Below are 144,179 nucleotides of genomic sequence, written 5' to 3'. Positions count from 1 at the left end.
TTGTTTGCCAGCAGACTTGACTGAAGTTGACCATTTGCTGGAACTATGTAATGCCAGCAATTAATGAAGGCTGGAAGCTGGCAAATCAGGTTAAAGGGAGACAATGAGCAATGAGAGAACTGTGTGATCTAATTAGTTACGACAATCAGTGTTCCAACTGTGATTTATTATTTCCTGTTCTCTTGCTGCTCTTTACGCTGTGGTACTGTATGCACATCATTTCCAAATGGTCCCCTTATCTGGTAGCTATCAAAAGGACAGCCTGAACAATATTTATTTAAGTCTGCATTAATGCTTCCTTCAGCAATTAGGAAATTGCCCATAGGGGGCTAGTCTGGTAATCAGAACATCATTACTCGTTAACAGCATTTCTTAATTTGCAGTCTTGTGTTCCAGTAATTGACTATCAGAGGATTAGGATTTTGTAACCCAAAAAAGTTGCAATCTGTTCCATTAAACAGGGCATTGCAATTAAATTCATTTGAGAAACATTCTACTGCAAGGCCTCACAATTGTGCTGTACAAATATTAACATCTGAGCTCTCCCACATGTTCATTCAAAAATTTGTTTGTCTAATATTTTAAGAGTGTGCTTAATATATTTAAATAGCAGTCAAAGTAACTTCGTATGCCTGTCCAATGCTTTGCCAATTAAAGGTCGACAACAACATTTCAATAGTCACTGCTCATATATTTTATTTTATCAATCGGTGATAGACAAATGACCTCCAACACTAACCTTCTCTTACTATTTACTCTTTATTTTCTGAGAATGTCTAAATCAGTACCAGAAATCACTGTGAATCAGGCTACAAACAAGGAAAACAACTAGATTCAGTGGTCTTGAGAAATCCTGCGTACAAAGGATTTTTGAGGCAGTCCTGGGGCAAATTTGAGTGCTGGATACAGAAACTTGAGACTAATTAGAGAACGCAGACAGGGCCCACAAAGTTAGGCCAAATGGTCACTTTCAATGCCACATATGCTTCTATTCCCTCTCCCTTTCTAGATAATCCAGATGTAGAACCAAAAACAAAAATTTCCATTCAGGCAGTTAAGCCAGATATTCAATTACTTTAGGAGACACATAATATATCATAAGGCTCATTTTTTTTGAATTTGTGAATCATGCAATAAAGTGCTCTATATTTTGTGGCCAATATATCGCGACCACAGGTTCAACTGTGTCATCTTCCATTTTTGAATGAAACATTCTTATCAGTCATGGCTTTAAAGTCAGAAAATTAAAATTTGCTGACGGAGGACCGCTCGCCTTTGTTGGTCAGTGCATTGAGTATGGGAGTTGGGAGGTCATGTTGCAGCTGGAAAGGACATTGGTTAAGCCACTTTTGGAATACTGTATTCAGTTCAGGTCTTCCTGCTATAGGAAAGATGTTGTGAAATTTGAAAGGGTTCAGAAAATATTTACAAACATATTGCCAGGTTTAGAGGGTTTGAACTAAAGGGAGAGGCTGAATAGGCTCAGGTTATTTTCCCTGGAGCATTGGAGGCTGAGAGGTGACCTTATAGAGATTTATAAAATGGGCATGGACAGGGCAAATAGCCAAGGTATTTTCCCCAGGGTAGGGGAGTCCAAAACTAGACGCCATAGGTTTAAGATGAGTGGGGAAAAATGTAAAAGAGACTTAAGAGACATTGGTTTAACACAGAGGATGCTGTATGTATGGAATGAACTGCCAGAGAAGGTGGTAGAGGCCGGTACACTTAGAACATTTAAAAGGCATCTGAATGTGGATATAGGAAGGATTTAGAGAGATATGGGTCAAATGCTAGCAAATGAGACAAGATTAATTTAAGATATCTGGTCAGCATGGGCAAGTTGGATCAAAACGTCTGTTTTCCAAGCTGTATAATACTATGGCTGTATGACTCCTGTACTGAAACCTTCTGACTTCATCTAAACTCTAATGCACATTGCAACCTTCAACTGGGTCAGTGTCCAATTGATAAACGTTAAGAGTGTGAGATCAGCAGGGCTTGTGCGAGCTCATTGGGTGTTGTGGGATGATCTTGTGGCCCTCAAAGAATTTGTTTTCCTTGAACTTCCCTCAATTTCAGTGGGGAGTGATGTACATTTTCCTCCAACAAGGTCTTTTAGCTCATGCAGCAATTCTAGTGTTATCTCCCAAAGCACGAGAAACTGAACGTGGATATTGTGGTATTAACGGATTCAACAGATAGTTAATATAACTAAATATAATTAAAAATTTGTCCACTCATGGGATATGGGCCTCATCGGCTGGACCAGCATTGATCGTTCCTCCCATGATGCCCTTGAAAAGGTCGTGGGAACTGATTTTTGAGCCTCTACCGTCCATGTGCTGTAGGTAGACCCACAATCCTGTTAGAAAGGGAATTCTAGGATCATGACACAACGACCCTGAAGGAATTGCATTATATTTCCAAGTCAGGGTGGTGAGGACCTTGGTGGGGAACTTGTAGTTGGTGGTGTTCTCATATAACGACTGACCTTGTCCTTCTAGATTGTGGTGGACATGGCTTTGAAAGGCACTATCTAAGGAGCTTTGGTGAATTTCTGCAGTGTACCTGGTAGATGGGACACATTGCTGTTAATGAACATTGGTGCTGCAGGAAATAGATGTTTGTGGTTGCATGCCAATCATGATGGCTGCTACTCCTGGCTAGTATCAAGCTTTGGGAGTCAGGACATGAGTTATTTGCTGCAGAATTCTGAGCCTCTGGCCTGCTGCTGTAGCCAACATATTTGCATGGCTAGTTGAGTTGAATTTTTGGTCAATAGTAAGTCCAGGATGCTAATGGTCAGGGCTTCAGTGATACTAATGCAATTAAATGGCAAAGGACAATGGTTAGATTGTCTCTTGTTGGAGATGGTAAAATATTAATAGGGCTGGACAGACTCGATACAGAGAAGATGTGTTCCCTAACTCGGAACTCTACAACCAGGAAACAGCCTTAGAGTATGGGGTCTGCCTTTAGGACTGAGCTGAGGAAAAATGTCTAGCATTCAAAGGATAACATCCAATTGTCTACCACAAAAGGCTGTGGAGGTTATTTCTGTGGTGGCTAAATCACTGAACATTTTTATGGTAGAGATAGATAACTTTCTAGATATTAAAGGATTCAAGGGGTATGAGGAGGAAATAGGAATGTGGCATTAGGACAAAGGAACAGTCACAATCCAATTGAATGGTAGAATGGGCCTGAAAGGCTGAATAGCCTACTCCTGTTCCTAATTTCAATGCTTCTGCATTTACCGCCCTATTGACTGTATATCTGTGTCCCCAGCTCCACTGGGCCTCTTCTGACTGTGGGATGGGCCATACCCAATGATCAGAATAGTGAAGTCTGGTACAACGTCTGTAAGGTATGATTCCTTGAGTATGCCTGTGTCAGACTGTTGGTTTAATTAAATGAATAATATGAATAGGAAACAAAAGATGGGTCTAGAGGAAGTAGGAGTAGCAGCAGCAGAAAAGTCACCTGCATCTTCGTAGAATCCCTACAGTGTGGAAGCAGAACATTCAGCTTATCATGTCTGCACCAATGTTCTGAAGAGCATCCAAACCAGACCCACCCTATTCCCATAATCCTGCATTTCCCATGACTAATATGCCTAACCTACACATCCCTGGAAATTATGGGTAATTTAACATGGCCATTCCACCTAACCTGCACATCTATGAATTGTGAGAGCACCTGGCGGAAACCCACGCAGACACAGGGAGAATGTGCAAACCCCACATCAACAGTTGCTTGAGGCTGGAATCAAACATGAGTCCCTAGCACTCTGAGACAGCAATGCTAACCATTGAACCAATGAGCTACTGAGCCATCCAGTCTGGAGGAAGCAACAGCAGTAATGATAATTTTGAATTGTTGAATCCAATGTAGAGTTCAAAATTTTATAAATGGTCTAATCAAAAATTGTTTCATTGAAATAGTACAAGAAGCCATGAGAGAATTTAAATAACGAACAAATCCAAGTTTTGGGTTGTGCTTATGGACTGAATGGAGCTGTCCAGTAAATCAATCACTGAATGTGCATTTTGTCCCCACATGTAAGCGATGAGTTTAGTAGACGAACTTGATAGAAGGACAAAAAAATTAGTTGTTTAACCTGGAAGGAGTTTTTGGGGCCCTGAAGAGTGGAAAGCAAGGAGGCCAAAGGGCACATGTTGCAACTGTACTTGCATAGAAAGATACTGTGGGAATGGGTGTGGGAATTAGGGACAATTAAAGAGCGGGTGTCACAGGAAGAACAGTCCCTTCAGAATGATGAAGGGGAAAGGAGAAAACCTTGTCAGCAACTGAAGATTTTAATTCTGTTTCTTTCTCCCCAAACGCTATCAGTTCTGCTGTGGATCTCTGGCAATTTCTGTTTTGATTTTAGATTTGCAGCCTCAGCAGTATCTTGCTGCTGGGCACATCTCTTTCTTGGACACATTACAAGAAAATATCATTATATGTGGCAATTCTGATCAACATCTGAGTAGAAGTGGCTCGCTATCCTTGGTCTGAAAGTTTACAATAGAATCCCTACAGTGTGGAAACAGGCCCTTCTGCCCAACAAGCCCACACCGAACCTCAAAGCATCCCACCCAGACTCATCCCCCTATAACCCACCTAACCTATACATCCCTGACAACTATGGGCAATTTAACATGGCCAATCCACCTAGCCTGCACATCTTTGGACTGTGGGAGGAAACTGGAGAACCTGAAGGAAACCCACACAGACATGGGGAAAATGGGCAAACTTCACACAGACGGTTGCCCAAGGGTGGAATCAAACACAGGTCCCTGGCACTGTGAGGCAGCAGTGCTAACCACTGTGCCACCATGCCAACCAACATGCAGTTTTATAATTTAAGAGGTCATTCATGTAGCATTTCCATATGTTTAACAACAGTTACATCTTGCTGCAAGGGAGCAGCTATATTTTATGGTATAGGTTTTTTTTATTCTTGAGAGTGCAGTGTTTATCTCAGAGCAGAGAATGTTAAGTGGGCATTTAATTGAAGCATTCAAAGTTTAAAAAGAATTTGATCAGAGTAAACCTGAAGCAAATGTTCGCAATGACAAGAGGATCTGGAACTATAGAAGCCAACTTTAAGCTAAATTCTCATTATTAATTCCAATGTCTACCATCATGCTACAATGCAAACTTGTTGCATTGTCGTTACACCCCCCAACCAGTGGTAGCAGCAATATCTCTGTCAGGCACATTTCAGCTTCTCCATCTGTACTGCAGAGAAATTCCTGAGATGTTATTGCTCTTGAGCTAACTCCACAAAGACTGGCATCCCATCAACAAGTCACCCTTTATTTACACGTGCATAGCACTTGACACTGGTCCAGCTTTCTCAGAGCCAGCTCTCAGAATGAGCAGAACCTCTGACAGTCCTTTTATATCTGTCATCCAGCCTCCCTGACTGAACCAGGTTAACAACTCCAATTAGGGAATTTATTTTCCATGAGGCCTGCCTGGCTGATCTTGTTAAAACTCTGCTCCCCAATAATCATTGTAAATAATAAGATCAAATCAAAGGATAAAGAATGGCATTTGAAATGGGGACTAAATTACATTGATCCAATTATTCCCACACATTCTCTTCAGCCTCACACATGGAAAGATTTAATGGAATTTGACAAAGTCAGCATGGGTTTTTGAAAGGTTTATCATACTTAACAAATCTACTGGAGACATAAAATTATTGAAATCTAAAAATTGGTAAAAAGCCTTTTGTATCACACCCATACCAGTCAAAATAATCCTATTTTCCAACACTTGACCCACAGCCTTGTGTGCTTTGTTATTGCAAGTACACATTTAAATACTTTGTAAATGTTATGAAAATTTCTGCAGCTACCTCTGAAGTGTTATTTTTAAGGATGCAGCTTATCGGCTAGATAAGGGAGAACCAGAGGATGTGGTGCTTTTGGGTTTCAAAAAGGCATTTTTATATGGTCCCACCTAAGAAGCGAGGGTGAAATGGGATAGGGGAGTAATATACCAACATGGATTGTGAATTGGTTGACAGATTGTGTTGTGAGGTTGAGTAGAGTACCTGAGAATTGGGAAACTCCTGAAAGAGTTTGTTGTATGTAAAATGCTAAGGGAAAAATCTTTTCATGGTCCCTTTAAAAGATGATGTGATTTTTCAATGCTTAGAGGTTTAAAATGGATGGCTGTGAGCAACTTAACCGTTTGCAAGAACGTAGAGAGCACCCACATTGAAACATTTGTATCAAAAGCCTGTACAGTTTGCAGGCCAAGCAGCAGTTTCACCAAGACAACAAGTTCTGACTGTAACCAGTCAATTTGAATCAGGCAGTTATATATCAGAAATCAATTAAATTTAAAACTGATCATTTTGGCAACTTTGGGCCAATCTTAGTATAAAACATTGATAGGTCATCAAGGATATAAAAGAAGAGGGCAGTTGGACAAAGACAGGAGAGCTAACTGCCATCTGATAGAGTTAACTTCTCTCAGCTCCCTAGGGAAAATTGCTGGCTCTCACAGTTTTCTCTAAGTCTTGGAGAAAACACCATCTAAAGAGTAAAGGTATCTGTAGCACAACTAGTTCATATTCCTGACATAAAAATCAATGGAGAAGGCATGCCTGGGTGAATATTCTGGAAGACATGCAACTTGGTTGTAATTTGAAAAGAGTTTACTTTATATAAGTGGTGCCTGTATTTACTAAAACAGCATACCATTAGAATCCTGTTTTATTAGAGGATAGTTAGCAGTTAGAAGGCATTTGTTCGGTGTGTTAATGGTTTAGTTTATTTATTCACTGTTGGAGTTAAATAAATAAATTGTTACTTGTTGATTGTAAACTAAGTGTCAGGGATTTGTTTTATTTAACCACTAGAAGTTGCTGAGAGGCAGGTTACACCACTTTTCAACCTTGTTTTGCATATTATAGGGTGATTTGTTCTTCTTTGGGTATTTTGGTTTTAATTATCAGGGGAAGGGGTTAACTCTTGCTCTTAACAATCAGAAAAAAGGTGGGAATAATGAGGTCTTTATCCAGACATGGGTGGTGACTAGTGGTGTACCACAGAGATCAGTGTTTGGGTCCCAACTATTCACAAAACATAGAAATGGCTTAGATGAGGGAACCAAATATATCATTTACAAGTTTGTTGACAACACAGAACTAGATGGGATTATGAGTTGTGAGGAGGATGCAAGGAGGCCTCAGATTTAGACAAGTTGAATGCATAGGTGAAAATAAGGCAGATTCAATAAGAGAGATAATATGAACTGCAGTTGCTAGAGAATCCGAGATCACAAGGTGTGGAGCTGGATGAACACAGCAGGCCAAGCAGCATCTTAGGAGAAGGAAAGCTGACGTTTCGGGCCTAGACCCTTAGGCCCAAAACATCAGCTTTCCTGCTCCTAAGATGCTGCTTGGCCTGCTGTGTTCACCCAGCTCCACACCTTGTTATCTCAGATTCAGTATGCCATGGATTGCAGTGATGTTATATATTTCAGTGTGAAAAAGAGTAAGGCAGGGAATTATATAAATGGTAATGCATTGGGAATATGGATGTCCCAAGTGATCTGTGTGTCCTTGAACAGCAGAAATGAACATAGAGAGGTAGGTACATCATGTAATTAAGAAATTAAATGATATGTTGGCCTTCATTGCAGGAGAATTTGGGTTCAGATGTAGGGATAACTTTCTGCCACTACGCAGGACGTTAATGAATGTGTATCTGGCATATTACATGCAGGATTGACCATCCTATGTAAGAAAGGAAATACTTGTCATAAAGGGATTGTAGCAGAGGTTCATTAGACATATACTGGGATGAATGAATTGTCCGATGAGGAAAGATTGCTTTTGACCGGACCTGTATTCTTGAGGGTTTATAAGAATAATGGGGGTTCTAATTGAAACGTATAAAATTCTAACACAGCTAGATAGTCAAGATGCAGGTGGCTGTTTCCCTGGATGGGGAACTAGAACCATAGAGCACAGCATAGAAACAGACCCTTCAGTCCAACTTGTCCATGCCAACCAGATGCCTTTCAATAATCTAGTCCCATTTGCCAACATTTGGCCCATATTCCTCTAAACCCTTCCTATTCAGGTACCCACCAGATACCTTTTAAGTGTTGTAATTGTACACATCTCCACTACTTTCTCTGGCAGTTCATTCCATACACACACCACTTTCAGTGTGAAAACATTGTCTCTCGGGCACCTGTTAAATCATTCTCCCCTCACCTTAAACCTGTGCTGTCGAGTTTTGGACTCCCCTATCCCAGGAATATGACTTCGGCAGTTCACTCTATCCAGCTGCCTCATGATTTTATAAATCTCTGTAAGGTTTCCCCCTCAGTCTCCATAGCTTCAGGGAAAATAGCCCCACTGATTCTGCCTCTCCTTACAGCTCAAACCCTCTAACCCCAACCATGTCCTTGTAAATCTCTTCTGAACCCTTTCGAGTTGAGACGAGTGTCTGACCCCGAGAGTGCCCAACAGCAAGCATAAAATTCAGCCCAATTGTCCATCTCTGCCACACTGTATGTGAATTCCAGAACCCTACCACACTCAAGGTGAGAGATGTGTCATGGCCAGTGTGGATTCACTCGTGGAAGTCATGGTGTGCAGCAAGACCTGTCAAAATGCTTAACATATTCAGGTGCAAAACATTTGTTTGTTATAATAGCAAGGGTATCAACCACTCAATTTGAAAATGACCAACATTAATATAATAACCAAAGAAATGTTTAACAGAAGGGTTCATATTGCTCAGAGCATTGTGTCAGGCTCAGGGATCTTTCTTAGCGCTAGAATATTACTCAGTCATGTCTCAACCTCTTGATGTCTCATCTGGTCATAAAAAGTATTGTTTAGCTGTAAGCCCTGGAGACAAGGAGGTGGCAGGTTCGATTTTGATCTGTGCTGATTTACCCATTTTCAGGCAGTTCAGTTTGAGTGCAATGCTATCAGTCCTCATGCTAATGATGGTCATTATCGAGCTTTTGCAAAATTTGAGTTAGTGAGAACAGAAAATAAAATCAAAGAGCCTCTTCACATCTATTTTGTCAAGTCCCCTAAGAATCTTTTATGTTTAAATAAGGTCACCACTCATCCTTCTAAAAGCCAATGAGAACAGTCTGAACCTACTCAACCTCTCCTTGTAATCATGTGCAAGGTAATGGGGGTAAAGCAGGAGATTGGCATGAAGCCATGATGTTCATTTAACAAGCTGGCACAGGCAAAATGGGCTGAATGGCCTCGTTCTGCACCGTAAAACCCCTGCAATTCTACGATTACACAGTCCGTCCACACCTGATATCAACCTAATGAACATTCTCTGGACTGCCTCCAATGTCACCATATCTTTCTTCAGATAAGGAGACCGAACTGTTCACAGTATTCTAGGTGTGGTCTGGCTAGTGCCTTGTAAAGTTTAAGGAAGGCATGCCTACTTTATATTCCATTTCATTTGAAAGAAAGGTGAACATGTTCATCTGTCTGCCCTATTACCTGTTGAACTTGGATGTTACCTCTTTTGGTTTATGTATGTGGATCTACAAACCCCTCTTCTCTGAGCTCACTATGGTCTTTCGCAAATTAAGTAATATTCAATTACTATATTCTTCATGTCAAGTACACAACCTATATTTCCCATGTTATATTCTGTCTGCCACATTTTTGCCTACTCCCGTCACCTGTCTATATTTCTCTGCAGACTCTTTGTGTCACCCTTTCCACTTTTTTTGTGTCAGCTACAAACTTGGCGATCACTTTCCTCATTTAAGTCATTCACATATTTTGTAAATAATTGTGGCCACACCACTAATTACATATTATTGTACTAAAAGTGCCCCTTTTTCCAACTCTCAGTCTTCTATTAGTTAGCTTATTCTCTATCCATGCGAAAATACTACCTCCAACGCCATAGGCACTAATTTTATTAAGTAGCCTAATATATGGTACCTTACAAATATCTTGTGGAAATTCAAATATATTATATCTATTGGTTCCTCTTTATCAACCCTTCCTGTTACCTCCTCTTAGTTCTTGCAGCCCATGAAATGAACTTTGAAAAAAAGCGTTGAATGAGTACAAGAATTAGATTCTTGCTGGTGTCGGAGCTTTGATTTTCTCTTAAAAAGCTGAAACAACTCTAAAGAAGAATAAGTAGAGAAGTTTCCACACACTTCAGAATAGTAGCATTTGCTTTTAAAGTGTCTTGGATCTCTTTGACACAATCTCAGGATCATAGACGGATCCATGGAAATATTCAGACCTTTCAACTTGAATCCAACCAATGCAACAAAGTGTAATATTTGTTGCAACTCAGCTGGGGTATTGAATGAATGAACGAATTAGCTTCATTGTCATATGTAATCAAATAAGCACAGTGAAAAGTTTATAAGTTACCCCTTTTACAACACCATCTTAGGTACAAGGATACCTGGGTACAGCTTCTTCAGTTACAGATTAGGTACAGTGTAACAATGTTACGGGCACACAGCATCATCTTAGGTTCAAAGTACCTAGTATAACCCGTGGTTACAGATTAAAGAAATGAAGAAAAACAGTTACATTATCGCTATACAGTGTATCACAGTAGGGAGAGGTGATGGTCTAGTGGTATTATCATTGGACTGTTAATCCAGGCACCAGACAACATTTGGGGGACACTGGTTCGAATCCCCTCACAACAGATGGTGGAATTTGAATTCAGTAAAATACATGGAATTAAAAATCTAATAATGACTGTGAATCCATTGTCAATTGTCAAGAAAAACCTATCTCGTTCATTAATGTATTTTCGGAAGGGAAACTGCCATCCTTTCCTGGTCTGGCTTACATGTGACTCCAGACCCACAGCAACTTGGCTGACTCTTAATTGCCCTCTGGGATTAAGGATGGGCAATAAATGCTGCCTGATCAGTGACGCCCTCATCCCGTCAATGAATAAAGAAAAAAAAACCATAGGACAGAAAAACAAGAAGCAATGCTGAAACATCAGTGTCTCTGCAAAACAGACCAACACTAGAGCTGTCCATATGTCTGACCACTGCCTCCCGCCATGCTTCCTCTGGGGCCGCTGCCCCCACTTTGCACTGGGCCCCTGGTCACTGGTATCCTGCTCTGCACTACCGATCACTGGTGTCCCTGTTCACATTGTCAATGCTGCTTCATATTATCGACTATGATCCCGTTTCGGAATCCAGGAGTCAGAGGAGAAGAAAACCATAGAGGGACGAAATGGGGGTGAAAAATTGTGCACAATTCTGTGACTCACACTATTGGAAGGATGTCAGTCGACGCTAGATCAATTGTTAATTTTAAATCTCAGGTAAATAGTTTTTGTTAAGCAAAGATAATAAAGGATATGGGCCCAAGCAATGCATATGGAGATAGGCAACAGATTTGCCATGATTTAATTGAAAGGCAGAACAGATTCAAGTGGCTGAATGGCCTGCTCCTGTTCCTGTGTTTCCATATGGTCCAAGAAGGAAACAGAGCCAATACTTCAGATCAAGATGACCATTTGTCTGGTCTGATTAACCTGAAACTTTAACTGCTTTTCTCTCCACAGATTCTGCTTGACCTGCTAAGTATTATTTTGCTTTAGATTTTCTTTCATCTCACTGCTCTTTCTTTCTCTTGACATCACTAAGCACTCGGATCTAAAAGACAGCTGGTTTGTAACGTTATCTGATCCAAATCTTCACTGTCATGCAAACTTTCTCTGGTTGAGGATGGGCTGTTTTGAATGTATCGCCACTCTCTATCCAGCCACCAGAAGAGGACTTCATACTGATTTATTTTTTTTCTTGGTGCCTCAGGTACTCAAGAAAGCTGTAAACATCAACACAGGAGGGATTTTTTCCCTTTAATTAGTAGATTTTGCATGTTTCAACAGCTTTGCCAGTTATTAACCAGAGGACTAACTTTCCCTGTGTTAATAGGCGTTCTATACTCAGGCAAGGGAAGAAAATAAAAAACACTTAAAAAGTAAAATGCAAACAAATTATATTTTCATACCACACTCAGTGTATCATGAATCAGTGACAACAGCATGACTAATCATTCCTCCACTGCCGCCAGTTGCTTGGCTCAGTGAGTTAAAAATCTCCCTTCAGGATTGGTTTTTACAGCATACAGGAAATGGTAAAAATTAATTAGTTCAAGGACCTAGATATTGAAGGAGTGCTCTGCACATTAAATGCCAAGCGGTTTGGTGGCTGGAATCCCACTTTAAAATTAGAAAGAATAGTGTAAACTGCTCGTCTAGCTTTGTCTAGGCATTGCCAGTTGCTAGTGTCAAGGGGAACACAAACAGTGGTGTGCAATGTCTACTGGGCCAGCCTGGTATATACTCAAATATTATGTGGTACTGTGCTACTAGCTGTTAAGGGAAAGAGAAATGATTTGGGCAAATGCAGAGATTTTCTCTTCTGCTTCCAACAAGAGAGCAGTTTTCAAATAGAGAACATTAATATACCCATGCTCCACAAATGAAGAATTTTTTTTTTGTTTCTGTTTTCTTTTAAAAGATGTGAATTTCACTGGCAAGGCAATATTTGTTACTCATCCCCTAAGTGCCCCTAAACTGAATAGTTTGTTAGGTTATATCAGAGGCTAGTTAAGAGTTGACAACATTGTCATGTGTCTGGAGTAACTTGCAGACCAGACTGGACAAGAATGATAGATTTCATTCCCTAAAGGGCTTTAGTGAACATTTTTCACAACCTCCAAACCTCCCAAAACATTTTCAAATTGTAGTTATTGTTGTAGTGAAGGATATTCTGGTCTCTGGTGTGTCCCTGATTTTAATAGCTCCACCATCGGTACCAGATCTTCAGTTGACCAAGCCCTCGGGTCTAGAATACCCTGTCTACCTCTTGCTGTAGTTCACTTATTGTTTTAAGTCACTCCATGAAACATAACTTTTTGATCGAGTTTTCTGTTATCTGACCTATTATTTCCTTATTTTGCTCAATGTCAGATTTTATTTTACAGTGTTCCCTGGCAGCCAGGCCTGCTGAGCTTTTCCAACAATATTTGTGATTTTTCCTGATTTCCAGCGCCAGCAATTCTTTCAATTTTTATTGGGACATATCTGTTTAATCATGAGTAAGGAGGCATTTTCTTAAAAAGTGGGGTTGACAAATTTGGGCTCGTACTCACTGGAGTTCATGAGAATGAGAGGTGACCTTAGTGAAACTTATGAGATCCCTAGAGAACTTGACAAGTTCAACATGGAGGGGAGTCTATAGGTATGAGCCTGGATAAGCGCTACAGGTGAAACAGCACCCAAGTAAGTCAAAGTTTCAAGCCAAAGTCCTTTTTCATGACTGGGCGGGCGGGGGCGGGGGGGTGGGGGGGGGGGGTGCGGTGGAGCCCAGAAATAGAAAAAAGGTCAAGAGTGGGGCTGGAGGAAGGATAAGAGAGATGGTGATAGTGAATGCAGGTAGGGAGTAATTATGATTGGCTGGTAGGAAGAGTGGAGCAGATAAGTGAGTGGGAAGCTGAACAGGTCAGGTCAGGTCAGGATGTGGAGGGCTGGACATGGGAAAAGGCTGGTGTTGGAGGGGTTTTGAAGCTGGTGAAGTCAATGTTACACCATTGGGCTGTAACCTCCCACGGCAAAATATCAAGCGTTGTTCCTCCAATTTAGTTTGGCATCACTCTGACAGTGGCAGAGGCCAAGGATGGACATGTCATCAAGAGAAGGAGAATTCAAGTGGATGGCATCTGCAAGTTCAGGTTAGTTGTTGCATGCAGAGCTCCACGAACTGATCCCCGCGTCTGCGTTTGATCTCACTGATATAAAGGAAACCACATCGGGAGCAATGAATACAAAAGGTCAGGTTGGATGAAGTGCAGGTCTGGAAGGATTGTTTGAGGCCTTGGACAGAGGTGAGAGGGGGAGATGTAGGGGCAGATTTAGGCCCTCTTGCAGCTGCAGGGAAAGATACTGGGTGTGATTGAGGGATTGGTGGGATGTTTAGGGCTGAGCGAGTCACAGAATGGATGGTCCCTGTGGTTAGGGAGGGAAATATCTCTTTGGTGGTGGCGTCTGATTGTAAATGGTGGAAATGTTGGAGGATGATCTGTTGGATTGGAGGTTCGTGGATTGGTACGTGAGAACTAAGGGGATTCTATCCTTATTGCTGTTGGGGAAGAGGATTTGAGGGCTGAAAGCAGGAAATGGAGGAGATGCAGTTGAAGGACATCCTTAATTACAGATGAGGGGAAATTACAGCCTGTAAAGTAGGAGGATATCCGGGATGTCCTGGAGTGGAACGGCTCATCCTGGGAACAGATGTGGTGGAGGTGAAGGAATTGGCAGTATGGGATAGCATTTTTGCAGGAGACTAGGTGAGGGGAGGTGTAGTCGAAGTATTTGTGGGAGTCAGTGGGTTTGAAATTGATGTTGGTGGTGAGCCGCTTTCTGGAGAAGGAGACGGAGAGGTCTTGGAAGGAAAGGGAGGTGCCAGAAATTGTCCAGGTGAATTTGAGGGTGCAGCAGAAGGTGTTGGCAAAGTTGATGAACTACTCGAACTCCTTGCAGAAGCACAAGGCAGCACTGATACTCTCATCAATATAGTGGAGGAAGAGGTGAGGGATGGTGCTGGTGTAGTTGTGGAAGGAGGACTGTTTATTGATTCCTGCAAAGAGGCAGGGCCAAATAGCTCAGGTCCATACGGGTACCCATGGTTTGTAGGAAGTGGGAGGAATCGAAGAAGACATTGTTGAGTGTGTGGATCAGATCAGCAAAGCGAATGAGAGGGTCAGTGGAGGGGCACTGGCTGGGCCTGCAGGAGAGGAAGAAGCAGAGGGCTTTTAGGCCATCCATGCAGGGAATGCAGGTATACAGGTGTCCATGATGAAGATGAGGTGTTGGGAGCAGTGGAATTGAAAGTTTTGGAAAAAACTGGAAGGTGTGGGTTGTGTTACAGATATAGTTAGGGAGTTCCTGGGCCAAAGGAGAAAGAATGGTAGGAGGAAATGCACTCGGTGGGGCAGGATCAACTGGGGAAGATGCAATTATTCCAATTCATTCTCTAAATTGTGAGCCATCTTTTTATGATGGATGTTCCCTGCAGCTGTCCAAGTGGATTTGTTTTTAGGTTCATCATTAATATGTTGTTTGCCAGGCTCAGCAATTAGTTTTAATGGTATGGAGTTTCTATAACATTCAAGACAAGTTACTGTCAAAACAAAAACATCTAGAAAAAGAAATAAGCTGAAATAAATCAGAACCTGGAAAATAAAGCAAAAAAGTGCTCACAAACACTTAGGGAAGCCAAACAACAAAAACATTGATTGTTGGAGAAACTCAGCAAGTCTGAAGGAAGAAAATAGAATTAATGTTTCGAGTCTGGTTACTCTTCATCAGAATTCATTCTGCACAGGCACTGCTGAACCTGACTGTAACTAATTCCTTTTCAGGGTGGTATGACCTTGTTGTAACCACATTTATGAAGTAATTGTCATGTAAGTGACGAGCCGAATGATTTGTTGTGATGAGTTATTCAATATCATATGCCTCTGGAATTAAACACTTCATGCTTATAAGATGCTCGCGTACCACAGATTTTCCACTGAAGCATGTCCTGGGGCTGTGAAAACAATGGCTTCTGAGAAGGATGAAGTTACAAAGCTTCAGATCCTGCAACCAAGACACTTAACTTAAGTATGATAAAATTGCCAGGGAAACTCACTTGGATGAGGTGAACGCGAAAGGAAGACAAATAATCATTGACAATACATTAGTCTCAACCTAATACAGTTATTTCATTTAATAGACAGTGGTGGGATAGACTCCGAATGGTAAAACGAGAAGGAAGTGGAAATAGTTGGTGAGAATACCTTATTTATTTATAAGTGTTGGTACTAAGTAGTTGGCAATAATCTCGAATGGATTTGTTCATCTCCTACCTACTTGTATCTAAATGTACTTGGTGGGCTGTCTCTGTCAAATCACAAGTTTGAAAAACTTTTGATGAGGGGATATCAGGAGTGAGAGGCAAACAGAGACTAAACAGTTGAAGTGCTAGTACAGGTTCAAAGAACTGAATGGCCTTCTTCATTGCTGTAAATCTTAACTTCTCTGGATCAATGACCCAAACACATTTGCCATTGCTTAATTATTGAAATGTTTGGCATGTTGGAAATTATTTTTAGTTAAGCTACTTAGATATGTTATGACACACCTTCAGAGCAAGTAGGATTTGAACCAGACCTCCTGGCCCAAAGATAGCGATGCTACTACTGTGCGGCAAAACTTTTGGCATATTGTAATTGATTATTATTGACGTTAAGCCTCTATTTCCTGCCGACTTGGCATTTCAAAGTGTCTTAATCAAAAAAAATCATAAAATATCAAAATAAAAAGGATCAATTTTAATTACAAAGTGTTGAATGCACAGATCATTTGGACAGAGAGAGAGAAAGATGGGATCCTTGGTCCTTTTTAACAGCCAGGTCTGATCAACAGGCTCTGGATCTCCATTGGTAAACATCAGCATCTTGGTTGGTTGTAGCCGGTACAATATTAGCCTGTGTTTTGATCACCCAGCAAGCAACCGAGGGTCCCAGGCCAGCAGTAACCCAATCGACATTTTTGGCTCACATTCCTCTGGACCTCACAACAGATTTGAACTCAGTTTTGATGTCTCCATGTGTTGACCAGGATCTCTAAATACAGGATTTGTACAAAACCTGGAATGATTTTGAAGGCCTGGTTAAGAGATTTGTATCAATTCCCAGGCTTCTACTTGAGTCAAGTAATTAAATATCTTTAAGGCAGAGGTAGACAGATTCTTGATGACCAAGGGGATGGAAGTTTATCGGAATTATGTAGGAATGTAGATTTGAAGTTGAAATCGGATCAGCCACGATCTTATTGAATGGCAGAATGGGATTGAAGGGCCAAGTGGCCTACTCTTGTTCCTTGTTCCTGTGTTTGCAAATGGATCCTTTCACCTCTCAGCTAATGATAGAGGGTGCAGGTGTTTAATGTGGGTTATGGGAATCCACTTGATCAGCAGCTCATCCACCATTTTAAACATCTGCTTTGTCCACCATCAGCACTTAGTGGCTGCAGTGCTTGCACTGAATTCACTGTAGCAACTATCAAGATTTCCCCTACCAAACCCACAAACTCTTCTACCTCAAAGGACAAGGGCAGTAGATACATGGAAACACCATCAACCCAAGTTCCTCTTCAAGCAACTCACCGTCCAGATTTGAAAATATCATCGCCATTGCTTCACTGTCACTGAGTCAATATCCTTGTATTCTATCCTACTCCCTCCAACTGTACTGCTAACTTCAATGATCTGTGCAAATATACACCCAAGTGCGACACCACCTTTAAAATTGTAGTCCTTACTTCACACAGACTTTCCACAATCTTCTGATCAAATCACACCACCACACTGCTGTTTCTTTTTTTGATGCTTGCACAGTTCTGAAGCTGGTTTTCTCATTTTCTTGGAACAGTAATTACTGTCTTAGTAACTTTTGCATTGTTTTGGAACATTGTTTTTTTTAAATGTCAAAAACACTGGATTTTTTTTAAATGTCAAAAACACTGGATGGGGACATGAATAAGAAGGGTTTAAAGGGATATGGGTCAAATGTTGGCAAATGGGACTAGATCAGTTTAGGATATCTGGTCGGCACAGGTGAGTTGGGTTGAAGAGTCTGTTTCTGAGCTATATGACCTCACACTTCTCTACATTGAACCTCAACTGTCAAGTATCGGCCCATTCTATCCCTAAGGGCATTGTGTGTGTCTACTACAACATATGGACTGCAACAACTCAAGAAGGCAGCTTACCATCACTTTCTCAATCAGAAATAGGAGCAGGTGATAAATACAAGCCAACCCGAAAAGAAATCATTAATACGTCAAAAGCAATTGACATGCAATTCCTCCAGGAAGATCCTGTTCACCCACAAAAAGCTGACACTGTGCAGAACATAGCTCCAGTGCTGCATAACACCATGTTTAAAATGTACTTGAGCATTTTGGGGCTATTGGAGCAATGAGTGTGGGGTGTATGCACACACACACAAGTGAGGGCGTGTCTCCTGGCAGCTGCTGTATAATTCATGGAATGCAGCAGATAAGTGTTCTGGCCAGGATCTGCACTCTGCAGCTGGCAGTCACTGATGGGTTAGTGCAGTACACCTTATGTCAAAAATGGGCACACTAAACATGCGTCCCAACTAAAGTTCAGAACATCATAGAATGATACAGCACAAAAAGTGACCATTCTGTGCATCACCCCTCTGCCAGCTCTTGGAAAGTTCTATTCAATGATTAGGGGAGACAATGGCACGGTGGAGATAATGTCACGGGATTAGTAAACTGCAATCCAGGCTAATGTTCTACTGGCATGGGCTTGAAACCCACCATGAATCATGGTGAAATTTGCATTTAATAAAAATCTGGAATAGAAAGCTAACCTAAGACACTGTACAATTACTGTTGATAAATTTAGTTCACTGACATCCTACACGGAAGACAATCTGCTGCCTTTACCAGATCTGCTCGATATGTGACTCCAGAGTCACAACAATGTGGTTGGCACCTCTCTGGACGATTATGAATGGAGAATAGATGCTGATCCAAACATCAATGCCATGGCTGAATTAAAAAAGAAATTAGCTTGCCACTAAACCTAACCCACTCACCCTGTCAGTCTTTCCTTTTCAACCATGTATCCAATTCTCTTTTCAAAGCCAATTTTGAACTTGCTTCCCCCTCAGACAACACACCCCATTTCATAATAACGTGGAGACAGTCAAATGTTGGAAGATAGAGTCAATAGATGTGAAGTTGGAAAAACGCAACAGGTCAGCCAGCATTCAAGGAACATGAAGATTAATATCCTGACGAAGGGTAGCAGCCCGAAACCTCGACCTTCCTGCTCCTCGGATGCTGTCTGATCTGCTTTTCCAGCTTCACATTATGAACTGGAGTCAATAGATGATATTCTCCACATCATAAGTCAGGTTCTTTTGTCAATCACTGAAGACTGTGGCCTGTGGTGACTGCCTCTGCAGTTTCAATACGTTGCTGAGGGAATGCTGGCCTCTCAGAAAGGGTAGAAGTGATAGCGTACTGGACTCGCAATCCAGAGGCCCAGGCTAATGCTCTGAGGATATGGGCTCAGTTTCCACTATTGATGATTCGTGGAGTTTTGAATCAAATAATTAACAGCATGGAATCCAAACATAGATCAATGATGGTCCAAAAAGAAATTCCATTGATTGTTACATGCACCTTTGACTATTGTAAAAGTGCATCTGATTCATTAATTTCCCTTAGGGAAGAAGATTTGCAACGTTTATCTGATCTGGCCTACACGTGACTCCAGGCCCGCTGCAACGTGACTTTTAACTGCCCTCTAAAATGCTTAAGGGCTAAAATAGATGGTTCACAAATGTTAGTTTTACCAGCAATGCTCTTATCCTGTGAAAGAATAAATGGGATAAAGTAATGTCAATTGAATGAAGAGAATTCTCCTAAATAAACTGGTAAATATAAAAATGTGTGTGTGTGTTAAAAATTGGCATGTGTAGCCTGAGAAGGAAAATGAGACAGAACCTAACTGTAGCGAGGCACGCTTTTCTGCTTAACGCCTGTTCTAACTTTCTCTGTGTTGTGTTGATTGTCTGTGACAGGAAAAAAACCCACCCCAGTGAACCACACAGGAGCAAGAGCAGGCATGTACATAAATAATGACAATCAAAAATAATGAGTAGAAACTCCAACACTAGCCAATAAAAGAGGGAAGGATTTAAATCTGGCAACAGCTCCCTCTGAAGCACCGATCCTCTTTAAGTACCGTGAAGGCTGGACTCACTGTAAAAGGGTGTAACAATTCACAATCTACTGAACACTCCTGGCAAGTAGCAACACTTGCATGTGCTATGTCTCCAGGATTGTATTAGTGAAGAGAAGCAGAGAATGAGTCTTAACCATAGACACATCAAAATGTGTAACACAGATTGTGATGTGGCCCTTTATGTTAATCCAGTGTTAACCCCAATTCTTGAGCAGGAGCTGATCCTCCTCGAGATAAGACATAACATTCACAGGGATCATTAAAATGTACATCACCTTGGTCACAATTTTGATAGCTTGAAAATATTTTCACTGCTCATAAGCATTTGTCCATTTCTCCTGTTTATAGCATTTTCATCTTTCGTGTGCAAAACCGAATGCAGAAATATTTTAAAAACCTACAAAAAAATGAAAGGCTAAACAGGAAAGGATGAAGAAGTGCTTGAAAGGTTTGCTGCTGTTAAAGTTGATCCACAACCACAACAGAGTGAGGTGCGCCCGAGGAAGCTGAGGGAAGTAAGAGAGAAAATTGCAGAGGACCAGTCATAACCTTACAATCAAGTTTTGAGTTTCATTTATTTATTGTCCCATGCACCTTGTTACAAAATACAGTGAAAAATGTTGCATAGAGTTGTCACTCTTTGGCACCATCTTAAAACACAGTAAGGTAGATCAAAATATAGAATATGAGGGCAGAAAAATGAAGACCTAAATAGTATCCAATTTACAGTCATTCTTGTTAAATGCTCCATCATAGGCCATGAGCCTGATGGCCAATCACCCTTCAGGATAGGATTGGTGTCCAAAGGCTGGAAGATTACAAATGTCACATCCTTTTATCATAAGCCTAGCAACTGGAAGTCAGTTAGTTGAAAATTTGTGGAAAAGGCGTTTTAAGTAGACAAAATTAATAATCATGTGGACAAAGGGCAACAGAGAAATGGATTGGTTGAAACCAGTCTTGTTTAACTCACTTGATTGAGTTCTATGATGAGGGTATTGGTGTTGATGCCACATATGGCTCAAATCCTGCTGGCCTGCAATTTCTTGGAGGAGGAGGTCAGGGAGAGTGTGAGAGGCCCAATAAGTTAGTCTACTTGGGCATGGGTGGAAAAATAGGATGGCACCTCCATCATTGGCCTTCTGTCACAATCAGGATCCCACTTCAAAGACTTTTCTGTAGGTGTGGCTCTGCCTCTCAACTAGTTCTTCAGCAACAACATCCCCTCGTTCTGGTAAATTTCCCTCCAACACACCTTATCTGCTGGCCCAACTCTGAGAGACCTTCAGAATTGCCTATATACGAGGCTCCCAGCAATTGGTTCATTGGGACTCAGTGTGTTTGTGAGCAAATAAGATAGCTAGCAGATCTCTGGGCCAATGTGTCTTCTCTTCGTAGATGGAGTGGGCTCAGCTCCAGCCAATTAATGTAACAAACAGGTTAATTCACTCAGGGCAGCTATGAGAACTGAAGTGTCTTCCCCATCAATTTTATCAGCATCAGATGAGAAACCCTGCCATCCAAAAACTTCTGCCCTTCTTTTGATGAAGCGTCTAGGCCTGAAACGTCAGCTTTTGTGCTCCTGAGATGCTGCTTGGCCTGCTGTGTTCATCCAGATTCACACTTTATTATCCTGCCCTTCTTTTGATGTTATGGCAATGACTTAAACTTGGAGTACTTGACACAAATTTTAAAATTTGCAGATGATTAAAATGTTGTGAAATTTATGAGTTTGCTCTGGGCCTGTGTAAAGGGTAATGATGGGCTTCAACAGGATAGTCAGTAGCTGGAGAAATGGGTTGACACACAGTGGATGAAGTCGAATGCAGAGAAGTGTGAAGTGAAATGTATTGATAGGAAACACTAAGAGATGCTCATTGGGTACCATTCTGAAGGGTGTGCAGGAACAGAGAGCTGGGAGAAAATGCACAATGATTGCCGGCGGTAGGGCAGGCTGAGAAAGTTTTTTTATTCAGACAGGGGATGTAGACACCACAATATATTGTTCCCATTTCTAGTTGATCTTGAGAAAGTGGTTGTGAGTTGACTTCTTGAGCTGCTGCATTCCAATTTGTGTAGGTGCATGCCAATGCTGTTAGGAAGATAATTCCAGAAATTTGACCCAATGATTAGGAAGTCATACAGGTGGCAGAGTCATTAAAGAAATATAGAGTACAAAAACAAGAAAGTTATAATGAGTTTTATGAAGTCCTGGTTCAATATCAACTGGAGTACTGTGTTCGAATCTAGTATTGGTACTTTAAGAAGGATATAAATACTTAAAGAGGTGCAGAAAAGGCCTTCAAGAATGTTTCTAAGATTGACAGAGCCGCCTTAATTGGATAGATTAGAGAAAACAGAGGTTGCTCTCCTTGGAGAAAACGTTTAGAAGAGATTTGATCGAAGTATTCAAGATCATGATGGGTCTGGAAGAGTAGTAACGAAAGTTTGAACATTGAGAAGTAAAGGACATAGTTTTGAAATTGTTGGCAAAAGAACTATACCTCAAGGGAATTTCCCTTTGATGTAACAAGTGGGTTCAATCTGGAATGCATTGCTGAGAGTGTTATAAGAGCAGATTGTGAGCTGCAGTGCTATAGGGGAGAGCAACTTGCTAAATTATTCTTGTTGAGAGTTGGCACAGACTCAGTGGTCCAAATGGCTTCCTTCTATGCAGTAACCATTCTACGAGTTTACATCGTAATAAGTCTACCAGTGCTGGGGATGAGCTTAGGTCAGTTGGTTGAAAAGTTGGCTTGTGATGTAGGGTGGTAGGAGCAGCATGGGTGCACAGGCTGAGGTCATCATGAAGGACTCTCCCCTGTCCTGTGGTGTGGTGACCCTCAGGTTATTCCACCACCAGTAATTACTCACTGATGAGATCGGAGTATGGTGACTTTGTCTTTTATGGCTGGAACATCACCACAGCGAAATCAATCACTTTTGTTGCCTATTTCCGGAAGCCAATGAGGTAGGACGATCTGCATGCAGCACTTTTCAAAAGCAACTCACAAGAGTGGCTTGGGCAAGATCCCATGAACAGCAGCGTGATAATGTTTTGATAACCCATCGCTGAGCCTAGATAATTGTACACTATCTAAATGCAAGACTTCCTTTCCTTAATTAATACCTTCCAGAAACTTAGACTATAGCATCCTTGGTCATTGGTGAGATTTGTGTCATCTTGAGGGGGAACAACGCTGTTGAGTAGCAGTAAATTACAACTAAGTTTAAACCTCCCTTGAATTTTGAGGTTTGGATCTCTCCCTGGGTTTCCAGGTGTTGCGCTGATTTTCATCTTGAACTGAATTATTGGATATCAGTTTGGCCAGTATCTAGTTTCAAAACTTCCAGAAGAAGCAAAGCAAGATGGGGACGGATGTGACCTCTGGCCAAGGCAGCAGACAGCTTTCCCCCACAGAGAGCCAAAGCTGTTAATTGTCCCCATCAGCTGCAATGCAGCACCTCTGGATGTACTGAGATTGGGGGAAGGGGTGCAGGGGTGCTGCTCTCTGAAAGCTAGCCACTTACAAAGATTTTGCAACAGACAGCCAAGCCTGCAATGTCAACAAGCTTCTGAAGTATTCGCAAAGTGGAGTTCCAGGTAAGATTTTCAGTCTACATATGTAACCCTAATCCTGATAAAATTATGTTAAAGTATGCTTTGTTTGTGAAGTTATTAAGTTTTCAGCCAGTTATCTCTTCTTACTGTACTTTAACCCCGAATGAAAGATTAATTGGTGATTTTAGCTTTCAAAATAGTTTTCTTAAGGGATTTCAACCCATTTAGCTGCTCAATTACAACAGTGACAACACTTCAAAAAGTATTGCATTGACAGAAAATTGCCTTGGGTCCCACAAGATGGGAAAAGATACAATATAAGTTTGTTTTGATTTTCTATTTTTCTTGGATAAATGGGAACAGAGGACTCATTGGTCTAGTTCTCTGAGCACCACCCAAGTAATGCAAATTTAAGTACATAAGCTTTTGGTGGTACAAATGCCTAAGACTGTAAGAAATAGGAACAAGAGTAAGTTATTTGGCCCCTCGAGCCTACTCCATTATTCACTAAGATTATGGCTGGTCCAACACTCCTGACATCCACTTTCCTGCCCTTACTCCATAACCCTTGATTCCCTGACTGATCAAGAATCCATCTATCCCAGCCTTAAATATACACCAGGACTCTGCCGCCACGGCTCTCTGTGACAAGGAATTCCAAAGACTTAAAACATTTTGACTGAAAAAAACACTATCCTGATCTCAGTCTTAAAATGGCACCGCTTTATTCTGAGAATATGTCCTCAGGTCCTAGACTCTACAATGAAGGGAAACATCCTGTAAGCATTTACCCTGTCAAGCCCCTTATCAAATTGAATTGAATATCCTTTTATCACCATATGTATTCCATTGTAGGAGGACAATGAAAAGATTTTACTATGTCTGCCTTCTTATGGCAATATCTTAGGAACAAGTATCTCAGTACAATTCTTGGATACCGCAGTGGAGTAAATGTAATTGTATTACTTTCCAGAGTTGAAAAATATGTTAAAAATAGGACACCATTAAAGGCTTGACATTGCAGTCAAGAAGGAAATTTCAAATAGACATTACATTGTAGCATCTCAGTGCAGGGCCTCCACGCACGATCTGACTGCCCATGCCAGACCCCAGTCCAACAGTCCTCCTTCCACTCCAAAGCCCCAGTCTGCTCCATATCGACACTCAGCTGTTCCAAGGTAAATTGCAGGACTGTGTCCTCCATGCCGGTCTCCACTGAGGACTCACTGACTGCATGCTGCTCTTGGGCTGCTTCCCTATGTCCTTCTCCAGAGCTGCTTCCCAACGCTGTTGCAAGGCTCAGAGCCCAATTACTGCCCCAGGGTTCACCCCACCACGCACTGCTCCAAGGTTCACCCCCCACTGACTGCTCCAGGGATCACCCCCCGACTCACTGCTTCAAGGATCACCCTCCACGCAGTGCTCCAGGGCTCACGGCCCATGCACTGCTCCAGGAGTCACAGCCCATGTGCTTCTCCAGGGTTCACTGTCCATATGCTGCTCAAAGACTCGTCTCTGGTGCTAAGGAGAGAGAAGAAGAAGAAGAGAGATGGAGAAAACAGGAAAAGAAAGATAAAGAACAGGAGCAGAAGAGCTCTGGCTGGAGCATCCTATTCTGCTGTCATCTTGCAGATCATTTCAGAATCAATGACTCTCATTCTTCTAAACTCCAGTGAGCAGAGTCCCAAACTTTATAATCTTTAGTTTTACGCACATTGCAAATGACTCACTCTTGCGTCAGGTTCATCTGACACAATTGCATTGCAAGTGTTTGTACTGAATCATTCTCATATATACACACACATCACAAATATGGGCACACCCATCTTCGACAGGCAAGTTTGGAAAGCACAGGTGTTATATTCTGTGCAGAATAACTAATGCAGAAGCGCCTCTTACACTTGGCAGCCAGCTTCAATATAATCAGGCTGCTTTGATTTAACAACAAGTATTGTGTTTCTGGAATGTATAATTGATTGACACTATTGTGAACCCTCAGTTGGTGAAATCGCACGGCCTATAGTATGAAGACTAAATGTACCTATTGTTTTAATAGACACTTTCATAGGAAACTTCTAGTTACCCTGTCCTAAGTTATAATGACACGACGTCTTCAGTATCTGTAAATAGTCTTGGAGTGTAGAGAGAAAAGAATGTCTATAACAACATAATAGGAGTGATTCTCATAACATGAGAAACGTTATTTCTCTAATGTTTCAAGTTACAGGTTCATCCCCAAATATTGTTAATTCACAAAGTCAAAGAATCTTAAGGCAAGCATTCATCTCTTTACATCTGATCTCTCTGTAATCTTGTTCACGTCAATTGCTGCTGGAAAAGTTCAGCAGGTCAAGCAGCATCTGTGAAGGAGAAAACAGAGTTAATATTTCGGGTCTGGTGGCCCTTCCGCAGACCCTTCCAAACTGTATCTGCAGTTCTTTTGGGTTTTTTTCTCGTCAACTGTGCTAGTTTTAATTTGAAATTTAGCTGCTCCATCTGTCTACTTCTAGAATGTCTGCTGTCTGGAAAATTGTCCCAATATTTAGTGACAGCCCCAGGAGCTAGGGTTGCGGATTTGTGGGGGCTGGACGTTAATGAAGGAGGGGGTTTGTGGGAAGTGGTGGGGGAGATGAGGAGGAGGTACTGCATAATGGGTTAAAAAGGGTGAATAACCCTGCCATCTCCCTTCAGGGCAAGCCAGGATGTCAAGCTGGCCCAGAGCAACAGATTAAAAGCTGCTTCAATCTTCAACAGTTGCCACGGATTCCACATGAAATCTGCTTATCCAATCTGATCATAGTTTCCAATGGATACAAGTCAACAACACAAAACTACCTGTACCCAGAATATGGCACTAATTAGGCTATTTTACAGAAATAGGCCATAAATAAAGCCGGCCAGATGTGGGGAAAAGAAGTGTCACAAAACATCACAGGAATTGGGCTTTTCTGGATAAATCCTGTAAGCTTTGTGTTTTCGCTTGACAGATTGCAAGTAGAGTTTAAAAGGACTTGAAGCTGTTGGATTCAGTTTATAGAACTATTGGATCATGCAGCGTAGAAGGAGGCCATTCAACCCATTGCACCTGTGCCAGCTACTTCAATTATTCAATTTGTCCCACTACTTTGTAATTTATATTGAAAATGTTTGAAACTGTGTTAAAACATTCTTATGTGAAACTCCTTTGCCCGTCATTGATTTTAACTTTGTTTGTGTCTTGGTGAAATTGTCAAACTGAAGAATTGCTCAAGAACACATCATGCAGTTTCTATTAATATTGCATATTACAAAATCAATCTCACACGTCCTTCATCTGAAGTAAGATCTCAATGGTACAAATGTACCATCTATCTGGTGATAGAGATTGCAAGCTGTAAGCAGTAGCACCATTGAGAATAATGCTCACCAATACCAGATATAAACATAACCTGTTGTGTCTCACTCCATTGGGCCAGAATATACATTCCAGAATCCTAGAAGTCTACAGCACAGAAAAAGGCTCTTCAGCCCATTGAGACTATGCTAGCTAAGAGTAGACCACTGAACTAATTTTTGTCATTTTCCAGAACTTGGCACATAGCCTTGAATGCCTTGACATCACAAGTGCACATCCAGATACTTCTGAACTGTTACGAAGGTTTCTGCCCGTACTGTAGAAAATCATATGGGAGGAAATGCCAGTCAGTGAGTGCAGAAAGCATGGGCGAGCAAAAATCAGCACAAGTTAAAATACAGGCTGCAAAGTTTTGGATGAACTCGAGCGCAAGTTGCGAGGTTGCTCAGAGGAGCAATGGAACAGTCTATGGTAGATGGTAACAACAGCATGGGAGTGGGTTCCAGCCGCAGATGCGCTGAGACTGGGGGAGATACTGGTGAAATAAAATGAAGACTCATGCATGCTGCAAATCTGAAACAACAGTGGAAATTGCTGGAGAAAATCAGCAGTTTTGGTAGGTTTCGAGGCCACAATCAGTTCTGAAGACTCCCTACAGTGTGGAAGCAGGCCATTTGGCCCATTGAGTCCACACTGACCCTCCAAAGAGCATCTCACCCAGACCTACCCCATCCCATAACCCCAAATTTCCTGTGGCTGACCCTCCTAGCCTGTAAATCCCTGGACACTGTGGAGCAATTTAGCATGGTTAACCCACCGAACCTGCACATGTTTGGACTGTGGGAGGAAACCGGAGCTCCCAGAGAAAACCCAGGCAGACACAGAGAGAATGTACAAACTCCACACAGACAAGTCACTCAAGGGTGGGATTGAACCCAGGTCTCTGGTGCTGTGAGATGGCAGTGGTAACCACGGTGCCACCCTGCTGCCCCAGAGGCACTGGATCTGAAACCTAAACTTAGAGATATTTGTGTGGCCTCATATTCTGTTAAATATTGCATGAAGCATCCATCCAAAGTTATGGCTTTTCCAACATCACACCATGCCAATCACAACCACCTTGACAACACCTTTCCAAGTCTCAGCTGTCTTTCCTGTTTTGTTGTTGGCATCAAACACAATTCCTCAGACTGATAGAATATAGATGTCTAAAATGAAGAATAGCTGGGGCTGTGATGATGACAGTATTATTTTGACCAGACATTATTCTTCCTTTCAGAGGAAATGAAATTCCCCTGCCTTGCAGTTCCTCGTGAGTAATTCTAGATGAAGGTGTGAAAATCAACAAGATACTATTGTGACTCAGCTACCAACTCATACAAAATATCAAATTGTTTGAATGTGTTGCACCAACAATGCTGAAAACGTGTTTGTAAATACACCAATAACAACTCCAGGCTAAATTTGAAGGATGCGTGTGTGAAAATAATTCTCACATTTGGCTATCTACCATGCCCTATAGCTGTCCTATTCTTAATGATGTGTTTTAAATATTAACTTACTCATATTGCTCCATCAACAAAGCAAAAACAGAGCACTGTGGAGCATTAATTCATCTAATGTTTTACAATATACCTTGAGATAAATCTTCGTTAAAAAGGGAATCTGAGAAAGGGAACTGATCTCTCAAGTTTCTAAGAAAACTGATTTTGAAACTGAAATTGGAAACCAAGATTTCTGGGGAGTTCTGTAACTTGGTTGTAACCATATGAAAGGACAGAGGGCTATCAGACCCCAGATTGTAATTATCCCAATGGTATAATACAGGCACATTGGAGACACTGAAGGTGAGATCCAGAAGCTGATAAGGTGCAAATATACAGTTGCTATCGCTGTTTCAGCTGCTTGGAGATAGCACTGGTGAATCACCACTATCCAGACCATTGCAAAGAGAATTAACAAAGTTCTGCAGATGTCTGCTATTTTTTTTAAGATCATGCACATAAGACCATTAAGCCAGAATATATAGGAATACAATTAGGCTATTTGGTTCATTAAGTCTTTTCTACCATCTGATCATTGCTGACACATTTCTCAACCCTTCTCCCGGTAATCTTTCCCTTTACGAATCAAGAACATATCTATCTCTGTCTTAAACACACTCAATGACTTGACCTCCACAGCCTCCTGTGGCAATAAGTTCCACAGATTGACCACCCACTGCCTGAAGAAATTTCTCGTCATCTCAGTTTTAAAGGTTGTCCCTTCACTCTGAGACTTTGCCTTCGTGCCCCAGTCTCTCTTACTAATGGAAATATCTTCTACACGTCCACTATATCTGAGGCTTCTCAGTATTCTTTGAGTTTCAATCTGATCTCCCCTCATCCTTCTTAGCTCCATCAAGTACAGACACAGAGTCCTCAGCCACTCCTCATATGACAAGCCCTTCATCCCTTGGATCATTCGTGTAAACCTCCTCTGGGCCGCATCCAACACCATCATATCCATGCTTAGATATGGGGCCGAAAACTGCTTGCAATATTCCAGACCATTATACAAATTCAGCAGTGCATCTCTGCCCTGTTATTCCAGTCCTCTTAAAGTGAATGTAATCACCACATTTGTCTCCCTAATTGCCAATTGAACCTGTATGTTAATCTTGAGAAAATCCTGAAATAGGACTCCGGAGTCCCTTTGTGCTTAAGATCCCTAAAGCCTTTCCCATTGGGAAAATATTCTATGCCTCTATTCTTCCTCCCAAAGTGCATAACCTCACAATTTCTCACATTGCATTCCAACAGCCACTTCTTTGCCCACTGTCCTAGCCTGTCCAAATCCTTCTGCAGTCTCTGAATCTCCTCAACACTACCTGTCCCTTCACTGATCTTTATGTCATCTGCAAACTTAGCAACAGTGATTGGAACATAGAACATAGAACAGTACAGCACAGTACAGGCCGTTCAGCCCACAATGTTGTGCCAAACGTTTACCCTAAACTTAAGGTCTATCTAACCTCCACCCCTTCCTTATACTATCATCCATATGCCTATCTAATAGCCGCTTAAATGCCCCCAATGAGGCTGACTCCACTATCCTCTCCAACAAAGCATTCCATGTCCCTACCACTCTCTGAGTAAAGAACCTCCCTCTGACATCTCCCCTATATTTACCTCCACTCACTTTAAAACTATGCCCCCTCATAATAGCTACCTGCATCCTGGGAAAAAGTCTCTGGCTGTCCACTCTATCAATGCCCTCAGTTCCTTCAGCCAGATTCGTTGGATGGTCAGTTGAGTCCTGCTACTGGCTGGATCCTATAAGAAGAAGGGGGTTCATTAGCTCAGTTGGCTGAATGACTTGATTTGTGATGTCGAGTGATGTCAAATGTTTGGGTTCATATTCATGCCCTGGATGAGGTTGCCATTAAGATCCCACTTTCTCAACCTCTCCCTTCGTCTGAGGTGTGGTGACCCTCATGTTAAACCACCACAGTTATCTCTCTCTAATGAGGCAGGACTATGGTGTGATAGGAATATGGAAACTTTGCCTTCTACTACAAGAAGATGAATTGAAATTCTTTATGAAGAAGAGATAGGGCTGAATCTTACGTTTTTTTTCTGTCTGGATAAATGTCGATTCTATCAAGTTTTATGGAAGGTGTTTCTTTCCATAAAATGTAGACAGCCCTTACAATAATGCCATGAGTGTACAATCAAAAGCACATTGAACCTGGGAGAAGCCAAATTTATTTCCCAATCCTGCAGCAGTGAGCTTGCTCAGATACCATTCGGTGCTGCCCTGATGCAGTTGTGCGTGGAAAACTAAGAGATCCCACACGGGTCAGCTGTCACTCCCTGAAAGGAGCCACTTCCATAGAAGTTCTAAGCAGTTGTTGCCTTTACAGCCATTGGGGGAGAATGGCCTCCTAGTCCTGCAGCTCTTTAGATCCCACTCTGGCACCCGGCAGAATTCCTCCTCTAGCTCTAACCCATTGTGTGGGCCCCTGAGGCTGTGACCTCTGCCTGATTTGGGAGAATCTCAGCCTCCGTAGTAGCTTGCTGCAGACCTGGGCCCCAACATCTGCCTCTGCCTTCTGAGCAAGACAGCCACAGTGGCCAACACCCTACCAGTGGTTGGATGTACACCACTCTTACTAGCAATGACTTGCCTTGGGAACTTAAGGAGCAAAACAAAGAATAGCCTGTGGTAATGTACTCTGCAGATGAGAGCAGCATGCACTTCTCCATTCAGTGAGACATGCTGTGTCCAATAACAAGGGCCATATCTCCATCTTTCATTCAGCTTCAGCCTCTGTCTGTGCACCAACACTGTGATGGGGTCTTGCTGGCTGAGCGACCAGCATATTATATCGAAAAAGTGAGTTCTTTATGCTCCAACCCCCTTCCCATCCCAGACCCGCATCAACCATGAAACATATCACTGCATTCAGCAGACTCCATTGTAACAGTCTCGAGACAGACGATGAAGTGATTGCCTCAGCAAGCTTACAGGTATCACAAGTTATGGGACACCTTTGACCAGCATTTGTCTCTTTTTTAATTCAATGCTCCTAATATTTGTATCTTTGAGTTGCTGTTGCCCAATTTCCAAGAACCTATGCCACTGTACAAATCACCTTTGACCAGCATTTGTACCCTAAAGATGCTCAGCCTGTATGCATTGCAAATGGGTGAGGAAATGACTGCCACATATACGTTATTGTTATTTGTGAGCACTTGCTTCATATTTTTGCCCTTTTCAATGTTTAGCATTCAGTAGGTAATGAATCCTATGAGTTCACCCATCAAACTGTCGCTGGCTGTGCCCACAAAGGGCATTGCTCAATGGCAGTTAGAACTTAGTGAACGGCACAAGATGGTGGGGATCCATCAGCACTGGGTTCTGCCTGGGCACTTGTTAACCCCCAAACCAAAGCCTCCATGTTCCCTTTTATCCAGCAACACATCTCCCTCATGTGGAGACCCCCACATTAGGCTTTGTCTCTAACTGCCCTCCTTGTCCCCTTAGGCCCAACATTACTACTTAAAGATGCCTGTCTTGCTTCTCTACACACCGCCTGTGGAAACCATGGTTTTGATTACTGCCAATGGCCTCCGAACTCACGCCTCTTTAAACATTGGCATTCTCCCATTCTTTTTCTCAATCCCCAATCCTTCCTGGGACTTTGTTCACTGGAGCATAGGAGGTTGAAGGGTCACCTTATGGATGTTTATAAGATCATGAGGGGCATGACTAGCCACTTATCCCCTCGAGTTGACAGGGGTGTGGATTTCATAGGGATCATATGTTCAAGGTGAGAGGAGAAAAGTTTAAAAGTGACCTGAGGAGCAACTTTTTTCACAGAGAGTGGTTCATGTGTGGAATGAAGTTTCATAGAAGTCATGGGTGTGCATACAGTTGCAATGTTTAAAAGAAATTTAGTTAAGTACATGAATAAGAAATGTTTGGAGGGATATGGGCTAAGCACAGGCAGATGGAACTGGATTAGTTTGGGATGTCTGGTCGGTGTGGATTGGTTGGGCCCAAGGTTCTGTTTGTGTGCTGCATGTCTCTATGACTCCATTACACACTTCCCTCTTGTCCCAACATCAACAAATGACTCGGCCTTCCTCCTGCCACCCCTAGGTCTTGACCAACCTAGTCCCAATAGGCAATGAGTCACTTTGCCCCAATAATTTCCCGTACCCACCAGTTCCCTCAACTCCAGGACAGTCTTCTCTCCATACATTCAGTTCACACCAAGAGCAACTTTACTCCCAGCAAGATAGGGGCTGTAAAACACTAATCACTAACATCCTTGCGCCAAGTACATTGTAAAGCGGGTATCAGATTGAAAGGAATTTGAAAAAAAATGAGTAGAAGGGCTATTTTCACAAAGAAGTTTCTTAATATTTGAAACACACTGCTAGGAAGGAGATTGGAATCAAATTCAATAGGAACTTTCAAAGGCAATAGGCCATGTAGTTGAAGAGGACCAATCTGCAAGGTTGCTACTGGAGTACGAGAGTATGGGATAGCTCTTTCAAGGAATTGTCAAAGGCACAACAGATCAAAAATTAGTGCTTGAAGATTCTATGTTTATCTTATTGTTCCTGCTGTCTCGTCAATTTATTGTATTGGAATCTATAATAATAACTAAATTTTTCTTACTCAATATGTGAAAATATCCAGTGCAACTCACTGTGAACTTTTTAGCTGTCCAAGAATTAACCAAAGCACTCACATTCCAGCCTCTGACTGAGGTCATTAGCTCCACAGTATGGGTGTGATAAACTTGGTCATGATACACTATCAGAGAATGGGCTGGATACAATACAACATAAACAAAACTGGATATGCTTTTTCCAAATCCCATCATTCTATTTTTGCGGTAGCCAGCCTGTATGTTTGGCATTTGCAAATATTAAGATGCATCTGCCGAATACAAATGTGGTTTCGTAGCTGTAAAGCAAGCTCAGAAATTTTACACATCAGGCACCAGAAGCTGTTTGTTAATTGCTGGGCTCCGCAATGCAAAATCTAAAAGAAAGCCATACTCAAGTGGGCAAGCCCCAGAGGAGTATGGGCTCGGCTGAAACGATATTACTCACACCTCTGGGTCCTAAGGTGCTGGGATTCTTGAGCTCACACTCGGCGACTTGATTGTATAATCTAAAGCAACATTCCAGTACAGTGGGGAGGGAGTGGCGTACTGATAGGGGAGGGTGTCAATTAGATGAGCTGTTAAAATAGAGGTGTTGGACGCTCAGGCTATAATACAAAGACAGATGGGATTGGGAGTTGGATATTTGGGTTAATGAATGAAATAAAAAAAGAAAGGAAAGAAAAAAATTTACAAAGTGTCTTTTCACAATTTAAGGGCAGCACGATGGCTCAGTGGTTAGCACTGCTGCTTCACAGCACCAGGGGCCCTGGTTCGATTCTACTCTTGGATGATTGTCTGTGTGGAGTTTGTACATTCTCCCTGTGTCTGTATGGCTTTGCTCAGGCTTCCTCCCATTGTCCAGGGATGTGCAGGCTAGATGGATGGGCTGTGTTAAATTGCCCGCAGTGCTCAGAGATGTGCAGGCGTGGGTTATGGGTGATGGGGATGGGTGGGATGCTCTGAGTGTCGGTGTGGACTTGCTGGGCTGAAGGGCTTGTTTCCACACTGTAGGGATTCTATGAAATTTCAGGGCATGCAGAAATGCATAGCAGCCAAGTATATATTTTGAAGCATGATTGTGTCGTAATGTAGGAATAGGAACAGCCAATTTTTTCACAGCAAGTTCCTGCTGTAACAGTGAGAGAATACCCAGATAATTAGTTTTAAAGGTATTTGTTCAACATTAAGCATTGGCCAAAATAATAGGTACCAATAAACTGAAACGTGAGTGCGAAAGCAGTTCGACATCTCTTTCAAAGGATAGTACCAGCTACATTTGAATCTCACAATGGCAGATGATGAAATTTGAATTCACATAAAATCTATAATTAAAAGTTGATTGAATACAATGTAACCATTGACAAATTCCTCTTTACCAATATTTGGGGATTAATGCCAAAATTGAGAGAGATAACTCATAAACTAGTCAAGCAACAACCTGACATCCTGACATAGCCTCGTTGACAGAATTGTGTCTTACAATGTCTCAAACGTCACTATCGCCATCCCTGAGCGTGTTCTACCCCACAAGCAGGGCAGACCCAGTAGGGGTCATGACACTGTAGTATACACTGTCAGTGTATTACTGGTAGGGTTTGCCCTGGGAGTCCTCAACATACACTTCTGACCCCATAAAGTGACATGGCATCAGATCAACTGTGAGCAAAAAAACTGCCTGCCGATCACTATCCCATGCCCTTGGCTGTTGAATCCCTGCTTGTCCTTGTTGAACACTGAGTCTGACAAAGGATCAGAAGATATTCTGGGTGGGGGGCTTCATTGCCTATCACCAAGTGTGGCTCAACAGCACCACTACTGATCAAACTCATCATCACCTAAAGGATACAATGGCTAGTCTGGATCTACAGCATGAGATGAAAGAAACAACAAGACAGACAAATGTACTTGACCTCCGTCTCATCAAACTACCTCTCACAGATGTATTGTTCATACGCTGTTAGTGAGAGTGACTACTGCACAATCCTTGTGGAGGAGAAAACCCATCCTCACAGTGAGAATACCCTCCAAGGTGTTGTTGAGCACTATCACTGAACTAAATGTGATAGATGTTGAACAGATCTGACAATGCAAGACTGGGCATCCATGAGGCACCATTAGCAATTGGCATCAGCAGAACTGTACTCAAACAAAATAAGTAAACCCATGATCCAAAATATCCCCCACTCTTTGATTACCATCAAGCCAAGGAATTAATGCTGGTTAAATGAAGATTGCAGAAGCTCGCAGGCTTGTGTCTTAGGCCTGACCACCTTCATCAATGACCTTCTCTCCATCATAAAGTTAGAAGTGGGGATGTTTACCAATGATTGCACAATGTTCAGTACCATGCATATGTCTATTACACTGAAGCAATCCATCTCCAATTACAACGAGACCTGGACAATATCCAGTTTAAGAGAGTGGTCCAGGAAATGGCTGATGAAATTCAATGTGAGTAAATGTGAGGTTTTGCACTTTGGAAAAAAGAATACAGGCATGGACTGTTTTCTAAATGGTGACAAAATTCATAAAGCAGAAGTACAAAGGGATCTGGGAGTGTTGGTCCAGGATTCTCTAAAGGTTAACTTGCAGGTAGAGTCCATGATTAAGAAAGCGAATGTAATGTTGTCGTTTATCTCAAGAGGGTCGGGAGGGTCGGAATATAAAAGCAGCGATGTGCTTCCGAGGCTTTATAAAGCTCTAGTCAGGCCCCATTTAGAATACTGTGTCCAATTTTGGGCCCCACACCTCAGGAAGGACATACTAGCCCTGGAGCGTGTCCAGCGGAGATTCACATGGATGATCCTGGAATGGTAGGTTTAATGTATGATGAACGGCTAAGGATCCAGGGATTGTACTCATTAGAGTTTAGAAGGTTGAGGGGAGATCTAATAGAAACTTACAAGATAATGTATAGTTTAGAAGGGGTGGACGCTAGGAGGTTGTTTCCGCTGGCGGGGAGACTAGGACCTGTGGGCACAGCCTTAAAATTAGAGAGGGTAAATTTAAAACTGAAATGAGACGACATTTCTTCAACCAGAGAGTGGTGGGCTTGTGGAATTCATTGCCACAGAGTGCAGTGGAGGCCGGGACGTTGGATGCCTTCAACGCAGAGATCGGCAATATTCTTGATCTCAGAAGGAATCAAGGGCTACGGGGAGAGTGCAGGAAAGTGGAGTTGAAATGCCCATCAGCCATGATTTAAATGGTGGAGTGGACTTGATGGGCGAAATGGCCTTACTTCCACTCCTATGCCTTATGATCTTATGGTCTAACAAGTGGTTCATAATAACTGCATTGCATAGGTGTCAGGTAACGATTATATCCAACAGGAGAGCATTTAATGATTGCTCATTTAGATAGCCATCACAGAATCCATCACCATCAAGTTCCTGGGAGGGGGTTGGGGTTATCATTGATCAAAGACTGAATTGGGCTAGCCACAGAAATACAGTGGTTACAATAGTACATCAGAGGCTAAGAATCCAATAGTAAGTAATTCACCTCTTGTCTCCCAAAGCCTGCACACCATGTACAAATCACACATCTGTAGTCTGATGGAATATATCAAGGATCCTTAGGCACCACCTTCTAAATATATGACCTCTGCCATCCAGAAGGACAAGGCAGCAGATGCATAAGAACACCCCAAGCTCCTGAAAGTTCCTTTCCAAGCCACCATCCTGATTTGGAATTGTATCGCAATTCCTTCACAGTCACTGGGATGAAATCTGCGTCTACCTACAGCAAAAAGACTGCAACTGTTCAAGATGGCAGCTCACCACCACCTTCTGAAGGGAAACTTGGGATGAGCATTAGATTTGGCTCAGCCAGTGACATCCGCATTCCCTGAATGAATATTCATAAATGACACATTTCTCAGTACTACACTGAAGTGGGAACTGCTATTTCTTGCTCAGGTCTTCCAAACTGGAGGTGAAAGTGTGAGCCACCAACCAATTCTATTTGGCAAGGCAGGATTGAGGGGCTGAATGGCCTGCTCTTAATCCATTGTTTGCATTATCCTGTCCTTAAGCAAGATGAAAAAGCTACTGAAACAACAAGGCATAGAGCTGGATGAACACAGCAGGCTCCTTTCCTGCTCCTCTGATGCTGCTTAGCCTGCTGTGTTCATCCAGTTCTACACCTTGTGTCTCAGATTCTCCAGCATCGGCAGTTCCTACCATCTCATGAAAAAGATACTGTTGAGTTTGAAGTCGCGGGTGCTGATGACAAGCAGGCTTTCGGCAGTCTTTCAAATTCCCTGACTGACTAAAAACGGATCTGAGGATCATCTTGTAAATATCACTGTCCCATTGACTTCAATTGCTTGGCTGAGAGAGTCAAAACACCAGTGTCATGATCCAACAAACACTTGCCTTTTGTTTTGCATAACCAGCTGGAGTACATGACTTGAGAACAAAACCTTCCACTTTGCAACTGCCCTTTGTCAGTGTATTTAGCCCCACACTAAGTCTGTGGAAACAGAAAGCAGTGATATATAATGCCTCACTGCCTTTTATGTAGCACTTGAGGTGAGAATTAATTCAAATCCTCCATTTCATGGGCAGACTGTGAAACAGCGATGCATCCACACTGCGTGCCAGTTTAATTTGTTCCAAAAGTTTACAAAGTACCTGTGACTGCCAAAGTTGGCTGTTGCAGGGTTTAGCTTGCTTGATCCAATACTCTGTTCCCTTATCAAACACAAAACCCTTAAGATTCTTTATACTGAGAGTCGTGAATGAACCTTTTCAGCCAAGTTCCTGTATTCACCCCTATCATTTCTAGGCATTATACGGGGGAAAATCACTCCCAATCATTTTTGTAACTAACAGATTACAGTAAAGAGAGACAGAAAGAGAGAGAGAGAACTTGCATTAATCCTCTCAAACTCGTCTTAAAGTGTTCTTCGTAAGCCAAACTACATTTGTTGTGAAGCCAAGCAGTACACTGGTTTTAAGGCGAACTAGCTAATGACTATAATTAAATAGCAAGAGTAGGACTTTCACACTAATACTTGAACCATAACTGAGTGCATTTTCACCCCATAAATTCCAGCAGCACCCCGGGCTAGTTCTGTCCCGTGCCTTCCCACAGTTGCAACGAAAAGTGGGAAAGATTACAGTCGCCTGGAAGTTAGCGACAGATTGCTACTGGAGTAGCTCCTGTATTTGCCATGTTTCGACTGGAGGTTTACTGCGAGCAGTAAGTCGAACCCCAGGTGACAGGGTTAGGATTAGGAGCGGCCCGCAGCGCTGCGAGATAGGACCATTGCAGGTTTAAAGGGACGGCCCTTGTAATAATCACAGTGGCGCTGGGGGAATGAACATCAGACGGTTAACGGCGCATCATCTCTTCTGATTTTAATCGGGAAGGCGAGGGGAGTGGATTTTAATCATACGACTTTAATATCTATCTCAACAAATTGAAAATCAGCTTCAAACTGTTCAGCCTTGTGTAAGGATCATGAACATATTTCAAACGAGACAAGAAATGCAGGGTGCATTTGTCAGGGTCCGGAGATGTCGGGTGTTCTTAAATCTCTTGTTAACCTGCACTTTTCAATTCACCCCACTCCCGCACCCAAAAAAACTCTGCTTTTAACCAATGATTCCCACTTGTACTTTCTTCATTTTGTCCCTTTCGTTTTGATATTAATACATGACCTTCTGTCCTCTTCAGCCTGAGAAATAGCTGAGGTGGACAAGGGAACTGGCGGCGACAAATGACCTTCCGCTCGTCCCAGGACCAAAACTGCAGAAGCTGTCCTCAAGGTCTATTCATGAAGCTCTGCGAGTTTGCTCGGTAGCTACTCAGCACTGCTGAGGAAGATCCAACACTGACTGAAATATACAACGATAGATTAAAATAAACACACACATTTTTAAAACCAGTTCATTTTAACTTCAACGCAGTGGTTTCTATTTTTACCGTAGGCTCCATTTTGTTCCTTCCTGGGCTGGGACTGAATCCAAAAGTCATTTTTATTTAATAAATAAACGAGGGCATGAGATGACATTGCGTTCTGGTCGATGGAGAGTGAGTAAATGGTTCCAATTTGGAATCTGACGCATTCGTACACACTTGTAACTTCTAACCAACTGGCCCGACACATTCGTCAGTTTAAATCAGTTATTAATTCAAAGTGAACCGAGTGACAACACAAAGAGAAACAGAAATAAGCAGGCAGGGGAAATCGGAATAAAGATACGATTTGTTCACACGCAATTTCCATTATATAAATACAAAAGGTCAGCTATCATTGCAAATCCATCGACTTATTCACCCAGGGTCACAGTTGGATGAATCGGATTTGCCAAGGAGCAGCTAAACACTTGCTAAGTAACAATATACATTATTAGCATTTTACTAATTATTATCTAATTATATAGTTGGGAAATACCACAATTTGAATTAGGGCAATGGTCTCAGTAAAATGCTCTTTGCCATATCAGGATCTGTCCCAGAATGGACAGACAGATGTGGCTAAAGCACAGTTTGAGAGGTCGACATAATCAACGGATTTTTGTGGGTTTAGCCCACTCTATCGAATGAACCCCGTCTATCGACCAACCCATTCTGATGCAACATATTTCATTCAATTAATCGCTCGGCATTTTTTTAACAAGTCAAATACGACCGGAAACGTAACTTTGCTGTAAACATTTCAGTGATTAAACATCATTAATGAATTCCACCAAAAAAAGTTATATTTAGTCCATGAGGTGCCCCCTGGCCTAGATATAACAGCACAAACAGGAAATTCTTGTGAGTTGGGGGAAATTTGAGAAGGGATTTTTTAAAATGAAAATGTCGAAAACCCAATTTTCCCGAAAAAATTGGGAGCTTGAATATTCATTGAGTATGACCATCAACAGGATAGAGTTGTGATTGATTCTCCAATCCAAAATCTTACTAGGAACCACCATTTTCGTCATTGCATGTGAAATTCAGAAATATGACCCTCAGTGTTTTATGAGTCAAATTTAATACACCCAATTCCTAGATTATTGTAAATACAGTTCTAGATATTACTGCGAGTTCTTAAAGCTAAGGAGAAATGACAGACATTTAATGGACAGCAATATGACGGCGAAATTATAGGGTCAGACTGTTCCTCAGTCGGTCAGTTTGACATAGCTGCACAATTGATACATTAACTCAAATATTATCTGATTATTATTATCGGGTCAGGAGTTGCTCTTAACCGCATCAAGTTTTGGGAGAATTCTGACGCTTATTCTGGAATCTCCTGCTTCAGAAGAACATTTTGGGTAACGTGGGTTGGTCTTGCCCCCCTGAAAGGGCTCGTTATTGTGTCGAATTCTCTCCGGAGTGGCTCCTACTCTGGAGGGGAAAAGCCGAGACACTAGAATTGAAATTACTTAACGTTAGTGTTTGAAAGGGGCAAGCCTGATTTACCAACAGAAGCGGAAACTGATTTGACTTGACCCAATTGAATAAATCAAGTCGCAAAATAATTTCATTTCTTTCAGTTAAAAACAATTACTGAGAGAAGGCAGAGAGGTTTTTCTCTCCCATTGGAAGAAATATAACTGAGACTATTTGGGGCGGGCGGTGGAGAACAAGTTTTTGCCCCTTTGTAGTGAAACGCCAAAAAAAACAAAGATAGAACTGCATCTGCTTTTTCTCAGATATTGACCTCAGTAAAGGGAAAAGACATGTAATGCTTGTGATTGGGAAGGCGCTTTTAAAGGGACTTCTGTATCTACCTTTAACCGGCTCGGGGAATACAGTCCGTGGCACCAAGTGGACCATTAGCCCCAGACTGATAGCGATCTTTTCAGACATACTGTGGGCTCCTGGCACAGTCACTTCAAAAGGCCTGTTTGGCTAATCAACATTAAGTCATCATTCTATCTCAGATTGTGGCAGCTGTCCACAATCTATTTGTTTCCAAACAGATTTTTAGCCAGTTTTGAGTGTGCGTGTGTGTGTGTGTGTGTGTGTCTGTGTGTGTGTGTGTGTTTGTGAAAAGACGGAGAATTTAGCAAGCTTTGACACGTCTTTTAAATTTTTTAGTGGGGGGCGTAATGTTTGTAGATAAAATAAAGTAAATGATAAACAATACTGAAAAAAAAACAAACCAATGACCTTGATCTCTTATTTTACTTCCGGCTGTAATTTTGTTTAATTCTGTAGGTATTTTAAATTAAAACTTCATTTTAACCAAATAAGCCATATCTATTTTAATTCCAACTGCGTCAGTCTCCAGTATCTTCTAACAGGGCTCCTGTGACAAGGACAGGACATACTGCTGTTCTGGAGCTTATGGGGTTTTTTTTGGAAAAAAGAAATGCTGCCATTTGTTAGGTCCGCACTCAAATCCATTACCATAGATCATCGACTGCAGAGACCCTGCCTTAGACTGTTGGGTGGCCCCGGTACAATAAAGAGGGACTTAATAACAAAGTTTTCCTGTCATTCGTACCAAAACACACAGGCCGAGGCATAAACTTCAAAAGAACTGAAATCCCAGCGCTCTTTCATGTCTCGAAAACTTCATATGTTTATAACACAAAATGCCTGCATTGCTAAATGAGGGAATACCTTAAAAGAACGTGGGGTGCATTTTAATCCCATTTAAGCCCCACCGTTTCCGAAGTGAGGAATTTGTTTTCACAAATATTACGCAGACAATTCGTGTTTAATGGTGCCAACTCTCTGCGCGGGTTTGAACAGAACACGTTGTGAGAATTATTTCCTGAACACTGAATATGTTGTTCAGCGTTTAGTCTGTCCGCTGACTGAGCTTTCTCCCTTCAAGCCAAGCTATAAACTAACCAACTGGACTGAGCGGGACCGCTGGAAGTAAGACTAAAGGCGATTTATTCGGCTTTATTTCAGAAAATGCGCTAAATATAATACCGGGGATCTGCATTAATTTTGACTTACTGTCTCATCTTCCTGGGATTTAATTTGTCAATGAGTTTAATTTATCAATTATCATATGCCTGTCTCTTGTGTAATGTTTACCAAACAATGGCTAGAAATTCTGTTTTCCTTTTGTCGAATTTTAATAAAAAAAGTAAAACAAACTAAATGTAAATTGGTGTAAAATAGCTCAAAACAATTTCACTGGTATTTAGCGAGGTAAGCGAATGGTTACCAGCCTTGTTGTAATATCAGTGCGCCCTGCGCAGTATAACTGTAATAACAAGCTTACTAAACGTGTGAAAGTGTTCTGACAGATTCTCGGGGTTTAAACTTCAGTTTAGCCAAGTCTTTCTAAAAAGGTTTAAGGATTAAATTTATTAAAGGATCAAAAAAAAGAGAGCGCACGGATTTAAAGAGATTTGTAAAAGGGAGCGGAAAGTAAGGAGCCATTTTTATCACACTGTGAGTGGTTCGGATCTGGAATTCACTGCCTGAAGGACTGATGCAGTTCGATCGGGACATTCATTACATAATAATCATTACACTATTATTTCAATAGAAATAATGTGCAGGGCTATGGGGAGAGGGTGAGAGAATGGTATTGGTTATTGGGATAGGTAAGGCAGACACATTGGGCTGTGTTGCTCCCTCTGCACCTTAACTATTCGGTAAATCTTTTGTTTGCTATGCACGTAATCACATAATCCAATAATCACCGACTTCAACCTTTTCGCAAATTAAACTGGACGTGAAGACACTAGGCAAGATATTTTCTAACACTAGCATAGGAAATGAATTAAGATTCGGCTGCAGTCAAACGACTGCTGGAATACTATTTACAGTCCTGTGCTCGTTATCTAAGCAAAAGGTACGTTGACGTTGGAGGCAGTCCAGGGAAGGTCATCAGGAAGATCCAGGTATGGAGCGTATGTCTTTGAGGAGAGTTTGAGTAGATTGGCCTGTACTGATTGGAGTTTAGAAGTATGACCGTATTGACAGATGCTCAGGGGATTTGCAGAGCAGACATGGGAGATTGTTACCCCTTGTCGGACAGCTGAGCACTGGAGGCATAACCTCAGAATAAAGGGGCTGCACATTTAATACAGATATTAGGAGAAATTCTTTTCTCTCAGAGGGAAGCTATGGAATTCTTTAGCACAGAGGATTGTTGAGGCTGGTCATTAAACCTATTCAAGGCTGAGCCTTTTAATTAGAAGGGAATCAAGTAGGAACTGCAGATGCTGGAGAGTCTGAGATAACAAGGTGTAGAGCTGGATAAACTCAGCAGGCCAAGCAGCATCATTGGCCCGCTGTGCTCATCCAGCTCTACACCTTGTTATATCAGAGAATCAAGGGTTATGGGGAAAGAAGCAGGAAAGTAGAGTTGAGCATTAATAGATCAGCCATGATCTCATTGAGCGAACTCCATGGGCTAAATGTCATACTGGAGTTCCATGTCATACAGCCTTAAGGTCTTTTAGGTTGACTTTTTAACGTTTTTTGGATCCCCTTAACAAAGGCTTTGTGCTCTTATTTTCAAGAAGTTGGATATTTTTCGTAGGGATTAAGGGATCGAAGTATATGGGGAGGAAGCGGCAACCTGATGGTCGGCCATGATCATATTTAATGGTGGAGCAGACTCCTAGAGCCGGAGAGCCCACTCTTCCTTTTCTGATGAAGGGTCTAGGCCCGAAACGTCAGCTTTTGTGCTCCTAAGATGCTGCTTGGCCTGCTGTGTTCATCCAGTTCCACACTTTGTTATCTCGGATTCTCCAGCATCTGCAGTTCCTATTATCTCTGATACAAACCTACTCTTCCTGTTTCCTATGTTTCTAGCTATGGCTTAATCGGTTAAACCGAAGTGATTTTGTAATTTAAAATACTTAAAAGAGTTTCAAGAAAACTGCAGCCACAACCATAAAGATGTTTGGCACTTATTTTTAAACCATGCATCAGCCGCGAGGTTTCAGATGCACTGGGATGTCCTAAGAGACCAGAAATATCGGTTAGCAGACAACGGGCCGCCCACCAATTCAAACGGGCCGGATTTAGAATTTAAACATTAAAACGTTGCTAATTAAATGGGTACGGACTACGGAAACAACAGTTTCTCAGCAGCGTCATGAAGCAGCTCCACGTTCCCAACCCTATGTTAAGGCAGAGTTGTTTTGTGTAATCCAGCTGGGCGCTGGAGTTTTACTGCTGGTCCAGTATTGAAAAGGTTTTGCTTGTCAAATGAAATAGAAAGAAGCGCTTCTTCTTTCAGCTTACTTTTTGTTTTAGATTTCAATCCCTTAATTGTTTCAACCTACGGGAGGGTGCACCGAACACGGCCGATGAGTTCGGGTCTTGGGTCAGAACAAGCCTTCGTCCGGCTGTGGCCATTCAGCATTGGGAACCGTGCGAGGAAGTGGGCACAGGAAATTGTAGAAGGAAGCGTTCCATGCGATTAAAATCTGGACTGGCCGCTTTGTTCGTTTCGCCACACTGCGATACACGATCAAAATGTAGGCACCGCTCAGACCGCTGCGGCCTGTTCTGACACCAATAACTTAACAGCTTCAAAGACAATTAAATTAAGTTATTTAACTGGCACAGTGGGTCTCCAACTCACATATGACTAGATTATTAATGTAGAATGTCTGGTATTTCAACCATGACAGCACATGAATCCCACACTATTCTAATAATGGTTATCATTTAGAGTATTTACAGTCTATGTGAATTTAATCTGTATCAATGTCTTGGGTGAAGGGACAAGAGTGGATTGCACCCACATTTGCTGATGGTACAATAGATAGGAAAGCAAGCTGTGAACTGAATGCAATGAGTCTGCATTGCATAAGTATGTGGGCAATTTTTTTTTCTTAATTTTCCCATGAGATATGGGCTTTACTGGTTGAGTCAGCAATTATTATCCATTCTTGACTACCCTTAAGAAGGAGGTTGTGAGCTTTCTTCTTTAATAGCTGCAATAATGTGGGAAAATTATAAGTTGTTGACTTTGATCGGAAGAATTCTGTGTGGGACACTCTGAGGGTCAGTGTGGACTTGTTGGGCTGAAGGGCCTGTTTCCACACTGTGGGGATTCTATGAATGAATGAATACCATGGCAGAGTATTATTTAAATGTACAGAGACTACATAATGCTTCAGTACTCGAAGGATCTGCAATCTTTGTTCATGATTCATTAAAAAGTTTGCATGCATATACAACAAGTTATTGAACTGGTAAATGGAATAGTTGTCTTTATTGTCAGGAGAATTAAACATTGAAGCAAATATAAACCTTACTTCAACTACATAGGATGCCAATGAGACAATGCTTGGATTACTGAGTTTTATTTTGTCCCTTTGTTAAAAGAGGGACATATTTGCATGGGAGGATGTCTTGAGAAGGCTCGCTGAGATAGTTCCTGGAATGGATAGGCTTTTTTTTAAGTGATACTTAGAGCAGGTTGAGACTATACTCATTGGAATTTGGAGAAGGATTGGAGGTGATCTTTTTTGAAATGTATTAGATTGTTGGGGGTTTGACAGGTTGGATGCTGAGAGGTCATTACAGTCATGAGCTGAGGTAGAACAAAAAGGCACATTTTCAAAGTTATTTAGTCAAAAATGAGAAGGCGTTTATTCTCTTGGAGGGCTATCAATGCTTTGAATTCTCTTTCCTCATTGAGCACTGGTGGCTGGGTCATTTAATATATTCAATAGACAGGTTTATAGTATACTAGTGAGTCAAGGGCTTGGGAAAATAGACAGGATAATGGAGTTAAGGATACAGTCAGATCAGTTCAGATTGTATGAAATGGTGGAGCAGGCTCAAGGGGACAAATGACCACTTCCTGCTCCAATTTCTTCTGTTGTTATGTTCACACTTTGGAACAAAAACCTCCTTAAACTGATAGCCTGATTAATTCCCCTGTAATTTTCTGGAACTAATCTTCTTTAAGTAATTCTACAATCATATAAACAGAAGAGCTTGCCATGAGGTTTTGGAAGCAGTCAAAGTTGGCAAGAATCTTTTTTGGGTTATTTGTTAACAATTTTCTTTTGCACATGATTTTCAAGCTGAAAAAAACAACAACCTGAAATATAGCAAGATTTATGAACAGCTTCCCAGACTAGCAGGGAGAAAATAATATCCAGAAAAATACAGGGGAAAAAGTTACAGAATCTAGGCCAGAATCTTCACCTTCGAATGTGAAATCATAGGGGAGGGGAGTGCAAAGTGAACTGGTTCCATTGCACTTCCAAAACCACAATTGATGGAAATATCATTTCATTACAAAAGGATGTTGGTTCCAATTAAGAAGTTTCATTAATGATTTCATTTTGTGAATTAAAGATGCATTAACAAAGTCAAGAGAAATTCATTGTAACATGTCAGACCCATCAAAATTATTGAATTACAAAGCTAGACAGCATGGCATTATATTCTATCAATAAACTATTTGTAGAGTACCAAAGAAGGACTTGCATTTATGGACTGCTTTGCACACAATCACAGTCAAAAGTAATTCTGATACAGTCACTTGTAGGACACCAAGGCATCAGAATCTCCCACATATCACGCAGCAAATAAAGAATCAAATGTAGTCTTGTTGGATAAAGGATATAGTGGCAAGGATGTTGGGTAGAACTTCTCTGTTTTTCTTCTAAAGAATGTTATGGGATCTTCTGAGTTCAACTGAATGGACAGAAAAGAGTTTGGTTTGATGTTTCATCCAAATACTCACATTCCCTGACAGTAGACTACTCTCTCAGTTCTGCCCTAAGAGTGTCATCTTCAATTTTATGCTCAAATTTCCTCAGGGGATTTGAACACATAAAAGTGAATGTTATATGCTGAGACAGCTATGAATTATGCATCTAACAATGTTGTTCAAATAGCATGACAAATATACTGATAGTTCGATTGGACAGTCTGTGACCTTTGTCATGCACGCTATAGGATGAGAGCTATGTTCAACTAAATGCAGATTTCCACGAAAGCTTTGAGAAGCTTTGCTCTACATGAGGCATCATCAGAATACACAAGTTGCTGTCATTGTGAGATGCTAAGAATTGCCGATGCTGGAGACAGAGATAACACTGTGTGGAGCTGGAGGAATACAGCTGGCCGGGCATCATCAGAGGAGCAGGAAAGCTGATGTTTCGGCCACAGGACATGCTGTTGGAGTGATGCTAAAAGGGTCATCGACAGAATTTGGCTTACTTCTTCTCTGCTTCAGAATGTTTGAAACAGGAATGAAATTGGGTGGACATTCTTCATTGTGCTGACCCATTCAGAGCATCATTGAAAGAAAATGTCATTGGATCCTTCTGCTCCCCTGTAAATAGAGAACAGAAATTGCTAAAAGCTTTTACATGGAGGTGACATCCACATACCAATTTCTTAATGTGACAGTGACATGGTGGTAACCTCACTGGACAGGCAGTTGAAGTGTCTGGGCTGAAGGCTATGAGTTCAATTCTTGTGTAAATTCAATATGTAAATCTGGAATTGACTATGAAATTATCAACTGATATACAAAACCCATCTAGTTCACTAATGCTTTTTAGGGAAGTAAATCTGCTGTTCTTAACTTTTCTGGTCTACATTTGCCTTCAGATCCATAAAAATGTGATTGACACTAGAATGGCCTAACAAGCCCTTCAGTTCAAGGGCAATTGAAGAAGGGTAACAAATGCCCACATCCCATAAAAGGACATGTTAAAAGAAATGCTTTTAAAAATGTCAGTTACTTGCAGACTATATGATCTGACAATATAATAATAGTATTAAATACTCTTTATGAAGTTTGAATATTTCTAAGTAATTTACTGTGCTATCAGTAAAGGAGCCTTTGATATTGCAATATTGCAACGTGGAAGATATTAAATGAGCCACAAGTATTTGGACGACACTTAAGTAGGAGTTTCATGATAGATATGAACTTGTTAGGGATTTACAGGGAAGCATTTTGAGCTGACAAAACATAATGCATGACACATACAAAGCAAACGTTTTTGGGAAATGGTAACATTTATATAGATCCAGTTTGTTGAAAAGGAAAGGCTGATTCATCAGAGCACACTGTTAACATGTTAATGCCCTTTAGGAATGGAAACCTTCTGGATTTAATGTTGTATGTTTGACCCCAAGATGAGCTTCATCCATTTCAAACATGACTGTTCAGAAGATGGTTTTAATTTTTAAACAAAAATCTGCTTTGTGTACATCTTACTTTAAATAAATTGTTCACTGTTTACCTTGCGTTCTAAACTGCTTTTGATTATTAAGCAGAATATATTTGGATTAATATGACAGTCCAGATTTTGTTAGCCCAGTATTATGGGAATATGAAGAATGAAATTAAACATGTACTTATAGCATCTTTTAAAGCCCATGACGTGTCGTACCATTTCAACGCAGATAAAGGTAGTGCTTGTTACTCTTACCTCTTCCAGATGATGGCGGTGTAACTCCCAACAAAAACAAATTACTGGAACACCTCCTTCCTACTCTCTCCAGGTATGAGGCTAGAATGCCTTCTAACCTGCTCCAGATGTCATGCTGTCATCTCTCTCACCCGTTCCCTGTGTGAACATGTGGACATACAAACAAGGTATAAGAATAGGCCCAGTGATAATGGGAACTGCAGATGCTGGAGAATCCAAGATAATAAAGTGTGAAGCTGGATGAACACAGCAGGCCCAGCAGCATCTCAGGAGCACAAAAGCTGACGTTTCGGGCCTAGACCCTTCATCAGAGAGGGGGATGGGGTGAGGGTTCTGGAATAAATAGGGAGAGAGGGGGAGGCGGACCGAAGATGGAGAGAAAAGAAGATAGGTGGAGAGGAGAGTATAGGTGGGGAGGTAGGGAGGGGATAGGTCAGTCCAGGGAAGACGGACAGGTCAAGGAGGTGGGATGAGGTTAGTAGGTAGGAGATGGAGGTGCAGCTTGGGGTGGGAGGAAGGGATGGGTGAGAGGAAGAACAGGTTAGGGAGGCAGAGACAGGTTGGACTGGTTTTGGGATGCAGTGGGTGGAGGGGAAGAGCTGGGCTGGTTGCGTGGTGCAGTGGGGGGAGGGGATGAACTGGGCTGGTTTTGGGATGCGGTGGGGGAAGGAGAGATTTTGAAGCTGGTGAAGTCCACATTGATACCATTGGGCTGCAGGGTTCCCAAGCGGAATATGAGTTGCTGCAACCGCAGGAAATGCTACACTTGCCCCCACACCTCCTCCCTCACCCCTATCCCAGGCCCCAAGATGACTTTCCACATTAAGCAGAGGTTCACCTGCACATCTGCCAATCTGGTATACTGCATTCATTGTACCCGGTGTGGCGTCCTCTACATTGGGGAAACCAAGCGGAGGCTTGGGGACCGCTTTGCAGAACGCGCCCGCTCGGTTCGTAATAAACAACTGCACCTCCCAGGCGCAAACCATTTCCACTCCCCCTCCCATTCTTTAGATGACATGTCCATCATGGGCCTCCTGCAGTGCCACAATGTTGCCACCCGAAGGTTGCAGGAACAGCAACTCATATTCCGCTTGGGAACCGTGCAGCCCAATGGTATCAATGTGGATTTCACCAGCTTCAAAATCTCCCCTTCCCCCACCGCATCCCAAAACCAGCCCAGTTCGTCCCCTCCCCCCACTGCACCACACAACCAGCCCAGTTCTTCCCCTCCACCCACTGCATCCCAAAACCAGTCCAGCCTGTCTCTGCCTCCCTAACCTGTTCTTCCTCTCACCCATCCCTTCCTCCCACCCCAAGCCACACCTCCATCTCCTACCTACTAACCTCATCCCACCTCCTTGACCTGTCCGTCTTCCCTGGACTGACCTATCCCCTCCCTACCTCCCCACCTATACTCTCCTCTCCACCTACCTTCTTTTCTCTCCATCTTCGGTCCGCCTCCTCCTCTCTCCCTATTTATTCCAGAGCCCTCACCCCATCCCCCTCTCTGATGAAGGGTCTAGGCCCGAAACGTCAGCTTTTGTGCTCCTGAGATGCTGCTGGGCCTGCTGTGTTCATCCAGCCTCACATTTCATTATAAGAATAGGCCTTCAGCCCTTTGAGCCTGCTCTGCCATTCAATAAGATCATAATTGATCTGATTTTAACCTCAGCTCTCCATTCCCACATATCCCAAATTATCTTTCAGCCCCTTGGTAACGAAGAATCTCTTTACCTCTGCCTTAAAAATATTGAAAACATTCTCCATCCACTGCCTTTCAAAGAAGGCAATTCCAAAGACTCACAACCCTCCAAGAGAATAAATGTTTTCTCATCTCTGTCTTAAATGGATGATCTCTTCTATTTAAACAATGACTCCTGGTACTAGATTCTTCCACAACAGGAAACATCCTTTTGACATCCACTTTGTCAATTTCTATCAGGATCTTATATGTTTCAATTAAGTTACCTCTGATCTTCTAAATTCCAGTGGATTCAGGCCTAGCCCATCTGGCCTTTCCCCATACGGCAATTTGCTCATTCAGGTCCTGCTATCTTTCTTGGAACTGCTTCCAATGCATTGACATCCTTCTGTACAAATGGTGGAATACACAACACACCAGACAGTAGACAGTGGTCTCACCAATGCCCTTTATAATTGAAGCATAACCTCCCCACCTAGTGCATTCGATTCCGCTCACAATAAGGCATAACATTCTATGAGCTTTCCTAATTACTTGCTGTCCTTCCATAATAATCTTCTGCAATTCATGCATTAGGGGAGGTGATGGCCTGGTGGTATTATTCACTAGACTATTAATCTAGGGGCCCAGATAATGTTCTGGGGACCCGGGTTTGAATCCTGTCATGGCTGATGGTGAAATTTGAAATCAATAAATATCTGGAATTAAGAATCTAATGATGACTGTGAATCCATTGTCAATTGTCGGGAAAAACCCATCTGTGTCACTAATGTCCTTTAGGGAAAGAAACTGCCATCCTTACCTGGTTTGGTCTACATGTGACCCCACACCCACAACAACGTGATTGATTCTGAACAGCCTTCTGGGCAATTAGGGATGGGCAATAAATATTGCTGATCCAGCAATGCCCTCATCCTATTAATGAAAAAAAACTCACCTCGTCCCATTTTCTCACCATCTCTCCATAACACTGCACAAATCTCCATTTTCAAATAGCAATCTAGTTCCATTTTGGACATCTCAGTTGAACCTGCCTGCACCAGACTTTCACACAATATATTCCAGTCCTAATCACTTGCCGTGTGAATAAGTTTTGCCCCAAGTCAATTTTGCTTCATTAATTAATTGATTTAAACTATTACCATCTCATTCTAAATCCTTTCAGGAGTTGGGAAAGTTTTCGATATGTAGTTTGTCAAGATCCATTATGATTTTGAACAGTTCGAACAAATCTGCTCTCAATCTGTCTCCTTCAATGAAAACAGTCTCAAAATTTATCTCCATAACTGAAATTCCTAATCTCGGGACCCATTTTATGACATTTTTCTGCACCCATTTCAATTAATTCACGTTTTTCCTGAAGTTTGATGCCCAGAACTGAAGATAATACTTTTGCTGAATAAGTGTTTAAACAAGTTCAGCACAAGTTCCTTGCTCCTGCTCTCTGTGCTCCTATTAATAATGCCTGTCATAAAGATAAAGTCACTCTAATCTTAGCAGACTACAGAGCTTCTCCCTCATTGGAGAGATGGATGGCCAGTGGTTGTTTAACTTGAGAACCTCAGGTGAGGATGAGAAAGAGAGCCTTCATGGCAACTTTAGCTAGCATAGGAATTGAACCCATGCTGTTAGCATCACTTTGCCTTGCAAATTAGCCATCACACAGACTATGCAAGTAAGCTATCCTGACAATTTTAAAGCAATGTTTAGACCCAGTTTTGGTCTGGTGGCCAATCTTAGGCATTTACTTTCAGATCAATGACACAGCCTTCAGCAGGGAGCAGAGCAGGGTAGCAAGGATGGAAGAGTCCGATCATCTGGTGCTCCCAGAGATACTGGGCTTGCCCTCCTCAGAACAGAGAAGATCAAAGTGGCCTTTGATTAAGATGGTCAAAATCATGAAGGTTTATGAGTAACAAGAAATTGCTTTCAGAATCAGCAGGGCCTGTAATCAGATGGCACATTGAATTAAGTTACTTGCCAATAGAACCAAAGGATAGTGAGGAGAATATTTTTACAGACATGATGTGGAATACATTGTTTAAACCAACAACAACTCAATTCTGACAGCATTTTTAAAGTAATGGAAAGTGACAAAGTGCTTCAGAGTTATATTATAAAACAAAATATGACAATGTGCCAGTTAGGAAGATATTAGGCCAGACTGACATGAGCATAGTGAACGATTATTTAGATCAGATTAGAAATCAGGCAAAGGCAGGCCCAACTCACTAGACAGTGGAGAGGGCTTGGAAATGGCCAACCATATGAAATGCTGCAGACAGATCGACAACGATGAAGAGAGAGTGGTTGGCTTCGTCACAAAGAATGTTATTTGGGACATTGATAAAAGCAGCTTAATGACTGTAAAAAACACAAATGTAATTGGAGGAATTTAAGCATGGAATTTCAGAATGGCTGGATCGGAACCCGGGAAGCATCACATGTTCACGGGGTTTGGAAAGGGAGGGATGGTTGGAGATGGGTTCAAGATATGAGTTTCTAAAAAGAGACAGCAATAAGCAATATTAATGATTGATGGAACTGGACTTGTTAATAGCTTTCATAAGATAATTTAAGTAAATACATCTAAATTTATGGGGCTGTGGCAAAAGTACAGGAATTGGAATATAATGGAGAGCATTTTCAGAGGTCTGGCACAGGCACAGTGGACCAACAGGCCTCTTTATAGCTGCATCATCTTATAATTTGATGATTAATGGGGTCAATGAAACAGAAGTTTCATTTGGCCATGGTGATTCAGAAATATACCCCGAAGAGGCTCAAGAGAGGCAAAAGGCTGAGACAAAGCAAGTAGTGAAGTTTAGGTTAGGCAGCGTTGATAGAAAGTGAAATAATATCTTAGCTTAATTCAGGCCCCACACTTCTTGTGGATGTACCGTACAGTTTGCAGCCATGTGCCCTTCATTAAAATCTCATGAACGGAAACAGTGCATCTTCTGCTCGCAGATGGAGGAGAATGTATGTGTTTGGGGGACAGAAGGATGGCATGTGGAGGGGAAGGAAATGGAGGCATTGCCAGGAAGAAAGAGGGAGTTTGGCATTGGCTTAGCCACAAATTTGTCAGGAGAGGAAGTTGCACTGGAAGACTGGCAGTTGGTAGAGCTGCAGGAGATTGCTCATTAAATAAAATCAGTCGGGCAGGATTTTTGTGGGTGTTCGAATTTCTTCAAAGTTTCATTCCGAGGGTAACTGAACACAGAGCACGTGATTGCATTCAGCACTGGAGGTAAACAGCAACTTCCCATTTAAGTGACGACCTCAAAGAGTAACATCCAGGCAAATGCTTATTGCTGATTCCTGCTCTTAATTCTTTCACACTTTCCATGGTTTTGCAGGATGGGGGGTGGGGGGGGTGGTGGTGCGGTGGGAAACAGGATCAAAACACACGATTGAAGCTGATCATTACCATGGAATGCAGTGTAGGGCTGTGAATACAGAACTACAAAGAGCCAGCTCTGAAAGCCAGACCACAGAATTCGAACTTTTAACATCACAGCTTCTGATCGCTGGATGCTGCAGCATCTCACAAGCAATATAGGCCCAATTCAAAAGGGTAATGAGAGGGTGGGTGCAGCAGCGCTACTGGCCAATCACATGTGCACACATCTTTGAATGCGCTGATGAAGTATTTTAGGCCCTGAATTAGGACTAGCAGATGTGCAGGGCAAGAGCATGCTGGGAAAAGAAAGCAGCTTCATTTTGTGTTGGCAGGCACACATAGGATGACATTGTATAAGTAGCAACGTGCCTGCTAATAGTGTGCTCTGTTCATTGCGCAGTATAACAGTGTGTTAAAATATGAACTTATGATTCAGGGGCAGGAGTAGGCCTCTAAAATCTGCTCTGCCATTCAATACGATCGTGGCTGAGCTGATTACTCAACATTCCTGCCAACTTCACCCCACCCCCCGATAACCTTTCACCACTCTGTTTCTCATGAATCTATCCATGCTGTCTCAAAAATATTCAAGGGCTCTGATTCCGCACCGTTTTTTGAGGAACAGAATTCACAATACTAAGTGAAAAATAAAATCTCCTTATCTCTGTCCTAAACAAGCAATCCCCTATTTTTAAACCGTGACCCCAAGTTTTTTTTTTCTTTATTCATTAACAGGATGAGGACATCACAGGCTAGGCAGCATTTATTGCCCATCCTTAATTGACCTAAGTGGTTGTAGCAATGGCAGCGTGGTGGTTCCACTTTGTTCCTTATGGCTATGGTGGCAATGTGGTGGCTTTGGGTGGCAACTGAAGTGGCAATGACTCGAGCAATGGCTTCAGAAGTGCCACTTGGTGGGTCCGGTCTGCCCTCCTTGCTATGGGGGCAATGCAATGTCTTCAGTGGTGACAGCATGATGGGTCTGGTCTGGAAATCCTTGCTTCGGTGGTGGCTATCCACTCCAGAAACCCAGGAATCGTGGAGGGAACAAAAGGTGAACTTTGTCCTAACTTTATCACATTTATTTCTTTTCATAATTTCTATAATTAAAATGGCACTGAATTGTGATGACGTACACACATGTCACTGCATTTTCATAAATACAAGTGACAATAAATTGCTATTCTAGTCTATACCACACTAGATTTCACCACATCTTTTCCATATTCACTTTGTCAAGAATTCTCAAGATCTTATATATGTCAATCACCTTGTATTCTTATAAACTCCAGCATATAACTGCACATGAGGAACAATGTGCAGGATAATAGTTTACTGGGATTCTTGTACAAGACAATAGTGCATTGACTTGATTTGATTTGTTTTGATCTGATTTAGTTTAATTTATCATTGTCACATGTACTGGGACACAGTGAAGAATAGTGCCTCACATTCTAACCAGGCAAATCACACCTTATGTAAATACATCAGGGTAATAGAACAGATTGCAGAATATACTGTTACAGAGAAGTTACAGAAAAAAGATCAATTGTAATATATGAGAGGTCCATTCATTATTCGGATAACAATGGAGAAGCTGCTGTACTTATATCTGTCCATATGTGTTTTCAAAACTTTGTATCTTCTGTCCAATGGAAGAGGATGGACGCATATAAATGGGATGGGAGAGGTCTTTGATTATGTTGGCTGCTTTCCTGAGGCAGCAGGAAGTGTAGACGGATTCAATGGAAGGAAGGCTAGTTTTCACAATGGACTGAGCTGTGCTCAACAATAATTACTTGCGATCTTGGGCAGAGCAGTCACCATACCAAGCTGTGATGCATCCAGACAAGATGCTGTCTGTGGTGTATCTGTAAAAAATTGGTAAGAGTCATTGTGGACAAGCCAAATTTCCTTAACCTTCCAAGGAAGAAGAGATGTTGGTGTACTTTCTTGACTGTAGCATTGACGTGAATGGACCAGGATACATCATTGATAATATTTATTCCCAGGAACTTGAAGCTTAAAGCTTGAGGCTAGGAACTTGTTGGGGGGAATGTGCATGATGATAGTTGGGGTCATTGTACAGGATAATAATGTTTGAGGAACAATGTTCAGGATAATCATGTGTTGGGGCAGTGCACAAGAAAATTGGTAGATCAGAAGATATGCCAAAACCTGGGATGACCCAAAAGCATTTTTAGGGTTACAGATTCTTGCTAACCCATATTCAGTTTTCTGAGTCCTTCAATGCTTATTTTGCTTCCAGACCGTGAGCATTTTATACAGCCACCTTGACGCTCCCAAGATGTTGAACTCTTATATATCCTTGGAAGATAACATGTATCTGTTATTTACTGTTAACGTGGGCCTGTTTGTTACTGAGCAGGAATACCAACCAAGAGCTTTGTGTCCAAGACTTGGAATGGGACTTGAAACCACATCCTTCAGATTTGAAGTGTAACTGACCGTGAGATATAGGAGCAGAATTAGACCATGCAGCACACTGAGCCTGCTCTGCCTTTTGTCATGACTGGTATGTCTCTCAACCTCATTCTCCTGCCTTCTCCCCATGGCCCTTGATCTCCTTACTAATCAAGAACCTATCTCTGTCTTGAAAGCACTTAATGAATTGGCCCCCACAGCCCTCTGTGGCAATGTGTTCCACAGATTCACCTCCCGCTGGCTGAAGAAATTCTACCTCATCTCAATTCTAAAGGATCCTCTCTTCACTCTGAGGCTGTGCCCTTAGGTCCCAGGCTCTACAATTAGTAGAGACATCTTCCCCACTTGCACCCTATCCAGGCCTCTCAGTATTCTGTTAGCTTCAATCTGATCCCACCTCATCCTTCAAAACTCCAATGAGTACAGACCCAGAGTCCTCAACTGCTCCTCGTATGACAAGTCCTTCATCCTCAGGATCATTTTATAAACTTCCTCTAGATATCCTCCCAGACCAATACATTCTTTTCTTAGAAATAGGGCTCAAAACTGCTCACAATATTCCCAGTGCAGTTTGACCAAAGCCTCACACAGCCTCAGCAGTTCATTTCTGTTCTTGTACTCTAGCCATCATGAAATGAATGCTATCAGTGTATTTACCTTCCTAATCTCCAACTGAAACTGCATGTTAACCTTAAGAGAATCCCGAACCACGACTCCTAAATTCCTTTGTGCTTCAGTTTCTGAAGCCTTTCCCCATTTAAAAAATAGTCTACACGTCTATTCTTCCAACTAAAGTGAATATCCTCACATTCTCCCACAGAGTACTTAATCTGCCTCTTCTTTGCCCACTCTCCTAACATGTCCAAGTCCTTCTTCTGCAGTCTCCCCCCGCTTCCTCAACATTACCTGTCCCTCTACCTATCCTTGTGACTGACCCACTGATGATGCCGGGAAGGTGACTAACGTAGATACAGAAATAAACATCTTAGTGGACATTATTGTCCATTGTCAGCAGAAGATATTACTCCTGGTTGCTGTGCGACAGCCCTGACTGAAAGTGCAAGATGCATAAATGTAAAGGCATGGAGGACGAGATCAGTATGACTTTTGATGCCCCCACAGTTCAACAGTCTTGCAATGCCCTCTGCTTCAGCTTACCAACTAGAGTAGGCTTTTTTTTAAAATTCTATTCATGGTAGAGGTGGCCTGTCAAATCATCATCACAGATCATAGAATCCCTACAGGGCACTTTGGCCCAACTAACCACACCAACTCTCAGAGCATCCCACCCAAACACTACCCCAATAACCAATCAAATCTACATATCCCTGAACACTCCGGACAACTTGGCATGGCCAATCCACCTAGCCATCTTTGGACTGAGGGAGGAAACCGGAACACTCAGAGGAAACGAGAGCAACCAGAGGAAACCCACACAGACACAGGGAGAATGTGCAAACCCCACACAGACAGTCGCCCAAGTGTGGAATCAAACCCTGGTCCCTGGTGCAATGACCCAATGAGCCACCGTACCACCCTGAAATGTAATGTAAATCAAATGTAAATTTTCCCAAAATTTGTCATATATTGCAGTGACAGTGGAATATCACTCATCCTCCTTATGCATTATTCCAATCAATATTTGGTAAACATTGATCAATATTGACTTGTGCAGCACAGAAGGAGATCAATAAGCCCCTAGCGTCTGGAACAGCTCTTTGAAATAGTAATTTTAATTCATTCTATTCCCCAACTATTTCACCATAATCTGCATGCATTCCCTAGTTAGGGGAGGCAATGGCCTACATTATTATCGCTGGACTAGCAATATTCTGGCAACCTGGGTTTGAATGGTCCTTTGGTAGATACTGGAATTTGATTTCAATAATAGTCTGGGATTAAGAGCCTAATCATGAACATAAAACTTTTGCCACTTGTTGAGGGAAACCTCGTTTGGTTCACTGATTGCCAGTAGGGAAGTGAAATCTGCTGTCTTTATTTGGTCTGGTCTACTTGTGACTCCAGACCCAGAGCAATGCAGTAAACTCTTAACAGCCCTGTGGGTAATTAGGGATGGGAAATAATTGGTGGTCCAGTGAGTGGCACCCATCTGCTGTGAATGAATTTTAAAACTCTCCACTTTATTCAACAAAATTTGACTGGCTTGTGAAAGAATTAATTTATATTGTTTCACAACATGAATGGTTGAATCTTCCTAATACTATCTAAAGGCCATTGCCAGCAAGCTATAGCCTTTCAATTGTAGAATTATTCACCATCAATCCCCAGGGGGTCACCATTTATCAAGATTTAATCCGGACTGGCCATTTATATACTACAACACTATAGTGTACAAATGGAAGAGCAGATCAGAGGTTGAGAAACAATCATGGATAACTCACCTCCCGACTTCCCAATGAAAACCAAAAGAACTGCGGATGCTGTAAATCAGGAACAAAAACAGAAGTTGCTGGAAAAGCTCAGCAGGGTCTGGCAGCATCTGTGAAGAGAAAATCAGAGTTAATGTTTTGGGTCCGGTGATCCTTCCTCAGAACCAGGAAGGGTCACTGGACCTTAAACGTTAACTCTGATTCTTTTCTACACAGATGCTGCAAGACCTGCTGATCCATTTCAGCAATAAGTGATAATGGGAACTGCAGATGCTGGAGAATCCAAGATAATAAAATGTGAGGCTGGATGAACACAGCAGGCCCAGCAGCATCTCAGGAGCACAAAAGCTGACGTTTCGGGCCTAGACCCTTCATCAGAGAGGGGGATGGGGTGAGGGTTCTGGAATAAATAGGGAGAGAGGGGCAGGCGGACCGAAGATGGAGAGAAAAGAAGATAGGTGGAGAGAGTATAGGTGGGGAGGTAGGGAGGGGATAGGTCAGTCCAGGGAAGACGGACAGGTCAAGGAGGTGGGATGATCCATTTCAGCAAGTTCTGTTTTTGTTCCTGATTTCCCAAGCCTGTCCATCATCGGCAAAGCACAAATCAGGAGTTTAATGGAATACTGTCCACTTGCCTGGATGAGTGGAGCACCGACAACATTCAAGAAGCTCAACATTATCAAAGGCAGGACAGACCACTTGGTTTACACCCCATCCATTACCTTTCACATTCACTCCCTCTACCACACTTTACAGTGGCAGCAGTGCATACCATCTGCAGCAATGTGTACCATCTGCAGCAGTGTGTACCATCTACAAGATGCACTACAGCAATTAACCAAGGCTCTTCCAAACTCACAATTTCTACCACCTAGAAGGACAAAGGTGGCACATGGATGGGAACGCTGCCACCCTGCAAAATTCCCTCCAAATGCGCACCCTCCTGGCTTGGAAATATCTTGTGGTTCATTCACTTTCAGTGGATCAAAATCCTCGAACTCTCCGTCTCACAACACTGTGGGAATATCTTCATCACATGTGGCTGCAGTGGTTCAGAAAAGAAACGGATAAACACCACCTTTTTAAGGGCAATTATGTATGGGCAATGAATGCTGGTCTTGCCATCAGTGGCATCCACATCTCTGAATGACTAAATAGAAATGGAAAGAATGAACATAATAAATTCGGCTTGGGAGAAGAGTAATGCAATTTCATTTGTTTCTAATCTGTACCACATTTGAATTAGAATTAGCTTTACTGTCACAAGTACTCAAATGAGTAGGGTGAAAAGTTTTTAAGTTGCTATTTACAGGGCCATCTTAGGTACAAAGGTACCAAATACATCTTCCTCAGTTACAAGATCTTAGAAAATTAGAGAAATAAAAAGTCCAGCATTGCAGAAATAAAAGTTCAAAACTCAGCCTTCGAAACCAGACCACGCTGACATCTAGTCTCCGGACCACACCAGGCCTTGGTTCCAGACCGTGCCAGAGTTCATCTTGAAGCTGTAAGTGATTCTCTGAGGCAAGGCTTTGCCTTCTTTGCAGTCAGGAGAATTGCTCTGGTCCTGTGATGACTGAGAACACATTGAACAGACTAATTCTCAGCTTGTGCCCTGAAGGAACCCCTGCCACCTAGAGGTAGCTTGAACTCATGATCCATACAGCTGACAGCTCTGTTTCAAACAAAGCACCAAGTGCTGACACTGTACTTGATAAAGCCTCTTACATATTTAAGGAGTTAAAAGGAGGTGGTACCCATGCACTGGCTGAGTTCTTGGTGATCCTACTATATGGTGTGGACAATTATTGTAGCAAGATGCTGCACACAAACTACCAAAAACTGGAATAATCAACGTGATTGTAAAATGAGCAGAGACAATCCTTTCAAACCCACTGAGGAAAGGGTGATTGGAACATAATATGCAGCTGTATCATCCACTGAACTCCCTCCGACAATCCAAAACTCAATACAGGGGCCAGGTTTTCCTTCCTTCTGGTTTCTACTGGCACACAAAAAAGCACCTTGCATTCAAGCCCACCGACTCCCACAGCTACCTAGAATACACCTCCTCCCACCCACCCTCCTGCAAACATTCCATCCCCTATTCCCAATTCCTCCGCCTCTGCCGCATCTGCTCCCACGATGAGGCATTCCACTCCCGCACATCCCAGATGTCCAAGTTCTTTAAGGACCGCAACTTTCCCTCCACAGTGGTCGAGAACGCCCTTGACCGCGTCTCCCGCATTTCCCGCAACACATCCCTCACACCCCGCCCCCGCCACAACTGCCCAATGAGGATCCCCCTCGTTCTCATACACCACCCCACCAACCTCCGGATACAACGCATCATCCTCCGACACTTCCACCATCTACAATCTGACCCCACCACCCAAGACATTTTTCCATCCCCACTCTTGTCTGCTTTCCAGAGAGACCACTCTCTCCGTGACTCCCAAGTTCGCTCCACACTGCCCTCCAACCCCACCACACCCAGCACCTTCCCATGCAACCGCAGGAAATGGTACACTTGCCCCCACACCTCCTCCCTCACCCCTATCCCAGGCCCCAAGATGACTTTCAATATTAAGCAGAGGTTCACCTGCACATCTGCCAATGTGGTATACTGCATTCATTGTACCCAGTGTGGCTTCCTCTACATTGGGGAAACCAAGCGGAGGCTTGGGGACCCCTTTGCAGAACACCTCCGCTCGGTTCGCAATAAACAACTGCACCTCCCAGTCGCAAACCATTTCCATTCCCCCTCCCACTCTTTAGATGACATGTCCAACATGGGCCTCCTGCAGTGCCACAATGATGCCACCCGAAGGTTGCAGGAACAGCAACTCATATTCCGCTTGGGAACCCTGCAGCCCAATGGTATCAATGTGGACTTCACCAGCTTCAAAATCTCCCCTTCCCCCACCGCATCCCAAAACCAGCCCAGTTCGTCCCCTCCCACCACTGCACCACACAACCAGCCCAGCTCTTCCCCTCCACCCACTGCATCCCAAAACCAGTCCAACCTGTCTCTGCCTCCCTAACCTGTTCTTCCTCTCACCCATCCCTTCCTCCCACCCCAAGCTGCACCTCCATCTCCTACCTACTAACCTCATCCCACCTCCTTGACCTGTCCGTCTTCCCTGGACTGACCTATCCCCTCCCCACCTCCCCACCTATCCTCTCCTCTCCACCTATCTTCTTTTCTCTCCATCTTCGGTCTGCCTCCCCCTCTCTCCCTATTTATTCCAGAACCCTCACCCCATCCCCTTCTCTAATGAAGGGTCTAGGCCCGAAACGTCAGCTTTTGTGCTCCTGAGATGCTGCTTGGCCTGCTGTGTTCTTCCAGCTTCACACTTTATTATCTTGCATTGATGTAGCACTTTTTCTCAATATTCCAAAGCACATGGCAGCCATTAAAGTTCCTTTTAAAAATAGTAATTATTACAATGCAACAGCCAGCCTGCATACAGCAAGCCTCTGCAAACAGCAATTTGATTGCAGCCAGGGAACCAGTTTGTTTGGCAGTACTGTGACCTCCAGGTAAGGAGGGGTGAATTGGCTTGTCTCTTTTCAGCATTCTCAATTGGCCACAGTCTTGATTCATGCTGTCTTTAGTACGGCTACGCCTCTCTTCAATTAAAATTTAGTTAAGTAATTTCTATTATAGCAGTAGGCTCAGGGTGTCCATTTCTGAAGAAGGGTCCAGACCGAAAACGTCAGCCTACCTGCTCCTCTGATGTTGCTTGGCCTGCTGTGTTCATCCAGCTCAACACCTTGATATCTTGATAATTGTAGATGTTGTTTTCAGCTGCAACCTATAATCATTCTCATGAAGGTGTAAGCTATGAAAAGACGAAGAGTGTCTTTTCATTCATCCTCAGGAAGACTGACTTCATTCAATGATAAAATGTTTGTTTCAGTCAGTCATCTGTTGTCTAATTCACATCTAAACTTGGCCAAGTGGTCAGGTGAAGACTGTGGCCATCTTACATTGGTGTTTTTCTTTCTCTTCTTCTAGAAATTGATTTTTATTCCATGAATCTCTCAGTTAGCAAATTGGTGGTATTCCAAACCAATAGCACATATTTTGCAATACATAACATTGATCTTAACCAAGAGATTAGAACATTATTCCAATGAGCCACCACACACTGCAGCACAAAGGAACTACGCACAGCAGAGGAAAATCACCTATACAGCGTATTCAAAAAGAATGGGTACCCTATGAACACAGTCCGCCGATTTCTCAGCAACAAACCCAAACAAACAGACAAAACGGGCTCAGAAACCATAACCACTCTCCCCGACATCAAAGACATTTCCGAAATGACTGCCAGACTACTCGGACCCCTTGGCATCAGGGTAGCCCACAAACCCACCAACACACTAAAACAGCAGCTAATGAACTTAAAAGACCCTATACAGACAACAAATAAAACGAACGTCATCTACTAAATACATTGCAAGAACTGTGACAAACACGACATTGGACAAACTGGCAGGAAGCTAGCCACCAGGATACATGAACATCAACTAGCCACAAAACGACATGACCCACTATCACTCGTATCCTAACATACAGATAAGGAAGGACACCACTTTGATTGGGACAACACATCCATCCTAGGACAAGCCAAACAGAGACATGCATGAGAATTCCTAGAAGCATGGCATTCCAACCGAAATTCCATTAACAAACACATTGACTTGGAGCCAATCTACCATCCCCTGAGAAAAAGAACAGGAAATGACATCACCAACCCAAGGAAACCTAACCAGATAAATAGAAAGCGGGACATAACACCAGCGTTTCGTCGGAGGCTCACTGATGATGTTACCTAGTATGGTGACGAAACGTCTGAAAACGAACCTTCCAGCTCAGCGAGCAAACTCACATCCAGATGAACAATTTCCCTATGAGACTTTTTTCACCTAAATTTCTTCAGTGATCTGGAGATGAACCTCTGACCTTTAAACTTCAGAGCAACACTGGAGAGTTGGCAACCCAAGTGCTTTTAACAGAACTGATCTGAATCTCTTCAATGATAGCTCTGGATGAAGTCCCCTGTTCCCTGAGCAATTACAACTAAAATGCACTCAATAGGAATAAAGCAGACACAAGCAACTGAAGTTCGATAAAGCTGCTACAGCATCAACTGCATTTTCTGCTTCCCAAAGATTCCTGTCAGCTGATAATACATATTCAGCTCTTCTTTTGTCCTTCTGTCTTGCAAGTAGTTACTTACACTTTTTAGATGTGAATAAACAACATCAATGAACTAAAGAGGCACATTAATGTCTTGATTGCTTGTCTAGCAAGTCTAATCTATATTAATTTGCACTGCCTGCATGTTGCATCATTACTTCTAGTTCAGTTGCAGCTCTTTGTGTTTCGCCTTCACAGTTGAAAAAATGTTTTGTCTCTGTCATCATCCATTTATAAACAGAATGCCACTGGGCAAACTCATGGAGCATCAACATAATTGATTGCATGGTGCTGTCGGCTGGCCGAGGTTTCTCTCAATCAAATGGGAACTCTGTAGCATGCTCGATTTGTAAGCTGTCTGTGTCAAAATTGGGCAGGAAGGGGAGGGTGGGTAATGCAGCGATCATAAATGTTGGTCTCAACATGTGAAATAGTAATGTGATGGAGGATGCTCCTGAGTTATTCCAACGAGGGTAACAATTTCATTCTGAGTATCGGGATGCAGCAGAGTAGTGGTAATACACAAGTAATACTGAGGTCCAGGTATTCTGTGGACATTGGTTCAAATCCCATCACTGCTGAAAGTAAAATATTAATCCAATTAACTCTGGAATTAGAGTGGTACCCAAATGGTGAATATGTAATTAGAGTTAGTTATCCTAAAAAAAAATCTTGTTCAGTAATACCTTTTAGGGAAGGAAATTTGGTGAGCCTAGATCTTCAGTAACGTAGTAGATTCTTAACTATCTCTTGGGTTAGCCGAGGAGGCTCATTTTCCATGGAAAATATAACAACAAAAATTCTTCTATTGAACCTTGGCTACAATGCAATATCTAAACTTTAAAGGGTTTTTAATCAATACTGGCATAATGTGAGCTTCCAGACTTTTTTTATCATATAATTGATCCAAATTTGTCCATTGCTTTGTGGTCTGGTGTGAGGTTTTAAGGTCAATGAAATATTCTTACAAGAGTAATTCAAGTTATGATAAATTTTTGATAAATCCTCAAATTTAAATATCAGTAGGATCCATTTCCAAGAAAAAAATCAATGAGTCCTTGCTCAGTTTTTGGAGTCTACATTGGGTCCTTTGAAAGACAACCTGTTTAGTTCAATTTCCCAGTCCCTTCTCCATATTCCTGCAAAGTTAGCAGATTCAAAAATGTATCCAGTTCCCTTTTGAACATTAGCAATGAATCTGTACCCAGGAGCTGATTGGCCAGTGCATTCCAAATCCAAGCCACTTTTGCACAAAAGGGTTTCTTCTTATGCTCAATCATTTTTTTTGCCAGTCACTTCAAAACTGCTCCCTCTCGTTATCAAACCTTCAGCCATGTCTCTTCACTCATTCAATCGAACCCTTTATATTCTTAAACACTACAACAAAATTTTATTTATTATTGTTTTTATTTATTCTTCTTTTCAAGTAAGTTTTATTACTGCTTGACCTATTTCCAATTCACCCTTAGACTTTAATAATAATGAGATCATTAAGGCCCCAGCATTCCCAATATTTTATGTTTCTCAGTTAAAACCAAAAGAACAACAGACGTTGTAAATTAGGAACAAAAACAAAGTTGCTGGAAAAGCGCAACAGTTCTGAGGAAGGGTCACTGGACCCGAAACGTTAACTCTGTTTTTCCTTTCGCAGATGCTGCCAGACCTTTACAGCAACTTTGTTTTTGTTTCATGTTTCTCATCCCAGTTAAACATTATGACATATTTACCACATTATAAACACAATAAACTTGATGGTGTATTTTCCAATGCTACAGGTTAGTAGGAAGTGCTCCCTACTTCTCTGATAGCAGGTTAGTCGAAAATGAACAGATGCTACAGGGTAAAGACAACTTGTTTCATTCCCTAAGAGACATTAGTGAACCAGTTGAATTTTTAACAACAATCCCACAGATTTCTGTTCACATCTTTTCTTTCAGAAGGCCACATCTGGATGAACAGCCCATAGAGTCACTGTACAATTACACCCTTGACCCTCCTCCCCATTTGTAACTTCCAAGCTAAGTAACTTTCACAATGTCACCCTTGAACGTTACCTGGCCAATCATCTCTCAAAACAACAGCATTAGGAGATAAATTGGTTTAACTCAGACAGTTTAACATTAGTACTGAGATCACATTATATACGGTGACCCCATTTTTCATCCCCAAAATCACGGCTTGGCATATATTCACTGTATAAGTTGACCTCCCCCTATTAGCCATGACATTGGAAGACAACTTCAATTTTTCACCCATAAAATGAATGTTTTACTTACCAGTGCTTCATACAGTACACCACCATTCTAAGAAGAGAGTAACCTGGGTTATGGTGACTTTACCATTTTACATTTATTTTATATAGCAATTGGCACAAGGGATCCAGCAAGTGAGAGGGGCTGCATTCTGAATTTGGAGTTTAATACACCTCCACACTTTGTATTAGCTGTCAATGTTTTACAAACCAGCAACAGCCCGACCACACAATGTATGAATTGATCCTGATTTTTGCAAGGGATTTTTAAAGGCTTCAGAAGTTGAATTATATGCAGATATCTGCAGTAGTAAATGGAGCTTTAAACCGTTCATTTCATCATTTTAGTAAAGCTATTAATTGGTTTTAACTGCCTAACACCTTCATTAAAATAAAGTGCAAAGGAAATTCAAGTGAATCCTTTAATATGTGAGTCCACAAGTTAAATCTAATAATTACACAGCTCATTTGCCAGGCTGGCTTGCACATTGGACTGCACATTGCAGTAAAACAGAACTGGACAAGAAGATGGAGTGCTACAATTGGCACCACTGCCCCAGTTTTTGATAGGGGAAGATAAAATTGAAAGACTTGCATTTGTTCAGTGCCTTTCACAGTCATAGAATGGCCAATATTCTTTACAGGGCACGAGGCACTTTTCACCTACAGTTACTATTATTATCGAGGAAACACAATAGCCAATATGCACACAGCAGCAATGTGATAATGTACAATTCTTCTGCTTATAGTGATTGATGGGTAAATATTAACTTGCACACTGTGAAAGATAACTCTACTTGTCCTTCTTCACAGGAGCTTTTCCATTTGCCTGAGAGGAAATATTAGTTTAATGGCTCATCTGAAAAGATAGCAGCTCTCCCTCTGGATCATAGAATCCTCCACAATGTGGAAACAGGCCCTTTGGCCCAGCAAGTCCACACTGACCCTCAGAGCATCCCACCCAGGCCCATAGCCCACAACTTACCGAATCTACACATCCCTGAACACCACTGGGCAATTAGCATGGTCAACCCACCTAACCTGCACATCTTGGACTGTGGGAGGAAACCAGACTGCCTGAAGGAAACCCACACAGACACAAGGAGAATGCGCAAACTCTACACAGACAGTCACCTGTGGGTGGAATTGAACCTGGGCCCCTGGCACTGTGAGGCAGTAAGCTAACCACTGAGCTGCCAAACAAGGGCTCATCTAGGATTTGAACCCAGGACCTCTCACACTCTAAGCAAGAATCACACCCCTAGATCAGCAAGCCAGCTGGATGTTTTGGGCTCCTTACCTGGGCTATCTCTGAGTCTTTTTGATTTCTGGTTCCTGCATAAGTTCCATTGCTTTCTCCAAAGTTAACTCTTCTTTAGACTGTAAGCTATGTGATAAAGACTCATTAATAATTTTAATTATAATTCTATTACTATGAATTACAATTTCAAAATTCCATTGTCACAATTTTCTAATAATCTACAGAGGTCAATAATGAAATTATCTAAAAATTCAGAATCTGCTGGGAAAACTGAGCAGGTCTGGCAGATCTGGATAAGGTGAATAACCAAGATCTTTTCCCTAAGGTAGATGAGTTTAAAACTAATGGACATATTTTTAAGGTAAAAGGGGAAAGATTTAAAAGAGGCCTGAGGGGCAACTTCTTCACACAGTGGGTGGTTCATACGTGGAATGAACCAGAGGAAGTGGTAGGTACTGGTACAGTTGCAATATTTAAAAGGCATTTGGACACATACATGAATGCAAAAGGTTTAGAGGGATATGGGCCAAATGCAGTGCTGGTGTGTCAGCTAAGATTTGGCAGAGTGATGCTGCTTGAAACCCAGGAAAACAGCGCTTAGATAAATGCCCTGAAGTTTTATTCCAATCACTTTGGTCCTTAGCCATTTTAGCTGGATATGTCAGATTTGCATCACTGACATCTGAAAAATCTGCAGGGATCAGTCTGACTTATTGGAACCCCATGCGCATTAGAAAATTGCAGACTGTGGAAAGATGTACAACTCTAATGCCAAATATTTTTTCAGCTAGCGCAAGACACCTTTCTAGTGGTTACCACACAGCTCTACCAAGAGGGGTTTGGGAGTGGCCTATGATCTTCCTACTGAATGACTGATGGGTAAATATTAACTAGCACACTTGACCTGCGGGAAGACTTCTTAACTGGTCAGTTAGATTGCAAAGAATGGAAGAACCTGCATTTTTATATAATAAAATGTGAGGCTGGATGAACACAGCAGGCCCAGCAGCATCTCAGGAGCACAAAAGCTGACATTTCGGGCCTAGACCCTTCATCGGAGAGGGGGATGGGGTGAGGGTTCTGGAATAAATAGGGAGAGAGGGGGAGGCGGACCGAAGATGGAGAGAAAAGAAGATAGGTGGAGAGTAGAGTATAGCTGGTGAGGTAGGGAGGGGATAGGTCAGTCCAGGGAAGACGGACAGGTCAAGGAGGTGGGATGAGGTTAGTAGGTAGGAGATGGAGGTGTGGCTTGGGGTGGGAGGAAGGGATGGGTGAGACGAAGAACAGGTTAGGGAGGCAGAGACAGGTTGGGCTGGTTTTGGGATGCAGTGGGTGGAAGGGAAGAGCTGGGCTGGTTGTGTGGTGCGGTGGGGGGAAGGGGATGAACTGGGCTGGTTTTGGGATGCGGTGGGGGAAGGGAAGATTTTGAAGCTGGTGAAGTCCACATTGATACCATTGGGCTGCAGGGTTCCCAAGCGGAATATGAGTTGCTGTTCCTGCAACCTTCAGGTGGCAACATTGTGGCACTGCAGGGGGCCCATGACGGACATGTCATGTAAAGAATGGGAGGGGGAGTGGAAATGGTTTGTGACTGGGAGGTGCAGTTGTTTATTGCGAACCGAGCGGAGGTGTTCTGCAAAGGGGTCCCCAAGCCTCCGCTTGGTTTCCCTAATGTAGAGGAAGCCACACTGGGTGCAGTGGATGCAGTATACCACATACCACATCCATTTCCACTCCCCCTCCCATTCTTTAGATGCTCCCAGTCGCAAACCATTTCCACTCCCCCTCCCATTCTTTAGATGACATGTCCATCATGGGCCTCCTGCAGTGCCACAATGATGCCACCCGAAGGTTGCAGGAACAGCAACTCATATTCCGCTTGGGAACCCTGCAGCCCAATGGTATCAATGTGGACTTCACCAGCTTCAAAATCTCCCCTTCTCCCACCGCATCCCAAAACCAGCCCAGTTCGTCCCCTCCCCCCACTGCACCACACAACCAGCCCAGCTCTTCCCCTCCACCCACTGCATCCCAAAACCAGTCCAACCTATCTCTGCCTCCCTAACCTGTTCTTCCTCTCACCCATCCCTTCCTCCCACCCCAAGCTGCACCTCCATCTCCTACCTACTAACCTCATCCCACCTCCTTGACCTGTCCGTCTTCCCAGGACTGACCTATCCCCTCCCTAACTCCCCACCTATACTCTCCTCTCCACCTATCTTCTTTTCTCTCCATCTTCGGTCCGCCTCCCCATCTCTCCCTATTTATTCCAGAGCCCTCACCCCATTCCCCTCTCTGATGAAGGGTCTAGGCCCGATACGTCAGCTTTTGTGCTCCTGAGATGCTGCTGGGCCTGCTGTGTTCATCCAGCCTCACATTTTATTATCTTGGATTCTCCATCATCTGCAGTTCCCATTATCACCTGCATTTTTATGGTGTCTTTCAACACCTCACAGTATTATGCCCACAGTATTAAGTTCAGTTTTGGTCTCCTTACTTGAGGAAGGACGTGGTGACCATGGAGGCAGTTCAGAGGAAGTTCACCAGGATGAAAGTGCTGTTGTACAAGAAGTGGTTAAATAGCTTTGGGCTTGTACTTGCTGAAGGTCAGAAAAATGAGAAGCGATCTGATATAAAATGCTAAAGGGAAGGATTGATAAGGTGGACTTTGAATAGATAATATCCACACCCCCACCCCCACCCCGAGTGGGACAGTTTCATACGAGAGGCCATAGATATAGAGTGAGAGGAGGTAGGTTTAAAACTGAGATGAGGAGAAACTACTTTTCTCGGAGGGTTGTGACTCTGTTGAGCTCACTTACCCAGAGTGCAGTGGAGGCAGACTCAATCAGCAGATTCTAGAAAGAAATAGACATGTTTTTGATAAAAAGCAGGATAAAAGGCTTTGGGGAGCAGGCAGGAAAGCGGAGTTGAGACCAGAATAAGATCAGCCATGATCATGTTAAATGGCAAAGCAGGCTCAAAGGGCTGAATTTCCTATTCCCATTCCTAATTCCTACATTCTTAATATCTCAATGCATTGCACAGCCAACAATGCGCTGTTTAAAGTGTTGTTACTGCTATGAGGGAAGAAACACAGCACCCAATTTAAACATCGCAAGCTCTCACAGGCAGAAACAGAACAACAGCCAGGTCATCAACTTTTCATATGTTGACCGAGTGATAACTATTGGTGGGACAGCAGAGAGAGCTTCCTTGTTCTTCTTCAAAATAGTAGCATGGGATCTTACAACTGAGAAGGAAGACAGGGTTTTACTTTAGCTCCTTAACTGAACAGATAGCACTTCTGACAGCGCAGTGTTGTCTCAAAACTGCACAGGAATATTAGCACAAGCTGCTGTAGTGAGATTGGAATGGAAGAGTCAAAATCATAAGCCCTGTCAATTGAGCCTCGACAGCCTAATATTTGGCCCCAACAATGACAGTTTCTAAACCACATAAAAGTATATTTGTTCCAAGAATGTAATTGCATACCTAAAATATGATTCTGAAGACACTTGGCAGCATTACTTAAGAGCTTGAGCAATAAAAACAAGAGAAATGCTCCGCATTTTGCCTTGGCTTTGGGTTGGTGAGCCTAAAAAGGAAAGGTCATAAAAGACAAATGTCTCATTACTGGCAAAGAGATGCTTATGTGGGTCCAATGAAATGATCACATTTCTGTAAGCACCCTCAGTGCTGGACTGAGCTACTATGTCTGAAAAAAACATCTGAAAAAGACTAACCAACTTTAAATTGTTCTTAATTTCAAACAGATTTTGTGCCTGCTCAGAAGAGCTACTAAGGGCAGAATTTTCCACTGACCAAGGCGATGAGAAAATGGTGAGTTTAACAGTAATTTTTTGTTCTAACACTGTACAAGACACTAAGCAGACCACAGTTGGAACATCATGAACAGTTTTGGTCCATTACCTGTAGAAAAGATTGGGGGCAGTCCAGTGAATGTTCACTGGGCTGACACAGGGTATGGAGAGATTGTCTTATGAGAAGTTAAGTGGGTTTGGCCTATACTTGAGAGGTAACCTAATTGAAACATACAAGATTCTTAGAAGACTTTACAGGGTAGATGCTGAATGGTTGTTTCGTCTTGTAGTAGAGTCGAGGACCAGAGAGCATCATCTAAGAATAAGGGGTCACGAACTTAAGACAGAGATGAGGAGGAACTTATTCTTTCATAGAGTTGATCAAGTATAGAATTCTTTAGCACAGAGTGTTGGTGAGGCCAGGTCATAAATACATTCAAGGTTGAGACAGGTAGATATTTTTCAACAAGGGAATCAAAAGGTAACGGAAAATGCAAGAAAGTAGAATTGAGGATTATGAGATGCGTCATGTCGGAGCAGATCAATGAACTGAATGGCCTACTTATGCTGTCACTTCTGATGGTCTTGTGCATGAACTCAAAAATCAGATTCTCACCATGGAGGAAAATGTTGGTATTAACTCATCCCTCCCTTGAAAGTAAAATTAGTTTTTATATTCATTCATGAGATGTAGATATCATTGGCTGGGCCAGCATTTTTTGCTCATCTCTAATTGTCGTGGAGAAGGTGATTGTGGTGTCAGAACGTTATTCACATCAATTGACATCCCAGTAGGCAAAGAAACATTGGCCACATCACTGGAGGAAGCAGGAATGCAGACCAGCAACTCCATCAGTAATGACAACGTACTCAAACTACTAGACTTGTACCTCACCACACAATTCGTCTTTAATGGTCAAGTATACAAGCAGATCTATGGCATACACCTAGGGTCACCCATCTCAGGACTCATTGCAGAAGCAGTCATGCAAACACTAAAGTGCACTAGTCTCCCACGCATTCAACCTAAACTGTGGATCAGGTACATAGACGACATATTTGTCAACATTAAAAGTGCCAAACTAGAAGAGACTCATTGCCTCAACTACAACGCACTCACTGGGTTTAAATTCACGAGAGAAGAAGAAAACAATCAGCTGAAGAAGGGTCCTGACTCAGAATGTCAGCTTTCCTGCTCCTCTGATGCTGCCTGGCCTGCTGTGTTCCCCCAGCTCCACACTGTGTTATAATTATCTTCCGTGTCTGGACATCAGGATTGAACATATGGCCAAAGGGGCGTTCCAAGCCTCTATACACAGGAAAGCAAACCATACTGACCAAATCCTCAACTTCCACAGCAATGACCCCAATGCCCACAAAGCTACATCAGGACATGATTTAAAAGGGCTATCACTCATTGCAACATGCCAGCGCTACGCAGGAAAGAGGAAGACTACCTATACAAAATCTTCGCTATGAATGAATGTCCCCTCAACTTCATCTGCAGGTGCCTACTAAATAGACAACATCAAGAGGAAAAAAACTCCCTAACGCACTGGCCACACTGCCCTACGTCAAAAACATATTGGAAGTGACAACAAGATTCCTACAACCACTAGGAACCATGGTGGCCCACAAGCCCACAGCCATGCTACGACAAACACTTACAAGGATTAAAGACCCCATTCCCACAACATGCAGAACCAACATAGTCTACAAAATGCCATGCAAGACTGCCACAAACATTACATCGGACAGACAGGAATGAAACTAGCCACCAGAATACATGAACATCAGCTAGCAGCAAAATTACATAGTGAACTTTCCCTAATATCAGTAAACTCGGACAATGAAAGCTTTCAGTTTAACATTGGCAATATAACCAGAGTAGCCCAAAACAAACATTGACATGCATGGGAATTCCTACAGCCATGGTTCTCAACCAATAATGCAATCAACAAATGTATAGAACTGGACCCAATATACAAACCCATACAGAACAGAACCAGAAGTGACAATACTCACCATAACGGCACGGACAGTATAAATTCCAATTGGAGTAGAACAACCTCGCTTCATTGCAGCGTCACTAATGATGTCACTTAGCATGGTGATGAAACATCTGACTGAAATCAAGCCAGCTCAGCGAGCAAGTCAACAACCTCACCCGCAACCGGAGCTACAGATCTTTGCAAAATCCTTAAAAGTGATAGTGAGTTGCCTTCATGAAGCAGTATAGTTCTTATGAGGTACAGACACTATGTCCCTGTTAGGGAAGCAATGTACCCCTCCCAGATGGGCTCAATTCATTCTATGCTCACTTTCAACAAGAAGGTCAGTGAAATGATGTCCCCTGCCCCGACAGTCTTGAGTGCACCTGTACTCACAGTCTTCACTGCAGATGGCAGACCTGCCTTCAGAAAGTGACTGGCCCCTATGGAGTCCCCAGCTATGTACTAAGATCCTGCACAGACCACCTGGCAGGAGTATTTGCAGCCACATTTAACCTTGCCTTATTACGATCTGAGGTTCCCAATGGCCTCAAGAAGACTACCATCGTCGTGGTGCCAAAGGAAAAAGCAGGCAGTGCACCTCAATGACTACCGCCTGGTAACTCTGACATCTATCATTATGGAATGCTTCAAGAGATTAGTAATGACACACATCAACTCTAGACTCCCAGATTGCCTTGATCTACTCCAATTCACCTACTGTCGCAAGAGGTCGATGACAGACACCATCTCTCTGGTTCTACACTCATTCCTGGATGACCTAGACAACAAGAATAACTATATCAGACTCTTAGTTTGACTTTAGCTCTGCCTTCAATGCAATTATTCCAACCAAACTCACCTTGAAACTTTGAGACATTGGTCTCTGCTCCCCATTCTGTAACTGGGTCCTTGATTTCCTGACCTACAGACTGCCACGAGTGAGAGTAGATAACAACACCTCCTCCATCATAATCCTCAACACCAATGCCCTGCAAAGGTATGTACCCAGCTCCTTCCTATACCTCTTATATATTCACAATCATGTGATTAAATTCAGCTCGAACTCCATTTACAAGTTTGCTGATGGCACCACCATAGTGGATTGTATCTTAAACAATGACGTGACAGAGTGCAGGAAAGAGATGGAGAGTTTGGTGGCATGGTGTAAAGTCAACAATCTCTTCCTCAATGGCAGCAAAATGAAGGAACTGGTCATTGACTTCGGCAAGCAGAATGGAGGACACACCCCTGTCTATATCAATGGTGTTGAGGTGGATCGGCTAAGAGTTTCAAATTCCAGGAGTAAATATCACCAACAATCTGTCCTGGTCCATCCATGTCAATGTTATCGTTAAGAAAACACACTAATGCCCCTACTTCCTCAGAAGGCTAAGGAAATTTGGCATGTCCATCATGACTCTTACCAATTTTTATAGATGTACCATAGAAAGCAGCCTATCCAGATGCATTACAGCTTGGTATAACAACTGCTCTCCCCAAGACCACAAAAAACTACAGAGAATTGTGAATACAGCCCAGTGCATCATGAAAACTGGCCTTGCATATATTGCTTTCATTTCTCAGTCCAATGAGTGTGGAGGTTGGGATGTCATGTTAAGGTTGTACATAACATTGCTGAGGCATCTTCTGGAGTACCAGGGGCAGTTCTGGTCACCCTAGCATAGGAACAGTATTATTAAACTGGGGTGGGCTCACCAAAGATCGACCAAGATGTTGCTAGGAACTGAGAGTCTGGGTTACAAAAATAGGCTGGGGCCTTTTTCACTGGAGCATAGGAGGTTGAGGGGTGACCTTATAGAGGTTTGTAAAATCATGAGGAGCATGGATAAGGTGAATAGCAAAGGCATTTTCTCAGGGTGGGAGAGTTCAAAACTAGGGGGCATACTTCTAAAGTGAGAAGAGAAAATTTTGAAAAGGACACTATTTTTTACACGTGCTTCTAGATGATTGTGTAAAAATGGACTCTGAACCAAAGACGCTTCAGTCACATGAGAGAGTCCACTCTCTGGTGAATACTACTAAACTGTCCCACATTCTGAGCTTGCTTTTTATGTCTTTGACCCTCAATAGCTCTGTAGTGAGCAAAATGTAATGAGTCTTCACTATAACAATAGACAATAGGTACTGGAGTAGGCCATTCGGCCCTTTGAGCCAGCACCACCATTCATTATGATCATGGCTGATCATCCACAATCAGTATCCTGTTCCTGCCTTATCCCCCTAACCCTTGATTCCACTATCTTTAAGAGCTCTATCTATCTCTTTCTTGAAAGTATCCAGAGAATTGGCCTCCACTGCCTTCTGGGGCAGAGCATTCCATATATCCACCATTCTCTGGGTGAAGAAGTTTTTCCTCAACTCTGTTCTAAATGGCCTACCCCTTATTTTTAAACTGTGTCCTCTGGTTCTGGACTCACCCATCAGCGGAAACATGCTTCCTGCCTCCAGAGTGTCCAATCCCTTAATAATCTTATACGCCTCAATCAGATCCCCTCTCATCCTTCTAAACACAAGTGTATACAAGCCCAGTCATTCCAATCTTTCAACATACAATAGTCCCGCCATTCCGGGACCTCATAACCTCATAACCTCATAATGCCTATGCAACCCCATTGACAGCACTTCCTGTAATTAGAACTGCAACATGGAGAACAGTTTCCTCCATCTGAGTCCACATTTACAGTAAATTAACATGTGATTTGGCCATTGCCCATCTCACAACCTTCAATTTTGTTGTGTGGCTTTGAGAACCCTAGTCATGGGAAATACTTTTCTCACTTGAAGCCCATTGACATATGACAGATTGAACCATCACTCCCATAACATGTCTTCAGTGGTCCACCAATACCAAGCCTGGTTCCTCCCCACTCATAATCATTACCCTCACAATCCCCAAGTAACATCTGTAGAACCTTGACTGCAATCTTTAGCTAATAGATGAATGGTTCCCTAAGGGGGTGAGGTACTCTCTATGTCATCCACTTTACTGATTATGGGAGAGGTACCAAGATATGGGATTGAAACATAGCACACTCTTTTATTGGTTAAAGATACTCCACACATTGTGATAGAGCACTCCCTTACATAGAGGATAGTAGAAGTCTGGAAATTTCTCTCCATCAAAGCTGCTGAGACTGGAGGGTCAAATGAAAGCTTCCAAACCGAGATTGATAGATTTTTGTTTGGTAGGTGCATTGGCTGATATTGAACCAAAGCAGGTCATGGTGGTAAGCTCTTCATTGTTTAAATAATTTCAAGCTCTAAATGATCCAATTGACCTATTGAGATTCTGTTATGGTTGAAGAGGGTGATATAGGATGGGCATGAATGTCAATGTTGTCACCATTGGTCTTTGAGGAAGCTCGGCAGCTGGGCTACCTCTGAGGCCACATTGCCTGGTGTGAATTTTATGCAAATAGTCACTGAAACACATTGAAATAAATCTCACTGCTGGCCTCCACTTGGGATAACCAGCAACATTGTTTGCCCAAGAGACCTGCAATATAAATGTTTGCACTTTTTTAGGATGTCCTTATATTATTTATACAGACCACCTTGATATCATCTACCCCCACCCAACAGTTCCGCAGTGAAGACTGATTAATTGATTGATTAATGTCTTGTTGTCACATGTTGATACAGTGAAAAGTGTTGTTTTGTGTGCTATGTAGGCAGATCATACCCTACCAAGTGCATCTATGTAGCAGAACAGAGTGCAAAATACAGTGTTACAGCTGCAGAGAAGGTGCAGAGAGAGAGAGATCAGAATTAATATTTGAGAGATCCATTCAAAAGTTTGGTCACAGTGGAGGAGAATATGGTCTTAAATCTATTCGTACATGTATTCAAATTTTATTTGTTTGATTGACTGATTGATTTATTATCACGTGTACCAGAGTACAGTGAAAAGCTTTGTTTATGAGCAGTACAGGCAGCTCATAGTAAGCAAGGATGTACGGAACAAAGGTTCTAAAAATAACTTAGAGAGAGACATACACATTACACTGCATAGGGTGGGCGTGAAGTGAGATCAATGTTAACAAAATGAGCATTATTTGAGGCTAGGGAGTCCATTCATCAGTCTAATAATGGCCAGGAAGACCTGCTGGTGCATGTATTCAACCTTCTGAATCTTCTGCCTGATGGAAGATGTTGTAGGAGATCATTACCTTGGTGCGATGAGTCTTTCCATGGCAATGACCTATGTAAATGGAGTCCGTGAGTAGAAGGTTGGCTTCTGTGATGGTGTAAGCTGTACATACAAGCTGAGCAGAGCATTTGCCATATCAGGCCTTTATGCATCCAGTGCATCTTTAGACATTGGTGAGATTTCGTGTGGCCATGCCAAATTTCCTGAGATGCCTGAGGAAGAGGCATGGTTGTGTCTTTTTGACCATCGCATCTACGTGGGAAATCAAAGACAGGATGTCGGCTACCATCAATCTGAGGAACCTGACGCTGTGCCCCTCTCAAACTTTGTATCTTCTGCCAAACAGAAAAAGGTGGGACAGTATAACTTGGGTGGGAGGGATGTTCAGTTATATTGTCTGCTTTTCCAAGGCTCTGGGAAGTATAGTTGAAGTCAACAGATGAAAAGTTGGTTTGTGTGAGGGACTGGGCTGTTTTCACAACTCTCTACAGTTTCCTGTGATCTTGAAAAGAGTAGGTTTTCTTGGGTAATTCTTGAGCTATTTGTTCTGGAGCTTCGGGGCTACCAGTGGTGTAGTGGTTATTTATATAGGACCTGTAAGCCAGGCTAGTACTTTGGGACCATGGATTCTAAATTCCACTAGAGCAATTGGCAAAATTTGAATCAATAAAAATTTGGACCTGGTTTTTTTGGTGACTATTTAACCTTTTGTTGCTTTTAAAAAACAAATGTGGTTCGATCATGCCTTTTTGGGGAGGAAATCTCTCATTCTTACATGATCTACAAGTGACTCCAGACCACAGCAAAGTGGTGGACTCTTAACTGCCCTCGGCAATGGCTCTAGCAAGTCACTCATAGGAATGGGCAATAAATCGCTAGTGACTCCCACATCCAAAGAATAAATGCGTTTAATTAAAAAGAGGATAAGTGCTGTGCATTAAACTATCCGGAGGGTGATTACAACACTGTTGAGCCCAGCATGTTGGAGTTCTCTGTTGCTTATGGTTTTGTCCTGTTGTTGATGGTTCACAAAGGACCTCAGGTGTATTTGGGGGTGACATGCCAGAGCTTTGATGTGGTGCCTACACTACACTCAGAATTCTGCATGGGTGGTAAGGAAAATGGTCAGGGCATATTTGAGTCTTGTCCTCATGTATACACACACACAGGTATATATAAATATAGAAGCCCTGGAGTGTGGAAACCGGCCTTCTGGCCCAACAAGTCCATACTGACCCTCAGAGGATCCCACCCAGGCCCATCCCCTATAACCCACCTAATCTACACACCCTTGAACACTGTTGGCAATTTAACATAGCCAATCCACCTAGCCTGTGGACTGTGGGGCAAACACAGGTAGACTGTGCGAATGCCACACAAACACTCACCTGAGGATGGAATTGAACCCAGATCCCTGGTGATGTGAGGCAGCAGTGCTAACCATTGAATGACCGTACTGTCCCCATCTATTAATGCTACAGTACCTGCAGACCTAATCACGGGGCTGGCCATAGATAGAACTTGCAGCTGGATGCATAAATGCCTTCATCAATAGTGGCATTGCGAGAGAATATGCAACTGAGTGTGTGCCCAGTGCTAACTGGAACATAACCTCAGTCTTCCAGGCAGGGATTGGAAAACCAAGGATTTTTCCAGGCTCTCCAAAGATCCAGTTTCGGATGTTGCCACCATGCACAGATCTTGAAGGTCCATGCAGAAGAGAACAAAATGAGGGAAAACCGGGTGGGCAGCTGATGGGGGAGAGGTCAGCCGTCTGCACACAGGAGCTCTCTAATGACTGTCTCTCTGTCTTTGGTGGAGGCATGCAGTCTGAAAGGTTTGAAGAGTTTCCAAGAATAACACTTATTATCGATGCTTGCCAGTATGCCTCTGGTGGCTCCCTTAGGTGCTACAGTGAAGAAGAGATTGTGGAGTTGAAGGTGGAAGGTAGGCACAGCATAGCCTTTCTTTACTCAAATGGTTACTGCCAAAGCATTAGACATATTGCGATAGACACAAAGACTTTACAGTAGGCACACAATTTTGACAAACCATTTTGACCATGCTTTAATTGAATAACAGAACAGACTTGAAGGGATGAATGGCCCAGAGCTGGTCCCATTTACCTAATTACTAGCTTGAAACCCTTAATGTATTTGTTTAAATTACTGTATTAACAAGGTTATTAACATATTTTTGCAGTACCTGCTTTAAAAATAGTGCTGTGCTATTTGAAGCACTATATTTTTGCATGATCACATAACAAAAAGCTTGAATTTCAGGACTTCTTGCATGCAATTTGAACAGTATCATTTCTTTTAAATGTGAAGTTAACAGCACAGAAAATAGCAGCAAAAACTATACATTACTTAAGTTGAAATACAGACCATGTACATCGGAAGGAGCACAACCCATAGCTTGTCGTCTTGGCACTGATTTGTGAGTACAGCTACTAGGTTTGGATTGTCTGATGTCTTTGGAAATCTTTTTGGAAATAAGCGGGATAAATGGAGCGTGGGTGACTAGGCCAAATCTGATTTCTTATGACACAGAACATGTGCACAGGGATATTACACATGCAGTTCAGGAAACCCTAGACCTCAGGCAATGTAAGCTATTATTTGAGTCAGCTGTTTAGTCAGACTATCCATATTCTTTGTTTGAAAAAAATTGCTGGATTTATTTATTGGATAATTTGTTGCACAACGGTAGATATTTCCCACAATCTTGAAGAACATCATTGAAAAGTTGTGAGGAATAGGGAGCCTTAGAATGCATTGCACAACATCTTGTTTAAGGAAATATTTGCAATACAATGCTGTCCTAACATCTCTCAGATTGAAATCAGGGAGGTGGTATTGTAGTGGTAATGTCACTGGACTCATGCCCAGGTAAATGTTTTGAGGAAAAATGGTTCACATCTCATTGTGGCAAATAGTGAGACCTGAATTCAAGTAAAACATAGAGTTAAACAGTGACCCATCGTTACAAAAGCCCATCTGGTTCATTAGTGTCCTTTAAGGGAAGGAAATCTGCTCAGGCCTACATGTGACTCCAGACCCACAGCAATGCTGCTGATTCCTTAGAGGGCAGTTAGGGATGGGCAATAAATGCTGGCCCAGATAATAATGCCTATGCCCCATAAACAAATGTAAAACAAGATGTGCTACTTAGTCCATCACATATAATGAACAGAAATATTCCCTGTTCTTGTAAGGCAATGTGCCAGCTATCTTTCTCACTGAACGTATAAATTCATGAATAACCAATTATATTAGTGGCTTTGGTAAGATTAGCCGTGGGAACATTAGCACAGATGCCTGAACAGCTTTCTGTTCTTTTGCCAATAGTTATTAGATCTTTAAAAGCCATCTGAATCTTTTGAACTGACAGAATGAACTTTTGATATGCATTTCATCTAAGACAGAAAGAAGTGCATTTTTATAGTGGATTTCACTACCTCAGGATATGCCAATTCATTACTGCCAATTCTTACATATTGTCACTGATGTAACATAGAAAATGTGCCAGGCTATTTCTGCACAGAGAGCTCCTAAAAACAGCAAGGTAATGCATGAATGGATGTAAATCGGGAGAGGAGTGTGTGCAGCGGGACCTGGGTACAATAGGCTATAAAGAAAGCAAATAGTATTGCGGCCTTCATTGTGAGAGGTCTCGTGTATAGGAGCAGGGGTGTGTTGTTGCAGTTGTACAGGGCCACAGTGAGACCACACCGAGAATATTTTGTGCAGTTTTGGTCTCCTTTTCTGAGGAAGGATGTTGTTGCTCCCAAAGCAGTGCAGCAAAGGTTCACCAGGCTTATTCCAGGAATGGCCGGACTGACGTATGAGGAAAGATTGACTCAGTTGGGATTGTATTCGCTAGAGTTCAGATGAATGATGGGGACATCTCATAGACATTTATAAGATTCTAGCAGGACTGGACAGGGCAGATGCAGGGAGGATGTTCCCGTTGGTGGGTTTGTCCAGAACCAGGGGTCACAGTATGAGAATTCAGGGTAGAAGATTTAGGACGGGGATGAGGGAACATTTCTTCTCCCAAACAGTGGTGAGCCTGTGGCATTCATTTACATAGCAGATAGTTGATGCCAAAACATTGAATGTATTCAAGAGGTGACGAGAGAAAGCACTTGGAGCAAGTGGGACTGAAGGTTATGGAGAGAAAGCAGGATTAGGTTATTGAGTTGGATGATCAGCCATGATCATGAAGAATGGCAGAGCAGGTTCAACGGGCTGAATAGCCTCCTCCTGCTCCTATCTTCTATGTTTCTGTGTAATAAGGACTAGATATTGGCGCAAATTCTCTGATCTAAGTTGGAATCTCTATTTCAATGCAGATCAGACAACCAGTTCTCATTTCTCTCCACAGCAGTTTTCCCGCATTCTAACGCAGGATCCATCAAAACGGATGCAATCCAGCACTGGCAGCTTTAGAATGAATCACCACAGAAACTGCACCCTCTTTTTACAGCAATAGCTGTATTCCATATTCCAGAAGTAAAATATTTAAAGAGCCCAAACACTCTTTCACAGCTAAAGTAGGTATGTATGCAAGGTGAGCGGGAGTGGGAGTGAGATGGTGAATGGGTAAATGGGTGAAGGGGAAGGGTTCTAGGGGCACCAGAGGTTTACATTGGCAGATGGGTGAGGGCAAAGTGCCATACAGCCAGGTCTGATGTTGGTCATATTTGAGTGTCAGGGGTATCAGGGAATAGGCTTCCAAGTGGGTTGGGTTAAGATGCCAGGTATCTGGGTAAGGGTATAGGGTTGCGGTGGCTGAGTGGATCAAGGTGGCAGGTACATAGGTGAGAGTATAGCTAGGCAGGCATTCACCTTACAGGACAGGTCAGTTAGATGTCCAGTCAGGACGTGCCCGTGGTGTGTGTGGAGAGTCAGGTGTTGGGTGCAAGTTCGGTGTCTGTGGTGTATGTGTGGAGAGTCAGATGTTTAAGATGTGGGGGTTTTATTAGCTGTCTGTGGGCTGAGCGATCGAATTGACTGTCCAGAGGTATGTGCATGGATTTAAATCCAATGGTTGTGAATAATTGAGGATCAATTTTATAGTTATCCAGGTTTAAATTCCTCTAATGTTTCCTTGTGAGTGAGTCACAGCCCTCAGGTATCTCAGAGAGGATGTTTTTAGATGGTTCCAGACACCAGATAATTGCCCATTGGAAATTTCAACTCACTGGGCAATTACCACAGTCAGTGCAGCAGGATTTCAAGTGACTCAAATGGACATCGTGTACATCTGGGTCATGTGGTTTTTGCAATGTGATCTGACTGTAAACATTGGCCAGTGCCAATGGAAGAACCTCCTGACTCTTCTTCAGAATAGGATATTTTGCATCATCTAAGAAAGACCTTAATTTACTGTCTACTCCTCCTCAAGTCAGCACTTCTGAGGGCGTAGCAACCCATGAGTACTCCAATGAAGTGTCAACTTTTTGTTTTGTTCTGAAGCAAGGAATGATGCCATGAGTAATTCAGCTCTCCCTCAGTGGTTTCAGCATAGGTAGAATCATAGAATCCCTACAGTGTGGAAACAGGCCCTTCGGCCCAACAAGTCCACACGAAATCTCAGGGCATCCCACCCAGACCTATCCCCTACTGGCCCACCGAATCTACACATCCTTGAACATTACGGACAACTTAATATGGCCAATCCAGCTAGCCTACACATCTTTGGACTGTGGGAGGAAACCAGAGCACCCGGAGGAAACCCACGCAGACACGAGGAGAATGTGCAAACTCCACACAATCACCTGAGGGTGAAATTGAACCCAGGTCCCTGGAGCTCTGAGGCAGCAGTGCTAACCACTGAGCCACCATGCAAGACCAACACCCAATACCTTCCCTCTTGGCCACCGTGCCCTGCTAATAATACACTTAATACACTTCAACTTCAGCATTCAGTCTCAACCCAAGTCTTCTAACCCAGATCTGAGTGCAATCCACTGAAATGAACTCACTCACAAAATAATGCTGATTAAACAACTTGGTGCCCCAGTGCGGCCTGCTGTATACATGAAGCTCATACTGAGAAACTGCAGGCAGACAACCCCTGACGTTCTTTCCCTAACTGTTTATGATCAGAACAGCATTGATGTGTACAGCTGTGATCATGAGATACACATCCTGTGAGGACTTCTCCCTGTCAGAGGCAGCCGATCACAGCGTGGTGGATTTAGTGACCTGCATTTTACCTCTTCCCAAAAGTCCCAATCAGTGTATAAGCCTATGACCGCATGCTGTATCTCTGTTCCTACTTAATGGTTATGTCATTCTGGCTGACATGAGTGAAAGAAAGAGGAGTGGAGTAGGCCACATGTCTGTTAAAGTCTTCTCTATTGTTTAATAAGATTATTCCTTAACTTTGACCGCAAATTTACTTTTCAGCCTGATTCCTTAATTCAGAAAAATTGATCACTCTCTTTCTTGAATATATTCAATAACTGACACCCATAGCTCTCTGTTACAGGTTCCAATGATTCATAAACTTCTCAGTAGAGAACTTTCTCCTTCTCTTAGCCTTTGAGGCCAAATCTTCATTTTGAAACTGTCTCACCAGAGGAAAACTGTCTCTCAACATCTACCCTGTCAGAGACTTATATGGTTCAATGAGATCACTTCTTATCATTTTTAAAATTTCTTGTCAGATAGGCACATTATACATATTATTCCTGCCTTGGACAACCTTGTCATCCCAGGAATCAAGCTGGTAAACATTTACGCAATCCCCTCTATAACAAACTTCAGCGTGATTAAATTGGTAATTTTCAAACTTGTTACCTTCACAAACAGGTAGCATTCCAGGGATGATTCTATTGCTGAAATAAAGCTCTGCATGAACTATCTATTCCCTTGGGAGGAGACCTTGCTGAAATATATAAAATTCTTACAGGGTTCGATGGGATTGATGCAGAGAGGTTGTTTCCCCTTTTTGGAGATTCTTGGATTAGAGAGCATAATCACAGAACAAGGGATTGTCCATTCAATATAGACATAAGGAATTTCTTTCCTCAGAGGGTCATGAATCTATGGAATTATTTTCCCCAGAGGGCTATCAAGCCTGGGTGATTAAGTATATTCAAGTTTCAGTCAGATGGATTTTAATCAGTAAGGCCGTCAAAGTTTATAGGGAAAACACAGTTGCTCAGATCAGCTATGATCTCATTGAATAGGCTGATGGGTCAAATGGCCTACTTCTGCTCCTATCACTTATGGTCTTAGCACTGATAATTGGATCATCTCTGCATTACCACTTTGCTACCTGTAAGAAATTCTTATGTTCAAGTTGCTGCTACATTTTCCAACATTATAGTCACAACTGCTGTACAAAAAAAATCATTGATGGCAGCTTGAGACACATGAAGCTGTGAAAAGTGGTATCTAAATGCAAATTATATTTCTTTGATTCTTCTGTGTATCTGTCTAAGATCCTGTATTATATTAGTCTAAGCATTCATGAGGAAAGGTAAAACGTCTAAGCAGGACACGAGAGCTACACAGCAGACAGTTCACCAAAAGTTGACCACCTTTGTTCACTGGGCATCATTCCAAGCTTATGGCCAAGTTGCATTCATCCATACACATTGCAACAGGGCAGAAGCCACTAGGAACATCCCTGTCACTACTACAACGAGATTCCACTTTAATGCAGGCACAATAAAAACCAAGGACTATTACCCATGCAAATTCTGAAAGAAATCAGCTCTCAGACTTCTACAAAAACATAATATTAAGATCCATTCTACACTGTGAGATGTAGCACAAATGTTACTTGTCATTTATCCGTTCAAACCCATGTCCAGGACTTACTATTTACGAACACAGAGTGTTTCAGATCTGACATGTCACCAGTAGTGCATTGGCACATCCTCAGTGAAGATCTTCACTTCTGATCTTATGATGGAGGGAATGTCATAGATGAAGCAGCTGAAAATGATTGGGCCAAAGACATTATTGTAAAGAACTCCCACAGAGATGTACTGGGATTGAAATGACTTGACCTCCAACAACCATGACCATCTTCCTAATGACTCCAAACAGTGAAGAGCTTTTGGCTGCTACCAATTAACTTTGATTTTGCCATGGCTCCTTGAAACCACACTTAGTCAAAGGACGCCTTAAGTTTAAAGATCAAGGTGGTCTCATAAACATACATAGAACATAGAACATTACAGCACAGTACAGGCCCTTCGGCCCTCGATGTTGTGCCGACCTGTCAAACCGAATCTGAAGCCCTCACGTCACGTCTGGAGTTCAATTCTTTTGTCCATGTTTCAACCAAGAATGCATTGAAGTCAGGAGCTGAGTGGCTCTGGTGGAACCCAAGCAGAGTGTCAGTGAGCAGGTTATTTCTGATATTTGATTGCACTGTTGATAACACATTCTATCATTCAGTTGTTGATCAAGAGCAGGCTGAAGGGACAGTAACTGAACAAGTTGGATCGCCTCCTCCCTCACGCCTATCCCAGACCCCAAGATGACTTTCCACATTAAGCAGAGGTTCACCTGCACTTCGACCAATGTGGTATACTGCATCCACTGTACCCGGTGTGGCTTCCTCTACATTGGGGAAACCAAGCGGAGGCTTGGGGACCCCTTTGCAGAACACCTCCGCTCGGTTCGCAATACACAACTGCACCTCCCAGTCGCAAACCATTTCCACTCCCCCTCCCATTCTTTAGATGACATGTCCATCATGGGCCTCCTGCAGTGCCACAATGATGCCACCCGAAGGTTGCAGGAACAGCAACTCATATTCCGCTTGGGAACCCTGCAGCCCAATGGTATCAATGTGGACTTCACCAGCTTCAAAATCTCCCCTTCCCCCACCGCATCCCAAAACCAGCCCAGTTCGTCCCCTCCACCCACTGCACCACACAACCAGCCCAGCTCTTCACCTCCACCCACTGCATCCCAAGACCAGTCCAACCTGTCTCTGCCTCCCTAACCTGTTCTTTCTCTCACCCATCCCTTCCTCCCACCCCAAGCCACACCTCCATCTCCTACCTACTAACCTCATCCCACCTCCTTGACCTGTCCGTCTTCCCTGGACTGACCTATCCCCTCCCTACCTCCCCACCTATACTCTCCTCTCCACCTATCTTCTTTTCTCTCCATCTTCAGTCCGCCTCCCCCTCTCTCCCTATTTATTCCAGAACCCTCACCCCATCCTCCTCTCTGATGAAGGGTCTAGGCCCGAAACGTCAGCTTTTGTGCTCCTGAGATGCTGCTGGGCCTGCTGTGTTCATCCAGCCTCACATTTCATTAAGTTGGATCTGATCTGTTTTTTTGTGAATAATACATAACAGCTCTGAGATGAGAATTTATCAGGCCCAGAGTAAACATTGAGGACCCCCAGAGCAACTCCCTTGTGACTGGATACCACTCTACCACCGCTTCTGCAGTGGGGCAGAATATACTTGGTTAGGATGGGGTCACTATCTCTAAGGAAACATTCAATGAGTATTGTTGTATGTAAGTCTGAAAGGGTTAATATTGACAAATGTCATAAGCCCCACACATTCTATCAACTAATCAGCAGAATAGCTTAGAATCTTGAAGGTGTGAGACTTAACCAACGCCCATCCTCAGAGTTTCTGTAGCAATGTTTATCATATGAATGTCACAGCAACTAATCACTAACATGCAAAAAGATTAAGTCTTTACAAGAAAAAAATACTCCTCCAATTGGACCTAGAAATGGTTCCCCTCTACCACACTAGATCAAGCAGACCCTGTTCACCAAGCTGCTTTCCAGAATGGCAGGACTTAAATATGAAGAAAAATTGGATCAACTGGGCTGGTACTCACTGGAAATTAGAAGAATGAGAGGGTGCAGAGGATATTCACTCGGTTGATTCCAAAGTGAGAGGGTTGGATTATGAGGAGAGACAAAGTAGACTGGGCTTATACTCATCGGAATTCAGAAGAATGAGGGGAAATCTTACAGAAACATATAAGATTATGAAGGGAATAGAAAAGGTGGAGACAGGCAGGTTGTTTCCGCTAACAGTTGAAACTAGGACTAGAGGGCATCGCCTCAAAATAAAGGGAAGCAGATGTAGGACTGAGGTCAGCAGGAGCTTCTTCACTCAAAGGGTTATGAATCTGTGGAATTCCCTGACCAGTGAAGTAGTTGAAGCTATTTCACTGAATGTTTTTAAGGCAAGGCTAGATAAATTTTTGAACAGTAAAGGAATTAAGGGTTATGGTGAGTGGGTGGGTAATTGGAGCTGAGTCTCAAAGATCATCGATGATCTTATTGAATGGCAGGGCAGGCTCGAGGGGCTGGATCACCTACTCCTGCTCCTAGTTCTTATGTTCTTATGAGACATGAGAGCATATAAAATCCTGAAGGGGCTGGACAGACTAGACCCAAGAAGAATGTTCCTGATGTTGGGGAAGTCCAGAATCGGGTGTCATGGTCTAAGAATAAGGGTTAGGTGATTCAGGGCTGAGATGAGGAAGAATTTCTCTACTCCGAGAGTGTGAACCTGTGGAATGCTCTCCCACAGAAAGCTAGTAGGGACAGTTTGTTAGATATAGTTAAGAGGGAGCTGACGTGGCCTTTGCAGCTAAAGGGATCAAGAGACATGGAGAGAAAGTGGGAGTGGGATATTGAAATTGCACAAAGGGCCATGATCACTTTGAATACTGATACAGATTCAAAGGTCCAAATGATGTATTCCTGCACCAACTTTCTCTGCTTTTATGTTTTGTAGCTTTCTACTCCTACAGAGGACCTTAGCTATGAGCAGCAGTGCACATGGTGTAGTGAGCTGTCATGCCCATACTACAAGCATGGCTTCTTTGGATAAATCTATGGGATGGTTCTCCCAGTTTTGGCACAAGTCCCAAGATGTTAGTGAGGAGGAACGTGCACAGAGTTGATGGTGCACCCTCGTAATTTCCAGAGCTCAGGTTGATACTGGGGTAGCCTGTAGTTTTTCATTTCCTTTTAACTTTTGTGTAACGGTTCGGTACAACCAAGTGGTTTGCTGGATTATTTCAGTTGCTGGTTATTACATTATGCGTCTCACATCCCACAATTTAATAAGTCATCCTACTATTTTATTTTAGTCCATCTGGGTCAGAGAGCAGTTTTTATTCCTGCTTTTCTGGGTCAGCCACAGAGCAATTTGAAAACAAACTCATAGAAAGATTTTGCACTCCTGAGATGCTGCTGGGCCTGCTGTGTTCATCCAGCCTCACATTTTATTATCTTGGATTCTCCAGCATCTGCAGTTCCCATTATCACTCATAGAAAGATTTCAAGCTGCCCTTCAAATGAGTAAGCACGTCATTTCCATTGACAGTAAATATTTAAATAATTGAATTGCAGCGCCATGCAAAAAATAGCTTGGGTAAAAACATAGATTCCCTTTTCCAAATGGCAAGGGCTTTTGTACCTACTGCCCTTCTAAATATAGAGCAAGGGGACGTTAATTTGGGGAGGGAGTCTGACGCCTAGAGAAAACTTGCTTCCAATCAGACAAATGCCAAGTTGGCAAATCTGGAAACTAGATTTTAATAAGCAATGGTTGAAGGTTTATAGAAAGCAGGCAGGAAAATGGAGTTGAGGCCAAGATGAGATCAGCTATGCCAATGTCAAATGGAGCAGGTTCGAGGTGTTAGATTGCCTACGAATGCTCCTACAACTTACATGTTTCCATATCTTTTCTCACATATATATCCAACAATGTTTCCTAAAATATGAAAACAAAAAGAACATAGTAATAGATCATTCAGCTCCTCAAGCCCGTTCTGCCATTCAATCTGAATGGGCAGCACAGTGGCTCAGTGGTTAGCACTGCAGCCTCACAGCACCAGGGACCTGGGTTCAATTCCACCCTTGGGAAACTGTCTGTGTGGAGTTTGCACATTCTCCCTGTGTCTGTGTGGGTTTCTTCCACGTGCCCCGGTTTCTTTCAACAGTCCAAAGATGTGCAGGCTGGATTGGGCATACTAAATTGCCCACAGTTTTTGGGGATGTGTAGATGTGGTGGGTTGTAGGGGGATGGGTCTGGGTGGGATACTCTGAGGGTTAGTGTGGTCTTGTTGGGCTGAAGGGCCTGTTTCCATACTGTAGGCATTCTGACCTGTACTTTAATTACCATGAACAGCAAAATGTAACCACCATAACCAACAAAAATCAATGTAATTTTCATTTGGTTCCAACAGAATTTAGCAGGTGAGATTTCCTCATTTCTACTATCCTCTGGGTGATTAAACACTTCCAAACATCACCCTGAATGATCAAACTCTGATCCTTTAACCTGGGATCCTCTACCAGAGAAAACAGTCATTCCCTACCTACCCCATTGAACACTTAGCATTCATAATCTCCCAAAGTAGATTGTCACTTCACACTCCACACTTAATTATAAGTATTAATTAAACATAAGGGTCTGATTCCATGCTGCATGACTTGGAATGTGTAGGATAATGGGGAAATTTACATGCTAATAATGCTCCATTTCAACATTCACATGCTTCCCACACTCTGAGAGGAGAGAAATGGAAGAACTGCACTGGAGAGCTGCAATCAGTGGAATGCATGATGTGGAGGTGCCGGTGTTGGACTGGGGCAGATAAAGTCAGAAGTCACACAATACCAAGTTATAGTCCAACAGTAGAGTGTACTTCAAGAGTTTATAGGAACAATTGAAAATGAGACAATAGTCAGCCTTCGAAAAGGTGGAGAGTGAGATGAAGGAAGCTCATAGCTTTTGGAATGCAGTGTAAGCAGCCAAAGGCCAGGCCTCATGGGACGCAGAAACCTTTGGCCAGAGTAAAGCAGGTTTGCATCCATGGTCTTTTGCTGTGTGATTTCATATCATCATGTCTGAGTCTGGGTCCAAGACACATTAGCCAAGGAGAAGGCAAGATCAAAACTTGTGTTCAAGCTTTGGTTTCTCTGTAACTCTGTTTATTACATATTAAGATTAAATACTCCAGCATGTGGTTTTATAATGAAAAAGCTATCTCTAATCATACTGTTACATTGCTGGAAGTCTATTCCACTAATATTACAGTGTAATTTTATTCAGAGCAGGCTGCTCTAGCAATTATTTCCAACATTCACTGGAATAAACTCCAGGATTATTCCTAGCCCTCTGTTTTCTTTTTCTCGCTCTCTTCCTTCTAACTCCACCGGTGCTACTTATGTCCAGCGAGGAGTAGCCCTGTGATAGCATCAGTGTCCTAAAGCCCTTACATTACATCTGGGAGCAACACAAGGCATGGAAATAAGACTTTTCACACAAAATTGCTTAAATGCAAGCTTTAGACATATTTGTTCATGATCATTATTACAGCATGCAGAAAATTAGCCCACCAAGCTAACATGCTTGCTGCTGACCATGCAAGTCCTGTGTTTCAGCCTGATGTAGTTAATGACTTAGTTCTTTAGTGCCCTGCTGCCTAATGACACAAGCATGAAATTGGCATTACTACAGTCAATCCAAAAGAATATTTAATCTTAGATTTTAACAAATCTGAGGGAAAAAGATATAAATTCCTAGTGGCGGAAGGAACTACTTCATTGTAGTGTCAATGGCATTTTCGCAGTTTTACTTATCATGTATTTATATAAACAAGGAAATGCTTACTGCAAAATTTGTAACCCTGAACATTCTGCTTAAACTAAACTTTAATAATATTGAGGAAAAGCATGCCTTTTGTTAAATAAAATGTTGAAATGAAATTTAGCAGATCAGGCAATGCAATGTGTTTCAGTCTACCATTTCGGTTTGATGGCTAACTGGCTGGCGGGATAAAACTTATCTCTTTGCTGACTTCAAATGTATTATAAACTACAATTTTCTGATTTCAACAATGTCCATGAGTACAAACAGAAATTCTGCTATTGCAATAAAGGATATCCAACTCTAAATATTATTAAATGAATAGATTTGATCTTAGACCATTCAAAAGAATAACAACAACTTGTATTTATATAGCACTATAGCTTAATAAATCATACTCAAGTCCTTCACAGAAACATTATTTTCGAATATTTGATATCAATTCTGGTCTCCCTGCTATAGGGTAGATGTTGTTAAACCTGAAAAGGTCAGAAAAAGTTTACAAGAATGCTGCCGGGAATGGAAGTTTTGAGCTATAGGGAGAGGCTGAACAGATTGGGGCTTTTTTCCTTGGACTGCCAGGGGCTGAGGGGTGACCTCATAGAAGTTTGTAAATACAAGAGGGGCACGCATAGGGATAATAGCCAAGATCTTTTCCCAGGGTGCAGGAATCCAAAACTAGAGGGCATAATTTTAAAGTGAGACGGGAAGTTACAAAAAGGACCTGAGAGGTGGCTTTTTCATGCAGACCGTGGTACGAGTATGGAATCAGTTACCAGAGGAGGCACAGTTACATTGAAAAGGCATCCGAATGGGTACATGAACAGAAATGATTTAGAGCGATGTGGGATGCTGGTCCACGTTGGCAAGGCAGTAAATTACGAGTTAGAAAAGGCCATGACCAGACTATACCATACCAATTTTGCAAATCTCCTGTGACTGGATATCAAATGAGCAGTAGAGGCAGTAGACGGTTTCAAAAAATGATGATGAAGAAATACAGAACAGTGTGACTGGCAAACATGTGGACCTCATGTTTGCTGACAACGGAGCTATCAAGGGGCAGGACATAGACAAAGGAGGAAAGAATCCCAATGGTTTGATTCTTTGGCCTTTCCAGTGGAATCCCTGCCAGGCAGATCAATAGGTGATTAACGGAGACGCTGTAAAATTCAAACAGGGCCGTAGACATAATTTTGAAAGTCTACAGCTTATAATGGAGAGAAGAGTTTTCTCTCACAACATAATAGTTGCTTATGAGTTGCCAAAATGAGTGGATAACTTGTTGTGTAGGATCATCAAAAGACTTAAAAATTACGCATTAAAACATCTTGCAACGCATATTGCTATGTGGTTACATATGCTGGCTGTTCCTTGATTTGATGATGACGTCTCCTCAAGGTCATGAATTTCCAGCATGGAATTTCATGTGACTTAACAAGCTGATTCTTAACCCACAGTGCTTCGTCCACAAAGGGTAAATGTCCCACAAGGTATCGGGATCCAGTCTGCAGGATTTAACATAGAACATAGAACAGTACAGCACTGTACAGGCCCTTCGGCCCATGATGTTGTGCCAACCTATTATCCTACTAAGGTCAATCTACCCTGCATATCCTACATTTTAGTATCCTCCACGTCCCTATCCAAGAGTCGCTTAAAAGTCCCTAAAGTATCTGCCTCCACTACGACTGCTGGCAGCGCATACACACACCCACCACTCTCCGCATGCAGAACCTACCTCTGACATGTCACCTACACTTCCCTCCTATAACATTAAAATTATGTCTCCTTGTAATCTGACACAACTCTGCCTTACCTTTCAGACATCAGCCTCATAGCATGATACAACTTGAAGGAAATGCTGTTATCATATTGAACAATTGGTAGCAAGCTCCTCCCAGTCCTAAATGTCAAAACTGCCACATTGCAAGGAGACCTTCAGGTGTCTTTGTACGATACACTACTTTTGAATATATCATATTACATGAGTTACTCATTTCATCCTGCTTATTCTCATTTCGCTCGCTGAACATTCCCTGGTCTGCAATTTACTGGCCTTTTTCATTTCCTCCTTCCTGGTAAGGAAATCTACTCTAAATCCTTGTGAAAGTTAACAATGAAGTGCTGATCTGTTCCTTTTCCATTTGTCACAACTTGAGCACATATTTCTTGTAACTCAACAGAGGCAATCAATGGTGCATTGCGAGATACGAAGAGCTGATAAAGTAATTGATTAGGCAGTTTGATCCTTTTCCACTACATGGTTGCCCTGATCAAAAGCAGTGTCTTTCATCCCCTTTCAGACAGTAAGTTTACCTTAAGTAATTCTTTATAAATTCTGAAATTACCATTACATGAAAATGTTCTGGTGTCTACTCCAGCCAGTCTCTGAGCTGTCACTTGTTTGAGCTTTTCCACCAAACATCATTGGCTTCCTGAGGTAGCAGAAACTTCAATACACATAAGAGATGCATTCAATAATTGCCTCTGTGACAAAGTAGGACTGTGTTCTCATATTTGCAATTGTTCATCTGTCTTCTACAAATGTTTTAAAGAGATCTGTCGAAATGACAAAGGCTAAAGAACGCTATAAAGTATTTTCGATAAAGAGTAACCATATCTAGACATGGCAGAATAGTCTGAAACTCAGCAATTGAAAATATTTTGCACATAATATAATCAATTAAATACAGCACACACTTTCTATCACATATGGAATATTGACTGATATCAGGTGTGGTCTCATTTTAACTCATTCTCCATTTGAGGACTGTTGATGTCAGAATGGGATTCAATGCTTACAAATGGTTATCCAGGACTCTAGAGAATGATGGGTGTTTTATGTGATGGTTTGCAACTTCACCTAGCGGTGATCAGTGATGTTTTTCTTTCAATCAGAACAAAAGCTCTATGTCATAAGGACTCATTTGTTCTCCAACATAGTCATTACATTTCACCAACACATTATCTTCTGGTCTCAGCCCTAAATTTCATGTTTCACCCTGTGAAACATCTGGTCCTTCTGTTTCATGCTTTGTTTTTATGTAGTTGTGTACGCAGGCTGTGCAAAATCAATGTAGTTAGAGGAGTCACTCTGAATTGCAAAGTGATGCATCACTAGGTCTGAACTGTAGTTTGGCATGGCACTTCTTTCAAGGTACAACTATGTCTCTCAGCTATTCCATTAACTAATGGATAGAGGAGTGTGATTTTTCAATGAAGTCCAAGTGGTTCTCAAATTTACAGAGCTCACTGGTGTTGAATAGGTTGGGGCCCATTATCATTTCTCACTGGATGTGGGATCCCAGGCAAACTAAAAATCTACCCAAGTCTTGAGATGACTGTTTTTATTAAAGTAGATATAGCTATTTTCACATCTGGGAATTTAAATCAGTGGACAGTGACAACAAACAGGTATTCACCAGTGTGCAAATCTACAAAGTTGACACTAACTTTAAATCACAGTCTTCGAGATGGTTCTAGCATACTGAAAGAATCACAAAGATTTGACATTCTGTTTCATTCAATTATACAAAACCCTGGTTTGGCCACATCCATATTGTATTGTGTCCAGTTCTGGTCGCCTCATTACAGGAAAGATGCGGAAGTGTTGGAAAAGGTGTAGAGGAGGTTTGCCAAGATGTTGCCTGGAATGGAGGGAAGGTCTTACGAGAAAAGGTTGAGAGAGCTAGGGCTTTTCTCCTTAGAAAGACGAAGGATGAGAGGTCACTTGATAGAGGTGTACAAAATGATCCGAGGTATAGATAAAGTGGATAGCCAGGGACTATTTCCTAGGGCGGAGGTAGCTATTATGAGGGGGCATAGTTTTAAAGTGAGTGGAAATAGATATAGGGGAGACATCAGAGATACGCTCTTTACTCAGAGAGTGGTAGGGGCGTGGAATGCATTGCCGGAGAGGGTAGTGGAGTCGGCCTCATTCGGAGAATTTAAGTGGCTATTAGATAGGCATATGGATGATAGTATAACGTCTGAACTGTAGTTGGGCATGGCACTTCTTTCAAGGTACAACTATGTCTCTCAGCTATTCCATTAACTAATGGATAGAGGAGTGTGATTTTTCAATGAAGTCCAAGTGGTTAGATAGGCCTTAGGTTTAGGGTAAAATTTTGGCACAATATCATGAGCCGAAGGGCCTGTACTGTGCTGTACTGTTAGAACATAGAACATAGAACATAGAACAGTACAGCACAGAACAGGCCCTTCAGCCCACAATGTTGTGCCGACCATTGATCCTCATGTATGCACCCTCAAATTTCTGTGACCATATTCATGTCCAGCAGTCTCTTAAATGACCCCAATGACCTTGCTTCCACAACTGCTGCTGGCAACGCATTCCATGCTCTCACAACTCTCTGCGTAAAGAACCTGCCTCTGACATCCCCTCTATACTTTCCACCAACCAGCTTAAAACTATGACCCCTCGTGCTAGCCATTTCTGCCCTGGGAAATAGTCTCTGGCTATCAACTCTATCTATGCCTCTCATTATCTTGTATACCTCAATTAGGTCCCCTCTCCTCCTCCTTTTCTCCAATGAAAAGAGACCGAGCTCAGTCAACCTCTCTTCATAAGATAAGCCCTCCAGTCCAGGCAGCATCCTGGTAAACCTCCTCTGAACCCTCTCCAAAGCATCCACATCTTTCCTATAATAGGGCGCCCAGAACTGGAAGCAGTATTCCAAGTGCGGTCTAACCAAAGTTTTATAGAGCTGCAACAAGATCTCACGACTCTTAAACTCAATCCCCCTGTTAATGAAAGCTCTATGCTCTATGTTTGCTTGAGATGGTAAACACTGATTGGATGCTCTGTCATTCAGGGAGTATTCAATTTGAGCATGTCATAGGCTTTGCAGCATATCACGTGTGGAATCACAAAACATGTGCAGATCAGGTCTTGTAATGGAATGGTAAGTGTGTCTTATTCTTCAGAGCAGATTCCCCATGCTGGTTGAACATTTTAGTCTTCAATGGCACCAGCAGATGCTCCTATATCTATGACAATATTACTTCTTCGCCATCAATGGTCACTGTCACATGTGGCTGGTAACTAGATTAGATTCCCTACAGTGTGGAAACAGGCCCTTCAGCCCAACAAGTCCACACCACCCCTTGAAGCAACCCACCCAGACCCATCCTCCTATAATCCACACACCCCTGAACACTACGGGCAATTTAGCATGGCCAATCGTCCATCTTTGGACTGTGGGAGGAAACCGGAGCACCCAGAGGAAACCCACGCAGACATGGGGAGATCGTGCAAACTCCACACAGACAGTCGCCCGAGGTTGGAATCGAACCCAGGTCCCTGGTGCTGGGAGGCTGCAGTGCTAACCACTGAGCCACCTTGCCGCCCCAAACTATATCTGAAAGAGAGCACAAAAGTACATTCAGGATCATTCACCAACAGTTTGGTTACGCTGTTTCACCATTTTTGGTGTATGCATATGTGATACCTTTCTGAATTTACTGAAGTTTAACTCTAGCTGCAGTGTTGACACCATTAACGTCAGAAGCTCTCTCTGTGAATCAATAGTAATCTCACTAACCCTAGCAGCACTGGCAGTTTCTGAGATAGTAACATGTGGGGCTGGATGAACCCAGCAGGCCAAGCAGCATCTTAGAAGCACAAAAGCTGACGTATTGGGCCTAGACCCTTCTCTAGGCCTGAAACATCAGCTTCTGCGCTCCTGAGATGCTGCTTGGCCTGCTGTGTTCATCCAGCTCCACACTTCGTTATCTCAGATTCTCCAGCATCTGCAGTTCCCATTATCTCTGGCAGTTTCTGCCTCTCTTAACTGCTTTGTGGCATAGTTGACAAGAGGGACAACTTTCAATTATTGTGTTCTGATTTGTTATGCAACCTATTCATTATCTCCAGTGTTACATTTGGTTGGTGCTGTGGTCTTAATCACATGTAATATTATTTATTGTATTTATTCACAGGTTGTGGGCAACACTAACTAGGACAGCATTTATTGCCTATCCATAATTTCCCAGAGGACAGATAACTGTTGATCACATTGCTGTGGGTCTAAAGTCACATACAGGTCAGGCCGAGTAAGGGTGACAGTTTCCCTCCCTAAACGACATTAGTGGACCACTTGAGATTTTCTCAGCAATCAACAATTGTTTGTCATGGCCATAATTAGATTCTTAATTTCAGATTGAATTCAAATTCTGCCAGCTGCCTTGATGGGATTTAAACCCAGACCCTAAAACATTTCCTCATCTCTGGATTATTAGTCTATCAATAATACCACTAGGCCACTACCTCCTCTTAGTTAATTGCCTTAGAGAGTCATAGAAATTTTATAGCACAGAAAGACGCCCTTCAGCCCATTATGTTTGTGTCAGCCATCTTATCAGATCTTATTTTTCTACTGTGGCCCCTTCTGAAAATCTAAGTACAGTAAATCCAGTGGTTCCCCTTTATCCACAAAACATGTTGTTCAAAGAACTCTAAATGGTGGTCAATAGGTCATAGCTAATACCAGAGATCTGGAATACAGAGAAAGTCCATTTCAAGGATATAGTCATCAGATCCAAAGAAAATATTTTCGATAGGTCTGAATAATTTGCTTCTATATTGATAATTATTTTTGTAAGATCAGTATGTATGGCTAGAGTAGGTGACCAGATTGAGAATTTGATATAGATTTTCCATTCATTTAACATTAACATTCATTTATCATTATCTGCTACATTCATCATAGCAACAGTTTTAGTCATCAGAGAACACCAGCTCATCAATGAACTTACAAAACATTAGTATGCAGCTACAGCAAACAATTAAAAAATAAGATAGAATATTATTGTTTGTTGTGAGGAGAATCAAATGCAAAAGTATTGAGGCTGCACTTCATTTCATACAGGACACTGTTAAGATCACATCTTGTACATTTTCAACAATAGGTTATGGAAGCAACATCCCGACTTAAAATGCCGTCTCCATAAGGTAGATAAATACTTTCCAAAAGGTATATAAAAGAACACTCTTCATCACTAATGTGAACATCCTGGGAAGAAACATTAAGATTCAGTAAGAAGCTGAATTGCTTCAAGTCCTGTTAACCTTGTATCATTGATAACAAGGTGTAGAGCTGGATGAACAGAGCAGGCCAAGCAGCATCACAGGAGCAGGAAAGCTGACGTTTCAGGCTTAGACCCTTCATCAAAAACCTTGTATCATTGTCCTCCTTCTCAACTCCATCTGCTGTTATGATTGTGCATGGTAGCCTCAAATGGACAAAATCAATTTTCATTATACTGCAATGTGGTCTCGATTGAAAACAGTGTTAATGGACACTGACAATGCAGTTTCCCCTTGGTACTGCACTGGAATGTGAGTTTATATGTGGGATTTAGTGAATAATAAGTATAACATTTATAAAAACCAAAAGAACTGTGGATGCTGTAAATCAGGAACAAAAACAGAAGTTGCTGGAAAAGTTAGAACATAGAACATAGAACATTACAGCACAGTACAGGCCCTTCGGCCCTCGATGTTGTGCCGACCTGTCATACTGATCTCAAGCCCATCTAACCTACACTATTCCATGTACGTCCATATGCTTATCCAATGACGACTTAAATGTACCTAAAGGTGGCAAATCTACTACCGAGTTCAGCATGTCTGGTAGCATCTGTGAAGAAAAAAAAATCAGAGTTTCCTTCCTCAAAATTCACCGGACCCAAAATGTTAACTTTGATATTTTCATCACAGATACTTCCAGCCCTGCTGAGCTTTTCCAATAACTTCTGTTTTTGTTCCAGTATAACATTTATGTTTGACATGGAGGAGGAACAACGTTACATAGCTTCTCTCTACCAAGTGTTGCTGCTTGCATTGAATCCATTGCTTGTCCGGGCTTTCTCAATTCCCCACCCAGCTTACCTCAATCAGTCATTATCCCACTTCCCAACCATTTCAATTGTGGCTGTCCTTCCTGATGTTAGTGCAACAATTCACTCAGTAGATTTTGAACCCCGTAGTTATCCATTTGGACAATCTCATGAATCTTGCACGGAAATGTTGAAGTATCCAAGAGGGAACAAAATCACTGCCAGCAATGACTGATGGAGACCAAACGGGACAGAGAAGCTGTTTGGCTGCTTCTGTGTCATGAAATAACTTCTCAGCAAAGGAGGTATTCTGAAGGATAGCTAAGAAAGTATATCATCTCCTATTAATGCAAGCCCCTTCCCCAAATCTTTAGTGTCAAACAAGGTCACGTAACCATTCCAAAGTACCAGCTGTCATTTGTATAGTGCCTTTAGCATCCCAAGATGGTTTGCAGGAGTGTTATCAGATAAGAATTGACACTGCATCACATATTAGGACAAGCACGTATAAACTTGGCAAGTCTTAAACTTAGAGGGGAGAGATTCAGAAGTGGAGAGGTTTAGGGAAGGAATTCCAAAGCTGAAGGCCTAGACAGCTGAAGGGGACATCCATCAACGAGAGAGTGAAGGAAATTGGGAATGTGTAGGAGGATAGAATTAGAAGAATGCAGAAGTATGCCAGAGGGAGATATAGATATAACTGCTCTTAAATTGGAGTACATAGTGCATTTTCGTGGTTTAATTTTGGACTGTGTCTAATGTCATTCACCTCCACAATGTCATCTTTATTATGAATATCATCAACAGAGTTCAGATCAGCAATGTTTTGAGCTGCAGAATTGACGCAAGATTCACTTAGTCTGAAAATTCTTCCCTACTCAATATATTCACTTGGGATTTGCACCAAGTCATTGAGTTCAGGAGCTAGGTCAACGTATGATGAAAGTTTGCAAAATCTACGCAACATCTTGCAATCAGTGTTTCCTTAGAATTTTTTAAGAAGCCATAACTCACGTCAACAGAGGAAAAGACAGGACACCTTCATACAAAAATGATTTCCTCCCTTTTTCACTCAGGCTCATTCTGTCCCCCCCCCACCCCCGCCCTCTCCCTCTCCCCCTCTCTCTCTCTCTCTCTCTCTCTCTCTCTCTCTCTCTCTCTCTCCCCTCCCCCCCCCCCCCTCTTGTTCCCTGGAGTATAGCAGAAGTCTATAACCTGCACTTTGTCAGTAAGGTCAGGATGGCCTTGTGGGGACCTGTGGGAAATGTCCAGGCTTTGACCTGCTGTAAATACAAAATGGATAACTCAACAGGCAGCAGTAACCAAAGCAATAAAACAGCTTGAAAAGAACACCCACCTCAAACATGTGTAAGCCCCATTTGAGTGGCTGTGTTAAAACCGGGATGGCTAGCACTGGCCTGCTCCAGACCCAAAACAGAATTTAATTTTCCACACAGCAACACAGCCAATGTACCATAAACTTATAGTTTGCTTTCTTAGGAGGCACAGTTTCCACAATTTTATTAACACCATTAGATTCAAATCTGGCTTCAGATAGCAAATGTTGCAGTGTTCCCAGGTGCTAGCTTTTATATTTTTTTCTTCCTTAATCCTAGTCTGACTGAGGCCAAATATATCTTTGCCCTGCTTCAATTCCATTATAAAACACTTTAAGTTAAGGCTTTCCAAAATGTCCTATATCGAGTTCCCTAAAACTCGTCTCCCAGCTACAAACATTTTTACCTAAAGATCAAACAACAAAGCGAAAATAAAAAGACCCTGAGAGTTAAGAAATGGCTCTGCCTGTTGGAAGCTAGCCTGGTAATGTTGACCGAGTAATTATGACTTCTGGACAGATGCATTAAACAGGCTTGAGGCTGGAGCCACTGAATATTATTTTAGTCCAAAGGCCAGAGGAACTGACTCGTTCTCAGAGTGCTGGGAGCCTGCCTTTGTCAGAGGACTGGAGCTTGATCCGAGACCTTGTTGGCAGTTCCCTCCAATATTGCACTTCTGACTCTAAACAAATCTCATGACTGCTAAACTTTGTATCCTTAATGGCCGCACAAGATTGCCAGATGTTAGCTGGGACCATCGTCCACTTTCCAAGGGCTGCTTTGAATTCCTCAGGATGGAACGCTTCATTAACCCTTCCAGGGCCGCAACAGCCTTTCAGGAAGAGGAAGGGATTTTCTTGTCAAATTAGAGACAGGTCACTCAGATATGAAGCCAAGAATCTCACAGAAGAATCTTGAAAATCTGGCACTGCCTCCTCTGCTGAGCTGTGAGTATTGCGTTCAACTGAAGCTTTTGTGACTGATGCTATGCTTGAGGTTGGTATTAAGGGGTAAAGAGAAAAACTGAATTGAATTACAGCTGGGCCATGATCTAACTGAATGGTATTTCGAGGCTCATGGAGCTGAATCTTCTTTATTTGTCCCTCATGTTATTTTTGTCTTTAAAAATATCTTGGACATTCTGGGAGGGGATGGTGGGCTCTACTCTTTAATGTACACTCATGTTGGATTGAATTCCTTCATATCCACCAGCTTATTTTCCTGGGTCTGGACTCTTTTTGAGTGGGGCTACAGAGAGCCCAGCACTTCATGAGCGAAAACACCAACGCAAAGACAAGAATTAGAGTCAAGAGTAGCTCATAGTCTGGCTACAGCTAGAGGGAGAAGGAGACTGCTACAAGATGCTCTATGCCATTAGAGACATTCAAACTGCTTTGCAACATTGACCCAGGAGCATTGATGAGAAAAGAAAGTACAGAGGTTTCAGCCCTTAATGTCCCCTTCCTATCAACCCACTGCCCTGCCATCAGTCTCAGCACTCCACATGCATGCCGTAGTTATGCAGAGATGCCTGCAAATGCAGGAGGAGTGAAGCCATAGTTGCAGCCCTAAGGTTATTGTAGACGTCACTATCCCATTTCCCCACTGTTTCCCCATACTCTGGCTTGTTGTCAAGGTGAATTACAAAACAAATTTCTGCCTGCTGATAGTGTTTTCCAACATCTTGTAAGCCTGCATCTGTAGCTTTACTTGTACACTGTTATTCTCCTTGTTGCATTTAAACTATAATATGGAAAGAGTTGTATTTGATGTGAGAAAGCCCTTGAAGTGACAAATACAGTCCTTAGGGCAATGGATTCAAATCTCGGTGACCAGCCATGAGCATGTTGAATGGTGGGACAGGGTTGATGGCCAAATGGCTTATTTCTTCTCCTACTTTCTGTGTTTCCATGTAAGCTTGATGTGGGGAGGATGTTTTGGCTAGCTGGAGTGAAGGTGGGAGGTTGGGGAGGGTCTAATGTGGGCTCTCTGAATAAGGTTTGAGTCATTTAGGACTGAGAAGAGATGGAACTCCTCAGATGAATTTTTGGAATTCTCTAACCCTGAGGACTCAGGAAGCTCAGTCAATGAGTATTTTTGAGACAGATATTGATAGACTTCTACATATTTATGACATGGTGGAGTGAAAGTACCTCAGAAGATTGTGGTGTGAGAGGAGATCACAGAAATAGGGAGGTACAAGGCTATGGAAGGATCTGAAGGCACGGACAATATATTTAAAGCTGAGGGATTGTTTCACTGGGAGCCATTGTAAATCAGTAAGGGGTAACAGGTTGAAGGTGACAGGTACAGCTACAACAAGGAACAAAAGCAAAGCTGCTGGAAAAGCTCAGCAGGTCTGGCAACATCTATGAAGGATAAAACAAGAGTTAACATTTCGGGTCCGGTGACCCTTTCCCAGAGCTTCACATTCACTTCCAGTTTCTACAGCTACTTATGTCCTTGGGCCAAGGAAGTCTGCATAGTGGCTGGGGAAATTAGGAAGCTAATTGTACAGATTCCGAAGGTATGGGTGAGAGTTTCAGCAGCAGATGAGCTGAGACAGGGGTGGTGATTGCTCAGGTTACAAAGTTGGATAGTTAATAGTCTTAGTAGTGGCTCAGAAATGTGTTTGGAACCTTGTCACAGTGTCAATTATATCTGAAAGATTATGCATATTCCAGTTTAATTGCTAAATTGACAAGAGAAAGAAGGAAAGAAATTGTGTTTGTGAAGCGCCTTTCAAGATTTAGAGCTGTCTCAGAGCACTTTAGAGACATTCTGAAGTAATTCAGAAGCATATTCTTGTCAGCATGTAGGAAGGGCAGCTACCTGTTTGCACACAGCAATCTTCCTCAGACATCAACTTGGTACTTACCAGATCATGTCAGAGCTGTTGATTTGATAGATAAATATTTTCTTGGACACTGGAGAGAAAGCCTTGCTCTTCTATAGCACCGGGGATCTTTTAAATCCTTAGTGTAACAATCTCACCATTTATCTTCATCAGCGAAGCTTTCAGTTGCTGTTAATGGTTAGCTGTTCCAGCACTGGCTTTCACAATAATTAAATAACTGCATTGGTTTTTGCAATAGGATAACTAACCATGACATTGAACAAAAATAGATCAGCAACAGAACTTGCTTCAGTTCAAAGTCCCTGGTGCTAATGCTGGACAGGATTGTGCAATATAGTGCAATTTTACCTCTCCTGAGAGTAAAGTCAATCATGCAGTGAACTCCATGAATCTCCATTAATTCTACAAGAAGCTAAAGGGGAAATACACAATGTTTGACCTCCAATTCTCTCTCGCCACTAAACATTAGGAATTGCAACACAAGACATGTTTACAAAATTAATTCACAAGATGTGGGCATTGCTGCTGGCGTGGAATTTATTACCCAGCCCTGCAGATTCCATGCTCAAAAGACATTAGTGAATTGGACTGGTTTCTCCCCCAACAACAGTTTCACAGTCATCATTCAACTCTTAATCCCGATTTTTTATTGAATGCAAATTCCACCATGGTGGGATTTCAACCTAAACCCCCAAACCATTACCTGGATCTCACAATTAACAGTATAGTGTTACTACCACTAGGCCACTCATTTTAGTTGAGAGGGTGTCTGTGCCCCATGAACAGGCGCTCACCTTGCTATATTTAGGTCAAGCAATTGAGAACATGGTTTTAACTTAAATTTAACAGCTCAAGAAATCTGCAAGGAAATGGAGATGGGAGCTGCCTGATGCAGAAGGTTTTATGATGCATGAGCTTTTAATGGCTCATCATGTGAAATGGACAAGAGCTCTTTCCTTGACCCTTCAGTCATCTAAGTCGAGCACACTGCGTTCCTGTCCAGTCACTGGGTCGAAATCCTGGAATTCCCTCCATTGCAACAGCATACCTACTTCACAGTGCTTCAAGAAGCACCACCATCTTCTCCAGGGCAATTAGGGACAGGCAATAAATATTGAGCCATGGAAAGGGATCTGCAGATTGCAACCTCTCCTTGCTGGTGTGGTCAACTACTCAGGTTGCACGCCCAACCCACTCAACCATATCCACCGAGGCCAGACGTTTTACAACTGCTAGAGACTTCCATCATCTTATACTATTCAAACAATCAAAGAAACAATGATTGATTACTGTACAGAAGGAGGCCACTTGGGCCATCTTTGCTCCCTGGAAGAGTGACACGCCTAAAGCAGTTTGTGCACCTTCACCCTGTAGCCCTGTAAATGTTTCTTTTTCAGATGATGATCCACTGCCCTCTGAAGGCCATGATTATATCTGACTCCACCACTTACTCAGGCAGATCCCAATCAGACACTGGGTAAAAGAGGTTTACATCCTGTTGTCATTGCTTTGTTTCCTGATTGCCTTTAATCTGTTCTTGCTGGTTCTTAATCCATCCACCAAAGGAAGGAGTTTCTCTCTATCTCTACTGCCCGTATCCCTCGTGATTTTGAACAGCTGAACTCTCAAACTACTCTTCTCCAAGGAGAATTGGGGAGGCAATGGCCTACTGGTATTATTGCTGGACAGTTATTCCAGAGATCCGAGTTCAAATCCCACCATGGTAAATGGTGGAATTTGAATTCAATTAATATCTGGAATCAAGAATCAAATGATGACTGTGAGCCTATTGCCAATTGTTGGAAAAACCCATCCAGTTCACTAGTGTCCTTTAGGGAAGGAAGCTGCCATCCTTATCTGGTCTGGCCTATATGTGAACCCGGACCCACAGCAACGTGGTTGACTTGTAATTGCCCTCTGGGCAATAAATGCTTCTTAGCCGGGAACACCTTCATCCCATGAATGAATTTTTTAAAAATTCTAACTTCCCCAAACTTTCTACATCATTCCTCATTGCTAGAATCACTTTTGTGCATTGTTTCCACCCTCTTTTGAAGCCTTCACATCTTTCTAAAGTGTGGCCCTTAGAACTGGTCGCACAACACCCATTGAGCACCAAACCTGTATATTATACGGGTTTAACATAATTCCTTTTTTATGTTGGTACTCCATGTCCTTATTTATAAAGCACAGGTGCTGCTGTGGACATTGTTCATTGCTCTGTCAATTGGTTCTGCCACCTTCAATATTTTAAGTACATACACGAATAGGTCCAGCTGCTCCTTCATCCATTTAAAGTGGTACCCTTTACTTTATGTAGTCTGTCTATTGAATTCTGATCAAATGAATCACTTCACATTCCTTTGCACTAAATTGCATCTGCCATGAGCCTGCACATTCCAATACCTGACTCTGCACATTTGAAGGTTAACACCACCACCCTCACTGTTTGCTGGACTTCCAGCTTTTGTGCCACCTGTAAATTTTGAAATTACTTGTCTGGACATTGATTTGGGACTGCATCATTATCACCCCCACACCTTCCAGAACATTTAGTTTTATCTTAGAGAGCAAATAAACCCTTTAGTACTCTGGAAGCAACCTACTTGTAAATTCATGACTCATCTGGTCTGACTGCCAAGAGTCTGTGATGGAGGAATGCTTGTGGGCTGGTCCCTTAGCCAACAAATGATTGATTGCTCCTTCATCACTTTACTTCACTCATGTTCTGAGCCTTCCTTTGTGAACCTCCTTCTAACTGACCTGCTAATCTCCTATCACAGATTGGTTATGCTGCATAGGGAGACTATTCAGTCCATTCTGTTTGCACTGGTTGTCTGAACATTTTAACTTAGTGCCAACCTTTATGATGGGTAGCCCAATGTTGATTCCTATAATAGCTTTTATGTTTGACGTAGTTCATTGTGATTTTATTGCATTGAGATGCAGGTTTGCAGTGCCTTAAAAAACCTAAAGAGAACAAACATTAGAATATTGATGGCCAAGGCATTACATCAAAGACCAGCTTCACAATCAGACAATGTATTATAACATAATTATAAAAGCAAAAAAAAATTCACAAAATACTCAGCATGTCAGGCAGCATCCGGGTAGAGATACTGAATTAACATTTCACGTCAAGACAATATTTTGCCAGAACTTTACCAGAAGATCTGCTGAAATGTCATCAGTCTGAAAGCTAAGCTCCATTTCACTCACCACAGCTACTCCCTGAACTGCTAAGTATTACCAAGGCTTTTTCTGTTTACTTCAGATTTCCAGTTTCTGTGATATGCTAACAAGGATTTACAATGTTGTGTTGGATTCCACAAAAATAATTAAGTTAGAAGAGAAGAAATAATGGTTGGATAAGGATTAGTTCTTCGTTCATTTATGTTTCATAGGGTATTGCAGCATGGAACCAGACCTTTAATCCAGCCAGTACATGCTGACCATGTTCCCAAGCTAAACTAGTCCCACCTGCCTGCCATTGGCCCATATCCCTCCAATCATTTGTTATTCATGTACTTATTGAAATATCTTTTAAACATCGGCACCACACCCATCGCTTCCTCTGGAAGCTTGTTGCACACTCAAACATAATTCATGTCTTTTTGAAATCTTTCTCCTCTAACCTTAAAAATATGCCCCCTGGGGAAAAGACAGCTTCCATTCACCTTATCTATACCCCTCATGACTTAATAAACCTCTGTAAGGTCATCCCTCAGACTCCTACATTCCAGTGAAACAGTTGCAGCCTATCCAGCCTCTCCTAATGACTCAAACCCTCCATTCCCAGCAACATCCTAGTAAATCTCTTCTGAAGCCTCATCTTTCCTATAACAGGGAGTTCAGAACTGGACACAGTACTCCAGAAGAGGCCTCACAGACATCCTGTATAACCTCAATGTACGGCCCAACTCCTATACTCAAAGGCCTGAGCTATGAAGGCAAGTGTGCTAAATGCCTTCTTAACCACAGTATCTATATGTGATGCAAACTTCAAAGAATTATGTACCTGAACCCCGAGATGTCTCTGTTCTACAACATTACCTAAGACACTACTTTTATTTTTTTAAGTCTTGCCTTTGTTTGTTTTACCAAAATGCAATTCATGTCCTAATTTGTTGCAGGTTGGTAAATCTCATATGGCTATGAAGTTGTATTTCTGGAAGGAATCTTTTCTCATGTCAGGTGACAGGTTGACCCAGGACTTAACCTTTTGTTGAAAGGAGGGCAGGAATAACTGTAAAAGATTGTCTGGAACCCTTAGCATTGGGAGCTTTCTGGGCTACCTATGCAGTATTCCCTAGCACCAAGATGTTCAGCATAGCCTGCTTAAAAAAAATTTCAAATGATAGGGCCTGACTTCTTTTGGGTTTATTCTCATCCGTAAGACAACATCTTGTCATTGTTGAGATATGGAACACATTTAATGCTCCCCAAAGTGTACAACCTTTATACCATGTGAATAAATGGACATACATGGAAGAACTAGTTTATGTTTTGGGATTGCTGAATGTGCTCACATTTCCAAAGGAAAATTCAACAATAGTTTCCCTTGGGAGTTAAACACAGCATTAACTCATTGCTAGGTGCACATTGGTACTGTCAACCATTATTGGAACGGACACTGAAAGCATTAACAGACGAATAGAGTCTCAATTGCCATTCAGGTGGAAGTTTAGCATAATTCCCAAGAAATCTTGAAAGATTATGCAAAACAATATTGTTTGTAACCATATTCACTTTGGAAAAATTGGTCACGAAAGGATGAGAGACAGAATGTGTAAACTACAACTTTAAGTCTCATTCAAATTCTGTTCAAGACTGAACTGTCTGAAATAAGAGCAAACTGATTAAGTCGGGATGGATTTCCTTTAAACATGATGGGGTAGATGTCCATCCATTGCACAGGCAGCAATCTGGCAGAATGGATTTCTCACTTATTGTGAAGCCCATCACAAAATCCCTACAGTGGGGAAGAAGGTCATTTGGCCCATCAAGTCCGACCGTCCAAGGAGCATCCTACCCAGTCCCAGCCCCTGTCCTATCCCTGTAAAACTGCATTCCCATGGCTAATCTACCTAGCCTGCATACTGTGAGCAATTTAGCATGGCTAATCTGCCTAACCTGCACATGTTTGGACATGGGAGGAAACCGGAGCACCCGGAGGAAAGCCACATAGACACGGGGAGAACACACAAACTCCATGCAGACAGTCTGAGGGAGGAATCAAACCCAGGCCCCTGTTGCTGTGAGGGAGGAGAGCTAATCACTGAGCCGCCATGCCACTCCAGGCCACAAGTCATATTTCTCAACGTGAGCTCATGGAATGTAAATGTTTTTAGTTCTATGTTAAGCAGATAGTCAGTGAAGCTGAATTTCTACCCCATCAATCAAATAAACTGAATAAATTTGCTGAAGTTGGAATACTGTGGTAGCATTCTCACACTGCATGCCATTGTTACGATGAAAATTTTCCAAGAAATGTTGACGTTGGTATCGTATGCCAACATGTACCCCAGGTTATAATTCGCTGAACCTTTTTGTATTGCTGCACTGAGAACACAACCAAAGACATTTTCAATAATTATTTGTTCATCATTCCTCCATCCCACTCAGAATTAAAGGCACAGTTGCATTTGTTGAATTATGTTGACAGTTATTATCACTATCATTGGGCCAGCCAGATGATGGGTCAAGAGGACTCAGGCTCAAGAACGCATTCAGTCACTCAACTGATAGACATTCAAGCAGGAAATTATCAAAGAGGGTGTCTCGTGACACAGTGTAGCTCCCTCTGAGCCAGGATGCCCAAGTTTAGGTCCGACCTGCTCCAGAAATGTGTGATAACATCTTTGGCCAGGTTGATGCAACAACTTCTGAAATCCTAGAATATTTACATCATTGTTGGAGGTCCCTTTGCCCATGTGGCTGTGCTAGCGAAGAAACAAACTGCCCTATATAATCTCACTTTCCATTATGTGGTACACAGCTTTGCAGGCTATGGCCCATCAGGTTTTACACACAGATCCAAACTTGTTCCAGGAGCTTTAAAGGCCAATTCAGTCATAATATGACAAGTTTGACAGCCAATCATACTGCGATTTTCCATATATTGATAGTATTTTACTATCTCTATTTACTGAGCTCATGCACTGGGATGAAATAGGTTCACACACAATTCAGTAGACAGTTCAATGCATATGGTTCTTTCTTCAACTCTTATATGGTTTCAGCATGAACTCATCAATCATACATACCTTGCATGCTATCGGCATCCCAGGTTATCAGTTCAGAAACATTACTCCTGCAGGCATCCGCATTAAATAGACTGATCTTCCATTTGGTACCATAACCTGTTGCAGGGCTGTCAGTAATTGATCACATGCTCCACCATGATGCTTGTTGTGCTACACTGTAAATACTTTTCCCAGCAAACCACTGTGTGAATTCATCTTCTTGAAAATCATAAACATCTCATTTAAGGCATTCAGTCCTAATATTGCTCATTGCAGTGGATTGCAGGCTTAAGAATCATTGTACACAACTCAAAGCTCAAATATTTCAGCTTATAAAACACTGAATGATCATTGGGTTGAAGATCGATGCGTGAAATAACTCAATCTTTGAGGACTAGGGGTGGTTGACTTTACTCATTCCCTATTATTCTGCAAAAGTGTACTGGACTCATTCTAAATTGGACTAATGTGAGTACAACTGACTTGCGAGCTTTGAAGTGCACATACCTGTCATGGTGATATACTGTTACGCTTCAGGAGCTGCATATATGCGCCATAAATAACATTTAGGTTACCTTTTTAATCAACCATTTTCCTTTCATCAACTGGCACCTACATAATCCTGCATTCCATATTCTTTTGCTGATTGCAAACATCTCTGTTTGTTTTAGAAATTGGTGACACTATAAACACATTTGTATCAGCCTCTCCTTTATAATTTTGGAATCGGGTCAAAGCACTGCTTATAATTAAGGATGATTTTCTGCAATAATTTCGTATTTCCAGCATTTGGTACTCTCCTTCATTTGGAAATCACAAGGGTTATTGCGCAGCATGGAAGGAGACTGACTCAATGCTGTGTGCCTTTCCCATGATGTTCTAGATCATTAGTATTTAAATCTGTTGTTGAATGATATGCAAGCTAAGAGAGGGGTCTCCTGTGTATTTTCCATGCTTCTTCTATTTATCTCTTGAAAAGGAAGAACAACTGTACTAAGCAGTGATTCAGTTCTCAATCCTGTTGTCCTTTTAAGAAACAAAGTGTAACTCAACACTTACAATCCACCCATCAACTTGCAGGCTATTAATATTTAAATGCACTGCTAATAATCTGGCTGCGAAGCTGCTGAACGCAAATGGAGCTTGTTGAATGTATACTTGCTCTTGAACACCAGTGAATATTTCTCTGCCCTACCAGCCTGAAAATTGGATACTATTTCACAAATCCTCAATGCGTCAACATCAAATTACCCACTTGGACACAAAATAGGCGACAGAAGACAATCGATACAGCTGCATTAAGCTTTCGTGGCATGACACTATGCAGAACAGTCTTCAAGCTTAGGTTACGTGTTTTCAGAAGCTAAGATTTTAAAATGCCATCACTGGCTCAACACATCAGTCACACCAACAGAATTCCACCACGTAACAAAGATGTAAATCTAGCATTTTGTTACAAAGCGTGCTAGAGACAGGGCATCAACTTGCACCTATTTTAGTTGTAATTGACTCTGTTTTCTTTTCATTTACTCTTTGTATTTTAAGTCAGAAACTAATGATATTTTTCCTGAAGGCAAGTGAGTATAGTTCATTCGAAAGTAATATTTGTAAAAGGAACAAAAATGGGATTATCACAATGCTGGGTGAAATAGAGTGACCAACGCGTATTTTATGCAGGCAAGGTGTGACACAAGGCTGGAGAAGCACACAAGCAGCAAATTTTCATTTATTTATCTAAATTTTCATTTAGAATAGTAGATTGTCGTGAACAATTTACTTGTGAATTTTTGTAGTTGGAAGCAATTTGTGTTCATTGAAAACTCAAACCTTTGGACAAGGAATTCATATCATCACTGAGAGTCATGATATGGAGGTGCCAGTGTTGGACTGCAGTGGACACTCCACTCACACCATTCGTGTGATCTTTTGATCTCTCTATCCATTGATTTCTCTGCCTATAAATAATGTGCCTGTGTGCTTCTCTCTCACTTCACCTGATGAAGGGGCAGTGCTCTGGAAGGTTGTGTTTTCAAATAAGCCTGCTGGACTGTAGCCCTTGTTTTCTCTGATCAGTGAAGTTGGCAACTGAAAACTTGAAAAAAAAATCAGCACAGCTCTATTTTGAAACAATTCAATCTAACAATTGAAATTTTGGAAAGATTTGTCAGCATAGAAATTACATTGCAATTTGTAGCTATTTAGATTTGCTGTTGTGTTGTGTCAGTCTTATCACATACATATTTGAAATAAAGATGCATGCTTTCAAATTATGTCTTTTGAATATTTATTGGTGACATGCTCTTAAAAGTGAATGGATTAGCATCATTGTTACAATAATGGAAAATGAATTTAGTGTAAACATATTAAAGATTATTTGTCTGATACTTACAGAATATCATTTTGAGGACATGATCGCTGAGCTGTGGTAATATTTATAGATATTAACAACTTCATGTAGAATTACAGATAATAAAGTGTGAAGCTGGATGAACACAGCAGGCCAAGCAGCATCTCGGGAGCACAAAAGCTGATGTTTCGGGCCTAGACCTTCGTGTTGTGCTCCTGAGATGCTGCTTGGCCTGCTGTGTTCATCCAGCCTCACATTTTATTATCTTGGCTTCTCCAGCATCTGCAGTTCCCATTATCTCTCATGTAGAATTACCGTTGGTTCCAACTCGCCATCCTGTGTGCCATGACAGAAGAAAAAGCTACTTAAAGTACTTAGTAGTATCTACATTTCAAAAGTACTTATACACTGCTTTGGAATTTCCTAAGATTGTGCAAGGTATATAATTGCTATATAAATACATGCAAATAAATTTAAACTAATCACATTAAAAATAATCATAACTCAAGGATTCAATTTAAATATACCAGATATACAAATACTTATATAAAGATTTTAACTCAAAAATTTTCTAATATTTTAGGGTTGAAGGTGGAGAGGTAGAATTAAGACCTAGATTCCCATATTTGGAGGGATGATGCATTGAGGACAAAAATACATGGAACTTAAAGTAAAATAATAACTGGCTTGATTGAAAAAATGTTGAGATGGGAAAGAGAAGGAGTTAGGAAAAGAGAGCTAAGAAGGAAGAGTAAACACATTTGTGGGCAGCGATGAGGTAAAGAGAGATGTTTACACAAAAGGCTAGAATCAGAGTTGTAGGGTTGCAGCATTTAGATGGACTGAAAATGAGGATAAGCATTTTAAATTTCACACAATGTGATGATAGCAGCCAGTGAGTGCTATGGTTAGTACAATTTCTTGAATTTTACGTACATTCAGGATGTGTGGTCCAGGAAGCAACATTTATGTTGTTAAAGAAATAATAGTAATATTACCTGTCAATGAGGTTTTCCATGTGTGATTGATAAAGTTTGACAATTTCTTAATTGAGCCGCAATTGTATTTACTCTTTCAACCAGCACCAAAGAATTTGTAACACAGAAACAGACCATTCATGAAGTTACTTCGTGCTGGTGATTTTCCACAACATAGGAATTTTTCTATTATAGTCACTTCTTGCCACCTTCCTGATGTGATTCTCTCTTTTCCCTTCCTCATGTATGAATGTGCCAATTAAATATTTCAATCCACACACCATCCTTTGTTAAGATAGTTCTCCAAGTCCTTTATTTGATATTTTAGAGATTATTGGATATTCCTGTCCCTTTGATCTGGATTTACCTACAAATGCAAGGTATCTGTCCACATTTACTTTACCAAACCTCTTCTTCATTTTAAAGACTTCTATTTGAAGGACCAAAGAACCTTTTTTCATGGTGAATCTCATGAGATATTCTCTTAGTCTTTGCATTTTTTGGAAAGAACTGTCACAGCTTGCACAAACTTTCCCCAGTAGTTCTATTCCCACAGCAAATGGAACAGTCTTGTTTATCTTTGCACACAATGCTTTAATAACATTTTTTGTAGTACATCAATTAAAATTATACAAAGTAAAGCCAGGGAGTGACATAATGGTTATGGCAGGAGACGAGTAACCCTGAGTCATACACAGAGCGTGCTGGAGAAACTCAGCAGGTCTGGTAGCATTGGTGAGGAGAGAAACAGTGTGAATATTTACAGTCTGATATGACTACAGTTCTAAAAAACAGTCCCTGAGATTGTTTCAGATTTCCAGCTTCTGCATGAATTTACTTCCATTTGGGTTGATGTTCTGGGAATACAGGTTCAAATCCCAGTGTGGTAGCTGGTTGAATTCAACTAACTTATTTCAGCTCATTTCAGTGATAGTGACCATAAAACTACCATTAAGTGGTGTAAATTTCCTATATGGTTCACAAAGCCATTTTAGGAAGGAAAATCTGTCACCCTTACCTGGTCTGGTATGTGAGATTCCAGACCATAGCAACATGGTTGATGACTGAAATGTGCAAAATTATCTGTGCTGGTCATAGGAAAACATCTTCAAGGGCACTTAGGGGATGGGCAACATACGCTGCCATTGTCACTAATGCCCACATGAAAGAGTCTTTGAGACTAATTTTTTAAAAAATACTGTACTTAGTTGTGTCATGATGGTTATAACATGAAGATTATTACCATTTGGGAACTCAGATTTTAAAGTAGACACAGATAGGTTGTTCTTTTGGTTTCAGTGCTGTGAAGGTCTGATCTTTTTATAGGAAAAGGTCAGAAAGACATTTCGAACAGTGAGCCAAAGATAGACTTTTCAAGAAATCATGTAACTTAAGCTAAATGACTCACAAGCTACCAGTTGAGATCATTGCTTCCTATTTTGGACATGTGTTTTTACACTGAAGAAGAGGGAGCCAGGGGTCACAAGCAGGCACAGTTTCAAGGAAAAGATCCTTCCCAGGAGGAAGGGCAGTTTAGTTTTTGTCAACTTCTGGAAGGAGGTGGAAAGAAATCATAAAATGTTTTGGCAATCCAAAATAGACAGCGCTGGAAAGATCCCTTATCTTTCCTTAAAGTTTGGTGAGGAAATGTCAGTAAGTTAGCTTATCTTTATGTCTCGGGGGAGATGGAAGGAATCACATCTGGGTGAATGTGCAGAAAATCATCAAGAGGAAACTTTAGCCATCACCTCAGTCCAGTCTTGTTTGTACAAGAGGGCAGAATTTTACATTGACAGCTGTTGAGGCAGGAAACCTCACAACCTTTAAAATGTACTTGAAATGTTATATCTTCAAGGCTATGGGCCTGATGCTGGGAAGTGGGACTAATGTAGATTTAGTGTAGCTTTGGGTATACCAACTTGATGGGCCAAAGGGCCTCTTTTGTATTGTATGATTCTATGAGCCTATGATTTCATTGAGGTTGAGTGTCTATTAATGATATTGGTAGGAAAATAAAAGGTTTGACAATCTTTTTGCTGTTTTGTCAGGATCTCTCAAAATTGTCATAAATATAGCTTTGTTTCTTTTCATCATGTGGAGTACTAAACGGTGATGTTCTTTTGTTAGAAGTACATTGGCACCTTCGTGTGAATATGTTCACTGGTTGGTCATCGTGGAAAAGAAATGTGAATAATAGTTTGGCCTATCACTTCAGGCGGACATGACTATTACGAGGGGGCATAATGTTAAGGTGATGGGAGGAAGGTATAGGGGAGATTTCAGAGGTAGGTTCTTTACACAGAGAGTGGTGGGCATGTGGAATGCGCTGCCGGCATGGCAGTGGAAGAAGTAACATGAACAAAAAAAGAGTAAGCAGAACAGTGACTCAGTGGTTAGCACTGCTACCTCACAGTGCCAGGTGCCCAGGTTTGATCCCACCCTTAGGTAACTGTGCAAACTCCACACAGACATTCTCCCCGTGTCTGTGTGGGTTTCCTCCAGCTGCTCCGGCTTCCTCCCACAGTCCAAAGATGTTCAGGGTAGGTGGATTGATCATTCTGAGTTGCCCGTGGTATTCAGGGATGGGTGGGTTATGGGAAGAAGGTTCTGGGTGGGATGCTCCAAGGGTTGGTGTGAACTTGTTGAGTCAAAGGGCCTGTTTCCATATTTTAGGGATTCTATGTTTCTCTCTGGAATCCAGCATTATTTGCAGCTAAAAGGCCTTGCAAAGTAATCTAACTTAGATATCTTTAAATAATTGTTTTCCTCTATGTCCAAGTTTAGCTTCAGACTAATTTAGATTTCAGATGTGGATTTTCTCCCACTTCATCACTCAGTCTTCCTCATGACAAAACTTACAGGCTTTTTCAGCATAGCTAGCACTTTTGACTCTATTCTGGAAGTACGACACAGCTAATATATGCAAGATTTATTGTTATGACATTACTATTTGAAGTATCCTGAAAATATTGAGCTTCAACATTCGTGAGATGAGATTGGCTTCTCTTGACATCAAGTCTGCTTTTGACCAAACTCGAGGAGCCCTAGCAAAACTGAAAATATTCAGTACCAGGGAGCAAAGTCCCTGGTGGTTTGAGTCATATCTGGCGCACAGGAAGATGGTTGCAGTAGTTGGAAGTCAGTCAGCTCAGTTCCAAGGCATCTTTACAGGAGTTTCTCAGGGTAGTTCCCTAGACCCAAACACCTTCCCCCAATTCAGCAATGACTGTCCTTCCATCGTAAGATCAGAAGTGGGGCAACTCACCAATGATTGCACAATGTTAAACACCATTCATAATTCCTCAGAAACTGAAGCAGCCCATGTTTAAATATAACATGATCTGGACAATATCCAGTCTTGGGCTGACAGGCAACAAGTAACATTTGCGTCACACAAATGCCAGGTTATGACCATCACCAATAAGAGACAATCTAACCACTGCATCTAAACATTTAATGGAGTTACCATAATTGAATTCCCCTGGGAATTATCAGTGACCAGAAATTCAACAGGACTTGCCACGTAAGCACAGTAGCTACAAAAGCAGGTCAGAGGCTAGGAATACCGTGTTGAGGGCTCACCTCCTGATTCCCAAATCGTGTCCACCACCTACAAGGCACAAGTCAGGAGCGTGATGGAATACTCCCCCAAATGTCTGGATGGATGAAGCTCCAACAACACTCAAGAAGCTTGACACCATCCAGCACATAGCAACTTGTCCAATCGACACCACATCACAAGCATTCACTCCCTCCACCACCAATACTCAGTAGCAGCAGTGTGTACTATCTCCAAGATGCACTGCAGAAATTCACTAAAGATCCTCAGACAGCACCTTCCAAGCCCATGACCACTTCCATCTAAAAGGACAGGATCAGTAGAGACATGGGAACACCACCACCTTTAAGTCCCCCTCTGAGCTGCTTACCATTCTGACTTGGGAATTCATTTGATTTGATTTGATTTAATTTGATTTATTGTCATCATGTGTATCTAAGTACAATGAAAAGTTTTGTTTTGTGAACAGTACAGGCAGATCAGAACAAACTAGGACAAACAGATCATAGGGAGCTTGATAGAATGAGGCATACAGGTTCCAGCTGCACAGGAAGTGCACAAAGCAAGATCAACATTATTTGAGGTTAGAGAGGTCCATTCAGAAATTTAATAACAGCAGAGAGGAAGCTGTTTTTGGATTCGTTGGTGCATGTGCTCAAGCTTCTGTGTCTTCTGCCTGAGGGAAGAGGCAAAAGGAGAGCATGTCCGGGATGGAATGGATCTTTGATGATGTTGGCCACCCTTCCACAGCAATGAGAAGTGTAAATGGAGCCCATGGATGGGAGGTTGGCTTCCGTGATGGTCAGAGCTGCGCACACAACCTTCTGGACTTCCTTACTGTCCTGGGTAGGGCAGTTGCCGTACCAGGCTGTTGTGCACGCAACTGGAATGTTTTCTACGGTGTATCTGTAAAAGTTAGTGAGGGTGATTACAGACATGCTGAACTTCCTGAGCTGCCTGAGGAAGAAGAGGCATTGTTGTGCCTTCTTGACCATTGCATCTGTGTGGGAAATCCAAAACAGATTGTCGCTTATCATCACTCCTCGGAACTTGGAAAACTGAACCCTTTTACCCTGAGCTCCATGGATGTGGATAAGGGCATGACCTCCTTTCTTCCTGAAGTCAATGATCAGTTCTTTCGTTTTGACATTGAGAAAGAGGTTGTTACAATTGCACCTTGACACAATGCACTCAATCTTCTTCCTGTATTCTGATTCATCATTGCTTGATAGTTGTCCTACCACAGCAGTGTTGTCAGCAAACTTGTAGATAGCATTGAGCTAATAAGTGTCAAATGACATTCACACCACACAAATACCAGGCTATGCCCATGACCAATAAGAAACAATCTAACCACCATCCCTTGACATTCAATGATGTTGCCATCACTAAATACCCCACTATCAACATCCTGAGGGTTATCATTGACCAGAAACTCAACTGGACTCACCACATTAACACAATGACTCCGAGAGCAGGTCAGAAGCTAGGAATGAGGCGGCGAGTGACTCACCACCTGACTCCTCAAATCCTGTCTGCCATCTACAAGTCAGAAGTCAGGAGTGTGATGGAATACTCCCTACTCGCCTGGATGAGTGCACCCCCAACAAAACTCAAGATGCTTGACACCATCCAAGACAAAGCAGCCGGCAATATATCCACATGCATTCAGTCTCTCACTACCAAACCTCAGTCCACATTGCTGCTACTAAGTCCAAGATTCACTGCAGAATTTCACCAAAGATTCTCTGACAGCACTTTCCAAACCCACAAACTTTTCCATCTAGAAGGACAAGAGCAGCAGATATATGGGAACACCACCACCTTCAAGTTCCCCTCCAAGCCACTCACCATCCTGACTTGGAAATATATCGCCATTCCTTTACTGTCACTGGATCTAAATCCTGGGATTCCCTCCTGACTAGCATTGTGGATCAACCCACAGCAGGTGGTCTGCAGAGGTTCAAGAAGGCAGCTCACCACCACCTTCTCAAGGACTACTGAGGATGGGCAACAAATGCTGACCAGCCAGTGATGCCCCCATTCCAAAAATGAATTTAAAAAATTCATATGGAATTTAGCTACGCACTCATGGGTATACAGGAGGTACAGTGGATGACTGAGAACACATCCTTGCAGGGCACCAGTATTGAGGGCTATCATGGAGGAGGTGTAAAGATAACAAGATGTAGAGCTGGATGAACACAGCAGGTCAAGCAGCATCTTAGGAGCAGGAAAGCTGACATTTCGGGCCTAGACCCTTCGTCACAAAAGGATCGAGGTCCGAAATGTCAGCTTTCCTGCTCCTAAGATGCTGCTTGACCTGCTGTGTTCATCCAGCTCTACATCTTGTTATCTTGGATTCTCCAGCATCTGCAGCTCCTATTATCTCTGGGGGAGGTGTAGTTTTCTATCTTCACTGCTTGGGGTCTGTTGGCCAGGAAGCTGAGAATCCTGTTGCAGAGGGTGGAGATAAGAGCTAGGTCTCAGAGTTGTGAGGTTCGTCTGTAGGGAATTATGATGTTGAAGGCAAAGCCTTCACTCACTGTTGCCAGTTCAAAATCCTGGAATTCCACTCCTAATAGCACTCTGGGCCAATCTACAGTGGGAGGACTGCAGTTGTTCAAGAAGGCAGCTCACAACCATCGTCTCAAGGGCAGCTAGATATGGGCAACAAATGCTGGCCAGCCAGCGATGCCCACATCCCAAAAATTCATTTAAAAAATCCTTTGGATGAGTGGTTCCCATTTCACGGAGACTGACTAATAGATCTGATGTTAAATTGAGTTATGTTTGTTTAATCTAGTTATGAGGGTGGCTGTTAAACAATCTCAAGCATTATTCAAAGATGGAAGGAAGATCTGTCAGCATTCTGACCAGTATGCATCTCTCAGTCAATGCCATCAAATGAAACATCTTTGTATGAATTTAGTAACACCAATGAATCAATGAAATGCAAGTGCAAGATTTCTTTATAAATTACAGAACAAGCACAATATGATGTTTATTTTCAATAGAAAGGATCAAAGAAATGTGGCCACAAATGGGTTAGCTTTTTTTTGCATTACACTTAAATCACAAAAATCATTTTGCCTTGGGTCGGCCTAACCTTTTCCTAAGCTTTAAATGAAAAGAGAAAATGCTGGAGAAACTCATCAGGTCTGACTGCATCTGTAGAAAGACAAACAAAGTCAACATTCTGAGTCCAAAGACTCGACTTTGCAGAAACCTGTCAAAACCATCTTTTGTTCATTAGCATAAGCTAATGCCTCTCCATTCAGAATACTCAAACAAGGATCAAGAATATTCCTCTCAGCCTTCAAACCTAATCTACCAGTCAATAAGATCATGGCTGATTTGACTTTTACCTCAACCCTACACTCCTGCATCTCTCTAGCAATCTTTCATCCCCTTGGTTATCAAACGTCTATAGACTTTTACCTTAAAAATGATTGAAATATTCTGCATTGGCTGCCTTCTGAGGAAAGGAATTCCAAAGACTCATGACACTCTGAGCGAATCTCTTTAATTTCCTTATGTCTGTTTTAAATGGGCAACCCCTTATTTTTAACTTCTCGCCCCAAGAAGACCAGGGAATCTGATTTTTGTGTCCTTAATGTTTATGCTCGGAGGTTTAGATGAAGCAAGTTTCAGTCATTTCTTTCATTCTGGGGTTTGATGTTTGCTGCGACATCTCAATTTTTTTTCTTGCCTTATGTTTCAGCAAGATCTGGAAGCAAAGGTATTTGAATGCCATGTTGCTGCTGCAGCGTTCTTCCCCACACTTTCAAGCCTTACAGACAAGCCCTTACTGAGATTAGGCATCCAAATTAACTACATAGACAGATTCTGAATTCAGCCTCTGTTAATCAGACCTCAGTTAAATTTGAACGGAGACTGGGGTAAGGAAATTGTTCGAGGTAGTGGGGGAAGGAGGTTAACAGTACGTCTTGCAAGAATTACATAACTGCACTGATTATTCCAAAGTTTAACGAATTGTCAGTACATTGATTCCGTTGCTCTGTCAGTGTGGGTACACCAGCACAGAGTAGAGATGGGAGACTAAATTTGGAACTGGGCTAATGAACCAACTATTTACTGAGAACTTCAAGTCATCTTAAAAACTTCTTCTGAGAAAGTGAAGGTGACTTGATTCTTACCTGTTACGTTTTGCAGCTGTTTGATTGAAAATTGGCTATGACATGAAAAAGAGCTCACAGAACCAGGAACACAATTGGGACGTCACCCTTTGTACCTTTCCCTTTGAAGGATTTTTAAACATTGCCTTCCTGTGATACAGAAGTAATATTATCTCTGACAGCCTGCATCATTATGCTTTTTAAATATACTTTTGGAATACGAGCACTAAACATATTAAAGAAAAGCCATTTTTTATTAATATCCCTAGTCTCTCAGCAAGCACCTGGACAATCTCTTCCAGCAAATTTCAATAAAGGAAGACGGCAGTTCAAAGATTGCCTCAAAGTATGCGGCAAAATCACTTCAGCAGATAAAACAGCTTCATTTTCTGATTTATACAAGAAAGCAAATAAATCGAAGTGGATTTATGGGGAGAATATACGGGCTGCCCTGATTTTGCTTTTATGATTGTTGTTATGTAACTGAATTGGTGTTGGATTTATGTTGGATCAGTGCTAATGGGGCACCAAACCCGTGGCATATCACTTAGGAGGCTGTACAGATAGCGCAGCAGTGGGATGTTCCACACGGTTACAGGTCAGAGCCTCAGAAAGTAATTAAACTGGAGGAGTGTGCAATGCAGCAAGGTGATCACAATTTGCTCAATCCACTGATCCAGTTGGTGCCTAATCCAATCAAACTTCATACTCACATCAGCAAAGAAAATCACTGAACGCAAGTACAGCAGACCCATCAGCAATGGTTCTGAGTCCTGTAAGCACTGGATCGCTAGGAGCAGGAGCAGACCTTCCGGTCCACCAAGACTGCTCTGCCATTCATCATTAGAGATAATAGGAACTGCAGATGCTGGAGAATCCGAGATAACAAGGTGTGGAGCTGGATGAACACAGCAGGCCATGCAGCATCTTAGGAGCAGAAAAGCTGACGTTTCGGGCGTAGACCCTTCATCAGAAATGGAGTCGGGGGGAGAGGGTTCTGAAATAAATAGGGAGAGAGGGGGAGGCGGATCGAAGATGGATAGTGGAGAAGATAGGTGGACAAGAGAGTTGCAGTGGGAGAGAGATTCCCTGAGGTTGGTCCGGAGGGAGGAGGGTAACTTTTTGCAGTGGGAGAGAGCCTGAAAATTTATTTTCTCTCATGTCGGAGGACTTGTACTAAAATTGAACAAGGAGTTTTTTTTTAATTTCTACCATAGGTTGTGGGTACCACTGGCAAGACTGCATTTGTTGACCATCCCTATTTGCCTTCGAACTGAATAGGATTTCATGGAAGAAAGACTTAAGGTTGGGTCCTCCAATCAGTCTTTCCAGTGATGTACTACCTATTCTTTTAACCTATAAATAGTTGACTTGAGGAGTTATCTTGGGTTCTGCGTAACAGTGACAGGGTTAGGCAAACAACTTACCAAATGATTCTCCAAATCTCTGAAGAATCTTTGAAGATCCTGGACTGACTTTGGAGTGGAAAAACTCCGAAACTGCTTTAGTCTTCTGAGGATCAGCCATTATTCCTTCACTGTTAGCAATGTGACCTAAAATGGATAAATTATTTGGATTCAAAATTCACATTTGTCATTAGGAACAAACTCTTCTTGTTGTGATGTAAACTTTTGATCTATTTATTATAAATATAATATACAAACATACACACACTCATGCACACGCACATATATAAAATGTATGTGTATGTACTTTTTCTTTAATATTATATATGGCAAATTTGGGCTTGTAGTTTTTGAGCTCATAACCAATGGCTTTCCTATGTTTCTGAAGTTAATAATTAATTTATAAATATTTCTTTGGTCACGATTTCTTTATAAAATAGTTTCTGAGGCTGGGCTTTAGACTTAATGGTTTAATGCAGTATGAATGAACTTTTGTTCATTTAGATTGTTTTGCAACCCAGACAGGCAAATAATGAGGACTCAATGTATTTTCAAGAGTTCTGGAATACATTTTTTTTCTCAAGCTTAAGTGAAATACACATAGCCTAGATTTTCAGTTTTTACTCTGAGTGGATGAAACCTGTGAAGTCCTTGGACTAGCACAACTGTATAGACCAGTGCTTCTGAAAAAGAAAAGATGCATCTGTTATTAGATTAGATTCCCTACAGTGTGGAAACGGGCCCTTTGGCCTAACAAGTCCACACTGCCCCTTGAAACATCCCACCCAGACCCATTCCCCTATAACCCACACACCCCTGAATACTATGGGCAATTTAGCATGGCCAATCCACCTAACCTGCACATCTTTGGACTGTGCGAGGAAACCAGAGCTACCGGAGGAAACCCATACAGATGCACGGAGAACGTGCAAACTCCACACAGACGGTCGCCCAAGGCTGGAATTGAACCTGGGTCCCTGGTGCTGTGAGGCTACAGTGCTGACCACTGAGCCACCGTGCCGCCCATGTATGTAACTTTAGAGTGAAAAGTTAGTTTTAGACCAGAAGCAACGGGATAAAATCCTGAAGAGATTACTTGAAGCTCAGGTGTGATAGCTCCACCTACCTGCAGTTCCAGTCTAAAAGTTCATATCACAAGTGACTTAAGTCTACTGAGACTCTGATGTGAGTAGTGACTGATACTGTACATAAGCTGCTTTGATTCTTCTTAAAATATTTTGGAGTGTTGTGGGAGTCCCCACCTTTCTAACTTGTCCTTCCTCCAACCTATCTCCTCTGCCCACCTCAAGCCCTACCCCCATCTCCGACTTACTAACCTCACCCCGGACCCTTGACCTGAGTGAACCACCCTCTGTGTAAAAGATTTGCCCCTCATCTCTTTTTTTGACTTTTTTTCCTCTCACCTTAAAAATGTGCCCCTTTGTCTTGAAATTTCACATTCTAGGGAAAAGACAACTACCTTTAACTCTATCTATACCTGTCATTATTTTATGAACTCATATAAGGTCACCTCTCAATCCTCTATGCTGCAGTGAACAAAGCCCCAGCCTATCCAGCCTTTCATTATAACACAAACCTTCCACACCCGACAACATTCTGTTCAATCTCTTCTGAACCCTCTCTAGCTTAATAATATCCTTCCTATAACTGGGCAACCAGTATTCCAAAAGAAGCCTCAACAATGTCCTTAACAAGCATCAATATCCTGTAATTGGCAACTTGCCACTGCCCAGCAAGAATCTCACTTTGATACTTGGAACTTTGTTTTAAAAAAAGGAGAAATATACTCCTGATGTTGAGGCAGGGCTTGCTGGACTTCTCCCATGATTCTGCCACATTTTGCACCATGCTGTTCAGGTCCCTATAAGATTCTGTCCATTAAACTTTACATGTGCCTTTCTACTCAAGTGTGAAAATTCCGAATTATGAAATCTATATATGATTCCTAGTATTTAGTAATCTCTATGTTGGAATGTTAACTGTAGCATATCTTTAATGTTAAGTACGATGCTCCTTGAATGATATAGTTCAAATTCTGTCATCAGGAAACAGCATTTATTTGTCAATCAAGGCTCACTATCTTACAATCAGTTGGCCCTTGCTCTCATGCCCCACTTGAAATTAGTGAGATGCCCATTGACATAGATGTCTGCTTGCCAAAATGCTTGTTCTGGCTTATTGATTTCCACTTGCAAAATTTTAGATTTATCTTCTACTGAATACTGCTATACCTCATTTCCCTCTTTTTGTGGGTAAATCTTTGATATTTTGCTTTTTTATGTTTTGTTTTTTTTTGTTTTCTTTTGCTTTGACACATTTTCTAAAGGTGACCTGTTGTTTTACAATAAAAGCACTAAGTTTGAAAAGCTGAGCATGGTTCAACTGTGAATTTTCTTTATTCCATAGTATTGGCAAGTGTAGCGATTGTAATGAGGTCAACCAGGTGGACGTCATTGAATACGAGTTTCCTGATTAGGGCTATTAATCTGGTCCAATCAGGGAGCCCTGGCAGATAGGCAAGAACAGGATGTCAGACAGCCTGTTCATTTATCCCTATCAATATGCAGTAAGACCAGAATAATGAAAAATACTGTGGATGCTGGAGATCTGAAATAAAAATAGAAAGTGCTAGAGAAACCCAGCAGATTTGGGAGCATGGAGAGAGAAGCAGAGTTAATGTTTTGAGTCTAATGATGCTTCTTCAGAATGTTCCAAAGAAGACTAATTGGGCTCAAAATGTTAACTTCATTTTTCTTTTTTCTCAGACCTGGACAATATCTAGACTTGGGCTGATCTGTGGCTGGGAGCATTGATTTCAATGATCATCTCCAACAAGATAGAACCTAACCATCTGCCCATGACATTACCATTGTTGAATGGCCCATTATTACTATCCTGGGTCTTACCATTGATCAGAAACTTAATTGAACTGCTTATATAAGGTTGTCTCTAAGAGTCTTAAGGAGTAAGGTTAGGAGAAATAATTTTAAACAGAGGATTGTGACATCATCAGTGCTAATCAATCAGGGATTACTGCATCCATCCAGAAGAATGTGCAGCTGGGACTGAGGCAGGACATTATAGAATTATACAGTATAAAAGAGGGGCTTTGGTCCATTGAGTTGCACCAATAAAAAATTACTCTAAATCTGCTGTAGTTCCACTTTCTAGCACTTGGTCCCTAGCTTTGAATGCTATGATAATTCAAGTACTTTTTAAAGGTTGTGACATTTCCTGCCTCAACCACCCTCCCAAGCCTTACATTCCAGACGCTTACCACTCATCAGGTGAAAAACCTCCATCCTTTCATCTTAAAATTATGCCCCCTTGTTATTGACCATTCAATTAAGGTGAACAGTTGTTTTCAATCCAGACTATCCTTACACGGCATATTCTGATAAACCCCCATCAGGCTCCCCGCCAGCCTGCTCCAGAACCTATCCAATCTGTCTTCTTGGCTAAACTGCTCCATCCCAGATAACATCCTGGTGAATCTCTTCTGCACCCGTCAATTCAATCACTTCCTTTCTATTACATTATCAACAGAACTGCAGCTGTGGCCTGATTAAAATTTAAAATTAAAAATTTAAAAATTCTAATTAAAAATTAGAAAGTAAAGCTTTCTCTACTCTTTTAAACTGAAAATAAATCTCCCTATACTCTTTTAAAATGAAAATAATGTTGGTGAAGGAATGGCTAATAATGTCTCTGTCAAACACTCCAAGGACAGATATAGCACAGGATAATGCTGTTTCTACACAGTTATATTGTTATCTACTTAATGTCCTTGCCTCCTGTACACCTCCAGCATACCCTGCTATATAATCTAAGCCATGACTCTTTTCTCAGGAGGAATCAAGGGCTACAGGGAGAGGGCAGGGAAGTGGAGTTAAAATGCCCATCAGCCATCATTTAAATGGCAGAGTGGACTTGATGGGCCGAATGGCCTTACTTCCACTCCTATGTCTTATGGTCTTAAAAGCAAGTGTTATAAGAAGAGCAGGGTAATAGGATTTGTTTCATAAACTTCCATTAAACAGGTAGACAAATGATGAGCATCTAGGCTGTAAATTCTCACAGAAAATGTTCTGTGCATTACATATGAAAATATTTCGCTAACATAGACTGATTTCCCCTCAACCTTGGAATCTCTGATTGTAGAAATTTATATTCTACTATTTTGTGGTTGAAAGATATTCCTGCGTCCATTAATTTATCTCTTCAGTTTTAAGTGGATTAAACACCTTGGTTGAAATAGTGGGAGGAGAGAATCAATGATAATGGGAACTGTAGATGCTGGAGAATCCAAAATAACAAAGTGTGGAGCTGGATGAACACAGCAGGCCAAGCAGCATCTCAGGAGCACAAGAGCCGATGTTTCGGGCCTAGACCCTTCATCAGATGAAGGGTCTAGGCCCGAAACGGCAGCTCTTGTGCTCCTGAGATGCTGCTTGGCCTGCTCTGTTCATCCAGCTTCACACTTTGTTATTATGGAGGAGAGAATCAATTTGGGTCCAAGTGGTAACCAGTTACTTCTGGTCTTTAACCTGTTCCTCAAACTTTATTCATTGTTCATTTTAATACTTTTTATAATTAGAGAGTTATAGCTATAGAGGCGGTATGTTACCATTGTGTGTTGCAGCCAACAAGATGAGTAGACTTAGCCATTCCTTCACCAACAGCTTTCGGATTCCGGGCTGTTGTTGAGATGGGGTGGGTACCTTCAATGCTATAATCCTCGAATTTCCCTACAACCCTGTCATCTGGTCAGCACTTGCACCCACTGCTCTTTTGTATGAGACTCCCAGAAGTAAAAATAAATCTAGCTGCTGCTAGGAGAGGGAAGGAGAATCTAATAACTTTAGACCCATTTCATGGAACAAAAACAATCTGGGTTTTCCATTCACATTTTTAACAATATTGTGATGACCAGAGAGAAGCAGTTTGAGACCCACTCTGAATTATTCAGGAATTTACAAATTGCTATTAAAAAAGTTATTATTACTTTAGATTGGCACTAAAACTTATGGCATTGGATTTCGAGAAAACTGTAAGAAGCGCCAATGAAAACAAAGAATTTAATTATCGTCTGAAATCTTGGATTATACTGCCAGATACTTGATTCTTCCCCTACATTTGGCAGATAATAAACCTTGATGAATGAAATAAAAATGATTGTATTCAGCTGGAAACGATATGCTATTTCTGGGATTTATGACAGATGTTGTTCTGTCACTCAGCTGTTTGCCCAGTTAGGGAGAATAAAAGTTCTCAAATGGAGTGTTTGATGTGGAAATTCACTCAGAAATCCCTTAAACTTGGATGGTAATGAGAAAGGCAAGTAAATTTGAGGGGAAAAACAGAATGCAGCCTCTCACTAAACTAATAAGAGCCATTTCTATTTTTAGAGTTTTGTTTCACACCACACATTATTGAGCTGAAGGAAGGAGGAGTATTGCACTCCTTATGACTGTTGCTGATTGATTGATTGATTGTTCAATTGATTATCACATGTACAGAAACACAGTGAAAAGCTTTGTTTAAGAGCAGTACAGGCAGGTCACAGTAAGCAACGATGTATAGATCAAAAACGTCTTAAACAGAGGCATACAGGTTACATTGCACAGGGCATAGAACATAAAACATAGAACAATACAGCGCAGAACAGGCCCTTCAGCCCTCGATGTTGCGCCGACCTGTGAACTAATCTAAGCCCCTCCCCCTACACTATCCCATCATTATCCATATGCTTCTCCAATGACTGTTTAAATGCCCCTAATGTGGCTGAGTTAACTACATCGGCAGGCAGGGCATTCCACGCCCTTACCACTCTCTGAGTAAAGAGCCTGACTCTGACATTTGTCTTAAATCTATCACTCCTCAATTTGTAGCTATGCCCCCTTGTACAAGCTGAAGTCATCATCCTCGGAAAAAGACTCTCACTGTCCACCCTATCTAATCCTCTGATTATCTTGTATGCCTCTATTAAATCCCCTCTTAGCCTCCTTCTCTCCAATGAGAACAGACCCAAGCCCCTCAGCCTTTCTTCATAGTGCCTTCGCTCCAGACTAGGCAACACCCTGGTAAATCTCTTCTGCACCTTTTCCAATGCTTCCACATCCTTATTGTAATGGGGCGACCAGAACTGCACACAATATTCCAAATGAGGCCACGCTAGTGTTTTGTACAGTTGCAGCATGCACTAGGTGAGATCAAAGTTATCAAGATCAACATCATTTGAGACGAGACAGTCTCTTTATCAGTCTAATAATGGCTGCGAAGAAGCTGTTCCCAAACTTGCTGGTACGTATGTTCAGGCTTCTGTACCTTCTGCTTGACTGAAGAGATTGTAGGAGAACATTACCAGTAAGTGATGGGTCATTGCTGATGTTGGCAATGTTTCCATGACAGCGAACCATGTGAATGGAGTCCATGGATGGAAGGTTGGCTGCTGTGATGGTTTCAGATGTGCAAACCACCTTCTGTAGTTTCTTACAGTCACGGGCAAAGCAATTGACATACCAGGTCATTATGGGCCTGGACAGTATCCTTTCACTTGTGTTTCTGTAGAAGTTGGTAGGGGTTCTTACGGACATGCCAAAATTCCTAAGCCAACCAAGGAAGAATTGTTGTGTTTTCTTGACCTTTGCATCTAGGTGAAACATCCAGGAAAGGTTGTTGGTTTTGCACTTTGGAAAAAAGAATACAGGCATGGACTATTTTCTAAACAGTGAGAAAATTCGCAAATCAGAAGTGCAAAGGGATCTGGGAGTGTTGGTCCAGGATTCTCTGAAGGTTAACTTGCAGGTAGAGTCCGTAATGAAGAAAGCAAATGTAATGTTGTCGTTTTTCTCTAGAGGGTTGGAATATAAAAGCAGCGATATGCTTCTGAGGCTTTATAAGGCTCTAGTTAGGCCCCATTTAGAATACTGTGTCCAATTTTGGGCCCGTCACCTCAGGAAGGACACACTAGCCCTGGAGTGTGTCCAGCGGAGATTCACACGGATGATCCCTGGAACGGTAGGTTTAACGTAAGATGAATGGCTAAGGATCCTGGGATTGTACTCATTAGAGTTTAGAAGGTTGAGGGGAGATCTAATAGAAACTTACAAGATAATGTATGGTTTAGAAGGGGTGGACGCTAGGAAGTTGTTTCCGTTAGGCAGGGAGACTAGGGCCCTTGGGCACAGCCTTAAAATTAGAGGGGGTAAATTTAAAACTGAAATGAGATGACACTTCTTCAGCCAGAGAGTGGTGGGCTTGTGGAATTCATTGCCGCAGATTGCAGTGGAGGACGGGACGATGGATGCCTTCAAGGCAGAGATCGACAAATTCTTGATCTCAGAAGGAATCAAAGGCTACGGGGAGAGTGCAGGGAAGTGGTGTTGAAATGCCCATCAGCCATGATTTAAATGGCGGAGTGGACTTGATGGGCCGAATGGCCTTACTTCCACCCCTATGTCTTATGGTCTTATGGTTATCGTCGTCACTCTGAAGAACTTGACACCCTCCACCTTGGTTCCGTTGATGTTGATGGGGGTGTGTTCTCCTCCTTTCTTTCTGAAGTCAATAATCAGTTCTTTAGCCTTGCTGACATTGAAAGAGAGGTTGTTCTCACAGCACCATGTCAGCAAACCCTTCTGCATTTTGACTCAAGTAAAGCTTTCTCTACTCTTTTAAACTGGAAGTAACGGTAACTTCACACTGTCTCCATGGAACACTCCCAAAACAGGGGCAGCACAGTCTTAGTTGCAGAGTAAAGCATTCTCTACTCTTTTAAACTGAAAATAAATGTCACTCGATAATATCTCTGTCAAACACTCCAAGGACAGATATAGCACAGGATAACTGACGATGGTATCGCCAGCGAACTTGTAGATGGCGTTACTAATCAGCGCAGTCGTAGGTATACAGGGAGTACAGTAGGGGGCTGAGGACGTATCCTTTGGTGGGGGGGCCTCTAGTGTTGAGTGCTATTGTGGAGGAAGTGCAGTTAACTGTCCTCACTGATTGAGGCCTGTGGATCAGAAAGCTGAGGATCCACTTGTAGAGGGCAGGCCTGAGACCCAGGTCACGAAATTTTAAGATCAGTCTGGAGGAGATAATGATGTTGAAGGTGGGGCTCTAGTCAATGAGCAAGAGTCTGATGTAGGTGTCCTATTGTCCTGATGTTCCGGGCACGAGTGCAGGGCTACAGATATGGCATCTGCTGTGGACCTGTTACATTGGTAGGCAAATTGCAGGGGATCGAGGCAGGCTGGGAGACTGGAGTTGACGTGGGCCATGACCAACCTCTCAAAGCACTTCATGATTATGGAGGTCAGAGCCTCTTGGTGGTAGTCATTAAGGCACACTGCATGTGCTTTAGGTATCAGCAATACGTTCATCCTGCAGAACCTAGAGATCTGAAATCAAAATAAACCCAAAAGGTGCTGGAGAAGTTCAGCAGGTCTGGCTGCAGAGAGAGGAACAGTGTTTTCAGTCCAATATGACTCTCCTTCAGAACTGTAGCATACAGAAAAAGGAATTGTCAGCCTCAGACCCGTCTACGCTAACTGACGTTCCACATGCAAAATGTGATCACAACCTTTCCTCGGAACAGAAACTCAACTGATCAGCTGGGATGGGGCTGAATAATGAGACCATCAAAAAAACGACACTTCAAAACAAAAATAATATTTATAAATTTATGGTCTCGATCACTAACGTACAGTTTTGACTAATGGAAGGAGCAGTTTGGTTGAATACACATTAGACCATTATCTGAAAAGGAAGGATATGAATTGATGTAAGGAAAATGATACAAAATGAAATGCTCATTCTGAGAACCCATGCTGATGTAATGGGCTGAATTTTACACCTGAACAATTCAGGGAGCCTGTGCGGAGCATTTCATACTTGATGAAGTGTCTAGGCCCGAAACATCAGATTTTAAGCTCCTAAGATGCTGCTTGGCCTGCTGTGTTCATCCAGCTCCACACTTTGTTATCTTGGATTCCCCAGCATCTGCAGTTTTCATTGTCTCTGATCAGATTTTGTTCTAGTTTGTTCCCACTACAGAACTCCAGCATAAATATATCGATATTGCAAGGAACATTCCAAGATTTGTTTAAAACTGACAAAATTTATGTTCCAAAACTGACAAATTGTACCCAACAGTGACTCAAGATGTTTATTTCTTCCATCTGATAATCAGATTACACATAGTTAGCATGGATTTATGCATGGAAAATCAATTTGTTAGAGTTATTTGAAGATATCACTAACAACATTGATAAGGAGAGCCAATGGTTGTCATATAAATAGTTTTTGAAAGGATTTTGATAAAATTCTCCACTGAATCCTTGTTAAAAGAATTAAAGCACGTGGGATAGGCAATAATATACTGGCATGGTTTAATGGTTGTCTAACTGACAGGGAACAGATAGCAGGAATAAATGGGTTACTCTCACATTAGAAATGTGTAAATAGTGGGGATTTCCAAGGATTTGAACTTGTACCCCCATCGTCCACGATACATATTAATGATTTAGATTTGGGTACTAAATGTAATATTTCCGAATGTGCACATGATACAAAGCTAAGTGGGAATGTGTACAGTGATAAAGATGTAATGTGTCTTCAGCAGGATTTGGAAAGGCTTAGTGAATGGCAAGAACATGGCAGATAAAATATAATGTGAAAAAATGTGAGATTTTCCACTTTGGTATGAGGAACAGATGTTCTTAAATGATAAAAAGGTAGAAAGTGTGAGTGCAGATGCAGAAAGTGTAGACCGAGGTGATAAGTCACTGAAGGCTAACATACAGGTGCAGCAAGCTATTAGGAAGGGTAATAGAATGTTAGCCTTTATTGCAAGAGGATTTCAGCATATGAATAGTGAAATCTCTTTTTAATTGTGTCAGAGGTAGGTTAGACTGCGCATTGAGTACTATAAGCAGATTTGGTTTCCTTATCTCAGGAATGATGATGTTACCATACAGAGAGCACTTGTTGCAGGGATGATGGGACTGTCCTATGAAGGGACATTGAGCTAACCTGTAGTTTCTAGAATTTTGAAGAGTGAGAGGGGGTCTCAATGAAATGTATAAAATAATTAAAAGAAAATTCAGGGTAGTTGCAAGTCAGATGTTTCCCCTGGTTAGAGAGCCTCGGACCAGGAGTACAAATTAAAAATAAAGGGACTGCCACTTGGATCTGAGATGAGGATTTTGTTTTACTTAGAAACCTGTAAATATTTAGAATTCTGTACCACAGTGAGTTATGTTAACTCAGTCTTTGAGCATGTTTATTGTCCACCTGGATAGATTTCTGATCATCAATGGTGTACAGATTTATGGGAAGGGGATGGGGAAAAGGTATTGAAGTGGTCAGTCAGCCATGTTCAGATTAAATGACAGGGCTGGCTCAATGGGTTGAATAGTCTATTCCCATTCCTATCTATCATTCTACATACAAACATGTGCATTAGGAACAGGTCAGTCATTTGACACATCAAGCCAACTCAACCGTTTAATAAGATCATGTATATGCTCTGTATTTCACTTTCCCATCTAGCCCCAAATAATCTTTGATTCCCTTGTCCAACAAGAATCTCTCCATCTCTGCCTTAAAAACATTCAATGACAAGGCAATTCAACAGGTGGCATGGTGGCTCAGTGGTTAGCACTGCTGCCTCACCGCACCAGGGACCTGGGTTCGATCCCAGCCTTGGGTGACTGTCTGTGTGGAGTTTGCACAATTTCCCCATGTCTCCGGGTGCACTGGTTTCCTCCCACAGCCCAAAGATGCGCAGCTTAAGTGGACTGGCCATTGCAAATTGTTCATAGTGCCTCGGGTGGGAAATGCAGGGATAGGGTAGGGGATGAGTCTGGTGAGTTGCTCTTCAGAGGGTTGATGTGGACTCAATGGGCAGAATGGCCTTCTTCCATATAGTTGAGATTCTGTGTTCTATAATATGATCTATATTATCGCTGGATTATTGATCAAGGTTCAATTCCCAACACGGCAGATGGTGGTATTTGAATTCAACAAAATATCTGGAATTAAAAATCTAATGACAACCATGAATCCATTGCTGATTGTCAGGAAAAACCCACCTGGCTCACTAATGGCCTTTAAGGAAGGAAACTATCATCCCTTCTTGGTCTGGCCTATATGTGACTCCAGACCCACAGCAATGTGGTTGACTCTGAATTGGCCTCTGGGCAATTAGAGATGGGCAATAAATGCTGCCTAGCCAGCAACGTCCTCATCCCATTAATGAATAAAGGAAAAAAATCCTGGTGAATCTTCTCTGCACCCACTTTTGTACAATCACATTTTTCCTATCATGTGACAACCAGAACTGCCCACAATGTTCCATATATGGCCTAACTAACACCCTGTGCAACTTAGTCACAAGCTCTCTGCTCTTGAATTCGATGCCGTGACTAATAAAGTCAAGTAATATATGTATGTTATCTTGAATGCTTTATGCTACCTGTTCTGCTTTCTTCAAAGATCTATGGACATGCACACCAAGGTCCCTCTGACACTTTTTTACCCCCTAGGGTCCTACCATTTGATGTGTACACCCTTGCATTGTTAGCCCTCCCAAAATGTATCACCTCACATTTTTATGGATTAAATTCCACTTGCCACTGTACACACAATCTGACCACCCCACCTATATCTAGTCTAAGGTTTTCCTTGTTATTTGCAACACCACCAACTTTCATGTCATCAATGAGCTTACTGATCATAACTCCTATATTCATATCTAGATCATTCATGTACACAATAAACATCCATTGACACAGCACTGAAACATGTGATACATCACTGGACACAAACTTCCAATCACAAAGCATCCTTTGACCATAACCCTTTGTTTCCTTTTGGGCTCATAAATTCTTAACCAATCAGCCGTGTGTAACGTTGCCAAAAGACTTACAGAATTTCAAGTTGACTACATCACCTGCACTATGCTCACCGACACAAAACCTCCGCAAAAACTTCAATCAAATTTGTTAGACATGATCTCCCCTTTACAAAGCCATGCTGGGTATCCTTGATAAATCCTTGCCTCTCCGAGCAGAGATTAATTCTGTCTCTCCGAATTTTTTTCCAAAACCTTCCCTACAACAGATGTTAGACTCATCAGCCTATAGCTTCTTAATTTATTCTTATCAACCTTCTTAATTAATTTTCCACATTAGCGGATCTGTGTCACCTCTTCTGTGACCAGAGAGGGTTTGAAAATTGATGTCAGAGCTTCTGCAGTCTTCTGTCTTGCCTGTCACAACATCCTGGGTTACTCTTCTTCTGTACCTGGGAGCAGTTATCCACTTCCAAAACCACTAAAATTGCTAAAACATCCTTTCTCTCTCAATGCTAATTGGTAGAAATTAAGTACAAGTTAAGGGTGGATCTGATAGAAGTCTTCAAGATATTAACAGGAATAGACAGTGTAGATAAAGGTAAACGATTTCCACTGGTTGGGAATTCTAGAACTAGGGGCACATTCCAAAAATTAGGCCCAGACCATTCAGGAGAGATGTTAAGAATCATTTCTACACACAAAGGATGGTAGATATTTGGAACTATCTTCCACGAATGGCAGTGGATTCTGATTCAGTTATTAGTTTTAAATCTGAGATCAATAATTTTTATTGTGATGATACTTTATTTTTAAAGAGGTATTCTGCATTGCTTCTCTTGCAGAGCGTGTTGTCACAGTGGTACTGAAATGTCTCCTTCAGACAGGTTGTTGTAAACTGCCTTTGAATTCTCCCTGGGTATTTTGCTTTTAAAATGAGACAAAAGAATTATGAGTGGGCTGTGTCAGGGCTCACTCGGACCCTGAAAGGTTTTTAGCTTTGCTTTCATTTGGCTGACGATTTCTGCTAGCTGCTGAGCAAATAGCCTGAGTTCCTGGATGCTAAGGTGCATCCTTGGTGAGGTTTACTCTTAAAAACCAAAAGGGGCAGGTTGTTTCTTTCTTCTGAACTGGAGAGGGACAGCATCTGAGAACCACAACTGTTTTGCTGAATTGCATTTTTGCCAAAGGGTGTATTTATGGGATGCTGCCAATATTGGAACAGTCGATGATTAGTTATTAAATTATACATTGCCTTGTTAGGTATTTTAATACAGTAAGGTTATGCAAATTAATTTTTGTAATGTAAATGTGTAGTATGAATAAAGTGTGTTAAGGCATTAAGGGAAATGGACCATAGGCAGTATATGGTGAAAACGCAGATTAGCAATTATCTCATTGAATGGCAGTACAGGTACAAGGGGCTGAATGGCCTACTCCTGTCCCTAAGTATATCATAAATCCCCTCCCTGATTTCTATATCTGAACCATCCTTTGTCTATATTGAATACCGATGAAAAGTGTTCATTTAGAACCTCAATATTTCTTCTACCTCCACACACAGATTGCCATTTTATTTGCTAATGGGCCCTACTTTTCCCTGCTTATTCTTTTGCCCCTAATATATTTGTAAAACACCGTTGGATTTTTCATAATGTTACCCACCAGTTATTGTATTCTCGTGTCCCCTCTTTACTCTCCTAACTTCTTTTTCTTGTACTTTCGACATTTCTTTAGGGCATCTCCAGTTTAGAACCTTCTGAATCCACCAGAAGCTTTTTCTCCCCCTGATCTGATCCTGTGTATTCCTTGATAGCCAGGGTTCTCTGGACTTGTTTGTTTTAATATCGAAAATATCCTTTATTCATAATATATTTATCATGGTCACTGAAGCAGCTCAGTTTTGTACAGTAGCAAATGAACAGACAAATAAACATTGGAACTTGACTCTATCCAGGATTGTCTGGACTTGTTTTATTTCAAAAGTATATTTTATTCTTAAAAAAAAACTTTATATTTATACATAATCACAGTTTGGTTCTGTTAGAGTAGCATATCAAGAAAACAAACAAACATTGGAGGTTGACTCTTTCCAAACAAATCAAAGGCATTTCTTACTTAAACAAAACTATATTTACATACATTTGAGGTGCCAGGAGGGTCCAATACTGAACAGATGCCCATTTAAGTGCAGCAGGAAGGCCTCAGAAGATGGTCATTCCCCATTGCGCCTTGACAGCAGCTGCCCCAAGCTTTAGTGTGTCCCTCAGCATGTAGTCCTGGATGTTGGAATCTGCCAGTCTGCAATGGACGGGTAGAGTTAACTCCTTGCTCTGGATGAACAACAAGTTTTGGGCAAACCAAAGAGCATCTTTCACTGATTTGATGGTCCTCCAGGCACAGATGATGTTTGTCTCAGTGTGCATCCCAGGAAACAGACCATAGAGCACAGAGTCCCGTGTCATGGAGCTGCTCGGGACAAACCATTGCATCTCTCTCCAGACTTCCTGTACAAAGGTACATTCCAGCAGGAGATGTGTGACAGCCTCAACCACCCCGCAGCTGCTTTGAGGGCAAGTGTACTGTGGTGCAGACCAATCTGGTATAGATGAAGGATTTCAGACAGTTCCTCTCTGGATTTGTTGAATGTCTCCTACTGCTCTGATGTGGATTTTCCTGCGAGCAGCTGCTCCCAGTCCACTTTAGCCAGATCCTGCCTTAGCTGATTAAAATCAACCTCCCCCAATTCAGAATCAAACCTCCACCGTCTGCAATATTTTGCTTTTATTCAAAGATTTATTTATATTCTGGGCAAAATAAATGTTAAATTTAATAATGTACCTGCAATCTGAAGGGAATTTCAACTGTGAATTACTATCCATGCTCTCTATTTTCTCTTAACTCATCCTGAATTGGTTCTGAAAGGCATCCTCACTACAGGCAGAACATTTGGGTGAAAATGTATTGTTGAAATTTACAATTGCAGTCACTCAGTTCCCCAAAATTAATTTTATACACTGCAGTGTCAAGTATTTTACAGGCATGAAAAACCCCTTGGAAAATGGCAGGAGAGAAGAGATGAACAAAAAATGTTGGCCCAGCCCAAGCCCCGAATGAATAAACTGAAAAAAGTCAAACTAATATTAACATAAACAATAACAGAAATTGCTGGAAAAGCTCTGCAGGCCTGGCAGCATTTGTGGAGAGGAATCAGAGTTAACGTTTGGAGTCCCATGATCCTTCTTCAGAGCTGACCCTTCCTCAACTCTTCAGAGTTCTCAGAGTCACTCGACCGGAAGGTTAACTCTGATGTCTCTCCGCTGATGCTGCCAGACCTGCAGAGCTTTTCCAACAATTTCTGCTTTTTTGTTTCTCATATATAGCATCCGCAGTTCTTTTGGTTTTTAAACTGATTTAAATTGGGGAATAATAGTTCAGGAGGCGAGGGGGCAAAGTCACACAGGGTTGGAGGGGGAGAATGTTCTGATATATGTACCTCATTTCCCTACCTTCTCTCTGTTGAATATAGATTAAAAGTACCATTCAAAATCTCAGCTAGCCCAGTGAGCAGTCTTTTTATTCCACCGGCGTTGCTCTGTCAACCAGTGTTAGTTTGCGAACAGAGGAAGTTAGTCTGTCGAACTGAAAACAAAAAACGCTGGAAATCACAACGGATCAGGCAACATCTGTGCAGAGAGAGCAGGCTAGCTTATTCAGTCCAGACACGAGTCTAGAACGTGAGAAAACGAAGTGTGGAGCTCGATGAACACAGCAGGCCAAGCAGCATCTTCGGAGCACAAAAGCTGACGTTTTGGGCCTTTGCTGGAATCTTAGTGGCTGTGTCCTGTGTTCAGTGCTAACCCGGACTGAAAATGAGATACCGCTGGATGACTGCCGGAGGACAGTATCCCAATCCTCTCTCAATGCCACTGCAAGTTATTTCAAGTGTTTCCTGAAAAAAAAGTAAAGCTGTTTTGTTCTCGAACAGTGACTGATAGCATTGGTGGCTATGAGTCCCTCTTATTTTTTGTGAATGTTTTAAATGGGACAAAGCATGTCAAGACATTGTCAGTCATCAATGCATTTTTGACCCATAAGACACAACCAAGGACCATGGGATGCTGAATCAGAGAATGCTGTAGAAATTCAGCGGCATGTATGGAGAGAGAAAAGCGTGATCTGGTATTAAATGTCTCATGTCACTGCCACGTTAAATCTGTTTGCCTCTCTCCACAGATGCTGCCCGACCTGCTGAGCTCATCCAGTAATTTCCACCTTTGATCCAAGGTACGGCCACTAATGAAATTCAATGAAACTGTTTGGAAAACATCTAACCAGTAAAAACAAGGGTCGGACGGCATGTGCAGCAATGTGCTCCTAATCAGTAAAATGGATCCATTCACCCGTTTCAACAGAAACACAGCTCGCAACTGGTTTATTTACAAACAGTAAGGGAACTGCTTTGTTCTAAAAGCCGTTGAATCGGTTTCGACTGTAGTGATTGTACGGGGGTGTATTTCTGTCAAGCAGGCACTGACTCGGTGAAATTTTGTTTGGAGACTACACCGCAATGCGTTTTGACGGCAGGTCACTGTCGCCAGCTAGGATTCGGGTCATCGAGGAAGGGAACTGGACCCGAAGCTTTCACTCTGCTTTCTCTCCACAGAAGCTGCCAGAACCCCTTGAGTTCCTGCAGCAATTTCTGTTTGTCTCAGATCTTCAGCATCTACAGTTCTTTCTTTTATTTCATATTCGAGTAATTGAACTTGTTCGCGGTGGCTAGTTTTTCCAACATATTTCAGTACACTCATTTCATGCTATTCTCCCCCACTAGCCTGTTACAGATCTGAGTTAAACTGGAATCATTTCCAAATCGCTTCACTTATCTTTTAATCCGCTGGTATATGAGTGTGCAAGGAAAGACAATGTAACATTAGACTGTCGATGATAACTATTAAGTTGCTTGCGAGGTCATCGACTTTTGTTGTGGTTCCTGTATGTAATGTAGTATGTAAGAAAAAACGTTTGCATGACCATTTGATGGCGATAATATTTTTAAAAATTCCTACATTATTAATCGCATAGTTCATTGCAGAATTACATGAAAATAATAATCAAGTTGAAAAGAGAAATTTGTTTACCAGGACTGACTCCCGGCTCTCCCACCGAATGTTTTGTTTTAGAGCGAGATTTGATACATAACTGTCTTAGAATAACGACTTTAAATAATTTAGATTTAGGAATGTCAATTTTTTTAATGTAGCAATTAGAGCAAGTTATTCCACAGAATGCGGGATCGAACTAATAACACAGCACTGAACAGTAGCTTCACTAATACACCAGAAAAATCGACTCAGTCCTGGGAAAATTCTGAAAAGGTGCCGAGTGTCCTTCTCTGTGTATCTTCATTGGTTTGGATAAGTCAAACTCCGATGTTCCCCTGATATGCCACTGTACAGAACCGAACTGCGTTTGTGACTATGTATGTATATAATATATAAAGACTTTTGTTAATGAATAATGAATATTTGGAAATTTAAAACAACTTTAATTCGTTTATCCCCGATCTTTTCCCCAGCAAAACGAACAAATAATTCCCACCATAGCCCCACCCAAGCTTTGTAATCTATCAAATATGAACAGCCCTCACTAGGCAGGATCGATCCTGTGAGGAGACTGGGCGCAAGGTTTCAGTCTGCAGCTCCTACTCGGTGTAATATCGAATGTAATGTTCCGACAGCACCAACTGGGGAACGCAGCCTCCGCGTCTCTCCATTTTAACTGCAGCATCTGTGAACGAATTCTTCCTTTGAATTGGTTTTAATGAGGAATGAAATAATGTAATAAGAAGTTTAATGTGTTCCAGATGGGGATTTACCAGCGACTGTTTCGGATCTTCTGGTAAACAGGTATACGGACAGAATGAAACGTGAGCACCAATGATTGTGCACTCGCAATATTCAATATTGCGTGCCTGTTTAAAGGGGGAACATTCTTATAAAAGGGAGTTGCATCTGGCCCATTTATACAAGCACAATGTGAAGTTGAAACCTACCAACTACATAGACATACCCGCCAGCTCTCAATGACAATCGGATCCCCTCAAAAGAAGTTACAAAAATAATTTATACAGGACTGAGAGTCAATACTGCCCAGGCAATCTCTATGGAAGCCATATGTTTAATTGTTACGACCAGGGACAAACACGGGGTAAAACTGGACCAAGTGCTTATTTTTGGGGGGGGGGGGGTGGCTTTTTGTTTCATCTGGTTGAAGGTTTGGCGTTCAAAGTTTCTCAGAGCCGAGCGTGCAGCGAGGAACCTGTGGTTCAACTGAATGGGGCTGGCACCACGTGAATCTCCAATCTCCCTGACGCACCCTCCCCGAGCCCAGAAGATGTGTTAAAAGCTCTGACAATTGGCGCTGGCCTGGTACATCTCTGTAGTTCACACCCCCCGCCATCAAACCCGTTTTCCCATTCCCTGCAAAGGAAGTTGCTAGAAAGAGTTTTCTTGCAGTAATTAGACGAGAATGTGCCTAATAAAGTGTGTGTGTATCTGTGTGTGTGTGTGTGTGTGTGTGGTGTGTCTTTTTCGAACCCCGGCATATTTGAATGGAGAGAGGAAAACCACCCACGTTTAAACTGAGCTAAACTGCTAGTCGTGAGTTTCCTTTTAATTTTTTTCCCCCACAGTTGCGGGTATCCATTTATTGCCCAACTCCTTGAACAGGGGTAGATTGGTTTAGAGGGCAGTTTAAAGTCAACCACGTTGCTGCGAGCCTGGAGTCACACGTAGGCCAGGCTTCCTCCAGAGGCTTAAAATGAGCCAGATTGTTGGAACAATAACCGAAGGACGGCATTACTGAGGCTGGTGTGCAAATCCAGAATTTCTTTTCCTTTGGTTAATTGAATTTAAATTCGATTTAAATGTGACCGCTCCTTGAGTAGGGAGGGGGAATGAAGCTGTGCGTCACAACGCGTTAGTCCCGGCCTCAGCGTAATAAGCCCTCAGTCTGTATCACTAAGCCTTGTCGCTCCCACTGCAGAATCGTCTTGACTCTGTGTTTTTGTCCGGAATCAAACTGCCTTGGAGCCACGTGAAATATTTGCAATTTTCGCCAATCACTTCAGCCAATGTTCATCAAAAAAGAATTCAAATTTTGTTTTAGAAAAGCTTAAATCTGAAAAAGGACAGAGATGTCCATCTCCACTGTTTTAACCCAGATTTTCGTCTTTATCATGGTCATTACGAACATTTTATTTCAATTGTGATATGAATCTATTCGTGAAGTGACAGAAATCGGGCGACATTTGGATACACGAGTCAAAAATTGAGGAATCTGACCCCAGTTATGTTGCACCCAACGTATATCCTCCAGAATTACTTTCGAAAACTTAACGTATAATGTAATATCTGTTGGCGAATTAAAACACTTTTCTTGCTGGTTTCTTTCCCAACATAAGGATGGATCTAGCTTTAATTCGAAAGTACCTTTTGGATGTGGACAGTACACAGGCAGAGGGGCAATGAGACAAACTCAATTGCAATGCCTTTGAACGCTTCGCCAACCCGCAGATTTAAAGCTGCTCAGAAAACAAAAGCGCTAAGCGGTCAAAAATATGTGCTCGCAATTTTTGTTCCCAGCGAGGCGGCGCGGGGCGACACTCTGGCGTCGCTACTTCCCCAAGTCCTGCAGTTGACAAACTGCAGTGTCAAGTCAGCGAGTTCGACACGAGCCTCATTAATCACCAGCCGAGAAGTTACCTTCCCTTCTCGCTTCTCAGGCGCTGGAGAGATGAATGCTGCTAAAACTCATTATACCCCTCCCACACACAATAAAAGACAATCTCCATTTGGTGTCCTAAATTGCACCCCCCTCCCCGACGACCCTTCTCCCCACTCGCGTCACATCGTTAAAGGAATATGATTTCTGTAACAGCAAAGTAATTTCAGGTTCTATCTCCCATAATGAAATGTTAATTCTCAATGCATTTGGGATAAAGACGTACTCAGCTGAATGGCGAGCTGTAATTCATTACCACCGTGTACTTCGCTGAGGGTGCGAATTTTGCGGGAGATTTTGCTGACTTGCTTTTCAGTTTGTTTTGTTTAATTCAATAAGTCAAACGGTTCAATTCTATCCGAAACTTGAAGCACTAGGAATTAATGCAAACGGTTTGATTGGGGCTGGTTTGGCCAATCTTTCCACAGAGTCAACGTGCCCAAGGCAACGATTCCTTTGTGAGGAGCATCTAGGCTGCCGGAGAAAACGAGATTTTGAATTAGTAGGGTCGATGAACACATAATGATTGCTTGTTTTAGTTTTGGAGGTGTGCGTGTACTGAGGGGACGGAGTAGACAGCTTTCTAAGTTGATCGACGACACGAAGTTGATTCCTTTCCACAGTAGGGAACGACGATTTGAATTTGTGGAGAGGATTTGCGGGGTGGTGATTTAGAACGAATTAGGAAATATTCAATTCTGCGTGTATTTGTTAATAGCGAAAATACTGCTGTTTGTGCAGCCGTTCAGATTCAGAGCTTCTGGAAGCTGCTGCTTATACCGATAGCGTTCAAATGTAAATGATATAGATCATTAATAATAAACAAAATCGTGTCGCCAAAACGAAGTGATACTTCGCACACTTGCTGATTTTTTTTCTGATATGCAGCAAAGTTGCACTCCATTGTATTTGTGGTGCCTTTGGGGTACCAAGTGAGAGTTGAAAATGACCAAAGAGTTCACGTTAAGCACCCGTTAATTCATGCCTTTATAACAAATCGTAGAGCTGGATAAACACAGCAGGCCAAACAGCATCTTAGGAGCAGAAAAGCTGACGTTTCGGGCCTAGACCTTCATCAGAGAAAAAAGATTGCCTGCTGTGTTCGTCCAGCTCTACACTTTGTTATCTCGGATTCTGCCGTATCTGCAGTTTCCATTATCACTGATGCAATGCACGCCTTTGTTTTCGACATTTAAAAAAAATGCAGGTCAGCATTCCGCGTGGAATGTAAGTGAATCTCCACCACCCACCGCACCCCAGCCACCCTCTCTGGGCGGCGTAGAGAATGTGAGAGAGCAAGTCGAACAAAAGGGTTAGGGTTGGCTGTCATTTTAACACCAGTATCCTGTGGCCAGTGCAGGAGGCTGAAATATTAACCACCGTGAGGTAATTATTGCCAAGTTCAACCCATCTACTATTAAAGCCAATCAAGGGGGGGGGGCGGTGGGGAGATATCGTGTATTGTTCAAATCAAAACAAAATCACAAATAGAACGCATTTAATGTCTCGTTATTTTAAGAGCCTGGCTGAGATGAACCTCAATAAATAAGCAGGAGTCGTTTCAAAGCCCGCGGTGATGTGATTTAAAGGGTTGATTGAAAAGTAGATTAAAGGGCATCCACTGTTACATTTCTGTTCTCGATATTTTCCCACTGTACAAAAGGTAGGGTTTGTGATTGCTGTTGTGTTCAAATCAAATTTGCCCGGCAATCTGGCAGCCAGTATGAAGATGTGAAAATTGAAATTGAAACAGTAAGCACAGGGAATGCTGGAGGAACTCAGCTGGTCTGCCAAAATCCGGCAGGAGTGAGACAAGCAGAGTTAATGTTTCCAGCCCGGACTGGCACTTCTGAGGAAATCAAACCGGAGTCAAATCTTCACCCTGTTTCTCTCTGCACGAGTGCTACCAGGCCAGCTGAGTTTCTCCGGCATTCTCTATGGCTATTTCAGATTTCCAGCATCCGCAGCGTTTTGCTCTAATGAAACAATCACTATAGGTGATTGGAATGTGTTTTAAAAATCAGATTACTTCCACGCAATACCTGGACTTCATGATTAAGTTAATGTGGAGAGATTTATACAAATCAGGCTTGTTTCCTCTAGGATATAGAAAGTTAGGGGATGATCTCATCAAAGTCTTCAAGATATTAACAGGAAAAATACCAGTGGATACATTATTTCCATTGGGGATTCTCGAAATAAGGGCACAGTCTGAGAAATTAAGGACAAACCATTCATGAGAGATTTTAGGAAGAACTTCTACGCACTCTGACACAAATGGCAATGGATGCAGGATTTTAATTTATTGATTTTATTATTATTGATTTTAAACCTGAGCTAGATTATTTTCGTTAAGCAAAGCTGCTATGAGCCGAAGGCAGTTTATGAAATCAGGCCATAAGCCAGCTACGATATCATTGACTGGCGGAACAGACTCGAAGGGCTGAATGGCCTACCGCTTGTTCCTACATGAAGTTGAACAGAGGGCGTTTTCCTCATGATACCGTGACTTTAGCGATATGCGAAGTAATACATCTCCTGCAGTTGGTCTGGATTTCGCTTTGCTTTGTCCTGAGGCCGGTTAGTAAGCAGCGCACTCGCTCTAGTTACTCATCCACGAACGAGCCGCGGCATTTTGAGGGAGACTGGAAACTGGGAACATCTTCCCGAATCGTATTGCGGCGCAGGTTCGGGCCGGTGCCCGAAACCAACGCAGAGCCATTGCTGGTGATGCAAATTGTATTTGTTGTTCAGGTAGTGCAGGGTTAGGGGCACTTACAGTGCACATCTCTGCTCACTGATAACACTGTTCAAGGCATCTTATCACGTCTGCTGGGAGAATGGAGTCTGGAACTGGGATAATAGGATGGCGGATTGTCCTGGAAATTAAGTCTTTGATGGGTCTTTCTGTTGACGGTGCTTCGTCTCGCCATCATTCCAAACAGTCCCCTACAGGTGGAACCCACATGATGACCGTCATATTCAAACGTGTTTCAGGTGACCGAATAACCTCCGTTCAAACTCAGCAAGCAGGAACGCAGTACTGTAAATTCTTCGATTGTGTGGGATCCCAACTCACGGTGAAAGTTCCCTCCCTCCCCGCAGCCTGTGCATATTTCAGTTTGATTCAATCATTGTCCCCTTGTATTGGAGCCCAGAGACACTCCTAATAGGTGCGTAAAGGAATCACGGTGTAATATAGCAATTTCGGGCGTAAAGGTGTTGTTAAACCTAATTATGCCATGC

General features: G+C 42.0%; 1 long non-coding RNA gene across 1 annotated transcript; it reads right to left on the bottom strand.

The window, feature by feature from the left end:
* Positions 1-45,086: 45,086 nt before the first annotated feature.
* On the bottom strand, positions 45,087-102,771 carry LOC125450793 (uncharacterized). Its single transcript, XR_007247155.1, has 3 exons — positions 102,616-102,771; positions 48,267-48,404; positions 45,087-47,155 (listed from the first exon to the last, which is right to left on the bottom strand). It is a non-coding gene; the product is annotated as an uncharacterized LOC125450793 (long non-coding RNA).
* Positions 102,772-144,179: the final 41,408 nt, after the last annotated feature.

Source organism: Stegostoma tigrinum, chromosome 3 (assembly GCF_030684315.1).
Source record: "Stegostoma tigrinum isolate sSteTig4 chromosome 3, sSteTig4.hap1, whole genome shotgun sequence".
NCBI lineage: Eukaryota > Metazoa > Chordata > Chondrichthyes > Orectolobiformes > Stegostomatidae > Stegostoma > Stegostoma tigrinum.
Note: the sequence above shows the minus strand (reverse complement) of the source record. Positions and strands in the feature narration are given on the sequence as shown.